The sequence below is a fragment of the Sciurus carolinensis genome, chromosome 1 (genome assembly GCF_902686445.1).
Source record: "Sciurus carolinensis chromosome 1, mSciCar1.2, whole genome shotgun sequence".
In the NCBI taxonomy this organism is placed as follows: Eukaryota; Metazoa; Chordata; class Mammalia; order Rodentia; family Sciuridae; genus Sciurus; species Sciurus carolinensis.
Genome location: NC_062213.1, coordinates 200,926,302 through 201,062,806, shown reverse-complemented (window position 1 = coordinate 201,062,806; position 136,505 = coordinate 200,926,302). Strand labels below are relative to the sequence as shown.

The 136,505-nt window shown below is 58.6% G+C and overlaps 6 protein-coding genes across 14 annotated transcripts; 4 read left to right on the top strand and 2 right to left on the bottom strand.

Moving 5' to 3' along the window:
- Positions 1-52,966: 52,966 nt before the first annotated feature.
- Positions 52,967-58,333, bottom strand: Fbxo2 (F-box protein 2). The gene is made up of 6 exons (XM_047548909.1): positions 57,932-58,333; positions 54,810-55,184; positions 54,298-54,427; positions 54,136-54,231; positions 53,607-53,745; positions 52,967-53,414 (listed from the first exon to the last, which is right to left on the bottom strand). Exons 1-6 carry the CDS (start codon positions 57,951-57,953, stop codon positions 53,280-53,282), a joined length of 897 nt encoding a protein of 298 aa, XP_047404865.1. The 5' UTR covers positions 57,954-58,333; the 3' UTR covers positions 52,967-53,279.
- Positions 58,048-63,417, top strand: Fbxo44 (F-box protein 44). Of its 3 annotated transcripts, none has more exons than XM_047548981.1 (6): positions 58,048-58,177; positions 59,631-59,918; positions 61,224-61,350; positions 61,466-61,561; positions 61,668-61,803; positions 62,623-63,417. In XM_047548981.1, the coding sequence occupies exons 2-6, from the start codon at positions 59,654-59,656 to the stop codon at positions 62,764-62,766; spliced, it is 768 nt and encodes a 255-aa protein (XP_047404937.1). In that variant the 5' UTR covers positions 58,048-58,177; positions 59,631-59,653; the 3' UTR covers positions 62,767-63,417. The 3 variants fall into 3 exon arrangements, with proteins under 3 accessions (XP_047404937.1, XP_047404929.1, XP_047404947.1); XM_047548973.1 differs by lacking the exon at positions 58,048-58,177 and adding an exon at positions 58,620-58,723; XM_047548991.1 differs by lacking the exons at positions 58,048-58,177; positions 61,466-61,561 and adding an exon at positions 58,620-58,723 and having other exon boundaries at positions 61,224-61,321.
- Positions 63,418-64,309: 892 nt separating this feature from the next.
- Positions 64,310-70,228, top strand: Fbxo6 (F-box protein 6). 6 transcript variants are annotated; one of them, XM_047548928.1, is made up of 7 exons: positions 64,310-64,453; positions 66,194-66,471; positions 66,930-66,977; positions 68,079-68,205; positions 68,710-68,805; positions 69,535-69,670; positions 69,805-70,228. In XM_047548928.1, exons 2-7 carry the CDS (start codon positions 66,207-66,209, stop codon positions 70,006-70,008), a joined length of 876 nt encoding a protein of 291 aa, XP_047404884.1. In that variant the 5' UTR covers positions 64,310-64,453; positions 66,194-66,206; the 3' UTR covers positions 70,009-70,228. The 6 variants fall into 6 exon arrangements, with proteins under 6 accessions (XP_047404884.1, XP_047404876.1, XP_047404917.1 ...); XM_047548920.1 differs by lacking the exon at positions 64,310-64,453 and adding an exon at positions 64,651-64,787; XM_047548938.1 differs by lacking the exon at positions 64,310-64,453 and adding an exon at positions 64,830-65,635.
- Positions 70,229-70,345: 117 nt separating this feature from the next.
- Mad2l2 (mitotic arrest deficient 2 like 2) lies at positions 70,346-75,768 on the bottom strand. 2 transcript variants are annotated; one of them, XM_047549004.1, is made up of 9 exons: positions 75,643-75,768; positions 75,338-75,388; positions 75,136-75,254; positions 73,789-73,860; positions 73,138-73,238; positions 72,371-72,465; positions 72,035-72,108; positions 70,817-70,909; positions 70,346-70,671 (listed from the first exon to the last, which is right to left on the bottom strand). In XM_047549004.1, exons 2-9 carry the CDS (start codon positions 75,375-75,377, stop codon positions 70,630-70,632), a joined length of 636 nt encoding a protein of 211 aa, XP_047404960.1. In that variant the 5' UTR covers positions 75,378-75,388; positions 75,643-75,768; the 3' UTR covers positions 70,346-70,629. The 2 variants fall into 2 exon arrangements, with proteins under 2 accessions (XP_047404960.1, XP_047404970.1); XM_047549014.1 differs by having other exon boundaries at positions 75,338-75,736.
- Positions 75,769-94,579: 18,811 nt separating this feature from the next.
- On the top strand, positions 94,580-108,658 carry Draxin (dorsal inhibitory axon guidance protein). Its single transcript, XM_047561371.1, has 8 exons — positions 94,580-95,024; positions 97,219-97,403; positions 97,720-97,722; positions 99,341-99,452; positions 99,680-99,706; positions 99,836-99,898; positions 101,238-101,327; positions 104,180-108,658. The coding sequence occupies exons 1-8, from the start codon at positions 94,580-94,582 to the stop codon at positions 104,290-104,292; spliced, it is 1,038 nt and encodes a 345-aa protein (XP_047417327.1). The 3' UTR covers positions 104,293-108,658.
- An 8,909-nt stretch (positions 108,659-117,567) lies between these two features.
- Positions 117,568-130,355, top strand: Agtrap (angiotensin II receptor associated protein). Its single transcript, XM_047523731.1, has 5 exons — positions 117,568-117,680; positions 123,841-123,875; positions 125,027-125,132; positions 126,217-126,409; positions 127,614-130,355. The coding sequence occupies exons 1-5, from the start codon at positions 117,654-117,656 to the stop codon at positions 127,727-127,729; spliced, it is 477 nt and encodes a 158-aa protein (XP_047379687.1). The 5' UTR covers positions 117,568-117,653; the 3' UTR covers positions 127,730-130,355.
- The last annotated feature ends 6,150 nt before the right edge of the window (positions 130,356-136,505 follow it).

Genomic DNA, 136,505 nt, shown 5'->3' with positions numbered 1-136,505 from the left:
GGCGCCCGGCACGCAGCGGGCAGCAAACACAGCTCGGGCAGATTTCCAGACGCGCTATCCCCCGGTCCTGCCCTGGGGTCCTGAGGCTTCTGCCTGGCCTCCCCAGCTCCCAGGGCCCTCTAAGTCCAGACCCACATCCAGGAACCAACCAAGATGCCCAGCAAGAGGGGACTGGCCAGGGAAATGACCCCACAGTCACTCTGTGGAATATTATCTATCCATTAAAAATGAATTTTGCAAAGACTTTTTCATACATGGGGAAATATTTATATGCTGTTAAGAGTACATGGAAAAAATTAAGATGCAAAATTATACCAACCCGGTGAAAAGAAAGTTACATTTAGAAACAAGAACTGGAAGGAGATTCTCTAAAACAGGAGGATCATGGTTATCACGGTGCTGGGGACGGGAGCAACCTGTTCCTCCGTCTCCTTCCTTCCTACATTTCCAAAATGTCCCTTATGCTGCAATAGCAGCAATGAGGCTTATTTTAAAACAGAAAGACTATATTGGTGCCCTGAGCTTGTTCTATCTCACCACCCACAGGTCACAGGCCTGGGGTGACAGTGTGGGACCCACGAGGTCCTAGATTTCCCTGCTCAAGCGAGGTCTGGACTCCTTAAGGCCCAAGGCCACATTTCCTGTGCTGAGCTGGGGACAGGACCTCAGCCACCCTGAGCCTTTCTAGGGGAAGCCAAGGCGAAGCCCCTACGTTTCCACACCCACCTCTCGAGCGGCGACGTGGGGCAGAGGGACTTCCGGAGAGCTGGCCAGGTGCTCCCAGTCCACGGCCTCTCACCCAAGAACCCCCTCCCCTCTGCTCCCCATGCAGGGGATGAGGATGATCCCCTGTTGGGGACAATAGAAGATGACAGAGAGTCCGTCCTTCAGCCCCTGAGACCCAGAGACAGAAGATCCGAAGCGCCACGCTGGACCCGAGTTTTCAGGAAGGAAGGCGGAGGTGGGCAGAATGGGCCCTGAGGGTGACCAGGAGGAGGGCTGAGCCCCGCCTGGGTTGGGGGTGGATGGCCCCCAAAGATGCGTCTGCGCAGAGCCCTGAACGGGAGGTTATCTGGAAACGGGGTCTCGGCAGAGACGTTTAGGAGCTCATGACGAGTGGTCCTGGCTCGCCCGGGTGCCCCTACCCCCAGGCACAGGTCCCCACGGGAGACAGGAGAGGCACCCAGAGGCTGGAGGGGCCTGGACGGGTCCCCCCTCGGAGCTCCCGAAGGACCACCTGCCCACCCCACCTCGGGGTCAGACTCCTGGGCTTCAGAACCACAGAACAAAGGTCCACTGTTCTGAACGAGCCAGCGTGTGGTCGTTGGTTGTGGCAACCCAGGAAACAGTATGTGGCTGAGCCCTTGACACCATCCCTTGGTCTAATGAGAAAAGCGCTTTCAAATCCTCATCTTCTGGATGGGGAAATGAGGTTCAGAGAGGGTAAGTTATTTTCCCAAGTTCACCCAGCAAGGGTCTTAGGCCCCCAGAGTCCCCCCCAGTGCCAGGACTGCACTGAGGTTTTACACTCATTCCCCAGCGCTGGACTCTGGCTCTCGCTCCACAGGAACAGCCTCTGTGGCCCACACAGTTACTTAACGCCTCTGAACCTCTTTCTTCCTTTACAAACAGAAGAAAATATCAGAAACTACCTCCAGGGTTGTCTTCGGGATTTGAGAGCCAGGGCCAGTGTGCTCTCCCAGGCTGGGGACTCTAGCCGCCGCTGGCCAGGTCCCCAGGTGGCAGACAGATCACAGCCTCCCTGGGCCCAGGGCTGCCCCAGCTCCCACCACCAGGCTGGTCCAGGAGGGCGGCTAACTGCTACTTTGGGACGCGGTGGACACTCCCCTGATGCTGTCTGTGAACACGCCGGTCCTGCTGAGCGAGCCGCTGTGGGCGGTGGAGCCAGAGCAGAGTCGCAGCCAGCCAGTCCCTCAATCGGGTCCCTCAACCGTCTTTCTCCTCCCGTGCTAAATGGCACTGCGGGAACCCTAACCCGCCAGTGCTGCCTCCCGCTTCACCGCATAAATCCTCTCACTTCCCTGGAGCAGGCTCGGTGACACTTTGACAAGTGGGTGGGGCTGCCCCTGGCCCCACCCCCAGTTCCCCAAAAGCTTGAGGCCCCGCCCCGCTGAGGGCGGCACCTGCGGGGACAGGGATGTACACCTGGTCTAGGAGGCAGGCCCGGCCTCTGCACCTGAAGAGGCTGGAGCCATTGGGCTTTGGGGGGTGGCTGGGGGCTGTCCGGTGGGGGCCAGGGAGGGACCACCGACCGCGCTCTGGCTCCAGTCACACTGCCCAGCTCGAATCTGAGCGCCGGCATGGGAGTCTCCCTCATCCACGGGTTCTGTTTCCACGACTTCAGGTACTCGGGGCAACCGCGGTCCAAAAATATTAAGTGGAAAATTCCAGAAACAAGCAATTCATAATAACTCTATCACAGTACCTTGTCGTCATCGTTGTTTTATTATTAGTTCCTGTTGTCACTCTCTCGCTGTGCAAATGTCTGAATTAAACTCTATCCCCAGAGGGGGTAAGGAGAAAACTGCTCACAGGGACTGGTCCTCTGCCCTGCCCGCACCCACAGAGCATCCTGGGACACACCTCCGGGGAAGCGGGCGCACCCCTCCCTCCTTTGCACCATTCTGTGCCCACACAATCCTGCGCCGTAGGATCTGTTCTGCAGATGAGGAAACTGAGGCACAAAGCCTGTTATGAAGTCTGCCCAGGGCCGGTGGGCCAGCCGGACACGGACTCAAATCCAAGTGTCAGCTCCTGTGTTCTCATCCACTCCAGTGACAAGGCAATCGTCCTGGGCATGTGGGCAGCAAATCTGACCCTCTGCTTGTCTTTGTAAATAAAGTTTTATTGGCACAGAGCCGTGTAGGTTTGTTTACACACCATCCATGATCGTGGGTCCAGGGTCGCGCTGAGAGGTCGTGACAGCTTAGAGGCCCCCGAAGCCTGAACTACTAACTTCTAATTCTTTACAGAAAACGCTCGCAGACCTCTGATCCCGAACCTCAGGTTTTTTTGTTTTTTGTTTTTTGGGTTTTTTTTTGTCTGTTCAAGGGCAGCAGCTGGAGAGCCACCCTTGGGTGGCCGGGCTGATGAGGTGAGTCCCCGGAGCACCTGTGCACAGCCAGGCTCACAGCTCCCTTTCTGCCCCACCTCCCTCCACACACCCTGTGCAGCCACTGTCCCCACAGGGACAAGCATCAGACCCCAGGGGTCCTGGGGCTGGAGTTTCCCCGCACATTAGACAGAAGGTAAGGGGAACTCTGAAGGCTGGAGACTCCAAGGAAACCAAGACCAGGCGGTCTGCTGTCCCCCTCCTGCTGGCCAGGTCCCCGCCTGGCCCCAGCACCACCCCCCGTGTGTTTTACTTCACGAATGGAAAGCCGTTTGTAAAAAGGAATTTTTTTATTCTATTGAAACTCAATCCCCCGATGAGTTAAGTCGCCAACCGTGCAGTCACGCACACGGAAGGAAAGTCGCTAAATAAACAGTAACTCATTTGCACAGACTCCAGCCATGACCCACTTTCGGGTCTTGCCTTTCTAAACTGCCTCTTTATGCTTGTCTGTTTATCACTGACCCAGTTTGCTTCTCGAAGGTTGGACTCTCTTCAGCCCCAAGCAGAAACTCAGTTTATTTCAATAATTCAGTTTACACATGTGAGCGTGCGGATTACATTTTTTCCCAGTTAGAGGCGGTTGGTGAATCTGGCGCATGGAGGCTGTCGCATAGAGCGGGCCAGGCTGTGCGTCCTGAGCCCGGGGACACTGCTCAGATCCAGTGTTCATAGATTCGCACCTGGGTTAGGACAACTGTCTCTCAGGTGGATCTAGAACGTCTGGAGGAAGGGATCGGATTTGCACAAGGACCACAAACAGGGTTCTGAGGAACACAGCTGTCAACACACACCCTGAGTCTCCGTCCTCACGGAGTTCAGAGTCCAGTAGGAAAATCAGGCATGGGGAGGCGGTAACAGGGGGATGGTGGAGGGACAGGGGAGGGTGCTCTGGGGACTCTGGAGAGCAGGAGGAGCAGAAATCGCGAGGGTAAGGGGAGCGGGGAGACGATTCCAGGGAGCACAGTGGGCAAGGTCCTGGAGGCCAGGCAGGCGGGTCCTGGCCTCTGGGGGCGGGTCCTGGCCTCCTCCTGCAGGGAGCGAGCTGCCCTTCCCTGCACCCGGGAGCAGGGCTGAGCCCCACACCCAAGGGCTCTTGCTAATGGCCTGCGGGGTGGAACAGACCCGCATGTAGACTCCATGCCAGAGGCGCCATTCCAGGTGCCCTGTGCCTAGGACACTCCGCATCGAGGAGAAAGAGCACCCAAAGCCAGCACGCTGAGCCCCACAGACCAAGAACCCGGCCTTGCAGGCCAATGCCCTGGCAGGAGCCAGGGTAGGGGCACCGGGCTCCACCACACCTTGTCCTGGGCCCTGAACCTGGGCTATCACTTTGGCCTCTTGCCAGCTGAGCACAGTGAGCCGAGAGTTGTCCTGAAGAGCAGGCAGCACCTGCGTTTCCGTCTCACCTCTGTCATCTCTGAGCTGTGTGACTCTGGGCAAGTTACTACACCTCTCAGAGCCTCTGTTTCCTCATCGACCAAATACCATAATAAGAAAACCCACCTGGTAGGGTCCTTCATTCATTCAGTGGTTACTAGTGGAGTGCATCCTGCGGGTAGGCAGGAGGGTCCGCCCTCGGAGAACTTTCAGGCAGCCTCGGGGGAAAGCATCAGCCCCGGAGGGAGCACATCCTCCCCGGGGCAGGGGGTCCGAGGACCACCCCCTCGGCCCTTGTCCTCAACCCTGGCGCCAGAGGTTCAACGCTTGACCCCAGCCGGCCTGTCGGTTCCTTCCACCTTCTTGGCTACAGTGGCACATGGATTTGAGTGGCAGCTCCCAGATCCAGACCTGGGAGGCATGAGACTGAGCTCTGGCAGCCACGTTGCCACCATGAGGGGAAGAGACTAAGGTCAACCCGGAAGAAGCTGCCTGCTGGAGGTGACGGAAAGCCAGACACGCCTTGCTCCGCGATGAAGCAATGTTTCCTTCTCCACTCAAGTCGGACTGAGCCTGAGGTCCCCTCCTTGGTTGATGGTAGCAGCTCCCACATTCTGGAAGGAGAACACGGGAGCTCCCATGTCACCTGTGGGCCACCCCCGGCCCAGAGACGCCAGGCAGAAGCAGTGGGCCGGGGGACGATGGGGCCGGGGGAGGACTCGGAAGCAGACAGCGGTGATGTGCAGGTGTGGAGCCACAGCTGGGCCCTCGGGCTCCAGAACAGGCATCTGCAGGTTAGAGCCCAGTGCTGCCCCTCCAGCTGTGGGCCCAGCAGTGTGTTGCTTGACCCGTGCCTCAGTTTACCCTCTGTAGAATGGGAGTGAAGGGAAGCACCTGGTAGCCAGGCCCTGGAGGGGAAGACAGGGTGGTTCTCCGCCCGGTGGTCCCGGTAGGGCTGGTTGGATACACAGCACAGCACCCACACGCTCGGCCCTGGGACAAGGTGGAGGCTGACGGAGGGGACACGGCCTTGCCTTGGGGCAGATGTGGCCCTGGTGTCTGCCACCTGCCTTGGGAACCTCTAATGGGGCTGTGGGGTTACACAGGGAGCGCCTGATCCGCTGTCCCCAGCACAGGCCTTAATTGCCCAGGAGCTAAAGCACAGCAATGAAAAGATCTTTAGAAAGAGTCCCGCAAGGGGTTAATGGCGTGGGCTCGCCTGCGGAGACAAAGGGAAATTACCAGCTTGCAAAGACAGAGGGGCCAGGGCCCGCTGGGGCGGGGCAGTGAGTCTTCCGGAAGCCCGAGCCTGGCCCAGGCAGCCTCTCCCACCCCTGTTCCTCCCATGGAGGGCTTCCTGAGTCCAGGCTTCTGCACCCACTCAGGCCGGACGTCCCTGAGGTTCACTGGGCAAATCTCACAATTAAAAACAAACCAGTGGTTCTATTAGTATAGGTAATGGGGTTTAAATGTTTTCTCTATTTCCAACATCTTTGTTTGTGTTGCTTTTGGAAATAACCGTAGCTAACACTCACGAGCGTCACCATGCACCAGGTTCTCTGCAAATATTAACCCAGGAAACCCGTACGATGAATCTCTGTGAGCTCAGTGCCCAGAGGGAGCTGAGGCTCAGAGAAGGTGAATAATTTGCCCAGGGTCACACAGCTAGGAAGTGCTGGGTTTGGCTACAGAATTCACAGTGCTGACCACTGCCCCCCACGGCCTCCCCAACGTGAGACTGCCTGTTTTGGGGTCTTGGGTGCCATCAAGCACTTCTGTTGTCTGCTCTCCAGAGAAACAGAGCCACCGAGAGGAGAGAGAGGACAGAGGGCTGGCCGGCCCACGACAGGATGCTTCTGAGAAAGTCACGGGCAGCTAATTTTGTCATCGTGTGAACCTGGCAGCGCGTGCTTGCACCAACACAGGACGAATCCAGAGCACGGGGTCAACGATACAGTGAAGACGGGGAGGCCCGGGCGCGTGAGGCCCACGAGGAGAGCAAGGGCTCTGGAGGCCGGGCGGACTTCCCGGGGGAGCAGGACTCTGCGGAGCGATTCGGTGACCTCTTCTTACAGGAGGACGGAGCCACTCTGGAGCAACAGTAGGAAGTACAGTGAGCCGCGCGGTGGGGCTCGCCTGTGAGATGAAGCGCTCTGCTGTTTCCCTGTTTGTATTTATGGCTTTAGAAACAACAGCACATAGAAGTACACATTTATATACGCACGCACTACTCAACACGCGTTTGCGCCTGCTGTGAGCCCTCTGCTGTTATTGTCGTTCTGTTAAAGGGAACAGCGGCAGGAAGCAGTGAAGGGACTCGCGAATGACATCGAGGCTCTGGGAACTCCAGGCACAAGAACAGGTGCCCACCAGAGCAGCCGTCCAGCCACCTCCCGGTGCCCACCTGCCCATCTAAGCCAAGCCACGTGGCCGCGCCGGGTCCCTTCCCCTCCACCTCAGACTCCAGAATAGGAGCCGATGGCTGGAGACTGGCCGGGCCGGTGACTCAAGGAAACACTCAGCTCTGGAGGGGAATGAGCTCGGCTCTCCCCAGGGCCACCTGGAGGGCACAGAGCCGGGTGGCAGGAAGCGGGGCAGCCGAGCGGAGGAGCCTGGGGTCTGGGTGGGCCTGCCTGGTCCCAGCTCAGCCCCTCTCCCTCTGGATGTGGCCTGAGTCCATCCGTCGGCCTCTGCAACCTCAGTTTCCCCACCTGTAAATGGGTATCATCAGCCTCTCCACTTCCAGGGCTGCCGCCGGTACCGATCCACGTGGTGTGTGCCAGCTGCTCCCGGGTGCTCCATGGGGTACGGTGGGCCCCGGAGGCCGCTGGAGCTCAGCCCTCTGCAAGGCCAGCGTCTTCTGCAGCAGCCTCTGGGTGACCTGCTGGACACTTGGCCTGTGGTGCGGGTACTGGGGCTCCCGCGAGTGGTGGAGAAGAGGGCAGCGGAGTGGTCCCCGCCTGCTCCCTGGGCAGCTTTGAGGTCTGCTCCCCCAGGCCTCCCAGTCCCAGGAGAAGGAGCCTGGTCGTCCCCACGGTCACCCGGGAGGACACTCTGCACTGACTTCTGACCTCACCTGTGCCCTCTGGCATTTCCAGGGGTCACTGGATCCCCTCCCCACCTGGCTCCTGTCCTGTCTTGGGCCCACTTTGGGGAGACCTGCCCCAGGACAGGGCTGACCACTGGGCGGCCACCTCCTGAATCTGAGAGGCCCGTGGCACGTCTGTGTCCAGGCTCAAGCTGGAGAGAGAAGGGGGACAGTCGGGTCGCCTGCAGAGAAGGCAGGGACCTTTTTTATTTCTGTTTGGTTTTTATTTTCCCAAGACTGGAAGAAGCAGAGGAGTTGGCGAAACCCTGGCTGGGCTGGAAACAGCCTCTCAGAGGGCGCCGGCGTGAGTCCAGGGAGCTCCGCGCCGGGAGAGCCTCCTGGTGGGGTGTTGGAAACTTCCTCTCCATCTTTTGGGGACCGCGGTTCCCAGGAACGACGCGCCCCTGCTCCCATCTGCCCTGTGCTCCGGGAATCTGCAGGAAGGCACTTTGAGGTGGATTTTTGGGATGCACCCCCCCCCACCCCGTTCTCCTGGTGAAATCTTCCGTGATCCTGAGCGGTCGCCCCCAGGTGGCGAGATTCCAACCCAGGCCGGTTCCTCCTCCTTCCTCTCTCCATCACGTATGTTTCCAGGGCCGAGGAACAGACGGACATGGCGGTGGAGTCCTTTGCAGGGTTGTCAGCCCCAGGGAGACTTTGAGAGGTTCGCTTCAGGTTTATGAAGGGACATTGGGGACGAAAGACGGCGGCTGCAGATAGGCAGCCGGGAGCACCGACCCCGGAGGGCACAGTGGGAGCCTGAGCAGGGGAGACAGAGCCTGTGCCAGGCCCCAGAGGGCCGCGGGGCGAGGGGAGGGCAGCGCGCCTGGGGCTGTTGGAGACGAGGCCGCACAAGCTCTCTGACACCACTCGTGGGAGTTTAATTGGAGGTGATTTTTCAGGAGGGCTGTTTAGTAATGCGAATCCACCCTTTAAAACACACGCACCTATTGGAACGAACAGTCTTTCTCACTCGTCTGTCATCTGGCTTCTGAAATGCGCTGCACAATTTTGTTTGGGTTTAGTTTCTAACAGGGAAAATTGGGAGTATACGTATTCTTTTAAAAAAATCCAACAATAGGTATTTGGTTAAATAAATTATGGTTTGATCCAGATGGCGCCATGTCAGGGTGCTGTTAAAAATGGATGGTGGTAATGTTTCTCGACACACCAGGAAAGAGTCAACAAAATGTCACAGGGGGAAGAAAGCCATGGACCATATGCTGAGTAAGATCACGATGATTTTGTCTGGGAGTCAACATGTATTTGTTAAGTCTACAGGGCTGGCACGGTGGCACAGGCCTGTGATGCAGGCGACTTGGGAGGCTGAGGCAGGAGGATGGCGAGTTCAAGGCCAGCCTCAGCAACTTAGTGAGACCCTGTCTCAAAATAAAAAATAAAAGGGGTTGGGTATGCGACTCAGTGGTAGAGCACCCCCAGGTTCAGTCCCTAGTACCTCCCCCCAAAAAAACATCAGTTGGAGGTTTTCTTGGTGATAGCTGGTGAGGGTGTCTGGGTGGGGATCAGCTTCCAGGTGGTCAAGGTGCCCACCTCATGGGCACTACCATTCCCCAGCTGGCCCCCTCTCATGCTCATGTCTATTGCAGAGGTTGGAAAGCTCACAGCAAAAGAATGAATTCCCAGACACCTTTGCAGCTCAGCATCCTCAATAAGCCTGTCATTTTTTAAAGCAGTTATGGGCTGAATTGTCTCTGTCTGAAAAATTCACGCTGGCCCGGCACTGCAGTGCATAGCTGTAATCCCAGCTCCTCAGGAGTCTGAGGCAGGAGGACTGCAAGTTCAAGGCCAGCCTCAGCAACTTAGCATGACGCTGTCTCAAAATAAAAAGACCTGGGGATGTGGCCCAGTGATAGAGCAATGCCTGCCCAGCAAGCATGAGGCCCTGGGTCAACCCCAGGACCAAGATACTTATGTGCACGTGGACACCCTAACCCCGCGTCATGGAACCAGAAGAGGAGGCCTCGAGGAGCTAGGTTTAAGTAAGGCCCTGCGAGTGGCCACTTGGGGGGATCGGTGTCTTAGGTGAAGAGATGCCAAAGACACAGTGAGAAGCAGTGGCCCTTGCAAGTCAGGAAGAGGCCCTCCCCAGAGCTGGCTTGGCCTGGACCTTGACCTTGAACTTCCTGGTCTTCAGAACTGTGGGAAACAGGAAGTGAATGCGGGTGTTCTGCCCACTCAGCCCGAGTGGACTAGGAGGAGCTCTCTTCGGTTCCGCTTCTTAAAGGTACACTTTTCCGAAGGCTCAGGTCGCCTCCCTGCACACGGGCTGGCTGCTTTCCTGTCCCCGTCTGGTGGCTCCTGGCCCCATTCACGGGAAGGTCCAGTGCCTTGCAATAGAGACAGGGTTTGGACCCCCACTGCTGGCACAATGGCAGACGCCCATCTGGACCCAGTGGCTGCCAGGGGAGTGGAGTTCAGATCCAGGGGCGTGGAGTTCAGATCCAGGGGCACCCAGTGGAGGGAGCAGGAGCCCAGCCCCACAGAACCTCCTGACCACAGACGGGGCGACCTCCCCACCAGGCCGGTTCTGCTGCACAGGTGGGGGGAAGGACCCTGGAAGCTCCAGCTGGAGACTGGCCTTCAGCCCTCAGTCCTTCCGCGGCCACTGGAGAACTAGGAAAATTACCTTCTCTGCGGCAAAACTGGAGCAGGCGCCCGAGAGGCAGGGCCCTGCCTGCCTCTCTGCAGTGTCCATTTTGATGGCCTAAAACCCCAACTCCGCTTCCTTTAGGAACCCACCCTCTTGAGTCTCCCAAGGTCCCAACGGTGGCTACTCCTGTCTGTCCCTCCCACCCCGCCGTGAGGACTCCCCATGCAAAGCGGTGCCCTGCTGACCGGGGTGGGTTGACCACAGAGTCTAAGAGGAAAAAAGCCGTGAAGACCCATTTCACAGATCTAGACTGAGCGTGGACCGGCTCCGTGGTAGAGCGCGTGCCTAGCGCAGCACCCAGAGCACCATAGCTGAGCTTTTCTGACCTTGAAAAGTGGCGGTGTATCCCTGACACAATAAGGGAAGTTCTGGAAATAAAGCTAGGACGAGGCGTGAAGGTGAACTGAGGAGCAGCAGGCCAGACGCCAGAATGGACTAGGAATCCACTTCCTGAAGAAGCGGCCGGGTTTGCCTTGGTGTCTCTGGCGAGTCCCGGAGACAGTCGCTGCCCCAGGGCCACGGGCACAGGGGCTACTGAGCTCTGGAAGCACGCGTGGTCCAGACGGAGGTGCGACACACAGAAAAACAGGACACACACCAGCTTCCAAAGGCCTGGTCCCGAGAAAGAAAAAGGAATAAAATACCCCACTAATAATTTTTATATTGATTAAATGTTTCATAAATGATAATAGTCTGGAGACATTGGGTTAAATCCGATATCCTAGGAGGACTCGTTTCACCTGCTTCTTTTGACTTTGTGAACATGGCTGCTAGAACATTTTAAATTCCCTCTGTGGTCCGCATTCAATTTCTCTCCTACGCGGCTGCCCTGGAGCATCCCCCGGCCGGGGAGGGGCAAGAGCCAGAGCTTCTAGAATCAGGAAATGAAAACCAGAAAAGGAGACGCTGGAGGGAGCAGGAGAAGGGACTGGGTTTATTTTATTTATTTTTTCAGAAAATGGACAGTAAATTAAAGAAGGAGCAGGAAGATAGCTTCATAAGGAGCGGGGGTCCGGGGGGGGGGGGGCCGAAGGATGGGCGGACAACGCGTCCAGACAGGACAGGAGCATTGGCCCCCGCAGGATGGATGGAGGAGACGGGGACAGATGTTAACATGCTTTCAGAGGAAGGACATCTCTGAGCGCAATCCCTTCGCCAGAGAAGCAGCCTCAACCAGTGCGGCAGGAGCCAGTGCGTGCTGCGGAGTAAATCACCCAGGACAGGCTGCTCTCCGGCGACAGGGCTGCTGTCCTCCTGCCGGTGGGTTTTCTGTGTCTTTCTTCCCAGGCTCCTGCATTGTGCAGGTATCGATCTGTAATTAGAAAAGTAAGTAAATTCTTTTAAGACTCAGAGAGGCCCGGGAAGCTTCTGGGTTGGAGAAGGGTGCACAGAAAGCCGTAGTTCTGGGTCCCCTGGGCTCTCGCCAGGCCCCCTGGGCTCCTGGAGTTGGAGTCTTGGGGGGCGGGGGCAGTGGCTGCAGAGGGAGGCTGGCTGGGGAGGCTGGCTCAGAGCCCTCCGGTTTTGCAGCCCAGCCCATAAAGCGGCCTGGAGACACGAGGAGGCTCCGTCATATGGACGTGGGCGTTGGTTCCAGGCCGAGGTGCCACTGACCTCTTAGATCAATGGCCCTTCCAGGCTTGCTGGCTCAGCAGCCGGTTCTCGGGCAGCGCCACAGACGCCTGAGACGGCTGCTGCAGCTGAACGTGGGACCAGGAGCCTCCCAGTCAGCCTGAGACTGCGGCCCCATTCAGTTTCCAGAGGCCTGGGACCCCTTGCCTCTCAGCAGAGATTCTCCTGGGTTGTCATGTTCTACTTTGACTTCAGAGTAAAGTGAGCTGGCAGTTAATTTCAGAAACACCGATGATGTGCCCGGTGCTGGGCAGACAGAGGACAGGCCTTCTCCCACCTGGCCTCCACAATAAGCCTGTGGACCTGACTCCTTTTACCCACCCCTTTTTACAGATGAGAAAACTGAGGCTCAGAAAAGTTGAGCCACTCGCCAGGGGTTGCGGGGGTGGGGGAGCAGGAAGCCCACAGCTGAGAACTGAGTGTCGAACTGAGAACCAGAGCTGAGTGTTCCCAGAGCACCTCCCGCCCCGCCAGCCCCCCTGCCTCCCCCGCCCGCTCTCCTACCACGTAGGGCCGGGAAGAGCAGGGGTTGGCACCCCTCCCCTCCTTTCTCAATTACCCATCAGGAAGGTGGAGCGCATGGGGCAGCCTCCTGAGGGGAGGCTCAGGGAAGGCCCTTTGAGGGAGGGACCCCTGAGAGGAGGCCTAGAAAGTTCTGTGCTCAACACAGCACCATTTCAACTTGTCGGAACCCGCCGGGGATTACAAAATAAAACCCGAATGACAGAATAATGAGCATTTCATTTGAAATGTAAAATAAATAGGTAAATCTCCAGCGAGAAGGCAGAATAAATGGTGTTTGGATGACATTTGGTGATTAAATTAAACAGTAATGAACCCGTGAAGAATGTACCTGGGGAGGGCTGGGGGGGTGGCTTTCTTCCCAAAGCTCAGGACTCAGCCTCCGCTGTTCTCAGATCTCCTGAATAGGAGTCTCACCGGGATCCTGGGATCTGGGGTTGGGGGCCACCTGCAGGAGCAGGGTCCAGGCTGGAGAGCTGGGTCAGCCCTGTGCCTAGAGAACCAAGCCTGGTCTGTCAGTGCTGGGGAACCTTCCAGAAGATCTAGCCCAGTCCTTCCACTTCCTGCTGCAGGAAGTTGAGCAGTTTTCTCCAGAGAGGACCCTCCAGGAACCACGCCTCCTGACAGACGCACACTCACGTGGCCCCCTCCCCTCCTCAGGGTGTGGGGTGCCTGTGGCTTGCTTTTGACCTAGAGAATATGGCGGAAGTCCTGCTGCAGACTTTTGAGACCAGATCACGAGAAACCTGGAAATGCCACCTGGGAAACTGGAAGCTTGGTTCTGGGGAGAGCCCACCTCCGCGTAGAGTCTGATGGTCCTCCATGCTGCCAGGAAGCCCAAGCTGGCATGGGGAGGGCCCCGCTATTCCATCTGGGCTCCAGACGGGGGATGAAGAAGCTTTCCTGGGCACCCAGCCCTGGTGAGCTCTCAGACGACTCCAGCTCCAGGCCCCTTCTGCTGTAAGGACATGAGGGACCCCAAGAGACCTCCACCTGGCTAAGTCTAGTCACCCCCCAGAAAGGTGAGGGTTAATCACAAATTGTTGTCAGGCAGGAAGCTCGGGGGTGGTTTGCTACACAGCAATTAATCATCAGAATATGACTGACTTTCAGAAGGAGACGTCAGAGAGCTCTCAGGCTCCTCCTTCCAGGTTTAAACTTGAACTCTAGGTCTTCCATGAGAACCACCATACTAGGTCCAAGAGAGCCGGTCAGAGGTCCTGGGGGAACCGACCCCTAGGCTTATTTATTCAGTTCATTTATTCAGCTAGGCCAAATTAAGTTCTCCCTCGGCATCAGGTAAGACACAATCGTGAGGAAAACAAAACACTGATTTTGTTCCCCTGGGACTTAGGGTTCATTAAGGAAAGAAAGACGCCATCAAGTAACCGTGAGGGTCAGTTATAGAGAAGTGACCCGAGTTCCTCCCCATCCCCATCTTCCCTGGTGGTGTAGAAACAAGGTGTCCCCAGAAGCTCATGTGTGAGACAACACAAGGAAGTCCAGAGGCGAAGCAACTGGGTTAGGAGAGCCTCAGCCTAAGCGCGCACCGACCCCGACAGGGATCGACCGGGTGGTGGTAGTGGGCAGGTAGGTGCGGCTGGAGGAGGGTCACGGGGTCGTGCCTTTGAGGTTTATATTTTGTCCCTGGAGGTCGGAGCTCTCCCTCTCTGCTTCCTGGTGTTATCCGGACCTGCTTTCCTCCTCCACGATGCCCTGCCTCACTCGGGCCCTGAGGAAGGGAGCCGGCCCGCTGTGGACCGAGACCTCTGAAACTGAGCGCCACGAGCCCTTTCCTCCTCCAAACTTGTTCTCGTCAGGCCTTTTGGTCGCAGTGGTGGAAAAGCTGCCTAAACCGCCTGAACACCTTGGAGGAGGAAACTCGTGACGTGTCCCCTGCAGAGGTCCCGGGTGCCTGTCCTCCAGGGGATTCAATAAGAGGAACGTTCAGGAACGCCTCGCTGGAAGCCGCCTCAGTGAAGGGCAGCTGTGGTCTCCGTGCGCGTTTGTACCTTTCTCATTAATGAAAGTGGAAATGCAGAGAAACCTTTTGTTTCCGAATCCACGGAGAATCTGCTGGGTGTCTTCTCGCCGCCTGTGCTGTGACCGCCTGCCACTGGGCGTCCCGAGCCCCGAGACCACCACCCTCTTCCCCCTTCGGTTTTCTTCCAACGCTCCTCCTCCTGCTTCCGGCTCGTCAGTGCGGCAGGACCCAGGGCTTAGGGGTCCGATGGGCGCGGGGAAGGCCGTGGGTGGGAGCTCTTGGAGGACGGGGTGGGGGAGCTGGCCCACCCCACAGCCCTCCCAGGGCCCTGGAGCAACCACGTCTCCCACGGCCAAGCCTGGATCAGCCCCTGATCCAACCAATTAATTTCTCACCTGGAATCAAGCAAGACATTGCTGCTCCAGAAGCAGAGGACAGAGGGACACATGGGGCATGGCCCTCTCTGTGCCACTGGGGGCTGAGGCAGCCCTGCGGCTTCTGTGCTGGCCTCCAGGGGTGGCCATGTTCTTGTCCTGGGTGGGTGTCCACCACCCCTTCAGATTTCTGAAGCCTTTGTCCCCTCTCCAGGAGCCCCCTGGTCCTCCTTACCCCTCTGTGACCACCTCATGTGACCCATGCTCTTGGTACCCCACCCACGTCCCTGGTCCTCAGCTCTACCTACCAGGCTGCCTGCTGAAAACACCTGCAGCTCTTCCCCAAGTCCTGGGAAGCACGGGCACCCCTGCCGTGGCGGCCACTCCAGCCACACTCCTGGCAGCTTCCATGAGCCATCCAGGGCAGGGGGCAGCTGCCCTGGCCTCCACTCAAGGTAAAACACGCTACTCGGCACCTACGCCCAGCAGTGAGCACCGCAGCCTGGCCTGTGCTCTCTGCAGCGAGGCTCAGGAGGTGAGAGCGGCAGGGCCAGCTAGTTGCCCCAGCCCTGTCCTCACCCTGGACACACAGGAACCCACATCTCCCGCCTCCCCCTGCAGGTGAGGTGGGCTCCTCCTGGGTCTCTAGGTCCCCAGCCACCACGCTGTGAGGAAGCCCAAGCAGGCCATGGGGAGATGGACGTGGGGAGACGGACGTGGAGAGAATGAAGCTCCAGGCTGAGCCAGTGTCCACTCGCCAGGCTCCCAAGCTGCCCAACTGAGGTGGACGCTTCAGTTCCCTCCCATTGGTGTTCCAGGAGCAGGGATGCAATGTCCCCACCGAGCCCGGGCCAAGCTGAGCTAAATAAACCATGCTCTTATAAGCCACTAAGGGTTAGGGTGATTTGTTGTGCAGCAAGGTAATGGGAACACTGGGGGTCTCTAGACATCTCACCCCACCTGAAAGCTCACAAAAACTTGCAGATTTTCTAAGACATAGAAGACCCCTTCATCTACCCGGGAACTCCCATGCACGTCCCAGCCTCCCATGGCGCCAAGCCCTCTACGCACCACTTTTTCCTATATATGCACGTCACAATAAAATTGAATTTGTAAACTCGGCATGCTAAGAGATTGACAGTCATGACCACTCGTACAGTAATTATAACAATATACTGTGATTACATTGCCAGCATCGCTACTCAGACTTTGGAGCCATTTTGAAGAAAAATACAGGCTCCTGAACACAAGCTCTGGGGCACCACAATGGCCAATCTGATCACTGAGGAGGCTGAAAGACTAACGGGCAGGTAGTGTATACAGGGTGGATACTCGGGACAGAGGGCTGAGTCACCTTCCAGGCAAGACGAAGTGGGAAAGCACGAGACCGCGTCATGCTCCTCAGAAGGGCATGCAATCTAAGACCCATGGCGGGTTGATTTCCGGAATATTCCACTTAGACTGTTGGGATTGTAGATTGCAGCCTTGACCACTGGAAAGTGAGACCTTGGATACAGGGGCACTCCTGCCCTAAGAGCCATCATTTGTTGGATTGCTCTGCATGTCGGGCCCTGGCCAGGCATCTTACATGGATTTTCTTATATACTGTCTTCTCCCCAAAACCCCACAAGATGGGGGTCAGGATCATCCTCGCCTTGAAGGGGATAAATCAGAGAGGTTTCATAATCTGTCCACAACTAGCATGTGGGAAGGCAGGACCTGAACCCAGGACACCGGACGGGACCGCAGGGCCAGTCCCTAGTGGCTGTGCCACACAGCTTCCCAGGACGAGGACACCACTCCCGACCCCAGGCCCCCACGATCCTCACAGCACAGGCAATTTCAGTGTTAAATGTGTTTCGCTTTTGCACTTCGGATGCTCGCCATACATCAGGATCAAATGCCGTGGCACCGGGCCCAGCAGCCGTCTGGTGGCAGCTGCCTGGGAATCCGCTGCCAGACTCGTGGGTGCGAGCACGTGCCCGAGGCCCAGCTGGAGGGAGATGAAGCAAATCCGGTGCCGGCAGAGCCCTTAGAACTGGCGCATTAGCAGTTACCTGAGAAATGTTAGTAATGTTGTTTTAGGTTTTTCCCGGGGAAAGTGGCCTCAGCCCAGCTGGGACAGGCCGCTGCTGGTGGAGCCACAGTCATGGCACCTCACGTGTCTGAACCTCAGACTCCCCCCAGGTGGGCTGTGGGAGTCACCACCTGCCCCGCTCCTGAGAACCGCAGACCACAGAGGAGTCACAGCTGCAGAAGGCTCCCCTGGCCCCTGGGTCGAAGCTAAGCAACTTCAGATTCCTAGGCGGCCAGAGGCAGGTGTAGGAAGGAGCAGGCAGAGGGCAGAGACCCCGAGGGGCTCCGAGACCCCCAGATGTGTCTGAAGCACTGGCCTGGGCAGCTGCGGCCTTGGTATGGGGCCTCCACCTGGAGTGAACTGATCCTGCCTGGGAACAGCTTCCCTGCACTTCCAGGAGTTTCCAGAAAGTCACCAGGAGGGAGACCAGGGCCCACGCAGAAGTCACAGGGAGCCGTGCCCAGCTCCACGCCCAGCCCTGGTGCCCCTGCTTCCTCCCACGCACAGCCTGCCCAGCTCCAGGCCCAGGCCAGGCTGCTTGCCATGGGACACCTGTGCCAGGCCCTGCACAGATCCTGCACTGCCCGTGGTGGCTTCAGAAGAGGCAGCAGCCAAGACCCTTGATGAGCCAGGCATGGGGGGCACACACCTGTAATCCCAGCAGCTCAGGAGGCTGAGGTGGGAGGACCGTGAGCTGAAGGTCAGCCTCAGCAACTTAGAGAGGCCCTGAGCAACTTAGTCAGACCCTGTCTGTAAATGAAATACAAAGAAGGGCTGGGGATGGGGCTCAGTAGATAAGCACCCCTGGGTTCAATCCCTGGTATCAAAGGACAAAAAAGAAAGAAAGACCCCTGAGGAGTGAGTCCCCTGACCTCTCCAAGCCTCAGTTTCCACCTCCACAAAATGGGTTCAGTGGCGGCAATGGCGCAACTCTCTGTGAATGGCACGGAGCAGGGAGTGGGCTCTCTGTCCTCACTGCTCTCGTTGTTTCCAGCCCCCTGAGTCTCGAGGAGGGGTGAGCTCCGTGCCCGGGTGTGAATGCCGTCGTCGGGTCTCTACAAACCTCGCGACTCAGGACGCGAGCAGCCTCCGCAGGATGTCCGACCCGGGGTGGGGAAGGGCGGTTGGAAGGGAGGAAGCGGCAGATCAGCACGGGGGCAGAGGCTCAGAGAACGTGAGCTCCGACGGCGTTTCCCCAGGCTGCCGAGTGACCCGAAGCAAACCAGCTTTCCTTCTGGAAGCTGCACGCCTTCACCCCTGCCCTGTCTTTCCGGCCTGACTGACGTCTGATCCACCTGGGCCCGCAGACCGCCGGCTCCTGCAGGAAGACAGCGCGGACGCAGCCTCCGTTTCCCTGACGCCCCAGAGGTCGCTGCAGAAGGAGGAGCCTGCGTGGGGAACTTGGAGCCGACCTCAGGTCCGAGGCCACACTGTGCGCCGGGTGCCCCCTGCACCCCAGTCTGCAAGGCTGGAGTAACATCCCCGGGCTCAGCCACGTGGCGCCAGGCGCTCTCTGATGGCAGGCACCAGCTCCTCCGGCATCAAGCTAAGTACTCTGTGTCCCCGAACCTGACTCATGTCCCCTCCCACAGTGACAGAATGAGATTCTAGAATGAGCCCTGGGGGAGGCCCATGTCCTGCCTGGGGACCGTGACCTCTCCCCTGCCCCAAAAGAGGCTCTTGACCTCTCTACTCAGAGGCTCCTTCTTTTTTTTTTTTTTTCTTTTTCTTTTTTTGGTACCGGGGATTGATCTCAGGGGCACTCAACCACGGAGCCACCTCCCCAGGCCTCTTTTGTATTTTATTTAGAGACAGGGTCTCACTGAGTTGCTTAGCACCTCGCTTTTGCTGAGGCTGGCTTTGAACACACGATCCTCCTGCCTCAGTCTCCTGAGCTGCTGGGATGACAGGTGCCCGGCCTCAGAGGCTCCTTCTTAAATGTAGAAATTTGGGGAAAGAAAAAAATGCAACTGCTAGCAGGTTTCTGAGCTTCCGTCCCCACCACTCGGTCAAGGGAACCTGTCTGCCTGCGTGTGAACTCAGGCTACTGCTGCAGTATCTGCCCTGAGGCACCCCGGCCTCCAGCACGGGGACAGAGCACTCCAGCCTCAGGGCCTTTGCACAGGCTGACTCGCTGCCCAGGAATAACCACACAGTCACGCCTGGGCCTCATCCACTCAGGTCTGCTCCCAGGTGTCCTCTGCTCACTGAGGTCCCCGCCACCCTCGTGGAGAGTCCTTAGCTTGCTGGATCTGCTCCCTACTCTTCTCACTGGTCTCGTTATCTCATGAATGCTTAGCTGCGCTCTGGCCTTCCTCACCCTCCCAAGTCCAAGTTCAGGACATGGTCTTGGTCAGGTCACCTGGAACAGAACCAGACACAGAGTAAGTGCTCAGCAAAAAAAAAAGGTGTTTTTTTTTTTTTCAGCTTTGATTTCTTTCTTTCTTTGTTTAAAAAAATACATCAGCACCTATCTTTGTATGAATAAGTAGACGTGACGCCCAAGCTGGCTCTCGTCCCTCAGGTCTGTGTGAAGCGCCTTTGGCCTGGACACAGTGGAGAGGTGACAACAGGAAGACCCAGCTCTGCCTTCAGGGCGTTTGCAGCCCAGGCAGAGGGACATCAGTGTTAGGGGACCGGACACAGCACAAAGCAGGACGTTCGCCCCACGTGTGGACCTGCACCCCCAGCCCAGGCGCCTCCGGCCACCCGGGGCTCACCTGTCCAGCAACGCTGGACTCAAACCGAGATGCCGCCTCCCTCTGCTCCCCGGCGCCCATCTGCTGCTCAGGCCATGCCCAGCATCTTCCCTTCCTCCCTCCGTCCTGCCTCCTGCATCCAGTTGGCAAGCTCCATGCCAGCCGGAGCTCCTAAATAGACTCCGGTTCTGTGGCTCCGTCAGCCTCCTGGCCCACCGTCCTTCCCCAAGTTGGCCACCTCGCCCACCACAGCCACAGGGGTCCCTTGCAATATAAATTGGACAATGCTACCTTCACCGCTCAGGTCTTCTACTGCATCGAGAAAAAAGTCAAGTTCTGCCTGCTGGCTTCTCCAACTCCGTCCCTCACAACACTCCAGCTCCCCAGCACCCTCACTCCACACCGACCTTCCCCTCGCTTCTGCCTCAGGGCCTTTGCACCAGCCGTGGTACCTACCCAGTGACCTCTTCCTCCAGCTCCTTACAAAGCCAGCTCTGTCCCATCATTCAGGTCTCAGGCCAAATGTCATTTTCTCAGAGAAGGTTCCCCTGACTTCTGGACACATCCCACCCCACTCGGTCACTTCTACCCCAGAACCCCTCCCGCATTAACTGAATGCACCCCCGCCTATGTGTTTATGAAGTGTGTGTCTGTCCAGCCCCGCAACGGGAACAGGACCCTGGCTGGGGGAACTCGGGGCAGAGCAGACCACGGAGAGGGGAGGTGCATGGGAGGAGGTGGGGAGCCCGGATCCCGAGCCTGGGGCCTGGGGTTGTCCAGTGGAGACACCTGAAGGACAGGAGGCCTTGTGGTCTGGGGACTCAGGAGAGTGTTCAGAGTCCAGCCTGGGGACCCGGATGACTCCCTGAGCAGAGGCTGTGGGAGCCCAGGTCCTGGGTGAAGGTCATGCCAGGCCCCTGGCTCAGCGCAGACGGCCGACAGCCCCAGACACATCCTGGCCGAGGACGTTCTAAGGCGGGTTTCCAATCCTGCTCTTGGAACCGTTGGGCTCCCAGGTGCTGGTTTAATTGGTTGCTGGCCGCGCCTTGGCCCTGGCGGCTCTGGATGCTGCTGGTGAGTGTCTTTCACGCTCAGAGGCAGGAAAACCAACGCAGCCATCGTGCCTCCCACCCTGCCTTCCGCCTTGCGGACAGTTACCATTTCTTAATTCCAATTTCGCAGTTTTCTTTTCCCATTCGGTGACCAATACATATTTTAAGGGCTCAGATATTTTTGCAGGATCCCTAAACGCTCCCACCCCGGAATCCCCGCTGGGACCTCTGTAAGGGCAGCCCGCTCTCTGGGCCTCCGCCTCCCCATCCAGCTCCCAGCTGTGGTCAGGCCCTGCAGAGCTGACCTGCCCCAGGGGGACCTTTGCAGACCACCCTGGGTCATGCCCAGGGGGCCACCAGCAATGCCCTCGGTAGAGGGACGCCAGGAGTCACGTCCCAACAGAGACAAAGACCTCCCTCTCACCCATGAAGAGCAAAGCAATAAAAAATGTTATTTTGCCAGTCGGTTGAATTTCATTTGTGTGGTCTGGACTGTATTTTCTAGTTAATGAACCTGCCACATTTATGACCTCCCTTTTTCAATCCAGTGGAGAGACGGGAAGGCCAGGGCACAGGCTGCCTGCTCCCCGCAGGGCCACCGGCTGCCAGCTGCGGGTCTGGGCAGGGCGGGGCAGGGCTGCCCGCTGTGGCCTGACAGCATCAAGGACAGGCCACCAGGAAGGCTCTGGGCGGAGCCTGAGCCTCTGCGGGGTTTCAGGAGGGCGGTTGGCAGTGGACCTGCGCCCACCCCCACATCCGGGGGCTCCCGCGGCGGAGATGACGGGCTGCTGCCTGCACGGTGCGGGAGCCTGGGCAGCCTCTGGAGAGGAGCCCGAGGCCCAGCCGGGGAGGAAGGCCCAGCTGCCCGCCGGCAGGGCCAGCCCGGGACCTCCCCACCCACGCATCCCGGGCTGCCCAGGCAGCGGGTAGAGAGCGAGCCGTGGGAGCCGGAGAACGCCGTCCCCTCTGAGCACCGCCCCTCGGTGCCCTGCGGCCCTCACGCGGCTGGGCCAAGCTGGGCGGCAGCGAAGGGCCTCTTCCTCCACCGGTTCGCCTACTCGCTCTACTGCAGGCACCGGCGGGACCAGGCGGCGGGGGCCTGGGTGGCGCTGGGAGGCCGAGCCCAGCCTTGGAGCCTCTGGGATTCAGGGCGCTGCTGGAGAATCAGGGCTCAGCGTCACGGGCTCCCCGCTCCAGCAGGGGACGCGGGGCTCCTCCGGGACCAGATGGAGGCTGCAGGGAACAGACAGCTTGGGGCTCCCGGAGGGTGCCAGAGCGCAGGATGGTGTGCACCGCTCCTCAGAGCCCCGGGCGGGCAGGGGTGCCCGGGCACCGTCAGCCAGCGAGGGGGAGCCAGCCCTGAGGCCACAGCTAGGGATGAGGGAGTCCATAGAGTCTGAATCCCCAATTTCAGGACTCAGGGGCCTCACGTCCTCCCCATTCCACAGAAGAATGAGCAACGAGGAACAGCGGTGGCCACCGTCCCCAGGTTGTTTTAAGAGGGGTCAGAGGCTGGACCAGAAAGACCAGCCCTCCCGTCCCCTCCAGCCTCCAAGCTCCGAACCTCGCACCTGTCTCAGGGGGTGACTTCCGGGGCAGCCCCACCATGAGGCACCCCCACCGCAGCCTGGACCACCCAGGTCTTACACAGCAACCCCGTCCCCTCCTGAGCCGGGCCCTGGGCATGGTGTCCCAAGGCTGCAGGGGAGGAGGTCACCAGCTCCCCCACAGGAGGGTGGGGGCAGGCGGGGAGGCGTGGGGGGTAATACACCCTGGTGGCAGGTGTATTACCCCTTTAACAGGGGTGTCTGGAGACAGGCCCCAGCCCCCCGAGGAGGAGTTGGGGGTGGAGTCAGGTAAACAGGCCCAGAGAGCCTGGCGGAGCAGCTTCTAACCAGTGGACGTTCCTGTCCCGACCTGAGTCCAAAGCAGCCTGATTCAAACACTGGTGCACCTGACCCTCCACAGCCCAGGTGCCTTCCTGCCAGGGCAACTCCTCTGCCCACCAGAAGCCAGTGGCACCACTGTAGTTGTGGTCACCAAAAACCTGTCCAGTCATTGCCAAATGGATTCAGGGACCTTAACTTAACTCTTTCCCACCCCACAGGGGAATGAGCACTGGAGAAGCTGGTGCCCACCTCCAGGGATTTGCATAAGAGGGACCAGTCAGCTCTCAGGGTCGGACACCCCTGTGACTCAGCCCAGGAGTCAAACATCTGTGCGAACACCTGTCCGATGGCTAACCAGGGAACACACATGGTGGCCTTCCGTGTGTCCCTCCTACCTGGCAGCTGACCACGCCTCTAGCTCTGTCCTTCAGGAGCACACGTTCAAGGCACCTCAGCGAGCTCCAGCCAGCAGGCGCCCGCCCGTGGTGCCCGCACCACACCCACTTCCAGCACCAAGGCAGGGTGGACTGGTCAACCCACAGATTCGACAAGACTTGAGAGGCGAGCCACAAACTGCCGCGTTGGAGTTTGCAAAACCCAGGCGAGCTCCTGGAAGACGCGACACCAGGGCTCGGCTGAGCGCACACAGCTGCTCTTTGGCTACACCCAATAAACTCAAGGTCAGTTGGCAACGTTTTAAGTCCAAAGCTGCCTTCCCGGACTCGGAACACTGAGTAGCCTGCAGCTGGGCAAACCCATCCACTCCAGCCTCTCCTAATAAAGCGCTGAGAGCCCATGGACCGTACCGAACACCTGCGCCCAGGGCCCCGCGCTGCCGCCTCTGAGCTGGTAACGGCCTGGCTGGCTCACCACACTGGCCGATGCCCAGAGAGGAGATCCAACCACCTACCACCAGCCCAGGGCAAGGGGCAAATTCAAAGCCCAAAATTCGAAAGCATTTCTACCAGATGTGGATCACTTCTGTACCATCACAAGTGGGAAAATTGTCAGTCAAGCCAGGGTGAGTGAGTGGAGAGAGGTCCGTACCACAGAGCAGTCACCACTGAAAATTCTACGGGGACAAAACCAGACTCTCCAGAAGGCCCACCGTGCTACAGACAGAAGAGGTCAGAAAACAGCAAGAGCAGAGGCGGAGGGATACAGACTGTGAAGACCTTGACCCACATACAATGCTTGTTTTCAGAGGACACAGAGGCAACGGGACAGAAGCTGTGAACAAGGATAAAATAAGACAACAAGTAACCAAATTCAGAAGCCACATGCCTCTGGAGACGGGCGGGAGCCCATGGTATCCCAAGTGAAAAGATCACCATGAAAACACGGTGTGTGGGCAGGAGGGAGAGGCCCGGGAGAGTTCGGGGGTGCAAGGCGGGTGTGGCTGGAGCTCGGTGGAGCAGGGGCAGAAGAGTCAGGGGGCTGGAGACACAGGGGGTGCTGAGCACACGCTGGGGCCTCGGGGGAGAAGAGAGTTCAGTCTCAGGGCCCAGGAGCCTGCGGGAGCCATCGGCCCCAGCAAGGTAGGATCCACCCGCCTTTAGAAGATCTTACAAACACCCAAGGCAGGCTACTCAGGAAGACGAAGCACTCTCAGCTCAGAGAGTTGGAGGCTGAAAGTTCAAATGGCATGGCAAGGGCTGCATGGCAGGTGGCAACGGGGACACACCCAGGAGGAAGGGGACCTGGGGGGGATCCAGGTTCAGGTGCCAATGGAGACACACCCAGGAGGAAGGGGACCTGGGGGGATCCAGGCTCAATTGGCAATGGGGACACACCCAGGAGGAAGGAGACCTGGGGGGGATCCAGGCTCAGGTGCCAATGGAGACACACCCAGGAGGAAGGGGGCCTGGGGGGATCCAGGCTCAGGTGCCAATGGAGACACACCCAGGAGGAAGGGGACCTGGGGGGATCCAGGCTCAGGTGCCAATGGAGACACACCCAGGAGGAAGGAGGCCTGGGGGGATCCAGGCTCAGGTGCCAATGGAGACACACCCAGGAGGAAGGGGGCCTGGGGGGATCCAGGCTCAGGTGGCAATGGGCACACACCCAGGAGGAAGGGGGCCTGGGGGGGATCCAGGCTCAGGTGGCAACGGGGACACACCCAGGAGGAAGGGGACCTGGGAAGGGATCCAGGCTCAGGAGGCAACGTGGACACACCAAGGAGGAAGGGGACCTGGGGGGATCCAGGCTCAGGTGGCAATGGGGACACACGCAGGAGGAGGGGGACCTGGGGGGATCCAGGCTCAATTGGCAACGGGGACACACCCAGGAGGAAGGGGACCTGGGGGGATCCAGGCTCAGGTGCCAATGGAGACACACCCAGGAGGAAGGGGACCTGGGGGGATCCAGGCTCAGGTGCCAATGGAGACACACCCAGGAGGAAGGGGACCTGGGGGGATCCAGGCTCAGGTGCCAATGGAGACACACCCAGGAGGAAGGGGGCCTGGGGGGATCCAGGCTCAGGTGCCAATGGAGACACACCCAGGAGGAAGGGGACCTGGGGGGATCCAGGCTCAGGTGCCAATGGAGACACACCCAGGAGGAAGGGGACCTGGGGGGATCCAGGCTCAGGTGCCAATGGAGACACACCCAGGAGGAAGGGGGCCTGGGGGGATCCAGGCTCAGGTGGCAATGGGCACACACCCAGGAGGAAGGGGGCCTGGGGGGGATCCAGGCTCAGGTGGCAACGGGGACACACCCAGGAGGAAGGGGACCTGGGAAGGGATCCAGGCTCAGGAGGCAACGTGGACACACCAAGGAGGAAGGGGACCTGGGGGGATCCAGGCTCAGGTGGCAATGGGGACACACGCAGGAGGAGGGGGACCTGGGGGGATCCAGGCTCAGGAGGCAACGTGGACACACGCAGGAGGAAGGGGACCTGGGGGGATCCAGGTTCAGGTGCCAATGGAGACACACCCAGGAGGAAGGGGACCTGGGGGGATCCAGGCTCAGGTGCCAATGGAGACACACCCAGGAGGAAGGGGGCCTGGGGGGATCCAGGCTCAGGTGCCAATGGAGACACACCCAGGAGGAAGGGGACCTGGGGGGATCCAGGCTCAGGTGCCAATGGAGACACACCCAGGAGGAAGGGGACCTGGGGGGATCCAGGTTCAGGTGCCAATGGAGACACACCCAGGAGGAAGGGGGCCTGGGGGGATCCAGGCTCAGGTGCCAATGGAGACACACCCAGGAGGAAGGGTCCTGGGGGGGATCCAGGCTCAGGTGGCAACGGGCACACACCAAGGAGGAAGGGGGCCTGGGGGGATCCAGGCTCAGGTGGCAACGGGCACACACGCAGGAGGAAGGGGGCCTGGGGGGGATCCAGGCTCAGGTGCCAAAGGAGACACACCCAGGAGGAAGGGGGCCTGGGGGGGATCCAGGCTCAGGAGGCAACGTGGACACACCCAGGAGGAAGGGGACCTGGGGGGATCTAGGCTCAGGTGGCAATGGGGACACACGCAGGAGAAAGGGGACCTGGGGGGATCCAGGCTCAATTGGCAACGGGGACACACGCAGGAGGAAGGGGACCTGGGGGGATCCAGGCTCAGGTGCCAAAGGAGACACACCCAGGAGGAAGGGGGCCTGGGGGGGATCCAGTCTCAGGAGGCAACGTGGACACACGCAGGAGGAAGGGGACCTGGGGGGATCCAAGCTCAGGTGCCAATGGAGACACACCCAGGAGGAAGGGGTCTGGGGGATCCAGGCTCAGGTGCCAATGGAGACACACCCAGGAGGAAGGGGGCCTGGGGGATCCAGGCTCAGGTGCCAATGGAGACACACCCAGGAGGAAGGGGGCCTGGGGGGATCCAGGCTCAGGTGCCAATGGAGACACACCCAGGAGGAAGGGGACCTGGGGGGATCCAGGCTCAGGTGCCAATGGAGACACACCCAGGAGGAAGGGGACCTGGGGGGATCCAGGCTCAGGCCTTCAGAGCAGCATGCCCAGGGAACAAGCAGGGTCCGCCGGGGAGGCCTGCACCCGGCCAGGGCTCCCGCTCTCTTCCCCCGCCCACAGCTCCGTCCCCATGGTGGGGCAGCATGAGGCCACGGCAGCTCCCATTCCGTCACCCCAGGGCACAACTGCAGAGGAAGGGGCGTACCAAATCCCAGAAGTCTGGGGGCCTGGCCTGGATCTCATGGCCTCTGGAAGCAGGGGGACAGAGAGTCAAACGGAGTGGACAAGGGGATGCTGTCCCCGAGGAGGGGGCTCTGAACCAGAAGCAAGGGTGGGATGCCAGGGATGCACAGGAGGTGGTGGCGCCTGGCCAGGGCGAGGCTGCAGCTGTGGCCAGAGAGGAGGAGAGGGAAGGAGAGAGGGAGGAGGCCAGGAGGAGAGGAAGAGGAAGAGGGAGTGAGCGGGAAGGTCGTGGAGGGAGAGAAGGGAAGGGAGGGTTGCCTGGCCTACCAGGGCAGGACCTCTGAGCTCAGCAGCCGTACAGGCCCCAAGCCGCACATCTGCACAGCAGCCATCCCGCCAGAAGGGGCTAATCCACTCCATCCAGCCTTCTGGATTAGGAGGTACTGTGCAGCCCTTTTGCCACCATGAGGAAAGCCAGGGGGAAATAATTGGGCCCTTGAGGACCCTGTTGAGCTGCCAAGTTGAGCAATCCTGGAAGCTGAGTTGCCACTGGACCCAGACAGACACAGGTGGATAAACCTCCTTGTGGCTGAAACCACGTTGAGCTGAAGTTTTTCTATTGCATTTCTTCAGGGACAGCAGGAGAGCTGAGGGAAACAGAGACCAGCTGCCGCTTCTCCCTGAGCAGCAATCTGATACTGACACCAGAGGGAGTCCGTAGATTTTGGGGTGGGGAAGCTCTGCATTAGTCACGCTCTCCAGAGACACAGAATCCACGATTGTGTGCGTGCGGAGGTGGGGACGGAGAATGATCGAAGGAATTGGTTCCCATAATTATGGAGTTTGACAAGTTCAAAACCCACAGGGTGGACCAGCAGACAGGAGGCCCACAGAAGAGGCAGCACTGCCGTTGGAGTCAGAAGGTCATCTGACCTGCTTCTCAGGTCAGTCTTTCTTTCTCTTCAGAACTTCAGCTGATTAGATTCGGCCCACCCACACAACAGAGGGCAACATGCTTTACTCAAAGCTGGCAGATTTAAATGTTAATCTCATCTTAAAACCACTTCACAGAAATATCCAGAATAATATTTAGCCACATACGTAAGCACCATGGACCAGCTGAGTTGTCACAAAGTTAACCATCACCGGATTTAGATTTATCTGTTCAACTTCTCTCATGTATAGACAAAGAAACAAAGGTCCAGCGAGGCCCACTGGCCTGTCCAAGGTCACACAGCAATGTGGCAACAGAGCCTGGTTGGCTCCCTCCTGATTCCAAGGCCATAGCTCTCTTGCTGTGACTCCTGGGATCCCAGGGACCAGGTGAGGATGGAAGAAAAGTACCCCACCTGAGCTACCTAGCAGCCCCGGAGAACAACACCGGCTGACCTGGAATTTGCATATCATTTAAATGTTGTTCTCGAAAGTTTAAAACACACGGAAATCCCCCAGTCCTGCTTTTCCCCCTGAAGCCTCCTAGTTTCTGCTGCATCTGTTTCGAAAGACCCCAGAGAGGACGGGTCCCCAGGCCGGTTGCCAGCCCCGCCCCGGCCACTGCTGGGCCACAAGGTCGGAAGCCCGGCTCTGATCCCGGGAGCTCCGGGCAGTGGGCGCGGCTCTGCCCGGGGGAGTCGCTCTCCGGAGGCGTTTTTTTATTTTAATAGTCGCGCATTCATTTTTATGTTGCCTTGAATTTATGACGAGGGTTCTGGTCCCACTCCTGGGCTCTGCTATAAAGTTTCCCTTTAAATTTCAGTTTTTTTAAAAGTGAGTCAATGGGAATAACAAATAGTAAGTAAATAATAGAAAGGGAGCGGGTGACCCGGCGGACCGCAGGCAACGCCGGCGGAGGCGCCACACTCGCTGCCCGGCCCTGCTGCCCCGCCCCGTCGCCCATCCTTGAGCACTTATTTCCTGAGACCCACTAGTTGTGCAGATCTGGGGGCCAGGGACGCGTGGGTCCATCGGGAGGAGATCCAGTGGGCTCAGCCCATCCGCCTGCCCAGGTCCCTCCTCCCTGCCCAGGATACCTGGCCAGGCACGTGGCCTGGTCAGCCCCTGCCTCTGGGCCTGGGGCTGCAGGAAGACCCCAGCACCGGTTCCTGGGGCCCCCATCTGTCCACAGAGCCCCTCAGTAGGGGCCTTCCTCCCGTGCCTCCCAGAGGGGCGTCTGGTTTCCCACCGAGACCACCCCACCAGGAGGAGAGCGGCCAGGTAAGGAGCATCCCGCCTTGGAACTCGCTGTGACAGGCTCCTGTTAACACCCGCGCCGAGGGCTCCGCTCAAATTAATAACTTGCAAATGACCCAAGAGCCCCGATTTCATACCTGCTTTTTTTTTAAACAGCAACAACAACAAAAAATAGAGAATTTAAATTTAAAAGCAATTTTCATTTATGAGGCTGTGTCGTTATTCATAACTGGAGGATGCAGACGGAGGCCAGCCTTTTCCACTTAATTAGAATCTTGAGCACCGCAGGGTGGGGGGCCAGGCCCAGCACCCCAGGGGCTGAGACAGGAAGCAAAAGGAAAGTCTCCTCCTGTGTCACCAGGGTCGGCACGCAGCCCTGGAGAGGGACCCGGAGTCCAGCGCCCTCTGGGGTGACAGTCACAATGCTCACAGGCATGTGGGTGGAGGCTGGCAGGGGAGGTTGCAGACATGTGTGTCACATCAGTGTCCTTAAGATGCAAGCGGTAAGGTCTGATCTTAAAGCACAAGGAAGCTGGGAGGGAGAGTACAGCGGCAGGGAGTGGAGAGGCAGAGGAGAGGTCGGAGGCTCAGGAGGAGGGGAGGTTGAGGCAGGAAGGGAGAAGAGAAGAGAACCGGGTGCCCCCTCCGGTGGCTCACCACCCGGCCACCTCTTCCTCGGTGCTGGATGCTGCTGTGATATTCTGAGCCTCACAGAAACCCATGCTTTGGTATAGGTGAGGCAATGATGCTCAGAGAGGTTGAGGAACTTTTCCCTGGGCCACCCAGCAACTGAGTTGAGACATAAACTCGTTCCCGCTGATTGCATGCCGCCCTGATCTGCCAGCCACCAGTCCCTTCCACGGGTGCAGCTGGCTCTGCTGGGCTCCTCCTCCCCCCCTCTCCGCCCTCACCTGGTGGAGTGGCCACGTCCACACACCTCCCAGGTTTGGAAACTGAGGCTCAGATGGCTAAAGTCCTGGCTGGGACCTGGACACAGGCCTCCGGATCCGAAGGCCAGCACTTGCCCCACGGCAGGACACGAGCCTCGGGGGAGTTGATGGCTGAACCAAAACACGGGTTCAGCTGAGCCCCGGGGTGGCCTCTGGCCCTGGGCCCACGGGTCCTCTGTCCCCAAGTCCCCTGCCAGGCTTCAAGGCCCTCGGTCTCTCCCTGGCAACCCTGCCCCACAGCTGCCCGGGGTCTGGTGCCCCCTGCTGGCCGGCGCCACGCCCCTCCTGTTAGAGTGGGGAGGCCGAGGTGGGGCCAGGCGGCCAGTCACCAGGACAGCGGCCGCTCCGGCCCCGCGCCCAGCACGCAAGGCCTCGGCCGACACGCTGGTGCCAGCACCGGCTGGACAGCCAGAGCCGAGTGCCACTGGCCCACACTAGGCCTGTGGGTCAGCTGTCAGTCCTCGTGCGGACCCGAGCGAGATGCCGTTACCATTCCCCATTTTACAGGTGAGGAAACGGGCACAGAGAGGTGGGGTGGCTGGCCCGAGGTCACACAGCTGGGGGCAGAGCTGGGATGTGAACCAGAAGGAGCAGCTCCGGGGTCTGTGCCTTTAGCTCCTTCACTCTCAGGCCAGTGACCACGGGACCCCAGAGCCACTGTGGCTTTTCTCAGGCAGCCAGGGCGGCCCTTGGGCCCAGTGCCCCCTCCCCTCCCCAGGTTGGTGGGGACTCGGCTGCTCGCTGGCCCCTTCCCTCTCCAACAGGAGCTGCCTGGGCCTCCACCGCTCCCTGCCCCTGCATGTCCCTGCCCAGCTGGGCCCCGTCCAGGCCTGGACTATGCGAGAAAGCCTAGCTTGAGGCCTGGCCAGCCCGGCGTCCACTCCCAGGCTCACTCTACAGACAGGGGGACCAAGGCCCCAGAGGGGACACCCGGGCCACCTGCTGCCCCCATGGGCGAGGAGGGAGGGCGCCTGCCAGTGCCCAGGAAGAGCTCCGGCTCAAGAGGCTGCCCAGCTGGCCACACAGTCCCTGGGGGCACGCCAGGGAGTCTCGCCGTCCAGTCTGGGTTCGGGGTCTGGTCTTGGGTGGACCGTCAGCACCGCATGCTCCGTGGGCTCCGGCTGACAGAGGGGCAAGCACAGGTGCCTGGCCAGGAGCCGGGCACTGCCCCTTTCGAGGGACCGGCTTCCCGTTTCCCAGCTGCCGGTGCCAACCAGCTACCTCACAATAGCCGCTGGGGGGCTGAAACGGCTCCCTGGCCCGCTCCAGGGCCCTGTGCGCCAGAACCTGCCCTTCCCCAGCCCCTGCCCACCGGCACTGGCAGCAGGCTTGGGGACCTCTGCCCAGCACCTGGCCCAGAGGGCAAGCCTGGGGCGTGTGGAGGGCTTGCTGGCCGCACAGGCAGAAGCCCTGGGGCTCACGGGCTCTCCCCAAACCCAGGGGTCAGACTGCCCGGCTGGGACGCCTGCCCTGTGGTTCAACCACCGTAGCAGGCGCGGGCGGCAAGACCATCTGCTCCAGGCAGGAGGTCGGCTCAGACCTGGAGGAGAGCCGTGGCGGGAGGAGGCGCCAAGCTGCAGGCAGGTGCTCCCCGCTTCCGCCTGGCTCCCCGAGGCCTCCGGGTCCCGAGGTGCTCTGCGCATGCGCGGTGTGCCTGTGTGCCCAGGCCGGTCGGCCGGGCATTCTGAGCCTACAAGGGAGGCGCTGGCTCCCTGCAGGCAGCGGGCTGCAGCGGAGATTCTGGGCCTCCACAGGGAGAAAACCTGCCGGAAGTGGAATTCGACCCAGGGAACCGTCCCGCAAAGTCCCGGGGGCAGCGGGGTCGCGAGGTGGCAGCTTAGGAGGCAGCGCCTGGGTGCCCCGCCCGCCTCCAGGGATTCATGCTGCTGTCACAGGGCAGGTGAGCAATCGCACGCGGGCGTCCCTCCTGAAAGATGAGTTGGGCCCCCTTCCAGTGCCCTTCCAGCTTCTACCATTGGATAAAGCAAGAAGGACCTCGCCAGATGCCGGCCCCTTGACCTTGGCCTTCCGGGCCTCTGAAACTGTAAGAAAGAAATCTCAGCAATCTTTATAAATTGAAATCTTTATAAATTGCCTGTCTTAGGTGTGCTGTTTGGTCGGCATAAAATGGACAAAGACACAGACCCACAGTGTGGAAAACAGATGGTGTCCTGATAGTAGCATGTGGGTCCCTGGATCTAACCCTGCCTGAAGCTGGCAATCCTGAGCACCCAGTTAACAGACTCAATAAACTTGCTCTTTGGCTTAAGCTAGTTTTAGGTGGGGGTTCTATACTTGTAACTAAGCTTGGGGACTGCTACAGAGGTCCCACGACAGAACCATTCGGAGGCAGAAAGTGGGAGGTAGAAACAGGAACTTGGGAGAAGCCCATGAAGACAAACGACCAGAGGGAATGTGCCGGATGGAGCCGAGGCCTGGCTCTTCCGCTCCAAGCCCGAGACCTTCGACTTGGCGACTAGCCCTCTGTATCGACCTGTCTTTTGTCTTCCCTGTCCTGATACTTGGGCGTCTGGGCCTGGCTGCTGCTGCAGGCGCTGACTTTTGCTGACCTGGAGGGTTGAGGACACTCCCCAGGGAGCCCAGTTGCCTTTAAAATGCAAATCCAGTGGCCCAGCCACCTGCCCCCGTCGCCACCAGGCCAGGTGCCAGACACCCAGGGACAGGCCCTCTGCCCCAGGCAGAAAGTCCAAACCAGCACCGAGTCTGCTGGGCTGCCTGACTGCCTCCTCCCACGAAGCCTCAGCGAGGCGCCAGGCCATGTCCACTCCTCCCCTCCTGACCTCCCTCTGCCGCCGGGTGGCCTCGGGCGTGGCCTGCCCCTTCTCTTGGGACCCCTGAGCACCACGCTGTCTCTCCGGTGGCAGATGCCTGCAGCTCTGGGGCCTCGCCCTACTCACCAATAACCAGCCTCGACTCTGAAGCACCCCGGGACCTCAGTGTCCCCTCCAGAGCGAGGGCTGCACACCTGCCTTGTGGCTTGGCAGGAACGGGACGTGATCCTGTCTGGGCATCCTTGAACCTCCCCAGGGCCCAGCCAGGGAGGCCGGGCTCCATCAGCCCCCCAAGGAGGCCGCCCTCAGACAACCAGGAGCCGTGGGGCCACAGCGACCATGGCTCCCAGGTGGGGAAACCGTCGGCCAGGTAAGTGCCGACTGAGGACGGCTGGTCCAGGGACCCCGACTGGACTCGAGGATCCAGAGGAGGCGTCATCCTGGCTGCCGGGGTCCACCAAGGAGGGGGAGCAGCAGGTGGATGGCACGCGCACCTTACATACACACATGCACACACATGCACCTTACACACATGCACCTTACACACGTGCACCTCACACACACGCACACACACGCACCTTACACACACACACATGCACCTTACATGCACACCTTACACACACATGCACCTTACACACACATGCACACACATGTGCACCTCACACACACACATACATGCACACACATGCACCTTACACACACACACATGCACACACATGCACCTTACACACACACGTGCACACGTGCACCTTACACACATACACACCTTACACACATGCACACACCTTACACACACACGTGCACACGTGCCTCTGTCCCCAGCCTGGAGCACTGAGCAGGCCCGCAGCAGACAATCTCCCGACTCTGCTCCTAGTCCTCCCTCCCTGTCCTGGACACAGTCGGGAACCTGGCTCAGGTTCTCCTTGGGCTCCTCCTCCTACTGCCATGGTTTCCGCCTCCCACGTGACTCCCCCCATCCCCAGCTCTCCAGTCTCAGCCCAGCGAAGCCTGACAAATCCTCCCTACGGACGTGCGTCTGTGGCTCGGAATGGCCTCCCAGATAAAGAAGTCCACGGCTGCTCCTCTGGCCTCACTTTCTCCCCAGATCAAACCACTTCTCATCTGCAATGGCCTCGGGCCCAGCCTAGACTGGGGTGCTCACTGCCCCAAGGACCCCCACTGCACCGCACCACGGCAATCAGACACCCACTCCCGTGGGCAGCATGTGGAGGCAGGGAAGGAAGACACAGGGTCTCTTGTGCGGATGGAGAATAACAAGAGTCACAGTATCATCAGCACAAGTAACTGCTACCTGCTGTGTGCTAGGCACTGTTCGGAGCTCTTTGCTTATCAGCTTGTTTGGTCCTCACTCCAAATCAGAGAGACTAGGACCACTGACAGGAGGGCACGCTTGCAAAGGCTGAGCCCATCCGACCACCCAGGATCAGCACCCTTACCCGGCAGCGAGCCTTGTACCAAAGAAGTGGCTGCTCCTTTGCGGGCTCTACTTTGCCACAGTCCCCACCACTCCCTATTGTCCACCCCCATCTGCCTCCTCCTCTGCACCTCTCCACTCTCATCTGTGCTTAAGGAAGCAGGATTTGGGGTCTGCAGATCTGCAAAACACTCCACCCTTCCACTTCCTTCAGATCCAGGAAGCCTTCTTGCCTAATCAATTCTAAGTACCTGAGCTGCAAAGAGCCTTGTAGACATCTGGTTCTAACCTGTCGATTACAAATGAGAAGCCCAAGGCCCAGAGCTAGGATTGCTGCTCCCTGTGGCCTCACAACTCACAGTCACGGATCCCTGGCTGGCCAATACGGCCTCCGTTCCCATTCCCAGCTGCAGGGGAAGTCAGGCTGGTGGCCTCTTGTGCCCATTTTACAGATGAAGGAACTGAGACCAGACACTGGGTCTCTCTTTCCAAGCCTGAGGCTGTTCTCACTTCCAGGGTCTCACTTAGCACAGGCCAGGTCTGACCCCCTGCCTGGGCACAGGCCTCAGCAGGACCTGCACTGTCCCTCCTCCACCTCACGTCCTTCTGGCTGAGGTCTCTCTCCAGGCCCAGTCAGGGCCAGATTCTGCCCTAACTCACCCGCAGGAAAAGGAGCGTCCCAGAGAGACTAAGCACAACCCAAGGTCCCACGGGGACTCCTGTTGCCAGGGGTGTCTCCACTGCCTCCCCTCTGCATTGCCCCCCACGGAGGCAAACTCTGCCATTCCCCTCCGTGGGCCTGCCTCGCGTGTCACCGCCTGGGAGACTCACCTCCCAGAGCCTTTGACAGCCAGGGCCCTGGTTTCCTGGTTTCCCTTCCCTCCTCCTGGCTCAGGGCCTGCGTCCCAGGACACCCACGGCTGTCGGAACAGCCGAGCAGGTTGCACACTGCTGCCCAGCGCGGCCAGATGCCGCAGCCCTGTCATTCACGGCACATGGCCCGCGTGCCACACAGTGCAGCTGCCAGCGTGGACAGGCTGAAGCAGCTCACGCCTGGGGGGCCAGGAGCTGCCCCTTCCCCTCTCCCAAATCCCTCCAGCAACTGGGAGGGCCCCCCGGGGATGAGCAGGAAAGGTCCTCTGGGTGGGGAAACCTCGAACTGACGGCTGTAATTAAACTTGCCATGGTGCAGGCTGCAGACAAAAGGGAAGCCATAATGGGATTGGGACTGTCATAAATTAAGGTCATAAATTCAGCAAGTGCTCTGGGGGCCTCCCTCTGGAACCCCCTGGCCCATAGCAGCTGCCTCACCAGGCAGCACAGAGAGGCCGTGGGAAGACAGGCCCCAGAATCAGAGGGGCCGCAGGTTCCCTGCTAGCCCAATTCAACCCGGCCCAGGTCAGGAACCCCTTATCCCAAGGACACTTCCACCAGGGCAAGTCGCAGCTGAGAGTCCTCCACAAGGACAGGCCCGGTCAGCCTGTGGTGCTCCAGGGCCAGCAGTGGCTCCCTCTCACCCTGCCACTTAACCCCGCCTCGCTCTTCACCAACTTCCTGTCTCAGAATCTGCTGACACACACCCTGCCACCCCCTAACTGGCGCCCATTCAATGGCCTTTGGCCTCAAATGCCTGGGGTGGTGTGGCAGGGGGAAGGGACATTGACCAAAAGAAAGTTCTGGGTCTGAACCAGCTCCAGCACCTGTGGGCAAGGCGACCTAGGTCAGGTGTCCCATTCAGGAGCCCTCTCCCCTTCCCCGGGCCCACCGTCCAGCCCCCTCCGTTTGCCTTCTCATTCGGTGTGTATTTATTGAGCGCCGACTGTGTGCCAGACTCTGGGTTAATCAGCCACAGGAACATCAAGTGCGAAACAGGCGAGGTCATGGAGCTGACCTTCCCCTGCTGGGCCAGGAGAGAACAGGCCATTTCCTGAGTGACTGACGACCCCTGCAGAGGGCCACGGAGAAGTCCAGGAGGCTCAGTGGGGCTGGCGTCCGCCGGCAGGTGGCGAGGGTGGACATCGGTGGACCTGGGGAAGAGCTGCGCACCGCCCTGCGTCCTGCGCTGCGAGAGGATCCCAGGTCAGTGGGACCTGGAGTTTATGTGGCTCGGTGGGCGGGGCCTGGGCGGGGCCGAGGGCGGGGCTTTTCGACAATGCAGAACCTGGCGTGAAAGTCGGTCTTCCTGAAGAATGAAAACGTTCTCCATATCACACATTTTAAAAAGTTCACGAATACCACAAAGTCACAATATACAGGGCGAAGATATTTTTATTAGCTGCCTAACACCCTTCTGTAAAGTCCCCTCTGGCCTGTTCGGGTTCTGCTGCGCCCTTTGGGACTCCTTTCTTTTTAAGTCAAGACCTCGGCTTTCTAGAAAGAGAGACAATTCCTGCAGAACCACTGAGTGAAATAAACACAAGTGCATTTGCACACGCATGCATGCATGTCCACACACACACGTTTGCCGCAGAATCACTGCACCAAAGATGGGTGCGCACTGGTCCCCGGTCACGTGGCAAGCGCGAACGCAGGCGGCCAATCCACAGACCTGAAGTTGGGGAGATTGCCCCGGCTGAGCGGGAGGAGAAAGAGAAGAAAAGGGGGAGCCGGAGAGATGCGGCGGGAAGGACTCAGTCCCACACGGAGGCCACAGCCTCTAGAGGCCGGAGGAGGCGGAAAGAGGAAAGTATTCCCCTTAAAACCTCCAGAAAGGAGTGCAGCCTGCTGTCACCCTGATGCCAGCCTGGAGAGATCCATTTTGGACTCCTGACTTCAGGGCTGCAAGTTGCTAGATGCCCATTGTTTAAACCACTGTGTTTATGTAATTTATTTCAGCAGCAACCAGGAAACTAAGGCAGTAAAATAGGAACTCAGACCAAGTCCGTTCCACACGATGACCCTTGGGAAAGGAGTCTGCACACACGCCCACACGCACAGAAGCACGCACACACACGCACGTGCACACACGTGCATTTATACACGATGCTCCCTCCAGGATGTTCCAGGCAGGAGAGAACTCCTGTTTTCAGGACCTGTGACCAGAACCAAAGCCTGCACTCAGAAATGTCCCCAGTGGGCTGCTGGCTTCCTGTTCGGCATCTCAGACCTCCGGGCCAGCACTGTAGGATGCGCCTGCTTTGCGCTGTGACCCTGGCCCCCCTCCTCGTGTCCTGACCTGGGGCGAGTCCTGGCTGCACCGCAGGAGTGCTCCTTCCTTAGGCTCAGGGACTGTGACCTGCACCCGTGTGTCCTGAGGAGCGGACACATGGATCCTCCCCCTCTGCTTTGCCTGACAGGGATTCTAAAGGTGCCGTGGCCACTCCAGCATCCCTGACCCAAGGGCAGCGAAGAGTCTGAGCAGGACGAGGATCTGGACGGGCTGCGGTCCGTATCGCCTGCATTCGCAATCTTACAGGCACACGTGACAGTGTGGACCCCCCGAGGACCTCTCTGGGTGCCTTGGGCGCCACCTGGGCAATGCAAGGCCCTGAGCCTGCAGCCATCAGCGTGGGAAAAGTCTACGCTGGCCTGACCCCAAAAGCCCAAGCAGGAGTGGCCCCTGGGCACAGAGAGCTGGAGGGGCCAGGCACCTGGGCCTGGGGGGCTGGGCTGGACCCCCAGGGGCCCCGCAGCTCCCTGCAAGGCCTTGCCTTGGTCCAGTTCCCAGTGGTGAGCAGGTCAGTGAGGGTCAGGTGGCAGGAGGTGACTGGCGAGAGGAGAAGGAGTGGGCAGGGGCAGGGAGGACATGGTGGGGGCGAGAGTGGGTGGCAAGGTGGTAGGGACCACCTTGAAGGTGGCAGCCACCAGACCTGGTGCCAGGCTGGAGGTGGGGCTCAGGAAGGGACAACTCAGGGATGACCGAGCTTCTGGCTGGGGGTCTGGAGGACTCGAGGGGGAGGAGGGCCCCCGTGTGCCAGGTCCTCCCCAGAACCCGGCCCCAGGACAGAGGACACAGGTCATTCCCCACCTCCTGCAGCTGCCCAGCCCTCACACTGGGCACTGAGACTGAGAACACCCCCCAAATGTTACGGGGGGACCAGGAGCCCAGCCCAGAAGGGCCCCCAAAACCTCTGTGAAACAGGACCCTGATCTTTCCTCTCAGCCACTCTGAGCCTGCAGGACGCCACCTTTCCAGCCCCCTGCTCACCCAGCCTCTGAAGCCCCCTCCCCTGGTCTTCTGGGGGGTCCCCATCCCTCTTACCCCAAGGCCCAGGCCAGGCCCAGAGTCGTTACTAGTGCTTATTAAGCCACTAATTAATTGAATTTTTCCCCCTCATTGCATGCTGTTAATTAGTTTCTTGTACTAACAGAGACTATTATTCTTGGAAGTAATAACTTGGTCCGCAGGCAGTTTTAATGTTAGTTATAATTACCAGAGGAGGCGGGTCCTGGGCCCAGGTGGGCAGGGCTCCTTCTAGAAATGAAAAGGGAACTGAGCACGGCTCTCGAGTCTGAAAGATGACTTTGGCGTTTGTCTCAATACTGTTCTTTCTCCATATTTCTCCAGTGAAAAACATTATTTTTATAATATGGAAAGTAATTTTTTCTTTTAAGAGAGGGAGGCTTCGAGTGTCTAAGCAAATCATCTCTGGGAGTAAGGAGCTACCAAGTGCCAGGCAGTGGGACGGGGCTGCATTTGCTCCTGCCACTACTGATCTGGGCTGTCCCTTCTGCCCCCCTTCTGTGGGCCCTAGCTAGTGAACTCCAAACCAGGGTGCAAAGTCAAAGCCCTGACTCCAGATCCAGGGACCTCAGCCCAACCCACCATGGCCTCATCCTGGCATGCTGAGGGCCGCTGAGCCAAGGAAAAGGGGCAGGGGCCAAGTCCTCCCAGGTCAGGGATGGCCTGAGATGGTTTTCCATTGCTGTGACAAAATGCCTTATGCTGGGTTCTTTATTAAGAAAAGAGGTTTATCTAGCTCACAGCTCTAGAGGCTCAAGAGCATGGTGCTGGCTGTGCTGAGGGCTCCCCGGAGGAGGGTGGCACATTTGTGGCAGCACATGCAGGAGAGATCACATGGGAACAAGGAGACAGGGATCAGGGAGGGGCCAGGTTCTTTATAACAACCCATTGTGTGGGAACAAGGCCTGCCTAGGGGAGGATGGTGCCCCAGGACCTTATTACCCTCTGCCTCTTAAATGTTGACCACCTGACGCCACCACACGGGGGACCAAGCTCCCAGTACCTTTCAGGGACAAAGCACAGCTAAACCACAGCGGGGACCAGGAGGCACAGAGAAGCGTCAGAGGTTGCAAACTGCTCCTCTTGCCTCAGTCTCCCGCCCCGCGGAGCTTGAGAGAACCGTGGGGACAGAGAAGCATACTGTAGATAGGATGGTCAGGGTCCCCCAGGCGGTGACATCTAAATGAGACCCAGGGATGAGGGAAGAAGAAGACCCCAGCCACACAAAGAGTGCGTCCTAGAAGACACAGCTGCTTCCCCAGGAGGGACTCTGCACCGCCCTGGCCAGAGCCCAGAGGGTGCTCAGAGCCCAGTGAGAAGCCGTTACTCACACCATTAAAAGCGCCCGTTAACCTTGAGCGAGACCTCAATTAGCAGCAAGGTCTTATCTCCATCATTAACCTGGACGTGGGAGGGGAGTGTGGCGGCAGCCACATCTGAGTTTCCAAACGCCCTGTGACAGTGACGGTGAGGTGCCGGAGGCTGGTGACGCCGACTCCCGGGAAAGTCGGCTTGCCCTTCCTGGCTTCTTGGCAGCTGCTCTGGGGGAAAGCCTGGCCACAGCAGCCAGGGGCTGGCCTCCAGGGCCGCCTGATGGGTGGCCTCTGCCAATTTCCGTGGTGTAAACATTCCTGCCATGGTCAGCTTCGGGCCACCACTGGTGTCACTGAGAACTGAGCTGGGGAGACACGAACCCTGATGCGACCCTGCCTGTGACCCAGTTCGGGAGCACCCGGGGCAAGTGCCCTTCTCCGTGAAGTGGGGGTTAAATGAGATGACAGGAGTCGTGGCGGGGAGGGCCTGCCGAGGCTGGTGATGGAAGGCGAGGGCTGCCGGCAGCCGGGAGAGAGGACCAGGCCCCGGGAGGAAGCTGGGGAAATGCCAGAGCGGGAGGGATTGGACCTCACTTAATCACCTGGCCGGACCTGGCTGGGGGCGGGGATGGGGGACAGGGCGGGACGGTGACCTAGGAATCTATTCCCGCCCGGCCAGTGCTCAGAACTGCCACCACCTACGGGGAGCTCCCGAGGACCAGGACCAGGTGGGGCTGGCTCAGCCCTTGTGTCAGCCACCAGCCGCAGGCACGGCCGAGAGCAGAGGTGCCGTGTTTGCACGTGGGTGAAGGAGTGAATCCGGAGGCCTCCCCAGACGCAGTGGCTGCTCCTCCCCACGCTCAGCATCCCCAGGACACAAACCTGTCCCCGCACGTCCCTGACAGGCAGCCTGAATCACGGCCGGGCCCTGGAACACACCGCCAGCCAAGCCACCTCCTGGGACACGGGGACAGTGTCTTGGGGCCTGCACGCAGGCCTGCAGAGCTGAGTGAGAGCAGGTTAGAGACAGGCCCGTGATTCATGGCGGCAAATGCCCGGGAAATAAATATCGCGCTGCCCTGGCGCGTCCCGTCCAGCCTCTAATATCCTTCCCGCAGGAAGAGCCTTATTATTCAGAGCCCATGGTGACAGGCATCGAGTAAATCAGGAGGATGGAGATTGCTCCCTGGGGAAATTGGAGGTGGCTTCTGGTGGTGGCCACTCTTCAGGGGCTGTGTGAGAGTGGCAGGGTCACATGGGGGGAGTGGGGACCAGGGTGGGCATGGGAGGAAACGTCCATCTTCCCTGCTTCCCATGCAGCTCTCCTGATTGGGGGTGCCCCACCCTGCCCCCCATGTGGTCATGGTGAATGGCAATGTCCCCAGCCCCCTGTACCAGCAGTAGCCTTCCTGGGACAGAACCAGCTCCCAGGAGAAACACACAGAGGCACCATTCAGGGGAGGCTCCGTTCAGATGGCCTTCTGGGCCCTGGTCCTTCCCAGAGCCTGCACACCACCCTCAGGTCCCAGATCCCGGGTTCAAATCCAGCCTTCCAGGCTGAGGTGGGTAGGAAACAAATTCGCCCATAACAATGATAATAAACCACCTCTGTTTTCACAGCTTCAACACCTGATTCCTTCCTATTAGCCTGGCACATAATAGCCCGTCAATAAATATTTGTCGAATGACTAGATGAATAAATAAAGGTCGTGAGGAAGAGTCTGCGGACCAGATCGGGCTCGGCACGTGCCTCTCACCTATTTCTCAGCCCCTTTTGCTCCTGATCTTCCCGAGGCCTCACATCACTTTTCACCACAGCAGGAATATAATTCACCGGCCACACTAATTTCTAGTCTCTTGCTTTGAGCACTGCTTCATTTTTCTCTCTTTTCTCCTCTTGTCAAAATGACACCCCATGAAGTCCTTTCCCTGCTTCAGAGGGTGGGCCTCAGGCACAGCACGATTCCTGTGTCCGCTGACCTCCAGGACAGCAGACTGTCCTTTATCCCACCAGGCCCCTGGGTAGCTCGTGGTCAGCATCGCAGATGCGGGACGCCAAGGAGATGCCCTGGGTGGGAAGGCTTCCTGTTGCCTGGAGACCCCCTGAGGGATAAAGTTCCCCTGACCAATGTCTGCAGGGCTTGGCGGAGAACAGGAGCCACACACTTGGTGACCGTGAAAGTCCCAGTTCCAAACTCTTCAAGGTCAGCGGGCTACAGTGCAGCCAGCCCCACTACCTGCCACTCCAGCAAATCTCGCTCCTAATTATATCTGAATTATGCAAATCAATACCAACGTCGATAGACGATTTCCTCTAACAAGTTGAGAACATGCAAGGAGCGAGTCCTGGGGAGATGGAAACCCACCTAATTAGGAGCGTGTTTCTCTGTTTTTCTCTGGGCCGAGGGAATAACGGGCAGCATGAAAACCCCAGAGAAGAGAAGGTCAGGGGACAGCGCAGGGCAATGGGGTGGACAGGAGTTCTCAAAGATGGGCCGTAGGCTGAGGTCGTGCAGGGTGCAGCACCCGGCACAGGACAAACCCGGGATCTCGGCGGTCCTTCCACCAAGCTGCTGAAGCCGGAACGGGGAACCCAGGAATGCAGAGTGGGCGTGGCCTCTGAGCCCTGGACAAGAGGGAACGAGGTCCAAGATGTCCGTGAGGAGCCCCTGGGCCGTGGAGACAAGCCCTGGTAGACCTATGGTGGGGGTGAGCAAGGGACTTCGGGAGCATGGGGAGCTGGCCTAGTGGGTGCTGAGGCACAGCCTGGACACTCCTGGAAGGCTCCCTGCAGATGGTGACCATGGGCTGGGTCATTACTGGTAAGTAGTGGCCAGTAAGACATGGCTTCCCCTGGCACAGGATTCACTGTGCCGAGGCCTGGGGACATGGCAGGCGTGGCCTTGCCTTCCAGAGGCCCTGAACATCGGCCAAGAGACTGGGATTTCACCCAGAAGGGACACCCTGCGAGACACAAGACCTGCCGTGCGCTCGGAAAGGCTGGCCCACAGCTGGCGGAGGAGCAGAGGGAGCCCAAGACAGGAGGCTGAGCTGGGAGCCTGGCCGAGCTCCCAGCTCCCAGCTCCCAGCCGGAGTCCCCCAGAGGGACCAGAGACGTTATTAGTCGCTCCCGGACACGGCAGGCCACGGTCCATTTGCTGCCTGTCCTGGTCTGTTTTTGAAACTGTGAAATGAGCCCCAGTCTTCAAGACGGCCACAATAACCATCCTGATTCTGACATTTAAATTACAGATGGCATTTTCAATTAAACAGGCGCTCTCAGCAGGTTTAATTTAGCTATCAGTTATGGTCTGTTCTTTAAGTGCTTTAAAAAAAAAAAAAAAAAAAAAAGCCAGCGGCAAATTCTAGGTCTCACTGGAGAAGTCAGGAGTAGGGTCCCCAAGACGAGCACCACTCCCACCTTCCAATCCCACGGGGACCTGCACAGCCTCCGGCCAACCAGACACTGCACGGTCTTCTCGCGGGCGTGCCCAGCGGCGCTCAGGAACCGCCGCCTGCCCAACTTCCAGCTTCAGACGCAGGCAGCAGCCAGGGGTGGGCGCTGTCACAGGGAGCAAAGGCCGTGCCTCTCCCAGCCGATTAGAAAAAGCAGTCAATGGAGATCCTGGAGCCAGGCCAGCTCACATGGCGGTCCTTTCTGTCACCCACCAGCGGTGTCACCTGGGCTAACCAGCCTGCTGAGGCTCGTCTCTCAACTGTGAGAATTGAGACAGGGCCGGGGGCCAGCCTGTGTCCATGCCCGCACTGCCCTGGCTGGTACAAATGCTGACAATCTGCGGGCCTCCCTCTCGCCTTCCCTGGGGACAGGGACTGTCACACCTGCCAATTTGGAGCCCTCCCTCCAGGGATTCCGCTCATCAGGTGACGACGCTGGCGGGGTGCTGTCCGCGGTGCTGAAGCACACCTGTCCCCTGGTCTCTGTTCCCGGTCAACTGGCTCTGACGTCCTCACCCCACAGCGGCCGCAGCAGATAACCTAGGAGCCCAAATCTCCCCCAAGGCTCTGCCTCCCCATTTCTCAAAGTGTCTAGGGCCTGGGTTGGGGCGCGGAAGCACCCAAAGGAAAAGGGTCAGGCCCCTTTTCTGCCTGCAGCCCACAACGGCCCAGGGAAACCCACACACCCTTTGGCTAAGCCAAGTGCAGCCGCTGGGCTCTGGCAGGAGTGTCTCTGGGGCTTTGGTGGGATGAGGTTGATCCCGTTCCTTCTGGGGGCTGGCCACGGGGTAGAGGAGCTCTGTCCTGGCCAGGGTACACTGGCTCCTGGGATCCAGGGACCGGCCCTGGAGAAGCATCCGTGGTCCCTTGGAGTGGGGGTGTGGGTGTGTGCTGTGCACCTCCACCCAGGGGCACTTAGGCTGAGGAAGGGCAGGGCAGGGTTGGTGCCCCACACGATGGCCCCAGCGGTGAAGGCCCAGAGCAAACCAGAAAGCCCCTGTGTGTCAGGTCAGGCCTGAGCACCCGAGTCTAGCAGGCTGGGCAGACGTGCAACCAAAGACTTCAGCAACGGGGGAATGGGCAGGACGAGAGGCTCAGCCCCACCTCTGGGAAAACACCACCTCCAAGTCTAAATGTTAGGGTGCACCCAGAGCCCCAGGGCAGGGCTTCCTAGGTGGGGAGATTCTGAACCCGGCAACTTTGGCAGAACATTTGTAATTCACAAGACACTTCCCAGCCAAAGTGAGCCCTTCCATGGGGAAGGAAGCGAGGCTCAGAGAGGTGGGCCACGTGCCCCAGGTGCCCCGGGAGAAGGCAGCAGCAGGTGGACCTGAACTCTGGGCTTAGTGCAACCCAGTCCCCAGGCCACCTTGATCCAGAAGGCAGAAGAGCCAGCCAACTACAGGTAGGACCAGTGCCCTCTCAGGGCCCAAGCACAGGGGCCAAAGCTACAGCCATGGGGACGCAGGCTGGATTCCAACAGGCTGTTGGCACGTGTACACACCCCAGCCAGCCTGTGACTCGGAAGAGCCCTGGTGGTGCCTCCCGCACAGACACCCAAAGTTCAGAGAGGTCTGAAGCCTCACCCAGAGTCACACAGCCAGGAGGGGTGGAGCACGGCCCTGGTTTCCAAGCCTGAGCTGGGGACTTGGGTGCTTGTCCACCTCTGAGAATCCCAACTCTTAGTCCCTCTGGCTCCAGGGGGTTCCCTGGTGGGCAGGGGCCCTGCAGTCTGATGAGGCACCTGAGGACCTGGAGATAGAGGCCATATGCTGGTCAGCCCTGGCTCCAGTGCCTTCTATGCCAGCCCCCCTCCCTGCCGGGGTTCTCCTCCCTGCCCCACCTCCATCCAAGGGACACAGGGTGGAGGCTCCTCTGCTCCCCAGACACGTCACCCAGGGACAAGGCAGGAAAACCCCCGAGAAGCTCTCAGGAGACCCTGGATTCTTGCCTCCAACTCTGCTAGTCTGCCCGTCTGCACCTGGGAGGGGCAGGGCAGGGGTGTGTTCATGAGAACCCCAGGAAGCAGCCCAGGGACTCCTCTCCTCCCCCTCCTCCTCCTGCTCCCCCTCCTCCCCCTCCTCCTCCTCCTCCTGCTCCCCCACCTCCCCCCCCTCCTCCTCCTCTTGCTCCTCCCTCTGCTCCCCCTCCTCCTCCTCCCACTCCCCCTCCCTCTGCCCCCCTCCTCTTCCTCCTGCTCCCCTCCTCCTCCTGCTCCCCCTCCTCTCCCTCCTCCACCTCCTCCTCCTGTTCCCCCTCCTCTCCCTCCTCCTGCTCCCCCTCCTCCCCCTCCTCCTCCTCCTCCTGCTCCCCCTCCACCCCCTCCTCCTGCTCTCCCTCCTTCAACACCTCCCCCCATTCCTCTCCTCCTCCCCCTTCCCCTTGCCCTCCCCCTCCCCCTTCCCTCCCCCCTCGGCTCCTGGGAGTGAGGGATCCGAGCTCTCTGGACGGGGTTACAACACACAAGGGCAACTGCGGTATCATAACAGGACTTCCTATTGGGGAACAGCAAGCGGACACCCAGTGTGCTGGAGACCACAGAGCCTGGCCAGGTCGTCTTGACCATCCCAAGGTTCCCTGCGTGAGGGACTCAGGGCGGGTGGGGTGGAGGAGGCAGGGGTGCCTGAGGGGAGCGCACCGAGGGGCGAGCACACAGCCCCCGCCCTCTCTCCCCAGCCAGCCCCCAGCCCTGCAGAGCCGCAGGCGAGGGACGCAGCCCTCTCCCTCCCAGAAGCCCCTGCCCCCTCGCCAGCCCTGAAGCCCTGCTGGAACCCTGGGAGGAGCTCCTGCTGCAGGGCTCCCCCTGGGGCTGGCTCCCCTCTCCTCCCACCTCACCCCGGAACTGCCGCCTGTGCAGGGGCTGGCGGGGGAGGCACGCCCCTCCCCGGGCCTGGCCGAAGAGCGCTGGCCTGGGATGAGCCCGGGGTGCCAGGGAACACCCCTCCCTCCAGCCAGGACCAGGAGGACGCTGCGGCCCCTCAGGGAAGCCGGGAGTAGTTGTCGCCACAACCAGGCCAGGACGGTGAGAGGTGGACTCCACGTCAGGGTCCCCACCAGGACCAGACCCTCTTCTGTGAGCACCACAGTGTCTTCCCCTTCTCTCAGTCACATGGCCCTCACTGGGGGACTCCCACCTGGCCCTGCCCCTCAGGGCACCACCTCCGTCACCGGAACCAGCTCCGAGGTGGAATTGTGAACCCTCGGACTCCCTCTGGGAAGGTACAGCCTGGGGGTAACTCAGTCCCACAGAGAACTGAGAGACGAGGGGAAACCTGAGTTCTCAGCACACTTGGCAGAGCCTCTGGGTCCAGCTATACCTGAAAGAACACTGAAAGAAACCTATAGTGGGATTCTTTGTTATGTGAATCCCAACCTTTGCTTCACTAAGCCACTTTGATCTGCACTTCTGTTGTTGTAGCTAACAGAGTGGCAATCAGTACAAGGATGATAATTAGCCTCATTTTTTAGAACAGGAATAAGAGGTCCAGAGAGGTTAAGTTACTTGCTCCAGGTCACACAGCTGTAGATAGGCAGCAGCTCCAGAGCAGAAAGCCCCCAACCCTAACTTGTTCAATCTGGGGTTCCCTGAGGCGGGTGGAAGGATGCAGGGGCATTTTTAGTAGGACCCAAAAGACAGGGATGTGTAGGTAACAGATTGCCATGGTTACCAGCTCACAATGTGACCACAGAGAAGCAACCTCACCTCTCTCAGTCTCCGTCTGGGACCATACCATCTCCTTTTTGCAGAGTGCAGGGGACCCTGGGGCAGCAGGATGGCTACCTCTTGCCCCCCAGACCTCTTCCCTGAGCCCCAGCTTCCCAGCCAGGCCAACAGAAAGCCCGGGAGGCCGTCAGACACCCCCACCAACCCGCACGCTCCACCTGGTTTTAAATGTCTCTCAAAGACCAAATTCAATTTGTAGACCTCCACCAGCTCCGCAGTGCAGGATCCATCGGACGGGAGCCTGCGTTTGGGGGATCATTCATTTCTCCCAGCGTCGGAGAGGAGAGTGATTGATCTGGGGGGCAGACGGCTCCTCCGCCTCCTCCCTCCCTGGGACAGTCTGATCTCAAAGGCAGACCCGACTGTTAGGTCAGAGGCACAGCAACGAGCAGGAGGGGGCTTCTGCCTTAATATATTGGATTATTCCACTCGGTGGTGACGAACAAGGTCTAATCCCCTAGAAACGCCAGCTGAGAAAATCGCTCTCCCGGCTGCTGCTTTTTCCTTCCTCCTCTTCTTCTTTTTTTCAAAGACGTCTTTGTCTCCTCGCAGCTTTGAGGCCTCTCCACAACCTCCACGCTCTGCCCAGCACGTCCAGGTCCCCGAGGATGGACACTCTGCTCAAGTCACTGTGGGGCCCAGCAGCCCAGGAGAAGGCCAGGCAGGGCCGCCCCTCCCGAGCAGCTGCCGTGAGCCCTCCTGCTCTCCCTCGGGCCGAAGCCCACTGGCTGCCTCCTCCAGGAAGCCTTTCCTGACCAAGGCCCAGGGCTCCCAAAACAGAGTGTCCCCCGCAAGCCTTGGCTGTCCCTGCAGAGGTCGGACCTCTTCCTTCTACTGGACAAACGTGTCTGCCCCATTCGGTGACCAGCCTCTGACTCTCCGTTCCTGTGAGCTTCGTCAGAGCCTGGGAGGCGGGAACCCAGACTGTCTGCACTTCGCGTGAGGGAACGAGGTGCCAATGGCTAAGGGACTTGGCTCAGCCCCAAACCAGGAACCCGGCCTCCCTGCCAGTACGTGAGCTCGCATGGGGACGGACCAGGGGCTCCCTGTCCATAACAAGGGGTCCGGCACACAGAAGGTGCTCAGTAAGTGCCTGAATAAACGCCTTCGCATAGAGCGCCAGCCCTGAGGCCAAGACAGTGTGGTTTGTGGGACACAGAAAACCCCGCCAGCTCCACCCAGCCCTCCCCCAGGCTCCCCCAGGGCTGGGAGCAGCGAGGGGCAGCCCCTTGCGTGGGGAGAGGCCCAGGGTGACACAGACCTTGGCTGATCCAGCTCTGCAAAGCCCTCGCTGTGTAACCCAGGTCAAGGGCGCGCCTCTCTGAGCCTAGATGCAGCTCAGCCTCTAAGAGGGAATGACAGGTGCTGGTGTGCGCAGAGGAGTAGATAAGGCCACACCCGAGCGGCACTCTGAACGCACCTGGCACGTCACCGAGACGTTTTATAGACTGTGACGTGGGACTGTGTGATGCTGTCGCTGTGCTCAGAAAACAAGGCGACCTCACTGATCCAGGCAAATGCAGCGAGTGCGGCGGCTGGACAGGAAGCAGCCCCCCAGACGGCGCTCAGCCCCTTCCTTCCGGGACTGGCCGGGAGGGCCACACAGCACTGGCCGAGGCTTCCCTTGGTCCCAGCGGCACCCGCGCCCTCCACGGCCACGAGCATGACGGGCAGGAGCCAGACCCAGACACCGCCCGCTGAGCCTCCGCCTCCTCCTGGATAGACTGGGAGGCAGAGTGAAGGCACCTGCGGGCTGGGCAGGTGGCCGCTCAGCCTCCCTGACTCCTGGACTCCCGGGAGAGAAGGGAAAGGGGAAAGCAGAGCAGGGAGGGGGCCAGAGACCAGGGCATAAGTTTTGTTGGTCAAAAGTGACCCCAGAAAGGCACAGAAGGGCCCCAGGTGGCCCGCGATGATGTGACCAGGTGGTCCAGGGCCTCAGGAAGCAAACACAGGACCCCGTGGAGTCTCCCCCCATGACTTACGAGCATCCTGTGTGTGGATCGCTCCATGCTCTTCACATCCCCTTCCTTGGCTCCAGCCCCCATCCCCAGTCAGGCAGTTCTTCCTTATGTCTTACTGAAATCTTTCCTGCTGCGCCACCACCAGGCTGAAGCACTAGAAGCACCCCCAGCCCTACCGTACCCTGTCTGCAGAGCCGATAGCGGCTCTGGCTCAGGGCGGTAATCCTGCTGACAATTAATTGGCTTTTGTTGGAGGAGAATGAATACCATCTCATCTTAATCTTCTTCATTATTCTCCTTGTTCAGCAGAGTCAACACAAGATTAGGTTTAAATTACGGAGAAAAAAATAGCGAAGTCATTAGTCACCAGGAGATCAGGATCGGATCTGCCTGAGTGTTCTGTGTTCCCTGTAGGCGAGGGGAGCCCGGGGAAGGCCCAGGACCTGCAGAGAGGGACGGGGGTCTAGCTCCTGGGCCCCAAGGGGCACCAGCCCCTTCCTAGTCTTGGAGGACCCAGGCCACGGAGGACACAGCCTCCTAAAAGTTTTTCTGCAGTCCTTGTGGTAAGAGCACCTCCCAAATCCAGCCACCAGGACCCAGCCTCAGCCCCCAAGCAATGGAGAGAGACATAGCTTTGGTTTCAAACCCCGACCAGCAGGAGCTGCCTCCTGGGCAGGGCGCCCGGCCCGGGGATTGCCGTGACACTGCTGACACCCAGTGGCGCTCAGAGGAACGGAATCTGCCTCTCCTCCCTGACAGGCGCGGCGGCGGTGCACGCCTGTGATCCCAGCGGCTCGGGAGGCTGAGGCAGGAGGATCACGAGTTCAAGGCCAGCCTCAGCAAAAGCAAGGCCCTAAGCAGCTCAGTGAGACCCTGTCTCTAACTAAAATACAAATAGGGCTGGGGAGGTGGCTCAGTGGTCCAGTGTCCCTGAGTTCAATCTCCCTGTTACCAAAAACTCCTCCAGCCTCACCTTGCACAGCAAATGAATCAGAAGGGAGGAGGGACTTTCCCCAACCCAGAAACGTTAACTCGAGGTGTCTGCCAAGAAACCTAAGAGGAAATCCATTCGACCTCCTCTGGTCCCTTAACCAAAATGACCCAGAGACCCCAGCACCCCTCCTGCTGCCGGGGGATAATGTCATCAGAGAAGCCCGGGAGCCACCGTCCTTGTCATCTCCGACCCGCCCCCTCCCTTCGGGCCCTGGCGTCATCCCCTGCTCTGTCCTTCCTGCCTCAGTGGTGACCTGGTCAGGACAAGCTGGAGGTCCCGCCCTGCCCACTCACTGGTCATCCGACCCAGGCAGGTCCCCACATCTGGGAAGGCCAGCTCTCTCTGTGAAATGGGGACGTCGTATCTAACAGACAGGATGAGCCATGCCAGCCGTGAGCTGGCAGCCAGGAGTCCCCAGCGAAGGCCCGGCGTCATTGCCACGGCCACTGTCAGCAGCAGCAGGGCCAGCGTCACACCCGGTGCAACCTGCCGCTCTTGGAAAGTCGCTTCACGGCCTAAGCTTCTGATATCTGAACCCGCCACACGGGGCTTCTGATGGGCAGAGCAAAGGTTCCTCCGGAAAGGAAACTGATATGGTAACTGCTTCCGACAGCGTTTACAGCTTATTGGGCAGAGCACACAGTAGGTCCTCAGGAGACCCTCTGGGTTGCCTGCCCGCCTCTCTGCTCATGTCAAGTCACTTCCCTACTCACCCACTGCTCCAGCCAGGCTGGCTGCTTTTCTGACCCATGAATAAGCTCCTTCCCACCCCAGAGCCTTTGCACTTCTGCTTCTGTAACATTCTTCCTCAGGGAAATGTGCACAGCTGATCCTCTTCACCATTTGATTCAAACGCCAGTGTTTTTAGAGAGGTCCTTCCTGATCACCTTGGTCAAAGTAGCACTCGCCACTTTGTTCACTCACTCTTTACTTCGTTTACTATACTGTAGAGGTCAAGTGCCTAAGGGGCTGAGGAGACACCAAGCTTCAGCTGTGTAGCCTCAGGTAAGTTGCTTAACCTCTCTGCTTCAATTTTTTCATCTGTAAAAAATGGAAATCATAACATTTCCACTTTGTAAGATTATGATAAATCTGCATAGATAAAGCTCTTAGAGGAGTGCCTGGTGTGCACGTCGTGGTCGCGAGTTGGTAAGTGTCTGCTTCTTTTATTCAGTTGTCGCCTTCGCTTCTCCATCTAGACCATAGATCCCAGGAGAGCAGAGGCGTTGCCTGATACTTATAAGTGCTCAAGAAAGATGGCGTGAAGGTGCAGGCCTGTGTGCTCTCTCCAGCTCCAACTGACCCCACTGTCCAGGGAGAGCCTCGTGTCCCCACTGAACAGCACACAGGTTTTTCTTACGCAGGCTGATCTCCAACTCCCAGTGACATTCACATGTGGGGCCAGCTCCGCCCTCTAGGGTGGGAACAGGACAACTGAGCCCTTGAAACCTGGTGCCCCTGGGTTGGGCTTGTGCTTCTCCTGTGACTCGAGGGGTCAGTTCTGGTGCTCAGTCTCCTCTTATGTAGAAGGAAGTGGCGGCACCCTCTCCTGTCCCCAACTGTGACAGGGTGGAGCGTGGCATGTCAGGAAGTGCTCCGTGCGCTCTGAGCTGTGTGGGCGCCTCCCCTGCAGCACCAGCCCCTGGACAGCTCCACAGCAGCCCCAGCCATCCGGTCTCCCTGAACTCAATGCCCTGTGAACCCACCTGTCCCTCCAGTGGCCGACACTCGTGGACAGTGGGCCTACAGCCCATCATCCGGGCCCCGCAGGCCTCTTCTGTGGGGGTCATGTCCAGCAGCCTCCGGACTTCTGCTCCTTCCTCTGAGACCAGGCGGTTGGCTGGAGGTGGCCCTGCTGGAGCCGCCCCCTCCTGCCCACCCCAGCCAGCCTCCCTGATGGCTCTGCCTCTCCTGCCCATCATCCGTCTCTGCCCCAGAGGCCGGTCCTGCCTGGTTTCCCTGCTGCCCCTGGTGCACTTGGCTTTGGTTGCAGGCCACATGCCCAACTCCTATAGCGGCCCCTCCGGCCAGAGTTGCGGACCCCGGGGCCTCTCTCCTGAATGCGCAGGGCCCTGGTACTCCCCCGCAGCACCTCCCACGCCCGTCCTCCCAAGTACCGCCCCTACGCCTGGCCTCGTGCCCGCTTGCAGCCTCCTTCACAGCCCAGGTGGGCTCCAGCCCTCTCCCCGCGCAGCCCCAGCGATGGCACGTGCCCACCCTGCACCTCACCCCAAGCTCCGCCTGGCCGGCTGCTGTTTATTTAAACCCAGGAGCTTCTTCCTTCACTCACCCCCGTCCCTTGTGACTGGCAACTTGGGAGGGTGTGGACTGGGCCTTCCCTTCCACCCTGGGCGTCCTCTAGAAAGGATGGGGGTTCCCTCCAAGGGCTCTGCTTTCCCCTGAGGTCGAGGTCTGTCTCCCCACCAGTGTGAGGCTGCTCCCATAGCAGGAATGGCCCAGGACACAGCACCCCATGTAGCCAGGTTGCAGGTTCTTCCTGGAACAGCCTGCCTGGTCCTCAGGGCTGGCCCCTGGGGTGCCAGGATTGTGAGGGAGAAAGCTCAATCAAGGGCCAGTGGCTGCCAGGCCTGGCCTGAGCCCTGCCGTGACCCAGACCGGCAGGTGGCGCTGGGCTCAGGGTCAAGGCAGAGCTGAAACCAATCCCCCATCCAGCTTTGGGGTCTAGAGGATGCTATTGGGCTACATTGCGGAGCCATGAGGCAGAGGTTTCAAGAATTCCCACCCTGGCCCCAGCCAGTTACCCACGGTCCTTGGAAGGCACTGGGTTCAAGAGCCACTGGTTCAAGAGGCCAGGAATCCAGAGGCTGGGCACATAGCCTGGCACGCCCTTGTCCCACTCCTCCCCAAACCGGTGACAGGGGTCAGCCCCTGGACAGGGCCTGGAAAATGACCATGAGACCAGAGACGAGTGACTCCTGTCCAATCCAACACTGGGCATGAAGGACAGCTTGAAGCAGCATGAAGAAGCAGGGACCCCAAATCCCAACCCACCCCCCCATCCCACTCTCCTCCATCCTTGGTCCCACAGGAACCCACCCAGACCAGGTGCAGCCACCACGCCACCCTGTCTTGCAAAATGGAGTTGGGGGGACAGCAAGGCCCAGCCCCGCCCAGTTCTGGCCTCTGGGCAGCTTGGGTGTCAGTCAGGCGCCAGGCCCCGCTGGCCACCCCTTTCGCCTCACAATTCCAGTCTTTGTCCGGCCACTCTGCCCGGGCCAGGCTGGCTCCATACCAGCCCAGGGGCCCCTGGAAACCGGAGCAGCTGGAGCCCCACCAAGTATTTTTCCAAGCTGGGCCAGGGGCCCTCCGGAGACAGAGAAGGATGGGAAGGGGGAGTGTCCATTCAGCCGTTGTTCATTCATTCCTTCCTTGGACAAATAATATTTATTTTGCACCCACTTTGTGGCAGGCACGGTGCTGGGTGCGGGGATTCAGCAGCGGGCCCGCGCCCCCTGGGATCTCACACTCTAGAAGCGGCCGGCGACGACGAGGCGCCGACAGAAGCAAACGCAAGCCAGCAAAGTCCCCCCGCCGTCGGGGCTGGACTTGTGCACGGGCGGCAGAGCGGCGGGTGTCAGGCATGGGCTAGGCGAGGGTGCTACGACTAAGTTAAGGCCTGTCCACCCGGCCCGGCCCCAGGGCGGCCGGGGGAGCCGGAGGGCGCACTCAGGGCTCCACCCACACGCCGCTGTTGGTCATTCGGGCCCCGAACCAGCCCTTCCAGTAGACGGAGTCCTGGCCCCCGTGCTCGAAGCGGACGAAGCGGACGCCTGGTCCGTAGTCGGTGAAGGTGTGGGAGATCTAGGGAGGGGGAGGGCGTCAGCCTCGAGGGCCCTGTCCGGCGCGGTGACCAGCCTGCAGCCGAGTTCCGGGGCTCTGCAAGAGCGCGCGCCCTCCACTAGCCCGCGACCCCCTCTCCCAGCCCCCGAGTGCCGAGGGCGGGGCTTCCAATGCTCCGCCCCCAGGGCCCAGGCGCCGCCCCTCGCGATTCACCTCGACCCAGCCGCCGCCCTCGCTGTCCTGGGGAACCGCCACCTGCCCGCTGTTGAACTCGGCCAGCACGTCCTCGTGCTCCGACAGCAGCCTCACCGTGAGCTCGTACAAGCAGCCCGCGTCGGTGCGGCTCGAGTACCTGCCAGACAGAGCGCAGCTGGGGACCCGCCTTACGCCCAGGATCCCTGCCCCGCGGGTGTGCGACCAGTGGCCCGCTTCACAGATCAGGAAACCGAGGCCAGACAGAGAAAGGAACTGGCCCCCAAGATCCAAGCGCAAGGACTAAACCCCAAGTCGGCCAAAGCCAGCTCACAGAGTCAAGTTTGGTTCCGACGGTGACGGACTACACGCCTGTGCCAACGTTTGAAACTCAGGCGGAGGTGGAGTTCCACGCTTTCCCACGAACTTGGAAGCTGTCAGCGCTTGCAGCTGGGGCCCACGTGATCACAACACTAGAGGGGATGTCCGAGCGCTGCCCCCTCGACTTTCCCCTCCCCATCCCGGTCCAGCGGGTCCGTAGGCCTCTCACCAGTCCTTCACCACGATGGCCGGCTGGGTGGTGTCCAGCAGCTCCTCCCAGTACCCCTCCGCCTGCAGGTCAATGACTTGGGCTTTGCGACACCACCTGGAAGAACTGGAGTTAGGGCGCAGAGGGGCTCCCCTCCCCCTCCCGCACACCCAGTCTCCTTACTCAAAGGAGGAGGCGAAGTACTTCGTGACGCTTGCGTCGTGGGTGAATTCCACCCCACTGTCTCCGGGCAGCTCCTCCACCCTCCAGCCGTCCCCACCGTGCTCCACGTCGCACCAGCCCTCCAAGTCCTCTGTAGGGAGGGACACGATAGCCCCACCCTGGTCCCCCAGTGCCTGCTGAAGCTGTGGCAGGGCTGGCTCTCGCCATTACAGTGGGGGACAGGGCGGACGTGGTACTTTCATAGCGTCGGGGGTGGGCAGACGATGGGGAGTGCAATGGCGGGCACTTCCTGATTCTCCCCGCTGGAGGGCTGTCCAGAGGGCCACTGAGGGGGCCCGGCCCTGGGGAAGAGGCCCCCAGGAGCAGGTGGCCGGGGAGCTCTTAGTAAAAATGTTGACGGGGGTTGCTCGGTGCCGGGCACTGGGCCAAGCACTGGGCCAAGCACTTCATCTCCGTGACCCTGAGGGGCTGGCACTGCTGCCTGTTCCCCAGGCGCGACCCGGGGACCTCACCTTCCCCGCACGGGTTGCGCAGCAGGTTGCGCCGCCGCTTGCTCAGGAAGTAGAATTGCTGCCAGTGGTCGCGCTCGTTGTCCGCGCCGCCCTCCGGCACCAGCCCCTCCTGCTGGCACTTGAGCAGCCACAGGGGGGCGCCGTCCACCAGCTCCTTCCAGCGCAGGCACACCAGGCGGCAGGCCTGCACCAGCTCGGCGGCCGGCAGCGCTGCCAGCACGCGCAGCAGCAGCGGCTCGGGCAGCTCCGCCAGGTACGCGGCCGCCGCCTCCTCGCCCGCCGCCGCCTCCTCCCCAGGCTGCTCCTCCTCGGCCTCCACGCACGCCTCCTCCGGCTGCTCCTCAGGGCTGGCCTCCTCCGGCTGGCCCACGCTCTCTGTGGGCAGCAGGGGGAAAGGCGGCTGTGACCCCCCAGATAGTCCCCCACCCACCCCGGGGCAACCACAGCTGGGGACAGAGTTTCTGTGACTCCAGACCAGCGCGTAGGGAGGAAACCCAAGGGGGCACAACCAGACGGGTCCCCTAAGTCTGAAGAATTGCCTCCTCCGTTTCCCCTGCCTGGCCTGAAGCTCCATCCCTGAACAAAGGACAGCAACCATCCTGTGGTAACTGATGACAACCTCTCCAGTCCTCCTGAACACCCTCCCGGACCCCTGCGCCCCTCACTTCCTCCCGGAAGCCTTCCCAAACTTCCCCTTAGGACATCCACTCAGCCCAAGTACAGAGGCCTCCCAAGCTGCCTAGCTTTGGGGGATGATGACTTGATAAACTCCTTTTTCTGCCTTAGACTTGTGAGGGCCAGAATCAGACCTCCTGGGAAACAGCTTCCTCCCGTGGGCCGTCATCAGGACCCCACCTGGGGCTCTCAGGAGCTTGTGTTTATCGGGCACTTAGCAAGTGTCAGGTGCTGTTTTTAAGCATTCCAAGTGCACAGAATCTTGAGACTGTGGCTGTCCCTATTTCATTGAGTGACGGACAGAGAGGTGAACCTGCCCAGAATCGCACAGCTAATAAGTAGCTGGAACCTACGCTGGAGCCCAATCTGACTCTAGAGCCAGCTTTTATCATCATGGTTCCAAAATAATGTGTTGGATTATTTTGTAGGCCCAGTTGTGGTTTCGATTTTCCAGGTGCAAATGATCAGGCTCAGAGATGTGATGTGACTTGCTAAAGGTAATATTAAGTTAGAGGACAGGGAGATCTGAAGACTAGGGGCTGGAGACCTGGCTGTCCCCAACCAGCTGTGTGACTTGGGGATGGGAAACACTATATCAAACAAGATGTACTAGGGACTTGGGAAAGGAAGTTTTCTTCACCCCTTCTTTTCCTATCCCTGGCCCTCGGTTTCCTTGTCTGTGAAATGGGGTAATCACTGGGCCTGTCCATCCAGATGGTGCTGATGTTCAAATCCCACAAGGAGCAGGGGAGGACACTGTGAACTGGAAGGCAGAAGGCAGATGTCAGCAGTGGCTGCTGGACCATCTCTTGGATCCCAGCCACCTCTGCTGGGGCACGGAAGCCTTGAGTAAGCAGATGCAGTGCCCAGTAGCTCTGGAGGAGGGAGAGCCAGTTGTGGGGAAGACAGGAGCCACTCTGGGTGATGGGAGGCCACCCTCTCAGACCTTGGATGGGGAGTTCCTGAAGGTTGGGCCCTGGAAAGCCAAGGTGGTGGTGGCAGTAGACCTGGCACTGAGGGAAGGGACAGGTGGCAGAGCCTAGACCCAAGTTTGGATGTCACCAGCATCTCCAGCTGTGCACCTCCTCATGTGCAGTGGGCGTGCACACACACAGTGAGGCCCTGGAGAAGCTGAATCGGGGTTGACCCCTTTCTCAGAGCTCAGAGCACACAGTGAGGCCTCAGCAACTCCGAGAACCTTACTAAATGCTGCACTTTCCCTTCTTTGTAATTAGCATTTTGGGGTCACATTTAATGATGTAGGGATTCACCCCTTCCCTTTGGCAAAGAGGAAACTGAGGCCCAGAGAGGCTAAGCAGCTTCTCTAGGTCACATTGCAGAGAGGAAAATGCCTGGCCATTCTGCTGACCACAGCTCTCTGGGGAGCTGGGACCCAGTGTCCTTGCCTCTCCACACACCTGCCCTGCCCCGGCCCCAGTGGACACCTGATGCTCCCTCGAAAGGTGCACCTTGCTCAGTCCTCTCTCCTGGCCCCCAGGCCTGGCACTGAGGCCCCAGATCTGATTTCAGCCCCCCACCCCCACTCTCGCTCACACAACTCCTCACATTGTTGTGGTAGGAAAGTTATCTGGGCCCTGGAAGCTGCTTCCAGGCTGATTCACTCACCTGGTTTGGGCCCTGGAGTCCCAGGGAATAACTGGACCCTGGGAAAAATCAGGAGCCAGTTCTGGGCCCGATAAAGGGTGTGGCATGGGGTACCACAGACTGGGAGGCGGGTGCAGGAGCCGGAATTTCAGGGCCAGGAGAGGGGGCTGGCAACCTGGGTGTGCAGGGTAGCCTGCCAAAGCTGGGCCCGGTGAGGAAGGGGTGAGGGCAAGCTGCAGACAGGTCTTGTCCCCATCCTGACTCAGCAGGCAACCCCTACAGGCCCAGCAGGAAGTTGGAGGAATGGGGGAGGGTCTTTGGTGCCAGGAAAGATGACTGGGCAGTCCGGAGAACCTGAGGATGGCCCAGAGTGGTCCCCAATTCTTCCTCAAGGTTGATCTAGTCCCCACTGGGCATCCTGTCACCCAGGTTGGGGGCAGCCCCTCCAGAGGAGGGAAAGACAAATGCGGGGAGAGGCTGGTAACCCCAAGAAACCCGAGGGGTTCAGGCAGCTGACGAGCCAGAGCTGGCAAATGGAAGAAGCTGATGGAAGAAAAAGGCCCGCGGGCTCCTCCAGCCCAGCCCCCAGCCCCACAAGCCCTCAGGAAGCAGGAGGGCCTGTGGGAGTCCAATGCCATTTTGGAACCCAGCAGTCCTCCCTCCCTGCCTAACGCCTCTCAAGGCCTCCCGCCTTGACACTGTCCCAAGGGATTTGCTTGCGTGAAAGTTTGTGCGCCGGCTCTCGGGGACCCCTCGCTCTCCGAGGACCCTCTCGGGGGCACTCGCCCGCCTGCCCTGTCTACCCTCCCGGGCTGCAGCGAGTGGGTCCAGGCGGCAGCTACCTGGGTCACCGTCTCCGTCCATCGCTGCGGAGCGCGGTCGCGGGAGGAGGAGCCGGAGCGCTGCGGGCTGCCGAGTCCCGCGGCGGCGCTGCTCGCGTCTGGGGCACCCGGGCGGCAGCGCCTCTTAAAGGTCCCCGCGCCCGCCCCGCCCCGCCTTTGGCCCGGCGCCCTGCCGCCCCGCAGTCCCCGCGTCGGGCCGAGGCCTGAGGCTGCCGAGTCCTGGGTGGACCCGGGAGGCCGGCAAAGGTCAGGGTCGTTTTTGTTTTTTTTTAATTGGGGGGATGGGGGTCCGAGGGGGGGTGTCGCGTAGCTCGCCCCTGCGGTGGCAGCGGGAGGCGGTGGCGAGGGGGCAGGGCGAGTCTGGGTCCTGCGGGGCGCGCGGCCCGGGCGGAGCTGGGGGCGGGAGGCTCCTTAGGCCCAGCGCAGGTAATTTTCCTACGCCGCGCGTCCCCCGCCGGAGCGGCGCGGGGAGGGGAGCGGGCGGCGGGGCGGAGTCTGGCCGCGGGGCGGGGCCTGGCGGCGGGGCAGGGCGGGGCCTGGCAGGCCGGGGCGGGGCCGGGCGGCCGGGAGGGGAGCGGGCGACGGGGCGGAGCCTGGCGGCGGGGCAGGGCGGGGCCTGGCAGGCCGGGGCGGGGCCGGGCGGCCGGGAGGGGAGCGGGCGACGGGGCGGAGCCTGGCGGCGGGGCGGGGCCTGGCGGCGGGGCGGGGCCCGGCTGCATCCTTAGCAATCGCAGGCCTAGGCTGCGCATCCCAGGCGGACCAGCGAGATCGCGCCGCGGCGGACGAGCGCAGGTGCCCCGCGGGTGGGGACGCGGCGAGCCGTGGGGAGGGGGCGCAGCCGGGGGCGCCTGGCGGCGAGCTCCGTGGCTCCCGCCGCGCCGCAGTGCGCCCGGGGAGGCCGGGCACCGACCAGGCCCAGGCCGCGGGGTTTGTCCCGGCGCCGCGGCGCGGCCCCCAACCGCGACAGGGTCGGGAACCCGAGCTGGGGTCGCCATGGATGCGCAGGGGTCCGAGCTCCGACTTTGGGAATGGGGGGCTGCAGGCGCGCTGGGTGTCTGGGGCTGAGCCTCCCCATGGGGGTGGGGGCGGGGAGATAGAAAGGGCCCTGGCCGGTCGCCCACCCTCTCCAGCTAGACAGGCCATTTTCTCTGTGATCTTGAGAAAGCCGCTGAGCCCTTCGGACCTCCGTGGACACAGTGATTATTGTCCCCAGCGCCTTCCAGTCTCTCTGCTTCTCTCCTCTGGAGGGTGGGAGAGGACGAAGGACAGGCCCAGGAGGTCTGCAGCCATGTACTGTTATTTCTTTCTAAATATGGGCCTGTTGAAAAAGGCTGGCCCCAGAATGGAAGAGGATTGGGCTCCTTCTCTCCTCTACCCCTGACTGTGTGATCTTAGGCAGTTCCTTCAACCTTTCTGGCCCTTCCTAGTCTCCCTAGAGGCTGTCCTGAGGAGCCAGTGGGGGGGGGGGGGGACAGCTCACCTTGTATTGAGCATCTGATGTGTCCCATGCTCCTTGGATGCCCCATGACCCCTGGAAGGAAGGACAATTCTTGGTCACATTTAGAGGAGGAGACTGTAGTTCAGACAGGCACAGTGACTTTTCTGACATGGTCAATGGCAGCTGGGATGGGAACCTCCACCACAACCAGTGCTGCCAATAATGGTTCGGGTCTGTAGTGCGACTTTTCAAACACCACAGCGGGGCGTCCGGAAGCTGCCGCCATGGCCGTGGGGAACATCAACGAGCTGCCCGAGAGCATCCTGCTGGAGCTCTTCACCCACGTGCCTGCCCGCCAGCTGCTGCTGCGCTGCCGCCTGGTCTGCAGCCTCTGGCGTGACCTCATCGACCTCGTGACCCTCTGGAAGCGCAAGTGCCTGCGAGAGGGCTTCATCACCGAGGACTGGGACCAGCCCGTGGCCGACTGGAAGATCTTCTACTTCCTGCGCAGCCTCCACAGGAACCTGCTGCACAACCCGTGCGCTGAAGGTGGGTGAGAGGGGGTTTGCACACCCCCAAACACATGACAGTGCTGTCATGTACTGACCACTGGTCAAGTCCTTCAATGCTCTCACCTTAACCCTTGGAGGTGGGTACAGTCCGGGCACCCATTTTTCAGGTGCACAGACTGAGGCCAAGGGTGGGGTTTCTTAATCAACTCAAATTGCTTCTCCGGTCACCTTCCCTAGGAAAGGAACTGTTGTCCAGTTGGGACTCATTGTGCCCAAGACACAAGTTGGAGGCATGTGTTGTTGGCCTCCTTTGCAGATTCTAGGCTGGGACTGTTGGAATGGTCCCGAAGGACATGGGCTTCTGCTTATGGAAGAGGGGATGTCCAGTCTCTCCAGTGTGGTGACGCCACAGGCAAAACGAGGCTTTGACCACCACCCCTCCTTCCCTCGCCATGTTGTAACTCGTCATGTGGACCCTGGGGTGGGGTGGCAACCTTGTTCTCTGTTCCATGGTCACATTCTGGTGCTGTGCACAGCTTCCAGGTGCCTGCCTCCCTCCCTCCCCACAGCATTTGGCGAAACATGGCCCAGGAGCCAGATCTGGCCAAGGAGGGAATAACCTTATGGCTTTTTGGTTTTGTTTTGCTTTGTTGCTTTTTGGGTTTTTTTTTTTTTTTTTTTTTTAGTACCATGGATTGAACCCAGGGCACTAACCACTGAGCAACATCCCCGGCCCTTTTTATTTTTATTTTTTTAGAGACAGGCCTTGCTAAGTTGCTTAGGGCCTCACTAAATTGCTAAAGCTGGGTTTGACCTTGTGATCCGCTTGCCTCAGCCTCCCAAGTGCTGGGATTATAGGAATGCACCACCATGCCCAGCTAATCTTATGTTTTTGAAGGGTTATATAAAAAAGGGGAAAAAATGTGATCAAAATAGTATGTGGCCCACAAAAGCTAAAATACTGTGGCACTTTGCAGGAAGCATTTCCCATTCTGGTCTTGACTCCAGTTTACAGAGAAGACTAAAACTCAGAGAGTGAAAGTAACTTGTCTGAGATCACACAGCCCAGTATTAGTAGAGCTTGCTTGAGACCAGAGTCTGGGTGGCCCATGACAGAGAAGAGGTCTGGTGGGTTTTGTCCAGGCTCTCAATGGAAATCACTTGCCTAGGCTCGGGACACAGGAAGCAGCTATGCATGGAGCAGTATCCATCTGCAGTGACCCACAGCAGGGGCTGGAGGGGGCTGCCGAGACCCAGGGAGAGCAGTGGGCAGGAAAGGGCACTTGAGAGAGGGTGGCCGCTGAGGGTCTTCCCTTCATGGTAAACCTTGCTTTCCCATCAGAGGGATTCGAGTTCTGGAGCCTGGATGTGAATGGAGGCGATGAATGGAAGGTGGAAGACCTTTCTAGGGACCAGAGGAAGGAGTTCCCCAATGACCAGGTCAAGAAATACTTCGTGACTTCTTATTAGTAAGATCTGGGGGTCTCAAGGCGGGGGGAAGCCCGAGTCACTTCACCCTGGGGGTCTCTCCTGCCCCGGGGAGGGACAGTCCCAGCCCTGTCCCACCCCTCCACCCGCCCCCAGCACCTGCCTCAAGTCCCAGGTGGTGGACCTCAAGGCTGAAGGGTATTGGGAGGAACTGATGGACACCACCCGGCCGGACATCGAGGTCAAGGACTGGTGAGTGCCTGGGGCGAGGGTCTGGGGTGGGGCCTGCCGCTCTGGCGCCCCACCCCCACCCTGCCCCCCTTCTCCCAGGCCCTCACGGGCCCTCCTCTGCCCACAGGTTCGCTGCCAGGCCAGACTGCGGGTCCAAGTACCAGCTGTGCGTTCAGCTCCTGTCCTCCGCGCACGCCCCTCTGGGGACCTTCCAGCCAGACCCAGTGATGATCCAGCAGAAGAGCGACGCTCGGTGGAGGGAGGTGTGTGGTCTGGGGGCAGGGGCAGGCCTGGGCTCCATCCCGGAAAAGGAAGGGGGTGGAGCCCAGGAGCTGGCAGAGCCGCCCAGGATGTCTTCAGAAGGCTGGGCCCCACCCCAGCACTGGAGAGAGAAGAGACAGGAGACCAGAGAGGCCCAGAGAGGCTGCTACAGAGTCCCTGCTGTGGCTAGAGGGTCCCCGCTCCCAGCAGTTTAACTTAAGGTCTTTTTGATTCCTTGTCTGTCACCGCCACTCAGCCTTCCACTCTGCCATCATCGTGTGAGACAGCTTTAGAAAGCCCGCAGGCACGCAGGCACGGCTGCCGGTCACACTTCATTTACACAAACAGGCGGTGGTCCTTCCAGCTGTGACTGGGACCCCGATCTAGGCCAGCGCCGTCCCACAGAACTTGCTTCAGTGCTAGAGGCGGTGTCTTCACCGTCCAGTGTGACGGTCAGTGGCCACCAGACCACTAGCCCCTTAGTAAGAGCCAGCTCCTGAATGATTGAATAGCCGGATTTTTAATTCCATCTAATTCTCATTCTTTTTGATTTAAATAGCCACATGTCTGGCCATAACTATATTGAAAATCCTTTGGAAGCTGACAGTTTCAGTTCCTTTGGGCCCAGTGGACGGGGCAGGATTTTGCTCCCTTTTGCAGATGAGGAAACTGAGGCCCAGAGAGGGGAGATGGTCTGCCCCAAATCATAGCAAGGAGGAGAGCTCTGGGTCCATCCCAGAGAAGGTGGCCCACTGCTCCTCCCCAGCCCCCCATGGTGTGCCCCAGCGTCTGCCTGACTGCTGTGCCTGCCCCGTCCCCAGGTCTCCCACACCTTCTCCAACTACCCACCCGGCGTCCGCTACATCTGGTTTCAGCACGGCGGCGTGGACACTCACTACTGGGCCGGCTGGTACGGCCCGAGGGTCACCAACAGCAGCATCACCATCGGGCCCCCGCTGCCCTGACGCCCCCTGACCCCCCGTCAGCTGAACCCTGACTGGTAAACTGCTGTCAGAGAAGGGCTGAGCTTGGGAAGGGGAGGTGGAAGCCAGGTGTCCCCCGACCTCCGAGTGCATCCCTGCCCTGGTCAACTCTTCTCTGTGGAGCCCTCTGGGTCTGGGCAGCTGTCACGTGCTGTGGGGCCAGCTCTCCACTGAGGCCCCAACCCGAACTGCAGGGGCGGCCTGACCCCACCCCTCCAAGAGATGGAGCCCGGGGCAGGGCGGGACAGGGCGACCCCGGCTTCCTGGAGAGTGGGTCTCCAGCTCCGACCAGTCCACCTCTGTGCCTCTCTCCCTGGGCCCTTTCTCCCTGTGTCCTTTGGGGGCCTTTGGAGCAGGGGCAGGTAAGACATGACAAATTTGTGACAGTCTTTAGTAATGACAGATCTGAAAGATGACAGATCTGAGAAGCAGAGGAAGGCTCGCCAGCCACCTGCCCTGTGGCCACCCCTGACCCTCACTGCCTGCCCGCTCACCAGAGGTGGCTTGGCCTGAGGCTCAGACCTGGTCTGAGATGACAGGCCAAGCCCCAGGTGGGGTGGGGTGGCTGTGGGCTGGGTGTGGGCTGCCCTTACCGTCACCAAAGCCTGCAGCCAGGTGGGTACCTGGGGACAGGGTGGCTCAGGGTAGGCGGGGGCAAGATTAGGACATGTGAACCCTGGATGAGTAGGGTAGACAGTTTTCAGGAACCAGCTGTCCACCTCCAAGCCCTGGCCAGGCTCCCTATGGCTTGGAAATGATTCGAATTTAAATTTGCCCCCCCCTCGGAAAATAAAACCCACCCACCTGGCCACACACCTGCCCCTGCGTCCTCCTGAAGGACAGCGGTGTTCTTCTGACCTTGCCTACTGCATGCTGCCAAATAAAGGGTGTTTCAGCCCAACCTGTGCTCTGTGGCTTCTGGAGGGAAAGACGGACTTCATGGGTGTCCTGCCTGGACCTGCAGAAGCTGCATAGTGGCTTCCGTACAAGGTGGAGAGGAGTCGCCATTTCTGGAATCAGACCATCACAGAACCAGATCATGGGGCGAGACCCCTCAACAGACTGCATTTCCACAGCTTCCGGGTATCACCAGTGTCCACGGGACTGGGGGCCGATGGGTGGGTTTCTCTGGGCAGCCCTCTGCATACCTGTGCTGGGAACATTGCCACTATTGACACTGGATGAGGTCAAAACATTTAAAATTGTGCCTGCACACAGGGAGGTGCTCAGGTAAGTACTCGTTCAATTTATGTCACTCCACTGTGAGTTAGATTAGGGCCATGGCAGGTGGGGACCAGAGTGGAAAAAGACACGTTTCGATGGAGAAGGCGCAGCCCTTGGCGGTTGTCCGAAACGGGCGCTTGTGGAATGAGGAATTAATGAACGTAATTCCAACAACAACAACAAAAACCCAAGCGGTTTTCACCTTCGCGTCAACTGAGGCCTAGGAAGTACCCAGCCCAAACCCAAAATGTCAGCTCTGGCCCTCCAGGGAGGGGCCCACGAATCCAGGGCGGAGATCTGGCCCCACCTCCATCCGTGTGCGGTAAACAGGTGGAAAGCAGTCTAAGGCGTGGCCAGTGCGGGACAGGACAGAGTTCCAGGCGGCTGGGCTTCCCCTGCAGAAGGAGGAAGCGGGGAAAAGGAGGGTACTGGCAGCGGAGAAGAGGTGGGTGCAGGCTGCCGAGCCGCCCGCCGCCTGCAGAGGGAGGCTAAGGCTCCGGAAGCGCCGGCTGCCGCCAGATCCGGGGAGGCGCGGCGCCGACCCGGCTCCAAGGACGCCGGGATGGTCTTCGCCGAGCGCCGCCGGGTGGCGCGGCGGGCCCCGAGGACCCCAGGCTCCTCTTCGGGCGGGCGGGCGGGCAGGGTGGGGGCGCGGGCGGCGGCCCGAGCGCGGCGCGTGACGCGGACGGACGGGGCGGGGCGAGCGCGGACGGCGCCGGCGAGGCGCAGGCCCCAGGCTGACCGGAGCTGCCGCCGCCGGGGCTCGGCCCGGCGCCCAGGTCGCAGCCCAGGGGGACGGGACGGGAAGGGGCGGCGCGCGCCGGAGTGCGCCGGGCGGTCACCGAGCCTGCGGGCGCTGGCCGGGGAGGGAGCGCGGGCGGGCCGCTCCCGGGCGGTGTCGGCGGGTCGCACGGCGGCGCGCGGACGGCAGCTGGACCCGGCCTGCCCGCCGCGGCTCCGCGGGAGAGGGGCGAGGGGCGCGGGCGCCGCGGGGCACGTGGAGCCGGGCCGGAGGCTGTGTCCTGACCGGCGCGACTGCGCGCGGACTACGCCGCGGTGGCCTCGGACGCGCCCCGCGCAGCAGCCTTGCCGGCCGGCGCCGAGGACCCGACCGGTGCCGCACGCTACGGCGCCTCCGGCCCGGCGCTCGTTTGGTGGAGAGCGTGCTTTCAGAAGTTGGGGGCCTTTTAAAGTTGACGTTGGTCGTTTGAAGACGGGTGGGAAGAGCCGGCCACGCTGCCGGGCGTGGTGGCGATTTTCCGCCAGGGCTTCTCGCTCGCACCCAGGTCGGGCGCCCAGTCTTCTGTAGTTGGTCCCCCGCCTGCGGAAACGCTGCTCCTCGGGAGCCAGGGCGCGCGACCCGCTCGGAACCGGGGTGGGAGTTTCACAAGACCGGTGGCTCCTGTGGCCTCGTCTCTGGGAAGTCAGCGCAGGCCGGCGAGTTCCTCCTGATCGTGCGGAGAGCTCTCCCCAGATGCAAGCGCACCAGGCCGACCAGAGCCACAGTGCAGAGCCCACCCCCACCCACCGGAGCAAGTCCCCAGGAGCCCGCGGGCTACAGATTTCCAAGCGGCCTGGCGGGACACACCAAGGCAGCCCAGCCACAGCTGCGGGCCGGGCCCTCCGGGTGTGTTACCTCATTCGAATTCCAGGCCAAAGTGAGCAGTCTGGGGAACGGAAGCTGTTTTCCAGCACGGCCCCTCCGCCGAGTGAATATTAGGCAGTAAACAAGATTTTGTATTGACTGAATTCACAGCAGCACAGAACCTGCATACAACAGGTGGCCCTAGCAAATTTACGGGTCACCCAGGCACCTGGCTTTAAAATTAAGCAATTAATTTTTGGTTGGGCTGAGGCTTTGAAAAGAATCTTTTATTTTTCCTTTTTTTTTTTTTTTTTTTTTTTTTTGGAGCTATGAGTCACTGTGTTGCCCAGGCAGCTCTTGAACTCCTGGGCTCAAAGTTATCCTCCTGCCTCTGCCTCCAAGCCAAGTAGCTGGGACCACAGGTGTGTGCTGCGGCACCCTGCTGTCCCTGTTGCCCTCTTGCAGGTGTGACACACAGCCAGGCCTATGCCATGGGGAGCCCTGGGGAATGCCCCCAACCCCTTGTCACAAAGAGGAAACAGGAGAAGAGCCAGTCCTGTCGCTCTCAGGGCTCCCTGCTCATTACTGCTGTCCCCACAGGCCACCCACCACCATGGCCCTGGTCAGCATCAACGAGCTGCCCGAGAGCATCCTGCTGGAGCTCTTCACCCACGTGCCTGCCCGCCAGCTGCTGCTGCACTGCCGGCCGGTCTGCAGCCTCTGGAGAGACCTCATCGACCTTGTGACCCTCTGGAAGCGCAAGTGCCTGCGCGATGGCTTTGTCACAAAGGATTGGGACCAGCCCGTGGCTGACTGGAAGATCTTCTACTTTCTGTGCAGCCTCCGCAGGAACCTCCTGCGCAACCCATGTGCGGAAGGTGGGCTGAGGCTGCCACTGCGCTGGTTCCATCCCTTTTCTGAACCTCAGGGCCATTGCACTTGCTATTCTGGTCCCGGAACACCTTGTCTCCTCTCTCTTCAGAGACCTGGTCTGACCTCCCATCTAAACTCAGTGCCTCCCACCTGTCCTTACTGCCCCGTAGCAGCACTGTTCACACTACAGCTACTTTATCCCCCTCTACCACAAACCTTGAGTTGCAGAGGCCTAGTGGGCATTGTGTGCCACTCTACAGTGCCCACGAGGATGCCTTCACGTGGCAGGTGCTCAGCAGATACTCACTGGATGAACACACTGCAGATCCACCTGTTCTCCTGAGCTTGGTCCAAGCCCTCTGATGCTTTGCCAGGGCCTCCTCTGTGCCAGGCACAGAGAAGTAGTACTCTCTTGTGTTTTGCAGGGGTGATTCTTGATTTTCTTAATCCTTCCTTCATTCAGCACCTACCATGTCCAGAGCACCAGGCTCCTTGCAGGCCAGGGTGGCAAGTAAGAGGCCTAGTTTCAGCACTTAGAGTCATTTTCATGGTTGATTTTCCGTGTGTCCTGGTTAGGATCTTGGGAGTTGCCCATTAGGGCAGCTCCGTTTGCTCCATGTGGGCCCTGGGATCTGGAACTGACAGCTCCGAGGGCTGGTCCTAACTGGGGAAGGCTCGGGCCCTCAGGCCCAGTGACAATGCCCACTCAATCTTCCTGCCTGCCCCAGATTCCATCCAGAAGCTGCCCAACCGAGCTGCCAGCTCAGCCGGCAGGGCCTCCCAGAGCCTGGGCTGGGCTGCATCTGGCAGTGGTCCCTCCAGGCTTGCTTGGACCTCCCTGGGCCTACACTCAGTGCCGGCACAGACCCTCGATTCTGCATCAATCGTGGTTCTCTGCTGGGAGCCCCCAGAGCACGTGGGGGATGGGTGTGGGCTCCAGTAGGGTGAGCAGTATGGAAAAGCGGCCTTGGTCATGGCTCTGGACAGCCCGGAGCACTGTGGTCTTCTCAGCTCCTCCAGGCTCAGTCTGTAGGGGAGGCGCTCTGCACCTGCCCAGCCCATTTGATGGAGGTCCTTCCGATGGTCACTAGCCCAGGACATCTGACTCACTGGGCACTCTTGCCACGGGTAGAGTCGTATTGGAATCATAGCTTCCCACAAACCCTCCAGTCAGCCCTCTCGGATTGTGGTCATGTAGCTAATTGAGGTCCTCTCCCTCCTGGACGTCAGGGGAGGCCAGTGGTCAAGTAAGTGGCCCGCATTAATGGAACTCACATCAGCCCTCAAGATCGGGACTGTTGCAGGCTCTGTGAAATTTATTTTTTAAGAACTGAAACCGCACCTTAGGAGTCACGCCAGATCAGAACCGAGTGGAGGGAACCAGTCCCAGGCACAGGCATCTCGATGCTCTTCAGGCGGTGGGTACTGACCCTGGCTGCAGTGTTCTTGAGAGGGAGTAGGCTAGGTGGCCCTTTGGCCCAAAAGCCCCAGAAATCGGCACAAGCAGGCCCTGCCTCAGAGAAGCTGGCTAACCTCCGTCTCCCCGGAGTAGCTGGGGAAGGTGGGCCTCATCTTTCCACAGGAATCTCACCTCAGCTCCCATTTCTTCTAGAGGATATGGGGTCTTGGCGAATCGACTCCAACGGGGGGGACCACTGGAAGGTGGAGAGCCTCCCTGGAGAGCATGGCACAGATTTTCCTGACCCCCAAGTCAAGAAGTACTTTGTCACTTCCTACGGGTAAGACAGGCCAAAGCCAGCAGGCTTGTGTTACGGGCAGAGGACCAGCACACCTTTGCAAACCTCAGGCCTACCCAAGGGCCTCCGGAAGCTCAGGGGAGGCGGTTCCCAGATACACTCAGAGCCCACAGCTTCCTGGAACCAGTGAACTTGATGGCCAGGTTGCCAGGCAGGGGGGAGGTGAGTTTCAGGCAGCCAGGAGTCCACCAGGCAGTAAGATAGGTCAGGGCATCCCTGATCTAGGAATGGAGTCACAGAGGGCCTTCCATGGCCCCTGGGAGACCGACCTTTCAACTGGGATTAAATGCTGCCCAGGCCCATGTGGCTCAGCCCACCAATAGGTTCCCCATGGGTTTGCACCGGAGTAGAAGCTGGAGTCCTGCAACAGTAGAGAGCAGCCCTGGGCTCCTGTGCCACCTCGTGGGCCCACAGGGGCTGCCACAGCCCAGCAAGGGAGGGTTCTGCTGAGCACACCTGGGTGACAGCCTTGCCCTTTGCCCCCAGCATGTGCCTCAAGTCCCAGCTGGTGGACCTCAAGGCTGAGGGCTACTGGGAGGAGCTAATGGACACGTTCCGGCCTGAGATTGTGGTGAAGGACTGGTGAGTGGGGCCCATGGCCAGTGTCCCCACTGTGCCTTCTCTCCGCCACAGCCACTGGTTCAGAGCCCACCCTGTCCCAGCAGCATCCTGGGGCTAGGGCTGCTTACAAAGGGACCCAGCACTTGTCCAGTAGCACCCAGTCCTGCTTCCTCCCCACAATGTGGTCAGTAGGATCCCTCAGTCCATTTGCAGATGGGAGACTGGAGCCTACCAATGAGTTGTCACTCACAGACCTGGAAGCAGCAGAGGACCCTGGCCCTCTGGATTCCGTGGACTCGCTGCCCTTGCGCCCCGGGCACTGCTCCTCACCTGCTCTGCCTCGGCTACACCCGCCCACCCTGCAGCGCTCACTGATTGTCACTGTGCTCTGCACAGACCTGGGGGCTGGCTCGGGTTGTGCAGGAGCCGGGCCAGCACTGAGTGGAGGGGTGACGTTTGAAGGGTGGCTAGTTGAGGAGGTCCCCAGCTTGAATGCTGGACCACTGTGGCACACAGGTGACATGGCGTGGACAGACGGGGCCTTTGTCTCTGTAGAGGACCTTTTATTTCTCGAGGTCAGATCTCTAGTGGAATGCTCAAAAGTTGCCCCTTTCCTCAGATGGGCCAGCCGGGCCTCTTGGGCAGAGCAGCGGCAGAGGGTGCAAGCCTGGGATACGAACTTGGCCTGCCCCTGCCCCAGGGCCAGGCTTCGTGGCTTCCAGCCACAGCTCAGAGCTCCCCGCTCCCCAGGTACGCGGCCAGGGCAGACTGTGGCTGTTCCTACCACATCCGAGTGCAGCTGGCCTCCGCCGACTACATCGTCTTGGCCTCCTTCGAGCCCCCACCCGTGACTATCCATCAGTGGAACGATGCCATGTGGACAGAGGTGAGGCCTCACCTGCTGCCCACCCTTCTCCCAGTGCCAGGATGGCAGCAAACAAGGGGCGGGACCTGGCTGGAGCAGGGGTTGCCCCACGTCCTCCCCATCCCCACTTGCCCGTGGTTGCTTCCTCTCCCCAGGTCTCCCACACCTTCTCAGACTACCCTCCAGGCGTTCGCCACATCCTCTTCCAGCACGGGGGCAAGGACACCCAGTTCTGGGCAGGCTGGTATGGTCCCCGTGTCACCAACAGCAGCATCATCATCAGCCCCAAGACCAGCAGGAGCCCGGCTCCCTCCAGGGCTCCGCCTGAGACACTGCAGGGGCAGGGGGAAACTTCCTAGTGGCCCTTCCCGCTTCATCTCCACGGGCCTGAGGACAGTCCTCTGTCATCTGCAGCTATCCGTCCATCCTGCCTGGGACAGCCAGAGGTTCCCTCCAGGCAAGAGCTGAGCCTGTGGCGGGCAGTGAGGTCTCTGCCCGGAATTCCAGCCCCTGTTAGTGTTAATTGACTGTCACACAGTGCCGACGTTTTGTCAAAATAAATGTTTTCAGTAAAACCAGCCTGGGGTGGAGTGTACAGGTGGGGCGGGGTGCCTGGCACTCTGATAGAGAAGCAGCCCTCCCCAGGTTGGCTTGCTGCATCTGTCCCTCCTGCTGTGCTTAGTGACAGCCCAGTCAGCCCTTGGGGCCCCTTTATTGAAATAACTCACAGCACAGTATTTGAGACAGACAGTGTTGGCCAGCTCAAGCCAGAAGACCGAGACATCACAGTTGCAGTGTTCTGGCTGTCCTCCTGGGGAGGCTTCTTCCATGAAGGCCACCAGACCTGAGCAGCCCCAGGCTGGAGGGTGGCGTCCGTACACAGTGGCAGTAAGAGCACTTGGCGTCAGGGTGGCCCTGCAGCGCTGCCCTAGGCTGGGGACCCCAGTCTGACGTGGCATCACTGGGGTGGCAGGTGCACCTCAGCTGCTTTTATGAGCTCGTTCTTCCACGTAGAGCTGCATCTAATGAGAAGAGGCAGGCAGCCCCAGTGAGGACCACCCGGGGAGGATGGGAGGAGCCTCCCTCGTCCCCGCCCCAAGCCTTGGGCTGCCAGGCCTCCAGGACCTCCTGAGGTGAAGCTTCCTCTGGCTTCCCTGCCCAGCTCACCTTTAAGATGTCTGACGTCATGGTCTTCAAGGGGATCAGCCGGGGGTCGTGCATGTGGACATCCTGCTCATCCGCCAGGATCCAGGGGAAGTCCTAGGAGGGTGACCCAGAGAGGTGGGAGGGTGGGACCCCGGCCTGCCCTCACTTTTCAAACCCTCCCCCCCTCCAGAGCTGGGGTCCTCAGAATCCCTGGGCAGCTGCTGGCAATGTGGATTCGCAGCCTTCGCCACCAAGGGAGGCTGGAACCCCACATGACTTCCAAGCCCCAAGCACTGATTCTGAAACGGTGGGTAAGGACCCCTCCCTTAGGAACCCCACTTCAGAAGAGGCAGGATGAGCTGGCAGCCCCAGCACATGGCTCCATCTGGGCTCCTCTCAGCTCTGGGTGCCCAGATGGAGCAGGGCCAGGCATGTGGCCATACAGTGAACACATGGGAACCTGCCGAGTGCCAGGCACTGCCGTCACCACCCTGAGTACATCAGCCACAACACCCTGTGCCTGCAACTGTGGCATCATGCTTTCAGAATCCCCAGCTTGGTGGGGCTGCAAATTAGTGCAGCCACTCTGAAAAGCAATGTGGAGATTCCTTAGAAAACTTGGAATGGACCCACCATTTGACCCAGCTATCCCACTCCTCAGCCTATACCCAAAGGACTTAAAATCAGCATACTACAGAGATACAGCCACATCAATGTTCAAAGCTGCTCAATTCACAATAGCCAGACTGTGGAACCAACCTAGATGTCCTTCAATTGATGAATGGATAAAGAAACTGTGGTATATATATACAATGGAATATTACTCAGCTATAAAGAATAATAAAATTATGGCAATTGCAGGCAAGTGGATGAAATTGGAGAATATCATCCTAAGTGAAATAAGCCAATCTCAAAAATCCAAAAGGCGAATGATCTCACTGATAAGCGGATGATGAGACATAATGGGGGGTGGGAGGGGGGCAAGAATGGAGGAAGGAGGGACTGTGTAGAGGGAAAAGGGGTGGGAGGGGTGGGGGGAAGGAAAAAATAACAGAATGAATCAAACATCATTACCCTATGTAAATGTATGACTAGGCAAATGGTATGCTGTTACTCCATGTACAAACAGAAACAACATGTATCCCATTTGTTTACAATAAAAATAAATTAAAAGAAAAAAAAAAAAAAAGAATCCCCCAGCCACCATCCTGCCCACCCCACAGACTGGTCTCATCTCACCTTAATGACTTGGATCTTCTCCATGTTGCGGGTGGCAGCTTCTCTCGTGTGCACCAGGACTGTGAAGGTGCAGCCTGCAGAGGCAAGAGTTTGGTCTAGACTGGGCCGCCCCGTGCCTGTCCTGGGCCCAGTCTCGTCCCACCCCCCACAATGGCTTGGCAGCAACCCTGTGGTGCAGAGTGTAAATTAAGTGCTAAGAGGTTCAGTCACTGGAAGACAAGCCAGGGGAGTCTCTCAGGGAAGCCTCCCAGAGGAGATGGGCAGGAAGGTCAAGCCAGGGTCAGCACAGCCCTACAGGGAACACAGAGCCTAAGTACACCAAGGGGCAGTAGCAACCTGGGGGGTTGTGGTCCAGGACAGCATCACACACGCTGATCTTCAGGATGAAGGCTCGGAGCAGCTGTTCCACGTGGGACAGCAGGGAGTCTGAGCTGAGAGTGAGAGGTCTCTGGTCACACAGGTGCCCCTCCCACCAGCAGGCAAGCTACCTGGAAGCAGGACTGGGCCCAGAGCCCCTGCACTGCCTTGGAGGGTGCCAGCCCCGCCCCAACCCAGACACATGGAGAGAGAGCAGAGGAGGCCTCCCTCGTGGTTCCAGTGTGGAGTCAGGCAGGAGAACCAGGTCCCTCCATACCAAGAGAAGGACACCAGGACAGGAGGGGACAGGGCTTCCCTGAGGCCGGGTGGCCAGTGGGAACAGGTTGGTGCCAGGTCCAGCACCCTGACGTCCCCAGGAAGCATGCATGTGCCCAAGGTCAACTTGTGGTTCACTATGGACTGGACCCTAGACTAAGAAGTTGGGAAACTGGGCAACCCTGAGCAGCTGTGTCACCTCTCTGGACCTTGGTTTCTCCATCTATAAAGTGAGGTTAGGGCTAGCTGTCAGCAATGCTAGGATTTTTTCAGGTATGATACAGGAGGGTGTCCGTGACAACTGTGTACTGTCCACAAAGATGTGGCCACCCCTGTCTCAAGAAATGGCATGCTTAACAATTTCTCCTCTCAGGCATTTACCAAGGTAGTCAGGGGCGGCCTTAAGGGGGGGCAGAGGGGTCGCTGCTGGAGACCACAGCCAGCCGCAGATGGCAGGGACGGCAGCCCACCTGATGGACAGCAGCGGAGGCTGAGTGATCTCGAAGACGAACTTCTCCACTGGGCGGTGCTCTTTATCCAAAATCACCACCACCACTTTCTCCACGTCATTCTGCAAGGACAGGAACCCCTGCTCCAGAGCTGGCATCCTGCCCACCACCTCGCCCCCTCCCTGCCCAAGGAAGGGTGGGAAAGTCACTCCCTGGCGGCCTCTGCCATTAGCCTGAGGCTCCCCGAGAGCCCAGAAATTGGGTTTGTGAAGTTCAAGTTGGCAGCCCAGGACATGAGAGGTACAGGCTGGGAAGAGAGGATGCCACCATGGCAGCCCAAGTCCAAGGGAATTCCAAGACCAGGATGAGAAAGGAGAGGAGACCTGAGGGACCCAGTCCAGATAGAAGTTGCTGGTGGGGGGCCAGACATGACAAGAACTCAGACCCGCTGGGGCAGCCCCCACTCAGCCAGCCCATCTAGACCAGGTCCCCAGGCTCCCAAAATGTGGCCCACATGCCCTGGGGCCTGTCACTGGGTAGGAGGTGGTCTCCGGAGTGCAGGGAACAGGCTTCTGGGTATTAGAGCTATGGGGGCCCACATGGTCCCAGCATCAGCCCATTCCAGAGAACAGACGAGGGTGAAGGGGTTGGAAGGGCCTGGTACCCCCTCACCTTCTCCAGGAGTGGCTTGACGCAGTGCAGCGTATCCTGGATATACTGATTCAGCTCCGGGTGGCAGGACATCTGCATACAACCCCACATGGCTGCTGAGGCCAGAAGCATGGGTGGGAAAACTGACGTGACCCCCCACACACACAACACACCACTTGCCTTTGAACAGACACAGCAGCTCCCCAGGGCTCCCTGCCCAAGAGACCTGGCTTCCCCATCATGAGACCAATAACTGTGAGTTTATCCATGGTGAAGGAAAGTTCAAAGCATTTAATATAACATTAGGAATTCCTGCATGGAATTCTCTGGAGTCTGAAAAGTCCCTAAAATTGTGCACCAAGTTATATTTGTGCACATTTTCTCAAAGAAAGAATCCCAACAAATTTAATCGGAGAGCTGGGGTTGTGGCTTAGTGGTAGAGCACTTGCCTCACATGTGTGAGGCACTGGGTTCGATTCTCAGCCCCACATATAAATAAATGAATACAAGGTCCAAAGAAATTAAGCAGGGTTTGAAAATTAAGCACTAAGGAGCTGTCTGGCTTTGGGAAAATAACTTTTCTGAGCTTTAATTATTTCATCTGTGAAGATCTCATAAGTATGTACCTAGGACACACTGGTTGCTATTTGGCTTTTCCTTTCCCTGTGTAGCCTTTAAGTTTGTATCACTTTCAATATTCAGTGGTCATGTATTCTAATGTGCCTTCTATGGAACAGGCACTTCTAAGGACTGGATATAGTACAGCATGTTTATTGCTTTGTCTGTCTTTTAACCCAACAATTCATTAGAGAGCCAATGAATGGAGGAACAAGGTGCTGGAAACTTCTGGGAATCCTCTCCCCACACCTAGGTTCCCCTCTGGCTGGCTGGCTGGCTGGCTGGCTGGCTCAGGAGCTAGCCCCCTCACCCCTACTGGGGATTGAACCCATGGCCCTGCACATACTAGGCAAGCACTCTATCACTGAGTCACATCCCCAGCCCTTTTTTATTTTTTGAAGTAGGGTCTCACTAAGTTGTCCAGGCTGACTTTGAACTTGCATCCTCCTGCAGCAGCCACCCCAGGAGCTGTACGCCATCATGCTGGCTGCAGGAGCTCATTTAAATACCACTATGTCCCCAGGGCAACTCTAATGGGGGTGGGGTGGTCTCTAACTTCTGGCAAGGGGAATTCCCTTACCGAGGGAAGGTGAGGGAAAGCCCTACAGTCACTGCAGGGCGACCAAGAGATGCTAGGAAAAGCGCGGACCTGATGGTGGAAAAATTGAAGGAAAAAAAAAAAAAAAATCTACCTTTACCCGCTCTGAGATTCTGGGGCGACGAGTGACCCAACCCTGGGTGGGTGCTCACCTGGACCGGTACGTTGTACTTCTTGCGCTTCTGGAAGATGCCCACCGGGTAGACCTCGCGCACGTAGAGGATCAGGTGCACGGCCACCTCCAGGAACTCGCAGAGCACGTCGGCCACCACTGCACAAGGGGACAGTGGCGGTGCTCTCGGGGAAGCCCGCGGCCCAGACCCTCCCTCTGGGCCCGCAGGTCCGGCTCCCTACCTTGGCCGAAGTTGAGGTCCTGTCGCGTGAGCGTGGTCATCCTTCCGCTGCCTGGGGGCGCAGGGGGTAGTCCAAGGAACCGGCTCGCCCCCGGCCCCGGCCCCGATCCGCCCTCGCCCGCTGCCTCGGGGACAGGAGAAGCCCAGGAGAAGCCCAGGCGGCGCCCGCCAGAGGGCAGGGCCGCGGACGCAGAGGGAGCCTGCCCGCCGCGCAGGGCCGGGGCGGAAAGTGCGGCCCGCAGAAAAGGCGCCGGGTCCGGGCCAGTCTGCCCCGCCGGGGATCCCGCCCTCGCCCCTCCCTGGTACCGGCTGCGGCCTCGGCTCCCGCCGCGGCTCGGGTCCGAGTCCCAGCGCGGGAGCCACCGGCCCCGCCGCTCGCGCCTCCCGCTCCGGCGCGCGGCCTAAGCGCCGCTCGGTGACGTCCGCGGCGATCGGGAGGGTCCTAGCGCCGCCGTCGGCCACGCCCGCCCCCGGCGCTGGCCAACCCGAGCCTCGCTGGGCGGGTCCGATCGCAGGGGCGGGGCCTGAGATGGGCGGGGCTCGAGAGGGAAGGGGCGGGCCCAACCCGGGCGGCAGCTGTGGTACTGGCCCCGAGGGAGCTGAGACCTCCCTTCGACTTCAGTGGGTGCGACGAAAGAGAACTAGTTTCCACTTCCACTCGCTAGGTATTTTCCCCTCCAGGGTATGTCTTGCTTTGGGAGGGGCAGAAAGGAGGAGGAAGGAGTTGCTGGTGAGAGCCAAGTACAGGACACAGGTGGAAACAGGACAGCAGCATCTGTTGCCAGCCCCAGAGTCACCATCCCCAAGACCCTCAGCCACCCAACTGAGAGAGAATCCTCTGGCTTGGGGGCAGGGACAGGGGACCACTGAGGTAGACCCTGAATGCCCCGCCCCACTACTACCCGGCACATAAGTGCAGCCTGGCTTGACCGCCCAAGAGAAAAACTTCCCCACTTTGTAAAAGTAACTGGCCTCTGTTAAGTTCCAACCTAGTGCTAGGCACTGGGTTCCTGGGCTGTCTCACTGAATCCTCAGAGTAACTCCACGTGGCTTGCTAGGATCGTCCCCTTTCTGAAGATGAGCCCAGTGAGGTTCAGCAGGGGTGAAAAAAGCTGTCCATCACACAGCTGAGGGGAGGTACCTTCTGCCATTACACTTTACTGCTCTGGAGTCCCCCAGAGGCATGGTTGCAGTCTGGAAGAGCTGAAAAGGCCTTCAGAGATCATGGTAATATTAAAATAAACACCACCGTGGATTGAGCACTCCGTATGTGTCAACCCCTGATTTCTTTAATTCCCTCATTAGCCCTAGGAGCTAAGTCTCCATTTTACAATCCCACTTTGTGAATGGCAAACAGGCCCAGAGATGTTCCTTCAATTCACCAAAGTGCCACAGGTGGAATATCAGCACAGCTCTGATGCCTATTTGGACACTAGAGCTTCAACTAATTTCCATCTCCCCTCTTAGGGTTTGGATGTGAGCTGTTCCCCAAAAGCTCCTCTGTGAATACAGGAATATTCCAGGGTGGAATGAGTGATGTCACCTCATCAGTCCATCCTAGTTTGAGTGGACTGAATGACTGGGTAGTGACTGTAGATAGACGGGTGAAGGATGGAAGGGTTCAGCTTCCCTGCAGTCCCTGTCCCTTGCTCTGCTTCCTGGCTGCCAAGACCTGAGCAAATTTCCTCCCCTTGTCCTTCCACCAGAATGTTCTGCCTCACCGTGAAAGAGCAATGGACTCAGCCTACCGTGGACTGAACCTCTGTAACCATGAGCCAGAATAAGCTTTTCCTCCTCTAAGTTGTTCTTGCGGGGTATTTTAGTCACAGGGACACAAAAACTGACTAATATACTCCTTTGTTTTACAGATAGGCGGTCTAAGGTCAAAGAAGCTGCTGTGGAGTTACAGGCAACAGGTCAGGACCCGAAGCCAGGAGGACTTGGTCTTGACCTCAGGGATGTAAGAGCTTGTTAGGAGTCCCATCCATGTGTTGGCACACAGATCTAGCCAGGAAGGTTGACCCTGTGCAGCTCATGACTGGATGGCTCCACCCAGGGGCCTTCAACGTGCAGCTAGTTGCTTCTACTGCGAAGGGGTGAGTAACCTGGCTGATTAAGCCAGGCATGGCAGCAGAGCATTCTCAATATGCAGGCTTAGGAAATCTGCATCCAAATCTCCAGGGAACCTATTAAACAGAAGGCCATCCAGATACCCTGACCTACCTGATCAGGGTGCACAGCAGGGCACTGGCCCTTTAACAAGCTCCCCAGGGGCCTGGATACCCAAGAAAGTATGGAAATTGCTACTGTAGTTCGTTTGCATTTTTTTAAATATCAATTTTTTTTTTTTTTTTTAGCTTAGGGGCACTCGACCACTGAGCCACATCCCCAGCCCTATTTTGTATTTTATTTAGAGAAAGGGTCTCCCTGAGTTGCTTAACCCCTCGCTGTTGCTCAGCCTGGCTTTGAACCCTCAATCCTCCTGCCTTAGCCTCCTGAGCCGCTGGGATTATAGGCATGTTCCCCAGCACCTGGCTAAAATATCAATGTTTAACCCAAAAGAGAGGTGATTTTGCTTCAGGAACTGATACACCTGGCAGCGCATTTTGGGCACAGCAGTGTTGGGACTCTACCCATATGACATCATGTAGGAAAGGACCAGTTCCACACAGAACCAGCAGCTCTGGTGCTCGTAAGCCTAAGCTCCTTCAGATTTCATCCTTACCGGGGTTTGACTGCACTGGAAAGTGAGGGTCCCTCTTTACCCCTCTCTGCTTGGAGGCTGCTCCAAGCAGTGACAGTCTTAGGGGAGCAATTCCTCGGGGAAGGGGCAGGGGTCCAAGTCAGCAGGGGACCATCAGGGGACCTCTGCATGGGTCTCTGTGCCATCTGGTCTTTCATATCTTAATCGTATCAGCATGATGGATGGTCACAGGACCCAGATTACATTATGGGGTTAACTTATTACATTTCCAAATACCCATTTGCCGGGAGACTGTTTTTCAAAGTTACTTGCATGTTTTTCACTGTAATGACAATATGTAGGAGGGTGGCTGGGAGGGAAGGGTGGATGCAAAGGAGGAGAAAGAGCTTATTTGCCCACTGGAGCAGGCCCCTGAGGATGAAGGAGAAACTCTCCCGGGAGACATCGAAATGGAAGCAGAGAGAAGATGAGGGGCAAGGCAGGGTAGGCACCAGGCCAGCAGGGACTAGGGCTCTCCCAGGCAGCGGCAGAGCGCTGGGGTGGCTGAACAACCACACTGTAAGCAAACTGGGTGAAACAAGACGCAATGAAGTGTCCAAACCCCAAGATGCTTCCTGAGCTCACTCCCATAGCCCCCAGGCTGATCCCAGGCTGGAGTCTCCTCCCACCCTGCCTGAGGTTCCCGGGACACCAAGCACACGGGGGTGGGAGAAGGAGTCCGACACACAGAGTGAGCCACAGAGCCTGGGACAATCCCACTGACGCACAGGCGTCTCACCAGTTGGGATAGCTCCTGAACAGAGACCCGGCCTCCTTGTTCTTTTGCACTGAGCACCTCCACCCAATGCCTGACCCAACTCAGGTGCTCAGTGAGCGTGCGTTAAATGAGCGGACAAAAGAATGATGGAGGAGGAAGTCATGGCGGAGGGGGCTCATTACCACCTGCCTGACTTGGATCCCAGCTAGGTCTGGATGAGGAGCAAAGACCTCTGATTTCGGAGCCGGGGCTGTAGGCGGTGGTGTGGAGAGAAGCGCTGTTTTCAAAAACAAAGCGGGTTTTGCCATGTTCCCTACAGCGCACCCTATGCCCACCAGGCCTGCTTCTCTCCCCAGTACTGATCCTTAACCAACTGCAAGGCCCTTCTCTCTCTGAACCTCAGTTTGCTCCTCTGAAAAATGGGATAAAAGGCCAATTCCATAGGGATGAGTTAAGGAGATAATCTTTGCTAAAATATAAAATGCATAGTGCCTGGTGTATAAACACTCAATTGCTGGCCTTTATGTCAACAATATTAAGACACACTCTCACTATTTAAGCCCCCAGAACAACCACTTTGGACAAGCCAACATCCTAACCATCCATTGCTGCACCCCCTCCCGTTTCCATTTCCCACCCTGGTGCCCCAGGGAAGGACACGTATCCCTGTGGCATGAGAAGCCTAAAGATGAAGGGCAGGGACCAACAGACAGCTCCTCTCCTCCCTCATCTGGCCCTCTGGAGCGAGGCTGGTCTGCACAACTGCCCCTGCTCCTGGAGTCCACTGCTGACCAGAGCCCTGATCTTCAGCCAGCTACCCTGGACAGCTTCCAACACATGTGCCAGGCCCTCGGCAGGGTTCTGTTGGTCAGGGGAATTACGATCATCTATTCTTAAACTTTGCCCTCTTCTCAAATGCACCAGGAAACTAAATATCTTGCCGATTTTAGTTTTCAGACCCTGTGTTGCCACTCTGGGCCACAAGAACCACTGATCCAGCTCAACTACCTCTTTCAAAAAAATAACTTAAGATATATTTCACGTCATAAAGTTCAGACTTCACTGTGGGCAATTCCGTGGTTTTAATGCAGGCACAGAGTTGTGCATCCGCCACCACCATCTAATTCACCACTGAAAAAGAAAATCACCCTTCCCCCAGCCCTGACTACCACCAACCTATCTGCTGCCTCTGTGGACTCACCTGTTCTGAACAGTTCTTATAAATATAATCATACAACATGTGGCCTTTTAGGGCTTAGCACAGGTTCCCAGGTTCATCCAGGTGTGTCGTATATTGGTGCTCTGTTCTTCTTTATGGCCAAATACTATTCCCTTGTCTGGATCCACTGCCTTTTCCTTGCCCTCTCCTCAGTTGATGGTATTCGAATCCACTTTGGCCATTGGACTGCCCCAATTAATAGATGGGAAAATGGAGGCCCAAAGTCACCATAGCCTGGCTGGGGAAGGAATCTGGGTCTCTCCTATCATCACCTTTCCCATGGCATCACTTTGGAAGAACCAGAGAACCAAGTTCACACTTGTTGAAAGATCACCAAACAGCCACAGCAGCACTGGAGCTGGAGTTCCCAAGGTTCACCATCTGGCACATAAATGCCCTGCCCCAGCTTTCTCCTTAAGAGAAGAATCCTGCCCGCTCCCAGGCCCAAGCCACCGTCACCTCTTCTCTGCCACACTTCCTAACTGGCCTCCCTGCTTTACCTTCTCCCCACTGAAATCTAGTCTCGAGCTTAGGAATCAGAGCATGTCTGTTCTGCTTACAGTCCCCCAGTGGTTCCCAATTCAGATTGAAACACATAGTCCTGTGCCAGCTTCCTTTCTGATTTTAATGCACAAGATTCCTTCCTCAAACAGAGGAAGCATTCTCCTGCCTCAGGGCCTTTGCACTGGCTCTTCCTTTGAACCGCATTCTTCTTCCCACAGTCACATGGCCCATAACCTCATTTTCTTTACCAAAAACCCAAAACCAAAAAAAACCCGCCTGCCAAATTGCCTTTCCTGACAATTTTATGTAAAACCACACCTCTTGGAACCCTTTTATGCTTTCTTTCCTAAATGTGCTTTAATTTGTCCTCCTAGCACTAATCACCACCTTATTATTTATTAACTTGCTTATATTCTGTCTCCTTCACTAGAACTTAAGCCCCACAGAGCAAGCATTGATTCTTTTCCACCTCCTTTACTACCACACCTCTGTGCTGGCCAGCACCCAGTAGGTGTTCAATAGGTCCTTGCAGAATGAATGACTCACACCTTGCAGTGAATAACAGTATTCTTTTCCCCAAACCCTTCTGGTGCGCATCGTGTTAATAATCTTAACAATAACAATGGCAGCTAATTTTTCTGGAGGCTTCCTGTGGGCCAAGGCCTTAGGAATATTATCATCTTACACAGGCCACTACGACCAGTTCTGAACCCCAAGAGGGGCAATTTGATGGGCTCAGAGAAGTTAGGCAACTTGCCCAGGATGGCCCCAGAAGAGGAACCCGGTATCTAGGCTGACCGCAGAGCGGTGTTCTTAAACCTCTAAGCTGGAATTTGTCACGCTCGGGAGAAATGGAAGCCGCTTGGCAAGCTCTGTGCGCGCAGCGACGCCGCCGCTTTCCACGTGCCGGGTCCCGCCCCACTGCTCTTTGATCTCTGCAGTGCCGGAGACCCCCACTGACCCCGTTGTGAGTTATGGGGGCCGTGGGACCCATAATCCAGCATTCCCGGACTCCCAGGGTCTGCAGGACTTGGCGCCCCGCGCGGTGATAGATGAGCCGGCTCCAAGCACTGGCTTTGTCCCGATTGATTGGGTCGAACTGAGGAGCTTCAGAGGCTTTGGACGAGATGGCGAGAGGCAGACCGTGTGTGTGTGTGTGTGTGTGTGTGTGTGTGGAGTGTCCTTCTCCCTTCCCTACTAGGGCGGGGGTGGGTGCCGCAGGTGCGCTGTGGGTTCCCCAGGTGAGGTGGCAGCGCTTGGAAGACCCTGTGCGTCCACATGGAGGAGACTTCTCCGAGAACCCCCACTCCGCGCACTTTCCGAGGCTACAAAGGCCCGCCGCTCCCGTCCCGCCTCCCCCGCCCGGGGCATTCCTTCCGTCCCATTTGACAGCCTAGGCGGAATAATCCTTTTGGGGACCCGCCGGCCCCTGCCCGGCCAGACGCGGCCGCAGCTGAGCGCGCCACCTCGATCCATTGTTGGGGTCCGCCGGGGACCCCCTGCCGCGGCCCTTTGTCGCCCGCTCCCCGCGGGGCCGCTACAGATGCGCCGCCGCTGCCCGCGCCCCTCCCGTCCCACGCACCCCGGGCCCGCGCCGAGGCGGCTCTTACGCACCGGGAGGAGTGGGCCCGCCTCGCCCGGTGCCCGCACGACCGCCGGGCTGCGCCCGCCTTTGTCTTACTCCTTTGTCTGCCCCGCGCCCTCGCGGCGGCGGCGCCTAGGCCTCTGGGGAGCGGGTCCCGAACGCCGAGCGCAGCTGGCGAGGGCGCGCCGGCCGGGAGCGCGCGGGGACCGGCCCGGCCAGGGCTGCCCCTCAGCGGGGGGCAGTGGAGCCCGCGGCCGGCGCCCCTCCCCTGTCCCCTCCCCGTCCCCTCCCCGTCCCCTCCCGCGCGCTCGCCCCCGCCCCTTCCTCGCAGCCCCGCTCCGCCTGGGCACAGCCTCCTGCCGCCCGCGCACCTCTCCGCGCCGTCCTGGCTCCGCCGCTCGGCCCTCGGCGGCGCTCGGCTCCCGCAGGCGCTCGGCCCCGCGCCCCTCGGCCCCCTCCCCGCTGGCCGGACAGGTAAGGCACGGCCTGGCCCGCCCCTCGCCCCGCCCTCCCGCCTCACCTGGCTGCGCGCCCGGACAAAGGTGGGCTACCTGGCGCGCCCAGGGGCCGGGCGCAGGGCTGGAGGCTGGAGGTGAGGGTGCCGCGTCTCCCCTGCGCTCGGACCGTCGGTCCGTCCCACGGCCACTCTGGCTGCCGCCGTAGCGCCTCGCCGCGTGTCCCCTCGGTTCTTGGCTCTGCTCCGGGCCCCTCCTCCGCCCACCTGCAACCGGACGCTCACTTTTCCGCGCTCTGACCCTGTCTCGCCGCCCTCTCGGGGCCCGATGTCGCCCACCCGCCTCCGCGGCGCTAGCCTTCTCCCGCCGCGACCCAGTATCTCTTTGTCTCTCTGTCTCTGCATCTCTGGGTGGTCTCTCGGGCTGGGGACCGCACCGCTACCATTGGAAGAAGACTCGAAGGCTCCCTGAGTCGCTGCAGAGGTGGCTGCTGTCCCTTTTGAGGCCGCCGGGGCACTGGGGTGTGCTGAGGGGGCGCCAAGTGAGCCCGCGCGGTCCCATCCACCCGGGCCCGTGCTGCACCTCAGCACCTCGACGGCGCAGGGCTCCCTCCTCTGGGGGCTCTCTCCCTCCCTCCCCTCTGCCGCCGGCTCTCCGTCAGTGCCCTGGGGTCTCAGCTGCCTTCGGAAGCCGAGGTTGGAGACGTGTGCGCGCCGGGATTTCCCGCCAAGTCTTCCGTGCCCACCTCTGCTTGTGCTTCCTTGGCCTTCCCCTCCCTTGGTGGTCGCCCATGCCCACCTTGCTTCGCCAGGCTACCCACCTCCCAGTCTGGCGACAGGTGTCCCCAGACGGTTCAGAACCATCCCTCTGGTGTCGGGTAGTCAGGGACTCTGGGAGTGATCTAGGACAAAGGAATGCATCTCTCTGAGCCTCAGTGTCCCCGTCACAAAACGGGGATAATAGGACCTACCTCTGGGGACGTGTGCAGAAATAGCAAGGAAAGCCCTCACATGCCCACACGGTGCTGGAGAAGGGAGAGGGGGCTACAGCCCTTGGGTGGGGTGGGGATATGGACTCCATAGAAACCGTCACAAATTCCAGGCTGAGAGAGGCTTCAGAGAAACCCTGACCTCAGCACCCGCCCGTCACACCACCGCCTGCCCATACCTGCAGCCACACTGTGCCATGTTTGCCTCCTCCTGTCTGCTTTCCTAAACCCAGAGTTTAAAATCAGAGTGAAAGGGGTCTCTGCTTTCCAAATGAGGTCAGTGTGGCTGCGTCGCTGCTGCCGGCAGCTGGCCGTCCATCAGGAGGCATCCATGTGGTTCAGCCCCATTCCCAACCCCTGTCTAGCACCGATTTCTTTTTTAATGATGCTAGCCCACAGGCCATTTCTCTTCCCCTGGGGGAATTGTCTTGCTGGATCCTGAACCAGCTTTTTAATTGCTCAAACCCCCTGACCATCATCTGTGTCATCAGAACAAGTGACACCACCCTGAGTCCCACACTGATGTGGGACAAGTAGTCCAAAGAGAGTGGCTTCAGAAGAGGGAGACTCCCAGCTGGCAGGTTCTGGGCTGCCCTGGCTGAGTTTTTGTTTCAGCCTCAGCCAGGCTGACGACTGGAGCTTTCCTTCTAGAGAGGCAAGAAGGGGCTGGGGACATCCCACACACACCCACTCACATGCACAGGCACACACCCATCCAGACTCCTGCTCATGATCCAGCTGTAGCAACGTTGGCCCCTCAGGTCATCCCTGCCCCGGCCTGCTGAGGCCACAGCCTTGCTCAGGAAAGCCAGGTCAGCGGCTCCTGCAACCCCGAGGAAGCTCGTGGGGACCCTCCAGGACTCTGACTCATAGGGAACCGATGGCACCTCCTCTGCCTTCGGGATTCAACCCATCCCTCTCCACAACCGGAACCTTCAGTGGCTTTCTGTGGCTCTATTGGGCCTGCCTCTCCCATTCCCCCATCTGCATCCAGGTGTCAGCAGTGCCGGAGGGCAGGTGGCCCCCAGGCCCTGGCTTCCTCTGCGATTCTGCTCGGGCTCTTCCCTCTATCGGAACTTCTCCTCTTCCCTGTGTTCAGCCTGAGCCTGCCCATTCTTGCTCACCAGGGCAGATGGCCCCTCCTGTGGAGAACATCTTGCTCTCCTTGCCTCCCTGTCTGGGGCTCCGCATGACATGATCCCCTGATCTGTCTCTGGAAACTGCTCTTCCCTCGGTGGAGGCAAGGTCTCCTCCCTGTGGCCCCTGTCTGCACACATTTGTTATCTTAAATGGCACCCTTGGCCAAGAGGGCAGGAATGAATAGACTATTGCAAGCTGCAGCTTCTTCCTGGGCCCTTCTGTGTCCTGCAGGCCAGGTCAGGGGTAGAGTTGGTCCCAGGGCAAAGGACTCTGACTGAGCAGGCCGGATGGGGAGCAAGCTGCCTGAAAACCTTTGCGCTTCTGGGGCTGTGCATCATTTTGGAAGATGCGGATGACCTCTCTGCCGGATGATGGGGAGGGAAGTGACTCCCTGGGTTTGCATCCCAGCGGGTCACTAAGCAGTGATATGACCTCCAAACTGATCTCTGCCAGGAATGTGAAGCAGGGATGTGCACCCAGTCCCCCCGACTCTGAGGCTTGGGAAGAGCAGGGCTCCCTCCGGAGAGGAGTCCTAGGCACGTTGCATGTCATGGGACTGTCTGCTCTGGCCATTGGGTTGAGACCTGTCCCCACTTTCTGCTCCCGGCCCTCTCTGCTTTTCCCACTCAGCCATTCCTCAGGGCTCTGTGGCCAGTAGGGCAACAGGCTCTCCCTGGGGAGGTCACGGGATGGTGGCTGAATGCTTGCCACTAGAGGTCCCCCACCCGGGTTGCAGCTTTGGCGATCCCACTCTGGCATTGACCTGCTTGATGGGGTGGGGAACAGGGCAGTGGATATGAGGCTCCTGCTGGAATTCCGACAGGTGGGATGGCCGAACTGTCGGACCTAAGGTTTTTAGGTATCCTGTCTGTGCCAGGCTCTGGGTTAAGCCCCCAGCACATGTCACAAGTGCCTGGGAATCACAACAGCTGCCCTGGGATTAGTTAGTGGCGTGAGGAGCGGTCAGAGCAGAAGGAGACCGATGTGTGCATTTTTTAAAAATATTTTGTTTTAGTTGTAGGTGGACACAATACCTTTATTTTATTTTTATGTGGTGCTGAGGATCAAACCCAGGGCCTCGCAGCTCTACCATGTGATATCAGGCTAGTCCCTCAAATCTTTGTCCTGATATCACCATGGAGCCATTGGGACTGATATCTGAAAAATACTATCAACTTCAAAAGACTAAATTAGAAAATAAATAAAGCTTTAGGCCTAGAATAGCATGCCCAATAAATGCTACCCAAAGATATTCGTTGTTCAGACGTGGAACTGAAGCCCAGAGAGGTTAATTGGCTTGTCTGAGGTCACTCAGCTATTAAGTGTTGGAGTCAGGATTTACATCTGGAGCCAGGTTTGTCTAGCTCCAGGTATTTTCCCACTCCATAATGGCCTCTGCCAGAACCCAGACAGCAGGCATTTTGTCACTTGAAGATTAAGTGATTAGTCTGACCAAATGGCAAATGATGTTAAATTGTCCAGGCAGCCCAGTAGTGACATTTGGGGAAGGCAAGGGCTGGGCATCCCCCACCAACACACACAGGCTACCTGCTTAGGGGGGTGTTGAGTACCCGGTCCAGCAGGAGCTGAGACCCATCCTCAGGAGGTGGGGAGGACGAAGGATGAGGAGTACAGAGCTGGAAGGCCCTGGGGTGTCGAGGCCTCTGACACCTCCAAGTCCCATCCAGGTTTCCTGAGGTTTTGAGGCCCTGCCCGGTGGAGTCCCAGGGCTGCCATTGGGAACAGTGTAAACAGATGGAGCCGCCCTGCAGGGAGGCTGAGCCTCACTTGCCAAGACAAGGGACCTGTGGTGCCCTGCCATCCGTCACCCTACTGAGGACAGAGGAGGTGGCCACCTGCGCCTGCCCCCTGCACACTCGGGCACAGTGCTCTCAGGACCCGCCCCTGGCCTCCTTCCGCCCCTCCTTCCCGTTCCCATGGGAACAGCAGCCACTCTTTCCAGCCTTGCTCTGGGTCCCTCTTGCTGAGACACCTGGACCTTCCCTGACCTTCAAGGACTGGGGTTAGATTAGGAGACTCGCTCGGTGGCATGGCTCCCTCCGTGGGCGGGGCTCGCCCATGACATGCCTTGACGGGTCTGAGCGACCTCTGTGTGTTTTGATCCATCGTAGCTGCCCGGGCCTCTACTTTTCGCTGGCCCTTCCGCTGGAACTGTGGGTGAAACACTGGAGGCAGGGACTGTCTTTGCTGGTGGATTAGAAACTGTGTTCTGGGAACTCCCCAAGGCCAGAACCTCCTGTCAGACTGGGAAACCCCTGACGACAGCCCCGGGCCTCCCCTTAGCCTGGAGGCTGCTGCGGGCAGGGGCTGCCTCCTCCTGCTTACACTGGGAGCACCTGAGGGCGGGAGCCGTGCCTCTGTCAGTCGCAGGGCCCTCCAGGGATCTTTCCTGTCACAGTGGGCCAGGGCTCTGTGATCCCACCACCTTGGCCATTTCCAGGAGCAGGAACCAGGTTTGCCCCTTCAGACTGGAGCAGATTCCCTTGCGTGGAACTGGGGCCAGTCCCCAGGGGGCGCCACCTGGCTTCCTGAGGAAGGCCTGAGGAGCCCTAGGTGGGGTTCTGGCTACTCTGGCCCCAGGGGGAGCTGGGCAGCCCTTCCTCTTAGGAAGGTGGCTCTCTTGGGGGTTCGGGGTCACAGGAAGGGAGGAGATGGGTGGGGATCATTACCCTGCCCCCCTCCACCCCAGGCAGAATATAAGTACTTTTATCTAATAAGTAGAATCACACATGTCCCAGTCCAGGGGGACTCAGCTCCCTCTAAAGAAGACATGAAGCCTACGCCTGAACCCTAAGACTCCCCAGCTGGTGCCCCAGGTTTACAGAGCTGACCGCAGGGTGGCCACGCCGCCCTCAGCGCAGGCAGGGTCTTGGGATGGCCATCTCCACCCTCTAACCAGCCTTTCCAGGAAGTGCCGCCTCCAACCCCTGAGGAGGGTGAGCAGCAGAGGGTGGGGAGGGAGGGAGGGGTAGGAGGACAGGTGGGGGGCCGGAGACCGGGAGGGGAGTCAGGCAGCTCAGCCCCACGTTAAGACATTCTGAGGATCTCCTGGAAGTACGGAAATGAAATGGGACCATTCCTGCATCCAACAAGACTTGTCCTTAAGCACCCCTGAGTCCTGGCTGGGCACTGTCCCCAGGGATCCAGACTGGGTGTCATGGAGCAGCGACTATTCTAACAAAAATCAAGCGCAGGGCAGAGAGCAGTGCAGATGAGTTCACTCTCCCGAAACAGCGCAGGGACAGTGGAGAGGTTCTGTGACCAGAGGGCACCGCACAGAGACCCCTCTTGTCTGCTGTTTGGAGGACAAAACCCAGCCCTTAGTCCCAGGTCCCTGTAGGAGAAGTTGCGGAGTGTCGCGCTGGGGTCCACAGGCCCAGAGACCCCAGACAGTTTCCCATCAGCCCGGTGAGCGCGTCACCCGGCCCCGGCTCCCACGGAGCCCCAAAGGGAGGCAGTGTGTTGGGGTGGGTTCTGCACGTCCTCCCCTGGCTGGGCGCTCTCAGAGCCAGTTCCCTTGGAGACATTTCTTGGCCCTCGAGGGGTCAGAGTCCTTTCCTGCTCAGGTGTGGCCGAGGACGGCTGCCTTCAATTTCCCGCAAGTCAGGAGGGTTTGGACTTCCTGTGGGGAGAAGCACAGGAGCTGCAGCCAGGAGAGCAGCCGGATGTGACACCCGCCCATTCCAGTCCTCTGCCCCTCAATTTGTACTCCTTTCCGAGGAGCCCCAGAAGGATAGCAGCAACCCCTAAGGAGAGGCCCTGTGCTGGTCTCAGGGTGCCCAGTCCAGCAGCCAAGTCGGTCAGGGTCTCTCCTGTGCCCAGGGGTCAGGAACAGTCAAAGAGGGGCACCCCCAGGGCCAGCCTGGGAACGGCCTCCTGATTCCCGCCTTGTATTTTCACAAACATGTCCTCTGAACCCAAGCTGGCTCAGTACACGTCCCAAGTCCCTGGAGGCACATTCAGGTCCTGGGGCATATTGTCTGTCTCCCCTCCCCACGGGGACTGGCAGTTGGACAGACAGATGGAGGAGACTTGTCAGTGCAGATGATGAATTCCCAGGCTCCCTTACAGACGGGGCCATCGGGACCGTGTACCCCACCCTCCCCTGCTTCCCACCAAAAACAAATCTTTTCCCAAATGAAATCTAATCCACAGTCCCAACACCGTACAGCAAACCAATCAAAGCCACGCTCTCTGAGCAGTGCAGCACCCACGCCAGGAATCCCTTTCCCAGGGTTAAAACCTTCTCTGATTCAGGAGGACACCACGTCTAGTCCGTCTAGTCCAGCATTTCATCCAGTGGACTCTCTCCGGCCTCTTCCATGGAGATTCTGCGGCTGCTGTGCTGCTCCACTTTATAGTATCTGCTCATTTAAAATAAATCACTTAGGGGGCAAAGGGAGTTTTTCTCAGGGACATAAAATAATTCAATCCATGTCAGTTACACTCAATGTGAGGCTGAGCTGCTAACTGACTTTGGTGGTTCACATGCAGAAAACCCTGGAGTAGCCCTGGAGTAGCTGAACATGGGAGCAGCTTTCCTCCCCTTTTTTTTTGTACCAGGGACTGAACTCAGGGGCACTCGACCTCTGAGCCACATCCCCAGCCCTTTTTTGTATTTTATTTAGAGACAGGGTCTCGCTCAGTTGCTTAGGGCCTCGCTAGATTGCTGAGGCTGGCTTTGAACTTGTGATCCTCCTGCCTCAGCCTCCCGAGCTGCTGGGGTTACAGGTGTGTGCCACCACAACGGGCAGCAGTTTTTTTCTTAAACAGTTCACCTTTCACCCCTGGCATTCTCTTTAGTGAATAGAAGCAGCCCAGGTTATGATGGGGCTATGCCCGTGTAAACATGGGGTAAAGACGCTGTGCGTGGTGGTGCGCTCCTGTAATCCCAGCTACTTGGAGGCTGAGGCAGGGGAATTGCAAGTTGAAGGCCAAAAAAAAAAAAAAAAAAAAAGGGTAGAGTATACATTTGAGACTGTTACCAGAGTGTCTGTTATTTTTGCTAAGCTTCAAAATAATTTTTAAAATACATGTAGTTTTAATTTTCTTTTTTATGTGGTTCTGGGATTGAATCCAGGACCTGATGCCTGCCAGGCAAGCACAGAGTATACCTCCCCAGCCCCTCAAATACATATTTTTAAAAATGAATTAGGCTCATACTTCAGAACCCCCGAAACATCTGTGCCAAATAAGGCAGCTCGAATTTACCACTTTCCACATGAGGAGGCGATCGGGTTGGGGAGGAGGTGAATGGGTCCAAGTCCTCCGAGTCGGGGCTCCTCCTGCCCGAGCCTGGACAGGCAGCATCCCTCAGCTCCCGCTGAGCCTCTCCTGACCCCACATTCCCATAGGAACCCCTCAGCCCATGTCCCCACCCCAGCCCCCATGCAACCAGTGGGCAGATGCGCAGGGCAGGAATGCTGGTCTCCAGCTCTCCCGGGAAGCCAGGTGGCCAGCTCCACAGTTGTCTTCCAGGCAGGTGGGGCAGGAGTCCCCCATCTTGTGGCCCCCAAAGGAAAGACTGTTGGTGGGGAGGGGCTCAGGAGTCAAAGCCCGCTCAGCACTTGATTAATGGCCTCCATTTGCATACGCCACTCTTCCCTGGAGCCTCTGGGATGGAGACAGCTCCCCCCCACAGCAGGGAGGGGGCAGTCTGGGGGCAGGAGATAAGCCCCTGGCTTCCCTTCCCGGCTGCCAGTCTTGACAGCCTTGGGCCACAAGGATGCTCTCCCGGCAATGACAGGCACCGACTGGGAGAGGACGTGACCCCGGTGAAGCTCTGCACTGCCACAGGTACAAGGACCAGGTCCCCTCTGCACTCACCAGGTCTCTGTTGTCATCTTGGATTTGTGATGTGCCCTCCCAGAACCTCAGTTTCCCCATTTTTAAAATGGGGAAAACTAGCCAGCCGCAGTGGCGCACGCCTGTAATCCCAGCAGCTCGGGAGGCTGAGGCAGGAGGATCGTGAGTTCAAAGCCAGCCTCAGCAAGAGGGAGGTCCTAAGCAACTGAGTGAGACCCTGTCTCTAAATAAAATACAAAATAGGGCTGGCGGTGTGGCTCAGGGGTGGAGTGTCCCTGAGTTCAGTCCCTGGTACCAAAAAAAAAAAAAAGTGTGGAACAAGCTGAGGCGCATCCGTGGGGAAGGTGGTTAGGCCGGGAGAGCCAGCGGCCTCATCCTGTCACCTGGATGGCTTGTTTCATTTGGGTTTTGGTGAGTCAGAGCCGTCTCTTGTTCAGGGCATCTCCTGGCTGTTGACCGTCCCCAGGCTGGAGAGGATCAGACCCAGGCCCAGCAGACAGGCTTTGTGAGCCAGGGGCAGCAGAACCAGGCAGGGGTGGGGGTGGGGCGGGGATGGGGGAGCACCTGCCTCCCCCCTCGCCCGGATGCTTGGGGCTCGTGGCACAGCCTCCAACTGGCTTCCAGAGTGACAGAAGTGGATCGGAGCCCATCGCCACTGGGGATCCTTGGCGCGGCTTCTGCAGCAGCCCATGTTTCCCAAGTGGCTCTCTGCCAGGCTGGCATGGTGGCCGCCGGGCTGTGCCAAGATCTTCGTACAAATCCCGTGAGCTGAGGAGAGGGGCCCATCGGTCTTCCCGCCCCCTCGCCCCAGTTCACGGGCACACATCCTGGGGAATCCTCTTCCATCCTGGTCCCAGCTCATCTGTGCCTCAACCTGGAGGATCCTATATTGCTGCAGGAGCTGGCCCTTAGTCAGGGGCAGGAGAAAGCCCATAATCCCAGCACAGAATGGCACATGAGGTCTTCAAGAGCTGGGCAAAGCCACGTGGTGCACCTGGGCAGGACCCTGAGGGAAGGAACTGAGCAGGCTTCCTGGAGGAAGGGGCCTTGGGATGGGTCCTGTAGGATGGGTGGGATTTGGCAGAGAGAGCTGGGAGTGGGGCCGGTTGTCCTGGGCAGACCAGAGAGACAGTAAGGATCGGGTGAGTTTGGGGCCCAGGAAACAGTCTCTGTTGTCACGGAGGGAGGAAATTGAAACCAGGATGCGAACTAGTTCAGGACCACATCGTACCAGGTCTTGAGGGACAGTTGTTGAATGGGACGGCAATAGGGAGCCACGGTGGGTTTCCAGCAGGTGAAAGTCATGCTCGGGGAACCAGCAGCAGCACGGGCTGGCCGGGCAGGACCGAGCTGAGGAGGCCTGGGAGAGGGAAGGCCCCCGCACTGAGTCCCTCTTCTGCCCAGACTGCGCATGATTCGGGGGTACAAAGGGCGGTCGGGAACAGAGATGGCGCTGAGGTGGGGATTCCTGGTATCGTGAATGAACCAGCCAGATAGGGGCAGGGCACAGGAGTGGGGGGAACGGGAAGGATGGCAAGTTTGGGGTGCTGAAGCCGGGGCAGGGATGGCTTTATCTCCTGTCCCCCAAGACCAGCCCCCAGGCTCAGAGAACCATTGGCTGGCCTCGGGTGTGCCCAGGGACAGCAAGCTGCCGTCAGTGCCCGCAGGCCTGCCTCCTCTCCACCAGGCCTCCTCTTGCCTCCTGCCTGGGGTTTCTGGGTCTCTTGCCACCCTCCAGGACGAGAGCGGGCGGCGATTCCATTCATTGGAGGAGTCCGGCGGGCTGCTCCTGGGCTCTTAATGTCCCTGCAGGACTGAAGGGCAGGGCTGGCTCTTAAACCTGGATGGCATCCAACATAGGCCGAGTCTCTCCCGTGGCAGGGAGAGCAGAGGGCCAGGCTGGCCTGGTCAGGTTTAATGGCTGCCTGGACTGTAGCCCTGGCTCTGCCGTGGCCCTGAGGCGGGTCGAGGTGTCCCTCTGAGCCCAGCAGTGCTTGACTGACAGGCCTTTGGAGTGCCGGGCGCTGCCTGGGGCTTCAGGAGCGCTGGCCTCTGGGTTCTCATTAGGGAAGGACGGGAGGGAGGCCTGGCCAGGAGCCTCTGCCGCCTGCAAGGTGCCAGGTCAGCGGGTGAGGACTGGCCTCAGGCCTAGACGTCGGCATGAGCCTGGCCCAGGTGCAGCCCCTCTCCCAGCCTCCCTCGGGGTCTTCAGGCAGCGGGATAGGGGACAAGACAGAAAATGATGGGACCACTTTGTGCTCAGCACATGGCTCTGGAACAGCAGACCCACGGGTGGTGAGGCCAGGTTCCCGGGACCACGGAGAGCACGCGTGAGGCTGGGAGGAGGTGCCGGCTCCCGGCCTGGGGTGAGCAGCCTGGTCAGGGCTCCCCGGGCCGTGGCAGCCCCTGGGTTCTGCCCGCCTCGGTGGGCTGGAGGTGAGCTGGCTGGGGTGGGGGACCACAGGCACTGACCTGCTGGAGGGAGGGATGCTGCAAACCCAGGAATCGTTACAGGCCACCAGCCTTTCCTCAGCCCTGGGCAATTATATGGCTACAAATCACAAAGAAACCGTGGCGTAAGCACCTTTGGGAGCCTAATGGAACACTGGCGAGGCCATAAAAATTCAATCAGCTGCTGACCAGCAGAGCCTGGCTGGATGCAGGCAGGCTGGAGTGGGGTGAGGTGGGGTGTCTCCGGAGTCCACAGACACCCCACGGTACCCCGAGCTGCAGGCCTCTTGAGCCGTAGCCTGCATATCCCCAGGACCCACCAGGGGTCAGCTCCTCCTCAGCATGGAGGGAGGGTACTGGGTCCCCAGGTGGCTCTGCTTCCAGGGGGATTGGCTCGGCCACTCCACACTGCAGGGGTCAGTGCCAAGCCTACGAAGCCATCCCCAAATTCCCTTAGTGTCAGAACCTCTGGGGACCTCAGTGCTCATGGTGGCAAGAAAACAGGGGCCAGGGCAGAGCCGAGCTGTCCTGGGACAGCCACAGAGGCTCCAGAGCACAGGAGAAAGGCCACTTAGAAAATGTCACTTACCCTCTCTGCTCCTTAATTGCTGCTTCAGAAAAGTGGGTAAAGTAACAGGAGCCATTTCCAGAGCTGCTGGGAGACCGAGCGCCCAAATCCACTCCCAGCCCAAATCCACTCCCAGCCGCTGGTGCACCCCGATGGCTCGGAGGCCGTTAGTCCATTTGTTTGGATTTAGGCTCTGAGTCGGGTCTCAGGGACCAGAAGTGTGATCCTGAGCTCTGAGGGGCTCAGCTCTCCCCAGGGGACCTGGCAAAGGGCCGAGCAAGGCATTCTGGTCCCATCCAGAACCTGGACGCTGCTTCAATGATTAAGCCACGGATCCAGGACCTCAGCACCACTGTTTCTCTGGGACCCTCTAACACCGTCCCGCACACTGGCCCCCCGCACCGGAAGCATGACAGCCCCCAGTTTAACACCTAAAATGCCTCCAGGCATCGCCAACTGTCCCCTCAGGAGCAGAGCCCCCCACCCCGTGAGGAAAACGGGCCTATAATGACCTGCTGCAGGAGGCGGGGATCTAGGAGGGGTCCTGAGGAGGGGTGCCCCGGGATCTGGGAGGGGTCCCGAGGAGGGGGGCCCCGGGATCTGGGAGAGGGTCCCAAGGAGGGGTGCCCTGGGATCTGGGAGGGGTCCCGAGGAGGTGTCCCGGGATCTGGGAGAGGGTCCCAGAGGAGGTGCCCTGGGATCTGGGAGGGGTCCTGAGGAGGGGTGCCCCAGGATCTGGGAGGGGTCCCTGAGGAGGTGCCCCGGGATCTGGGAGGGGTCCCGAAGAGGGGTGCCCCGGCATCTGGGAGGGGTCCCTGAGGAGGTGCCCTGGGATCTGGGAGGGGGTCCCTGAGGAGGTGCCCCGGGGATCTGGGAGAGGGGTCCCGAGGATGGGTGCCCCGGAATCTGGGAGAGGGGTCCCGAGGAAGGGTGCCCCGGGGATCTGGGAGAGGGGTCCCGAGGAGGGGTGCCCCGGGATCTGGGAGGGGTCCCGAGGAGGGGTGCCCGGCTGCCCAGAGCGCTGCTTTTCTTGCAGGGAGGAGCCAATGGCAGGGCCTGCCCTCCACAGAGCCCCCGTGCTGTTCCTGGCGCTCCTGGCGCTCCTGGAGCGGAGCACGGCAGACTCCCTTGCACCTGGAACACCTGCCCGGAACCTGCCTGAGAACCACAGCGACCTCCCTGTCCCCTGGACACCCCAGGCCAGCCACCACCGCCACCGGGGCCTGGGCAAGAGGGAGCAGGGCCCAGGCCTGCCTGGCCGGGCCCAGGATGGGGCTGGGGTCACCGCCTCCAGGCAGGCCTCTAGGCTGCCAGGGGCTGGGGTGCTGCCGCCGGGCCAGGGTCCTGCAGGCCTGCTGCTGGACACGGACCTGCTCCTGGGGCTGGCCGTGCCCTACGCTGAGAAGGAGAACCGGTCTCCAGGGTGGGACAGGGTGAAGAAACGCAGCAGGGAGCACAAGAGGCGCAGGGACAGGCGGAAGCCTCACCGAGGTAGCCGAGATCTGGGAGGGTGGGGTCCTGGGCAGGCGGGAGGGCGGGGCCGGGCCCGGGTCCAAGGCCAAGGCCAGGAGCAGGTCAGAGGGGCGTGACACTGGCGTGAGGTCCCTGGGAGATGAGCCAGAAGTCCCAAAGGGGGCACAGTGGCACTCAGAGGAGGAGAGAGGGTCCCACTAAAGCCAGAGATCAGTGAGAAGAGGGGCCAGGGAGAGGACCGGGGAGGGACGTGGGAGGAGGAGAGGGTAGGTAGCCATAGAAGCCCAGTCTTCTCAATAGATCATCCTCAAGTCAGGAAGTTCTACCTTATATCTGACCTAAGTTTAGTTCCACGCCCTCCAAGCACACCGTTAATCAACTCTGGAACTGAGCGAGGGCAGGAGTGCAGGCTCTGAACCCAGCTCTGTCTGAGATCAGGTCCTGGCTCCAGCACTCATCCGCCTGCGCCCTGGGCCTCGCTGGCCCCTCTGCACAGCCAGGCGGCGGCCCCGCCCACCCTCAGTGTAGGTCCGGAGCTCTGATTCACAGAGTGCTTAGGACTAGGTGTTGGGAGCCGCACGCAGTCCCTGCTGGTTGACCTTCAGGTCCCTAAATCAGTGTCCTCCGACGTGGACACAAGTGAACCATGTGTCCTGTAGCTTTCTGTGCCTGAGAAAAGGTCAAGGAGGAAGGTTTCGCCAGGAGGGAGGTGCGACCCTGTGATCCCAGCTGCTCGGGACGCTGAGGCAGGGAGGCCGGTTTCGGGGGCTGCTCCCTCCCCGCTCACCTCCCCTGGCTTTCCCCACGTTGCCTGCATCCTCGGCGAGCTCCAAGCCCGGCCCAGCCTCCTGCTGGTCACTCCGTCTCTGAACAAACCTGACTGGGCAGCTGCACCCAACCTGGGCCCCCACAGGGACCTGGGCTTCCAGATCTCTCTGTGTGACCAGCTGCCTCTAGGGGACATATGAGCGCCGCAGACAGGGGAAGGGGGTGCTAGGGAGGAAGGCCTGGAGCCTCGGGCACTTCTGCAAGCAGCTGGGCTCTCTGCCCCGCCAGGCCCCCTGAGGCCCCAGGGCAGGGAACCCACACGAGGACCCAGCTTGGCCTCTGGCCTCCCTCCCCAGAGGCCACCTGTGTCGGGCTGCGGGGGCTCCTGGTGCCCTGGAGGACAACAGGAGGCGCACGTGGGCCCTCCTCCCAGCTCCACTGGGGCACTCCTAGGAGGGTTGGCACAGTGGGCAGAGGGCAGGGGACAAAGGTCTGCAGCCGGGCCCAGCTCTGCTGACCGCCAGTCCCAAAGCCTCAGGCTGACAGGGCCTTGGTTTCCTTGTCTGCAAAAATGAGTGGTTCCCAAGACCCCGTCGACTCTCTGAGATTCACTTCTGCAGGGCAGGGTGACCCCAGCGGGCCCAGCTGAGCTTCCAGCCAGGTCTTGCCTCAGCAAAAGAGGCAAGGACAAACCGTGGCCCCTGGTCTCTCTCCAATCCCATCGTCGATGATCCCCTCGTGGCCCTGCGCACTCTTCCCTTCACACTCATACCCCCCTACATCCGTGTGTCTTGGCAGGTGACACCAGTGGTTAAATGCACTGGCTTGCCCTCAGATGAACCTGGGTCCAAGGCTACTAATGAGCTGTGTGTCCTTAGGCAAGTTACCTAGCATCTCTGTGCTTCAGTTTCCTCCCCTATAAATGAGGCTGTAGGAGCGCCCACTTCCCAGAGCTGCTTCAGTGGTCAGATGGACTAATGCTTGTGAAGCGGCTCCTCTGGGACCCAGGAGAGCAGGTGCTCAATAAGTCGGGCGGTGACTAGTTATTGCCACAGAGGAAGCACCGCCACGGTGTGTGGCAAGCTGTGGTGCTCGCTCCCAGCCTCCTCAGAGGCCTCTCGCCCTGCCCCGTCCCTCGGTCCCACCAGGACGCTCCCCTCTCCAACTTCATCTGCTCCAGGAAGCCCTCCACGGTCAGTCCACCAGTTCCCACTTGTCACGCGGAGTCCCTGCCCGCCCCCAGCCAGCCCTGACATGGACTGCGGCCTCGCAGGGAAGAGCCTGGGGCATCACCCAGCAGCACTGGGCGCCCTCCCTGGGGCAGGTCGCGGGGACGGCGGCTGAGCCAAGGGCTGTCCCGGGTCCCTGCCGAGGAAGAGGTAGGTAGTGCTGCAGGTGACCGGTGGCCGAGGGTCAAGCCCCTGCCTCCTGCCCTGGCCCCCAGGCCGCGCCTTGGTCCCCAGCTCCCTGAGGAAGAAGGTGGAGCAGCCTGAAGCCCGGACACTGGCGGCCGCCACGGAGGAGCCCTCCACCAGCCTGGCGCCCGCCATGCTCTCCCTGACCACCCTGGAGGCCGCGCCTGCCACCCAAGAGTCCCTGATCCTGCCTGTCACCTCTCTGCGGCCTCAGGTAAGGCACCCCAAACCACCCAGGCTGGAACTTCAGACCATGTCACACAAACACTAAGGGGGACCGAGGCCTGGCAGGAGGGTGCTGGCGGGGGCCACAGGCCCGGGCGGACACCAGGTCCCCTGAGACCAGTGCAGTCGGGCCCAGCCGCCCTCCTCCTGGGGGCCGGCACCACTGCCCAGGAGAAGGTGGCTTGGGGCTCCCTCAGAGGCGAGGCCCTTAGGAAAGAGCTTTAGAGTCCAGAAGAGGACGGAGGTCAGTCACAGAGGCGCGAACACCTCGTCCTGGTGACCCGGAATTCTCTAGCAGCAGTGAGCAGGTGACCCGCTCCTCCTGATTCTCGAGACAGACCCGCGAGAGACCAAGCCAGGGAATGCAGGAAAGCGCCACCCACGGCAGTTCCAGGAGGCGTGTAGGAGTGACCCAGCCACTCTGGCCCTCCGCCGTGGCTCTGAGATCTTTTTAAAAATAAAAAGGATCCATAAGACACATGATTCATCTGATATATTGTATAAGAAATAGTAAATAAAAATAGATTTTGTCAGTATAGTAGTCCCCCTTATCCATAGTCTACTTTCTACAATTTCAATCCATCAGAGTCCCAAAACATTAATTGAAAATTCCAGAAATAAAAAATTCATAGGAGTTTTTTTGGGGGATGCACTGGGGATTGAACCCAAGGGTGCTTTTTTTTTTTTTTTTTCATTTCTTTTCTTTTTCTTTCTTTCCTTTTTTTTTTTTTTTGAGACAGTCTCAGTAATTTGCTGAGGATCTTGCTAAGTTGCTGAGGCTGGCCTCAAACTTGCCATCCTCCTGCCTCAGCCTCCTGAGTCTGGGATTACAGGTGCACGCCACTGTGCCCAACTCACTTCACAGGTTTTGCTGTTTGGAGTAGCGATGGAAGGAACCCCACTCCTTCTCACCCAAGATGTGATCGGACACACCGTATCCATGCTGTGCATGCTACCTGCCCCTTAGTCTCTTAGCAGCTGTCTACTAGTTAAATCAAATCGGTTGTGTGGCACAGCTGTGCTGTGTTCCAGAAACCCTTATTTTACTTAATAACGGCCCCAAAGCACAAGAACAGGGCTGCTGGCGTCTCGGAGATGATGAATACGGGCTGTAAGGTGCTTCTTTTATGTATCGTCTCACCTCAGAGATTGCCATGCAGAGAGAGAGAAAAACCATATTCACAAATTTTATTCTAGCGTGTTGCTGATTGTTTTATTATTAGTCACTGTTGTTTACGTCCAGCTGTGCCTAGTGTGGACACTGCGCTTCCTCACAGGCCTGTGTGTGCAGGGAGAACGCAGCGAATCAGGCTCAGCATCGTCCAAGTTTCAAGCACCCACGGCGGTCCTGGAACGTGTCCACCATGAGTGAAGGGGGACTTAAGTCCTGCTTGTCCTCTTTTTGGGTCCTGTACCCTTTTGAGATTCTGAATGAAAGCTGGGGAGTCCATGGTTAGCTGGGTCACTGGAGGTCCCCTGAAGGCCACCAGTTGAGAACCCAGCTCTGGAAGTACAGTTATAGCTGTGTCCTACTGTGCACAGTGACCACGTGCAGTTCCAGCCATGACTCTGGTCTTCAGCAGTTTTGAGGCCATTTTTGGGAGCTTTGAGTGGACAGAGCCCTCGTCCCCGGCCTCCACGGTGCCTCGGAGAGCTGAGGAGAGGAGAGGACAGAGAAGTCAGGGGCTGGACTTCTTCCAGTCCCTCCTCCTGGGCTTAGAAACCCTGAGCAAGCAAGAGCTCCCTCAGCCCCGGGGTGGTCTCCGCTCTGCTCAGAGGGTCCTGTGGGCAGCTCCCCCGATGTCCTCGACTGGGATTCAGACTACCCGGTGGAGAACAAGGTGGCCTCTGCCAGCCTCTCGTTTGCCCCACGTTTCTCCCCCACTCGCGGGAAGCTTCAAGGTCCCCTCCGTCCCTCTTCTGTAGTCGCAGCCCAGGTCTGACGGGGAGGTGATGCCCACGCTGGACATGGCCTTGTTCGACTGGACAGATTATGAAGATTTAAAGCCCGAAGTCTGGCCCTCTACAAAGAAGAAAGGTACCGTGGCCTTCCCCACCCTCCGCCAGGCCCGGCTCCCCACCGCCCGCCGGGGGCAGTGAGCCCAGCCGGATCTGCCCGTGCGAGGTGGGCTGGGTGCGTGAGTCTGAAGCAGAGCTGACCGAACACGGAGCATCCCGGTGGGCGTTAGTCAGGCCCGGCGCTGCCGTGCCTCAGCCGAGGGCAGGAACGCTGTGGGGCTGCGCTGCTGTTGACCCATTTTAGAGAAAAAAAGCCGAGGCACAGAGGACAGCGCCTTGTCCAAGTCACGCGGTGGCAGCGGTGGCGCAGCCAGGGCGACACCCTGCTCTCTCTGCTCTGCGGGGCCTCAGCCCTGACACGGTGTCTTCTCGTTCCAGAGAAGCCCTGGGCTCAGTTCAGAGTCAGCAACGAGACATCGCCAGCCGAAGGGGAACCGTGCGACCACCACCAGGACTGCCTGCCAGGTTCGCCGGCGTCCACGCTCTGGGCACAGGCTGGGAGGAACCCGGGTCAGGGTGGGGAAGGGGTCCCCGGCACACGAGCAAGACCTGAGGCTCCATGTCCCTTACAGACAATGACTAATGTGGGCGGCAGCCACCCAGAGAGAGGGTCACTGTCATCCTCAGGCAAGGCAGCTGGGCCTCAGAGAGGCTGGCTCTGGCCTAAGGTCACAGGGCCAGGCGGTGACTCAAACCTGGGTCAAGCCCACACTGCCCCGGGCCGGGAGATCCTCTCCTACCTCTTCCTCCAAACATCCAGCAGGGTTTAATTCTGTCCTTGTCCCATCAAGACACTGCCAGCCTTTCCCAGGATGACATCCTTGCCCATTAGCATCTGTCCCCACCAAGATGGACTAAAACAAGGGCCTAATGTTTTGAGTAATGCCCTGAACTACTGATCTCGTGGAGTCGGACAGGCCTTCCCGACGAAGACGCTGGGGTGGGAAGAGCAGGAGGCTTATGGGGGGAGGGGTCCGTGACACGAGAGGAGGCCAAGGTGGACAGAAAAGCCCTCGGACGGATGCAAAGTCCCGGGCTGGGCAGGGGCCCCAGCGAACACCGGGCGGAGCCCGCAGGCCCTGTCCCCAGCCCTGGCCTGCTCTTCACGGCCTGGGGCTGCTGAGGAGCCACCTGTCATGGGCCAGGTGGCCCCTGAAGCTGCCGACAGCTGGAGGCTGTCGGCTAATTGCCACTGAACCTAAGTGCCTGGGGAGAGCGCTGAGCCGTGCACCTCTGGACAGTTGCACTGGTGACCAGAACGTTCTGCAGACTGGAACCAAACCAGCCGCTGGGCACTGCGTCAGGCCACCCGCCCTCCCACGGGCCGTTTCCTCCCCAGGCCCTGGGTGCACCCTGGGCACAAAGGGAAGGTCCAGCTTGTGCCTGTCAACTGGACGGTCCTTGAGAGCGGGCCGTGTGGAGAGCCATGCCTGGGCCTGCCTGGGGTTCCCCATCTGTGGGAAGAGGCCTTGCTGTCACTGACCCCTGAGGCCCCTCCCTGCTCCAAGCTGACTCCACACCTGGCAGCCCCCAGCTGTTCACCCACCTCCCGGGGAGGTGACCCCACACCACCTTCCCTCTGCCCCTAATCAATCAGTCGCCCGGGGGGCAGGTGGGGGCCTCTGCCACCCGCCCCCAGGGGCCTCAGCCTTGACATCCATGGGTGGTTCCGGCCAGGGAGCCCTGCACACCAGATGGCCCGCGCTGCCGCGGGATGATGGATGTCCTCTCGGGGGGGACGGGAGCTGGGCGGCGGGGAGGGCTACCCCGCCTGGCTGACCGCCTGCTCTCGCCGTGTGGCCAGGGACCTGCTGCGACCTGCGGGAGCATCTCTGCACCCCCCACAACCGCGGCCTCAACAACAAATGCTTCGACGACTGCATGTGTGTGGAAGGTGAGTCCCGCCCGCGGGCACGGCCTGCTTCTCAGGCTGGTCACGCGGCGAGTGGACGACAAGACGTCCTGGCCCAGGCGGGGAGGGCCCGTGGGCAGGAGCGGGTGGGAGAGTCCCAGGGGCGCTGCAGATCTGGGTCGCGGCGGCTTGCTCCTTCTCCCACTCGCTTTTCCCATCTCTTGAAACACAAGCCGCTGCTGTCCCACATCAGGAGGTGGCAGTAGGGCAAGGAGCAGCCTCTTTAAATGAACTCCAACATTCTCCCCCAGGGGAGGCCTCCCAGTGCACTAGCAGGTTAGGGGGGTTTCCCCGCACCCGTGGTAGGGAGGCGGGAGGATGCTGGGTTAGCCCCTCCAGCTCCCCCCTTAGCTGTGTGACGACTTGGGAGGCTGAGGCAGGAGGATTGCAAGTTTGAGGCCAGCCTCAGCAACTTATAGAGACACACACCCAGAAGTCCCAGGCTCTGCGCTTCATTTCCTGAGGTCCTCACAGCCAGCCCTGGAAGGGAGCAGCTAGTAGGGTCCCCACTCACAAAACTGGCACTTGTCCAAACTTACACCTTTCCAGGGGGAGCAGAGGCCAGGTGCAGCTCAGTGGTAGAGCGCTTGCCCAGCATGTGCGAGGCCCTGGGTTCCATCCCCAGCACAGCTGAAAGAAAGAAGGAAAGAAAAGAATATTTCCAATTGGATGCTCTGGAAATTTTCAAATATATACTAAAGTAGCCAGAATATTATAATGAACCTCCATTTCCCATCACAGGGCTTCAAAAATTACCAGTTTATAGCTATCTCGCTGTCTCCCCCACACCCACTTCCCTCGTTCCAATATGATTTTGAAGCAACTCCCGAGAGTATACAGATATTTCAGAAATATTTTAGCACACATCTCTAAGGGATAAGTACCTTCTTGCTCAGTGTGGTGGTTCACACCTGTAATACCTGCGACTTGGGAGGCTGAGGAAGGAGGATTGCAAGTTTGAGGCCAGCCTCAGCAACTTAGGGAGACCTAAGCAATTTAGGGAAACCCCATCTCAAAAATAAATAAATAAATTATGGGCTGGGGACGTAACTCAGTGGGAGAGCACCCCTGGGTTCAATCCCCTGTACCAGAGGGCAGGGGCAGGAGATAAGTACCCTCTTATAACCAAGATACCACAACTGAACAATAATTACCCAGTACCATCTGATATCCAATCTGCATTGCCCTCTCCTGAGTGGGAGAATTCGGACTCAGTCCCTCTATGAACCTGAGTTACCTGAGTCCAATGTTGCTCACATTATCTTCAAAAATCATCTTCTGTGGAGGCAGTAAAGGTACTTGTTTGCGACCATTCCTCTAGTCAGGTAAGAAATACATTTGAGTGCCTACTGGGTGTGGGGTACTGATAAGTACTGGACACGGGATAAGTACTGCAGCTTCTGCACCCGTGGATTACCTGCCAGTGAGACCAGAGAAAGCACATCGCTTCAGCTGGTGCAGCCAGCTACCCGAAGGTGGAGGGGCGAGGGACAGAGTGTAGGGCCTGGTGTGGTGACCCATGGTGAAGGTGGGACAGGGGAGGTGAGAGAAGCTTCCAGAAGGATGGCACAGGTCTCGGCCTTGTTTGGATCTTGTTTTAATTGTAATTTGGAAGTTGGGGGCAGGTTTTAGGCAGGGGAGTATGCTGGTCTGACCTCCGAGTTTGAGACCAACTCTGAGCACCTGCAGCCCCCTCACCAGGGCTGGGCTGGACAAGAGACCAAGGGTTATGATGCCCTGGGATCCAGCCAGAGCTCCAGCCTTGAGGCACAGAGTGTGGCTGCAGTTAGGAGGGTGGGAGGAGGGTTTGTTTTTTGTTGTTGTTGTTGTTTTCATTTTTGGTACCAGGGATTGAACCCAGGGACACTCAACCGCTGAGCCATGTCCTCAGCCCTTTTTATTTTTCATTTAGAAACAGGGTCTCACTGAGTTGCTTAGGGCCTCGCTAAGTTGCCGAGGCTGGCTGTGAACTTGCAATCCTCCTGCCTCAGCCTCCGAGCCACTGGGATCACAGATGTAGATTATAGTACCTCCTGGCACCTAGTCAGGAGGGTGGGAGGTAACCCCATCGGACAGGTGGACAGGTCCAGGTCCTGGAGGGCCTTGTAAGCCAACATATGAAGTCTAGATTTCATTTTAAGTATGACGGAAGCCATGGGAGAATTTATAGGGAAGGGCAGAATTTGAGTCATTTTTTAAAAAAGTTTTAGAAGATGGTGTAGTTTGGAGGTACAGTGCCTCTTAGTATGTGAGGGATCCTGGGTTCATACATTAGGGAGAAATTGGGAGAAAAATTATGTATATATAAATTATATCTATATAATTTTTCTCCCAATTTTTAAATTGTCAGCTTTATTTTCAGAGGAAACGCGCAGGGTGGGGTTCTATTCCCTTCCTCCCTCAAGTTTTCCCTAACAGCAGTCTGCACCGACGGGGGGCATTTGTTCCTCGGACGACCCACCTTAGTATTAGCGTCCGTAGTTGACTCGAGGCCCCGTGTGCAGTCCATTCTGTGGGCTTTGCCCTGAGCGTGACACGCACCCACCATCACGGTATGACACCGAGTATTTTCGCCGCCCTAAAAGTCTCCTGTGCTCCACCTGCTAGCGCCCCGCCCACACTCCCGCCCCCGCTGAAGCGGGGGCTCCCTCCTGCCCTGCCCGCCGGGGATGGCGCCCGGGCGGCCTCTGCGGCTGAGCTACACCTCAGCCCCGAGCTCACGCAGGCGCTGTGCGGGCTGCAGGGCAGAATGGGAAGGAAGGCAGCAGGGGAGCAGGGCCGGGCAGGGGAGGGGACAGGGGTCGCAGGCCTGACCCTTGCCTCCCTCGGCCCAGGGCTGCGCTGCTACGCCAAGTTCCACCGGAACCGCAGGGTCACGCGGAGGAAGGGGCGCTGCGTGGAGCCCGAGACGGCCAACGGCGACCAGGGATCCTTCATCAACGTCTAGCGGCCCGAGGGAGGCGCCTCCCGTGGGCCCGGGACCGAGGCCGGGGGTTTGGAGAAACCGGGCGACTTGTAACCAGCAGTGGGACATCAGTCGGGACCAAATGGCTTAGGCTGCCATTGCAGACTTGGGACACTCAGCCCCAGAGCGGGCCCGCTGGGCAGCCGAGCCGCCCCCTCCCAGGAGACACACCGCAGCCCACCTGCACCTGCCCGGCGGACCCGCGCAGCCCGCAGCCCGCGTGTCCGGCTCTCCGCGATGACCACGGCGAGAGCGCCCTCTACTGTCCGTCCGCAGCACTGCAGCCGCTTCACGTTCATAACGCGCCGTTTTGGAGCGTGAAACAAAGCTGGTGGCCCCCAGGACGAATCTGGAACTCTCTTGTGTACCAGGCGCCGCGCTCAGAGCGCGGAATGCGTTGTCTCTTGGGATTATCACAATGACCTCTTCTAGCCGGCACCGGCACCGTTCTGCAGGTGAGGACACTGAGGCTCGCTTGGTTGCGTGGCTTGTCCAGGGTCTCGGATCAGATCCTCAATCTTAACATAGGTAAGAGTCCCCCCGGGTCTAGTTGACATGCAGATTCCAGCTCAGCAGATGGCAATGGGAGGGGAGGATCTGAGCCTGGGCCAGGGCTCTCAAGCACCAAGGACCAAGTTCTTGCCCTTCACAGCCAGAACTTACTCCAGGTTCTCCATGGCTTTCTGCAAGAGAGATGCAGTTCCTTTTGGCTGGAATAACTTGTCTGTTCTCCACCTTCCCTGAACATAGGTGGATTATCTTTAAAAACAAGATAGCATGGACATTAAGCATCTGTGTGTGTGCAAGGACTGATCTGGACAAATTAGTCCCTGTCCTCTGGTGTCCATGTTCTGAGACATGAAGTGTTGTGGGGGTGGGGGGCAATTACCCTGCTCCGGATGTTCCTGCGGTCTTACTCACCAGCCTGGAAACATGCTCTTCCGAGGTGTCCTGAGAGTGCCTACCCCAGCAGTTCTGACACAAGCATAGAGACACACGGACACTGGTCACCTGCGTATACCCACTCGGCACACTGTTTAGTGATCCCCAGGTTCCCCTGGAGACCATCCCTGGACCCCACCTATACTTCTGCAGCAGACCCCATTGGAAAGTGGAGGTACCTCTGAGATTGGGTGCTTCAGAGAGCAAGACCCATGATACCCACCAGCAGATCTGGCTCCAGGGTTGGGACAACCATTTAAATCCTCTCACGTGGCATGTCACTCCTGGTCACTGTCTGGTTCAGGGCAAACCAGGCTGCAAATGACAAAAGTTTTCCTTATCCGAACCCCTCACTGGCCTGGACCACAGCCCTGGGATGCCAGGACTGTTTACAGCTTTGGGCAAATCAGTTGAGGTCAAGGGTCAGGCACCAAGGAAAGCAGGCAGATCTAGAAGAAATCCAATATGCCTGTTCTTCCCTCCCTCTTCAAGTTTGATCGGCACGGGAATCTTGGGGGCAGAAGAGAGGGCAGGAGAACTGAAACGGATCAAAGCCGGCTGGTTGGAAAGTGAATCTGCCAGCCATTTTGTGTCCAAGACCAGACAAGCTGCATGCTGGGAGCCTCCCATGGCGTGGAGGATTCTGGATTGTGCTGGCTCTGTGGGGGAGAATCTTCAGGGGTGCCTCCTGGCAGAGACTCCAGCCTTGCTGTGGCGGGGACCCGCAGTTAGGAAGGCCCAGCACATCAGCAGTGGAGAGCAAAGCTGGAAAGGCTGCAGAATTATCACTGCCTACCACAGTGGAAATCCCAGGACACGTCTCTGCCCTAAATACCTCCATTTTGCATTGGTGGGGGAGTGGGTGGGAAGGTGGAATCCATTTAACTTCAGAGTTGGGGATTCCAAAGCCCCTCAACTGTTCTATCCACCTCCCTGCCAGGAGGTTCTTCCTTGAGTCTATCTTAAATTTCTTTTGCTGGCACAGAAGCTGATTTCCTCTAATCCAGAGTTCAACAAACTTTTACCATGAAGGGCCAAATAAATATTTTACACTTTGCAGACCATATACTCTCTGCCAAACTGCAGGACAGCCATAACTCAAAGCAGCCATGGACAAGGTGGAAATGAAGCCTCTTGGCTGTGTACCCCGGGGAACACTCGTGGACAGGTTTGAGATTCGTATGATTTTCCCAGGTCACAAAATATTCTTCTTCTTTTGATTTTCTAAAAACCACTTAAAATGTAAAACTATGCTTACCTTGCAGGCTACCCCCAAACAGGCAGTGGGTCAGATTTGTCCATATTCCGTCAGCCCTTGCCCCAATCTGTTCGTTCTTAGCAAACATTGAATAATCCAGGAACTTCCAAAGGCCTGCGGTCGAGGTGCCAAGACGGTTTTGATATAGACTTTGACTCGTTTTGTTTTTTGCAATGCTAGGGTTCGAACTCAGGGCCTTGCACGGGCTGGGTAGCTGCTGTACCACGGAGCTACATCCTACTTGGTCTGAGTTGTGGTCCAGGCTTCATATTTCCCAGGTGGCTCTAGAGAACCTCTCCTCTGGCCTCCCATCTCTTGCAGTCCAGCCTGTGATGAAAATAGCCGGTTCCACCTCTCACCACCTTGCTGACCTTTGGAAAGTTACTTAAGGTCTCTGTGCTTTGGTTTTTCACCTGTAAAATGGGGCCTGGGGCTACAGGTATGTCTCATGGTAGAACGTTTGCCCAGCATGTGTGAGGCCCTGGGTTCAATCCCCGGCACTACAGAAAATAGAAATGAAATAAAACAGGGATAATGCCTCTTCCTTCATAGAGGTGTTGTGAAGAAGAAATGCCTAATCCTTAAGAGGCGTTTGGAACAGCACAGACACGTGACAAACCCGCAGTGCCACCTAATCAATCATTCTGGGAGAGTCTTAGTAGGCCTTCTGGTCTCAGTGACTCATCACGTACTTAGAGACGTTATCTGTCACCACGCAGACTTCACAGTATGTTCGTCGAATGCTGGGCCGTGAGATGCTCCATCAGGAAAAAGGGGTGGGGTTCTGTGGAGTGTGGAAGATTGTTCTGGACACCCCTCTGAGCAGCAGGTGTAGATTCCAGGCACTGCCGCAGAGCTGGAGGAGCAAGTGACTTTCCCCAAGTGTAAGAATATGCCACAGGGAGAGCCGAGCTGGGTGCAAGAGGAAACCAGTAGCTGCTGGGACGGTCAACGAGCCCACCTGTGGATCCTCCAGCTGAAACCTCGCTGCCATTCCCAGCGATCCCCACCGTAACCAGGGGACTGCCTTTCGGTTCTTGGTCTGGTGACTCCAAGGGTGGTTTCTGTGCCTGCTGGTAATGAGCTGAAGGTCTGATGACATGAGAGACAAATCTCCTGGGAAAAATGACAGCTTAATTTGATCCTTGAAAAGTGACTGAGGGCAAGTCAAATCCCAAAGCCACAACCCACACGTACCACTGAGTCACTGCAAGGTGGATCTTTAGAATAAGCCATGGAGACAGCGGGGCCATGACCTTACCATGAGGTTCAACTTTGCAGCTGGATACAGTGGACATTTACATAACCTGCAAAGAACACGTTTAGAAGCAACAGGACAACCAGGAAACCTGGGAGAGGCTGCAGCAGCCCGGGAAGGGAGCCGCTGAGAGCTTCACAGGGCTGGGTTGGGCTCCGTCCCTCCAAGATCACGTGATGCTCGCAGGCACTAGCAGTGTGTGTGTGTGTGTGTGTGTGTGTGTGTGTGTGCCCGGGGTCTGTGGGCAGGGGTGGGCAGTTGCAGAACCAGGGGTTTATATTTCAGGGAGAATGTTTTCTGGATTCTAAGACAGAACAGGTGATCTGATGCAGGATCCTTGGGGAACACTTCTGGCTGCGAGAGGCTGTCTGGTCCTCGCCCCTCAATGTGGCCCAGGCCTGCAGCATCGCCCGGGAGCCTGGTGGCAGCACAGAACCTTAGCCTCCACCCCATACCTACTGAACCCAAATCTTGGTGTGGGGTGGGGTGGGGGGGCGACCCAGCCACCTGGCTTTTGGCAAGTTCTCCAGGTCATCCTTTTGCACCATGAAGTTTGAGAATCCCAGGTCTGGGATGCAGAGTGGAAAACAGGGATGTGGAATGGTTGGGGACACTGGGGTAGTTCAGGGCATTTGCATTCAAATGTGTGTTGGCAAATCCGAGATCCGCTTTGCTGTGCCACTCAGACTTGCAGGCTCTGGCGCTGCCTCCTGGGCCGGCACTGGCCCTCTGTTAGAGGAAAGGAGATGGGGCGCTGGGCCTCGGACCCTCAGTCATGGGGTTTTCTGATTTAGGAAGTTCCTTGGGGGCGTGGCTCCTGTTTAAAGCCTGGGAGCAGCAGGTGGGCTGCACCCTTACAGCCCCATGACGTCCTGTTGCATGTGTGCCGCGAGCTGTAAATAAAGAGATGGTGGTCGCTGCGCTGCCTCGCTTCCTTCTGTTCCCCCAGCTGATGGTCTGTCTCTGCTGGCAGAGCATCGCCAGGGCCCTTGGAGGGGACCCGACGCCCAGTGTTTCCCCTGCCACTTCCTACACATCGGACTGAGCATGGGCTCTGAGCCAGGCAGCAAGGCCGGCGGGTCCCTGCCTTCCCCTGGACCTCCTGTGGTCCCTGAGCCCGACCTCTTGGGCCAGATTCTCATGTTTTTATCTCCCTGCCCATTTTAGGGTTGGGGCAGCTGAGGTCTCAGTTTACAAGGCTGGTCACAGCAACTGGGCCTCCAGAGGCTTCGTTCTGGGCCTGGGTGGCCAGTGGAGAGAAGAGCAGGCGCCATCTTCAGCAGGAGGAGGAAGATCCCACAATCACAAGGCCAGGCCTGGGTGGGCTCAGGTGCCATCTGGGGGAAGCATGTGAACTGGCCAGGGGAAGGCCAGGCTTGGTGCCAGGGAGGACATTCTGCAGACCAGGCTGTCCCTAGCTCACCAGAGCAAGCTGTGTGACCACTCCCAGTGGTACTGTGTCCCTGCATCCCCAAGCCCCGCCTGCCTGGACCCAGACACACTGAGGGCTGGGTTAACTCCGGGCGGGGACCCTCGGCCTAGGGGCCTGTTGTGCCTACAGAGATCTCCCTGCCCTGCCTAGATGAGGGAAGCAGGTCTCCCCAAACCAGGGTTTCCTAAAAGATGGGGCCCCAGACAGCCAGCATGAGAATAATCTGGGGAGCAAACCCAGGTTTCTAAGCCCCACTTGGACCTCCAACTCAGCAGCTCCAAGTGTGGACTCAGGACTCTGCCTGTTGGGTAACCCCAGGCTGAGAACTGCCACCACAGTCCTTCCTGAGAACTCACTATCCCCAGGTGGCTGCTCAGGCCCCAGGTGACCTGATGAACCACTGCCAAGGATGCTTTTGAGAATCCAGGCCAGAATTTCTCCTTCCTGTAGGTCTTCCAAATCATACCCTTCCCGTCCAGCGACTCGGCTCAGTAAGGAGGTAACACAGAAATGCAGGACTACGAAGGAATGAGCACAGTCACGGGCTAATAAAACTTTATTTACACAAAAGGGCAGCAGGCTGGATTTGGCCCTTTGGTTGTAGTGCTGACCCCTAACCTATTCTGCTGACCTCGGGTCAATGGCTGCAGAAAGGCACTGGGCTCTGAAAGCCTCTTCTGTCCCGGGATGTCAACTTGAACCCATTTCTACTAATACAGGTCAGAACAGTGCTGAAATCAAGAGTCAAGTCCTCAAACGCAAGGCCGCAGGGAAGTTGGCTCTCTGTGCTGGCAGCCTGAGTGCAGCCTTCCGGGGGTCAGATGGCTGCACTGGGGCGATCAGTCAGAGGAACACAGCCAATAGGATATTTATATTTATATGTCTTAAAATAACTATGTACATATGCACATACATATAAATATGTTAATGTATGACATACATACATATGTGGTAGATTTATTTTAAAGGACTGGTTCCATGATTGTAGGGGCTAGCAAGTCTGTATGCAATCTGTAGAGCAGACTGGCAGGCCAGAAACTCAGGCAGAGCTGCTGTTGTAGTCTTGAGGCCAGATTTCACCTCTGTTTTTGTTCTTTTTTGGTACTGGGGATTTGGTACTATTCTTTTTTGGCTCAGGGGCGTTTAACCACTGAGCCACATCCCCAGCCTTTTTTTGTATTTTCTTTAGAGACAGGATCTCGCTAAGTTGCTTAAGGCCTTGCTAAGTTGCTGAGGCTGCCTTTGACCTCCTGATCCTCCTGCCTCAGCCTCCCAAGCTGCTGGGATGACGGGTGCCATTTTTGTTCTTAAGGCTTTCAACACAGAAAATGGACCATCATGGAGGTTTCAGGAGCTCAGCTTCCAAGTCCTGGATCACAGTGCCAGGGCAGGAAGTAGAATTGTCTTTATGGGCTGTGAAATTCTGGAGGGAAGTTCCATTGGTTGGTCATCTTGAACTTCAGGTACCAACTTCCTGTGCCCTGGGGTGCCCAGGCAAATGTCCAGCCGGTGTCAAGACATGAGACCGGGGTTGGGGTGGGATGGAGATGAGGAGGGTAAGTGGGTAAGCAGATGACTAAACAGAGGTTCCCCTCACACTTCTTCACACCCCACCCCCAGGATATGCCAGGAGACTCCACGCACTTTGGCATGTCCTGAAATACCCAGGTGTGTGCCCAGGAGACCAGAAGCTAGAAACCTGGCTCCTTCCATCCTGGTGACTGGTCAGTGCAGCTTTGTGTACCGTGGTCCTGAACCGTCTCTGCGTCCTCGACCTTGACCTTGGATCAGTGGCTGCCTCAGAGCAGCACATGTTTAGAGAGAGAAAATGTCCCCGCACATCCAGCCCTGGCCTCTGAGGACTGCGTGAGGCTCCCATCCACTTACAAAATGGAAATTGTTAGGCCCACTTTTGCAGAGAAGGAAAAGGAAGGCACAGAGAAAGTAAGGCCACTTGTCCAGTGGTGCAAGGCTAGTTGGTGGCAGAGTTAGAGGCCCTGCCAAAGTCTGTCCAGCTCCCAAACCTGAATATATGTCCATGACCCCATGGCACACATTTACTGAGCACCTACTAGGTCCCTGATGCCCCTGCCCCACTTCCCAGTTCCCAGGAGCTATGCAGCTCACCCAGGACACCAAGGCTGCTGTCAGGGCCAGAGGTGCTACCAGAACCTTCACCTCAGGCTGCCTCTCAGGGAGGAGTGGTGGGGATTCCTCCCAGGGGCTCTTCTAACTGGCAGAGCCTGAGGAGGCCCCTGCCACCATATCCATGTCCTCATTCTTCTCTTATCTCCTGGCTGGCTACACAGGCACAGTCTCAGGCTCCATGGCCACCCTCCTGCAAGGAAGGCGAGGCCTCCCAGGGCCTGCCCGAGTCGGACATGAAAGCCGTCAGCAGTGAAAGCAATCCCCCAGTTAAGCCCACACAGATAGGCATGGGCACAGGGCCGCAGCCACGGCTGCACGTGTGTGTGCATCTGAGCCCTCAGATGCCTGCCCTGAAACGCCAGCACCGTCCACGTGGAAAGACGGGAGGCCTGACGGGGAAGGCAGCAGAACCTGGACAGGCCATGGAGGCGGCAGGAGCAGCGTGCGCTTGGGGAAGGCCAGCTCCAGGCTGGGCCAGGTCCGGGGACTGCAGAGAAGCTCCTAATGACACACTCAGAGTCGGCGGGAGCCTGTGCACACACGCATGAATTCACATGCAGAGACATTCACGTGCTCATACATGCACACGTATGTCGTCACATGCAGAGATGTTCACACGTGCTCATACATGCACACACAATGAAATAACGAGGGTCATCATACGTGGATAAGTGTTTGAAAAATGCCGTAGAGCAGAGAACTAGAGGCTAGCGGCCTGGCTTCCTCTGGGGCAACACACTGTTGTGCCCTCTCTGCAGCTGGGTTCCTGGAATACAGCAGGGCACAGGAGATTTCCTTTCTGCCTTTTCTGTGAGCACCGGGCTCCCTGGGGCATCTTGATGGGCTCTCTGATGCCTGACATGAGCACACGGGTCTCTGGAGGGACAGGGCGACATGTCTAAGTGGGGAGGCTTTGCCAGGACGACCCTCACCTAGCAGTCATTTCATAGGACCCGGGTGAGGCAGTGAAGCAACAGGGACATTAGGAGTAATTTCCTGGACTTTACAGCTCTGGCGGAACATTCATAGAGCCCGGCTGGGTCTATAAAGTCAGCCGTGGAAGCGGCTGCAAGTTCGAATTCTGGGCCTTTGGGACAAATATTTCAGAATCAAACCCTTCCCCTTGCTTTTGATAAGTCACAAAAACAAAAGTTCCTCCCCGGAGGGGGCTCTCAGCCCCCGGCACACGATGTCAAGATCCTCCAGAAAGCACTGGAAGAGGAAAGCAGAGGCGCCACCACATAGGAAGCCATCTTCCTGGCTGTGAGCCGCAGTGTCCACTGCCAAGTCTAATGGTAGGGGCGGAGGACTGGGCAGAAGGACAGGGAGTGAGGCCTGGGAGCCCAGCCACGCCCACAATCCTCTGTGGTTCCCTTGGGTTCTTTCACCTTCTCCTGCCCCATCTCCCACTGCCTTGCTGCTCAGGGTAGCTGGGCTTTGCTTCAAGGTGGCCCTGACCCTCCCCAAGCCTGCCAGACCTCGGGCCAAGAAACACGGAGCCAGCGTGCTCGTGAACATCCCAGGAAAGGGCTCCAAGGGAACTCCGGGAAAAGCCCCAGTCACAAAGGGACCAGGACTCCCTGTCAGGCCCTTCTCCCTGCGCATCTCATGACAGGTCCTGCTTTCTCACAGGCCAGTGTGACTGTCAGAAAGGCTTTGGGTTTATTTTCTCTGTTCTGTTTCTTCCAGTTTTATTTGCCCACTTTGAAAAGGAAGTGGCTGGAATCTGCATCAGAATTGGTGTCCACTACCTCGAGGGTCAAGGAACAGTTGGAAAATCGGTTCAAAGTCTTGGCTTAGTCAATGCCTCATTGCCTGCCCCATTTTCTGGATGCAGAAAAAAATTCAGACTCAGTGACATATTCAAGGCCACAGGTACCCGGCAGCAGAGTGCTGGGAAGAGGTTGGGAAGTTTAGCAGGAATCCTGGCCTTAAATTCCTAGCTTCTCCACAGTACACTGAGGTCTGTCTCCCGGACTTTGCTAGTAGGAAAATGTCTGTGCCTCACCTCTCCCGGACTTTGCTAGTAGGAAAATGTCTGTGCCTCACCTCTCCATCCAACAGGGCTTTCCCTGCCACTTCAGTTCACAGCGTGCCTGCAGGTCAGGAGATGCCAAGAGATGCTGAGGCACAGTGTTTTCAATGCAGCAGCAAAACGGGCCCTGCTTATCAAGTGCCACCCAGGTGCTAGGAGCAGTGCCGGGCGCCCTATGCAAATGACCCCACATCATCCCTGGAGGGGGGTCTGAGGAGGTCCCAGAGAGGACTCATCTCAGGACAATGGCAACCTTGACAAATGTCATTAAAAAAGAATGTCAAGAAATGTCAGATAGAGGCACCAGCAGAGATACCAAGACATCCAGGAGCACACATTCAAGGGTGAGCCATCTCAAGGGTGAGAGATGCTTTCAGGGTCTTGGGTTCTTCTTTTTTGGGGGTACCAGGGATTGAACTCAGGGGCACTCACCCACTGAGCCACATCCCAAGCCCTATTTTGTATTTTATTTCGAGACAGGGTCTCACTGAGTTGCTTAGCACCTCACTTTTGCTGAGGCTGGCTTTGACCTCAAGATCCTCCTGCCTCAGCCTCCGTAGCTGCCCGGATTACAGATGTGTGTTACTGTGCCAGACCTTGGACTCTTCTTTTAGAAGAAAATTTATGAGGGGAGGGCCTGGGAAGGTGTGCAGGCATGACAACAGACTCACCATCCCCAGATGGTGTGTGGTGGTCTGGTGACTGTATTCTCAGGTTGACGTCTCCTCCGTTATCTGATCGATAGATCATATGGAAAAGTCCCCTGTGTTATAGGTTTTGAATTGCTCTTTGCTCAGGCTATTCTAAAATACATGCAGCCATAGCCGTGGGCTAATTAATAGTGCACAGGGCGACTTCCAGAAGCAGGTGAACTCCCAGGGTCTGTGAGACCGTGCATGAAGATCTGTAGATTTCCCAGGGAGCCGAGGGTGCAGCCTGGGAGGAATGACTGGCCCAGGAGCAAACATATGAGGAACTATAGCACAAGGCTCTCGGTTAAAGCCACAGTCTCTTTTCCTCCCTTTTGTCTCCTTTCTGCCTGTCTTTTGCTTCTCCTATCCTACCTCCATGTGATCCCCACCACATCCTGAGGCTCAAAGAGGCTACATAACTTGCCCAAGATCACTCTCACAAGAGGCCAGGCAGGAGTCCAAAAAACACTTTATCTGAAAGAGATGAGAAACCATGAGAAAGAAACGGCTGTAGTCATTTTTATCAGCTACTGGCTTAACTGGCGGCACTGATGGGGAGTCTTCCTGGGCAGAGCCAAGACTGAGAAGCAACTTGAGGACAAGCAGCAAGTTGGGTGGCAGGTGCTCCTGATCGGAGGAAGCAGCACACATGTATCTGGTCGGTTGGTGTAGATCAGTTAATTCCCTGAGCACCTACTATGTGCCAGGCACAGGACGAGGCACTCAGGACACGAGACCCTCCCGGGGTTTACAGTCTAGGTGGTGGTGGGTACAAATAGATCAGGCAATCCTTTCTGATATAAGATAGGATGGTACAACTGTCTAGGAGAACCGTCTTACGGTTTCTTAAAAAGGTAAACACACGCCTGCCGTAGGATCAGCCCTTTCACTTCCAGGCATTTACACAAGAAGGTGTGCATGCCGCACACCTACCATCCCAGAGACCCAGGAGGCTGAGGCGGGAGGATGGAAAGCTTAAGGCCAGCCGTAGCACCTTGGCAAGACCCTTTCTCAAAATAAGAAATTAAAAAAGGACTGGGGATGGAGCGCTGCGGTCAAGGGTCAATCCTGTCAATTTCTTGTTGAAGATACAGAAATCAGAGACACACAGGATCGGCGAGGGGCATTACAAATTCACCCCTGAATTCCAGAAGTGTACTCACTGAAGGTGTGACACGGAATGCGGAGGTCATTTGTCCTACAGCCCACGTGGGTCATGGCAAGGACTCTGGCTCCTCAGAGAAAACTGTTTTGTGCTCCTTTGTTCCTCTGTGCCTTCGATGCCTCCCCCAGGCCTACCCGCCATCTGGATCTTCCTGTGCACTCTCCCCCGCCTCCCACGCCAGCTGGCGGGGATGAACACAGCGTCAGTGTGTGAGTGGCAGGGACACTCCACAGACCTGCCTTGTGCTTCTGCAGGCCCTCCTCGCCTGGCTCCGTCCTCTTCATCCCAGCCCAGTCTGTATCACCTGCTCCATAGGCTGTGGAGCTCAGTGGTTAGATGCCAGGGTCCTGCAGCCAGACCTCCGGGGTGCGGTGGGTCTTTGAACCAGCAGCTTAACTTCTCCTAACTTATGAACAGGGGTAAGAACTGCACCTGCCCTTGGGTTGTTAATGTCTGCCACAAAAGAAGCACGTATTGTCCCTTCTAATCCCGCACCTTCTCCTTACAAAGTGACCATGGTTATTCCTTTCCCTCCCTTCCCTAAGGGGGCAGTCAATACTCCTATAACAAAAGAGAGTTTAGCATGAGAAAATCATAGCAGATTTATTTCACCGAGGTTCTACATGACAAGGGAGCCTTCAGCAAGGAAGACCCAAATCCTAAGGAAAACTGGCTGTTTTTATGCTTAGGTGCGATAAAAAAAAAAAAAAAAAAAAAAAAAAACAGGCAGAAATGGGATTGGACAGACGGTATGATCTGAGGGTGACAGACAGAGGTAGGACCAGCATGTCCTGTCTGTTCAGATTCTTCTTAGCCTGTGTATCTTTCCTCCTCCTCTATGGGGCAGGACTCTTCCGGTACTTTATATCCTCCCTGTACTGGGGATGAAATCCACAGCCTTGCACATAGTAGGCAAATGGTCTACCACTGAGCTACATCCTCAACCCTTAAAATTAGGGTAGATTTTTTAGGACGCCCTCTGGAGGAAAAAGGGAAAGAACTTTCTAGGTTTTATTGCTTGCTTTGTAGGGAGGGATCCTAGTTTCTAGGACCCATCTGGAGGAAATGAATGTGGGTTTCTGTGAGGGTTTCTAGGACTCACTTCTGGGGAGAGGGAGGGGAAGGAGACAGGAGGGCAGGGGAAGGTCAGAGAGACTCTGCTTCTGAGGCTGCAAAACTCTTTTCACACATCAGAGAATCCTTTCTTTGTATGTGGGGAGACTGTGGGTCTGGATATTGTCTCAGGACCTACCCAGGCAGTTCTGTGGATTCCCACTTGTTTTCTAACCTGGAAACAAGAGCAAGCACTCTGATATACCCCAAGAGCGTCCACACCTAAGATCACAGGGAGACAACTGCTTTCTCCTCATTTCCTCCCAGTACAATTGAGGGTTTATGCAGGGAAGAATTTCTGCTGGTTTTCGAGCTAGAGCTTTCTAAAACTTTTGGTATGTTGACTTAAATGGGTTCCAACCAGTTGGTTCCTTGTGTGTTGATGGGAACAATAGCTTATGTGTGTTGCCCATTTAATAGATGCCAGGCACTCTCTTCTTGACTAAGCTTTAGCTGGGCTCTACTGAGCCCTGGGTTTTGTTTTTGATTTTTTTTTTTTTTCTTTGCCTGTATGCAAATGGACTCTACCACTGAGCTCCATGCCCAGTCTGTTTTTGTTTGTTTGTTTGTTGAGACAAGGCTGCCTAGGCTGGTTTTGAACTCCAGGGTGCAGGGAATCCTCCTGCCTCAGACTCCAGAAATAGTACTGGCTCCAGAGCTAGGAATGACCTCGGCCTCTGTCTTCCTGTACTGGCCCTGCCTGCAAGACCCGATTATACAAGAATCATTCTGCTCTTGGTGTCCCCTCATCAATTTTCCATCCACTGGCCCCTCAATGGTTTGTGGCGAAAGTCCCCACTCACCCTTGTTTGGAGCAGAACCCCATCTCCCTCCCTATTGCAGTTCTATTTTTGAACGGCCTCCTGTTGTAACAAGTGCTGAAATAAATTTTTCTTCAACGTCATAAATTAACCACTCGATCCTCCCAAGGCTCCAAGGAGGTAGGTACTGTAAATAACCTATTTTCATGGGGAAGGAGAGGGGGCGCCCTCGGGGAGACGCCCACTGCTGCCACATCGGCAGCTCGCACCCTGGCTCCAGGTGGTCCCCCCCCCGCCCAGCTTCCAGGTTCTCAGCCCCGCTGCCTCTGCAGCCTCGCGGGAGGCGCGAGCGGCAGGACGCCGTCTCCCGGCAACCGCGCAGCGGCCCTACGCCCCGCCCCCGCCTGCCTCACGTGACCAGGAAGCGAGCCGGGGTTGGCTCGGGCGCAACGGGCGGGGCGGGGCCGGAGAAGTTTGTTGGAGTTCGGGGCCCAGGAGCCCCCGCGGTCGTCGCGCAGGTGCCCACCGCCTGGGCCGGGATGGAGCTGCCGGTCGTGAACCTGAAGGTGGCCGCGGCGGGGCGGGCGGGACTCCTGTGCGGGAGGGTGCTGGCAGCCGGGTTTCGAAGCAGGGTGGGGGGACCGAGCCGGGAAAGAGGAGTAGCAGGGACGCGGGCATCGCTCAGCCCCGAGGTGAGGAGGTGCGCGGGCCGCGGCGGAGCCAGCGGGGAAGGCCCGGGCCGCGGGGCGGGAGAGGGCCGCCCCTCCGCGGAGCCAGACCCTCCGGTGGCGGCGCCGAGTCCCCAGGACGGCGCTGGCCTTCGCGCCCAGCATGCCCCTGGAGCACGGGGAGAGCCCGAGAGGGGCCCGACCCTTCCCCGAGCCCCCGTGCGGCCCTGGTGCAGATTAAGAAAGTCAGAGGTTCCCCAAACCCGGCGACCTTATTGCATAAGTAAGAAGCACAAGCTGCAGAAGTTACTTCCAAGCAGAAAACCCCGACTCCGGGCCCTCGGGCCAACGTGCGGGGCCTCCCGGGGTGTCTTCATTTCCTGAGCCGGCGCTCTTCCTTTTCTCTCCGCCCACCCGCAGCCGTCTGGCGCCTGAGCTCCGTTTGCAAGAGGTCCGCGACTTAGCTTTGGGCAGCGAGGTGTGGACCTTGGACTAAACCGGCCATTTTGGGTCTTGGTGCGGTTTCCTTGGAGACTCTATCCCCCTTACTCCCAAGTGACAAATATTTAGCACCCCGTTGGTGTCTGGGACTAAAGGAATCTAAGAGGGCTACAAAGCCACAATGTGATCCGTCTTTGGATCATTACACACGGTCTGGGCTGTGACTTGGCCGGGGCAAGTTTCCCTTCTTCATCCCACAGCGCTTGCTACTGCCAGCCTTCCTGAAGCTTCCAGTCAACAGCCTGGGGAGAGGGCTGAAATAAGGGAATTTTACATGAGGAGGAATTTACATGAGGGTAAACTGAGGTTGGTATCAATACTCCAGGCCCCTGGGGTTAAGGACAAATGCCTTTTCTGCTACTCGAGATTTGCCTAAGATGGTAGCTAAGAGAGGACCAGGTGAGCGACAGAGTTGCAGAAATTGGAAAGGAAGGGAACTCTAGTGTGGGGAACTTTTTTGCAGGCCAGGTTGTCAACTTGATCACAGCCTCCTTCTGAGAAACAGGCCATCTTTTTACAAAGGATTGGACTTCAGCTCAAATCAAGGCAGCAAATTGTCAGGGAGTGAATGACAGACTCAGGATTTGAACCCAGAGAACAGACTCTAGAGCTGTGGCTTTTCCTGGGTACCACTTTAGTTAAGGCTGACTTTGGCCTCGACTGCTTATGCCAGTTTTATGGGCCTGACAGGCCAAGAGCATCCACAGGTGTAAGCTATGCTCTGTTTGGTGCTCAGAATGAAAAGGCTGGTCCTTTCCTTGCCTGGGCAGCTAGAACGGGTGTCTCCCAGGGTCTTAGCTGCTACAGAGACCAGTGAGTGCCAGAGGACTGAGGGGCCAGGTTGCCAGGTAACGTACAAGACATCCAGTTGAATTTGGGTTTCAGAACAACAGGTTTTATTATGAGTATGTCTCAGGCAGTATTGGTGACAAATTATTCATGATGTGAAATTCAGAATTAAGTGGGTATTCTGTGGTTTTGTTTGCCACATCTAGCTACCCTATGGAGGGTGGCGTTGACTCCTTGCTCTTAGGCACTTAGGTGGGATATCCCTTGGAGCTGGGGACTGTACCTTGGGCCTGCACCCCCACCCCAAACCCTCCCTCCCTTGGACACAAGTTAAGTGCCTGCCTGTGTGCAACTCGCTAGAGTGGTCTGGGGCCAGGTGACACTGGCTGCCCCAGGCCCTTTACATAAGTCCCTGAGTTCCATGCATGCCTTCCTGAAGCAAGCCCTGAGTTGGAGGAATGGCATTGTGACCTGCTTAGAAAGAACTGAACCTGAGGTCTTGGGAGAAGGACTAGTGGCCCAGAAGGTGACATAGCCCAGGGAAGCCTACTTCTTCTCAGAAGGAGTACCTCCATGTGCTGCCCGCCCCCGCCCTCCAGATCCCACAACAGCACTGTGAAATGGGAGTGACTGTCCCTGCTCTACAGAAGAGCAGGCAGCATTTCTGGGCGGCTAGGCGACTTTCCAAGGCCACATCACCTCTTAGGACATGCAGCCAGGATCACATCCACATCTCAAACTCCAGGAACCCAGCAGTTAGCCTCTGCATGACCTCCCCTCCCCTCCCCTCCAGGGCAGCCCTGACGTGTCCCTTAGCCTCAGCCACCCTGGGAGAGAGAGCTCACTGTCGCAGGAGACAGGCCAACAGGTGTTTGCACAGGACAGGTAGGAATGTGTTTGGGGTTCTGAGCTGCACACTCATCTGAGGTCTGCCTGGGAAGTCCCACCTGCCTCTTCCCTTAGGTCCTCTGGTAGCAGAGGTTTAGGTCTTGGTCCACATGGCCCCTTGGCTTCTTGGCCTTCCCTTCTGTGGGTCAGACTTCCTCCTTTCTACCCAGCCTGCCTTCTCTGACATTGTGGCACAGTGGCTGGGGCACGGGCCTGTGGACAGATAGACTTCAAGGCCAGGTCTTGCCACTTGTTAGCTGTATGTCTTCAAGTGGGTTTCTTGACCTCTCTGAATATCCATTTCCTCTAAAAGGATAAAAATAGATCCTGCCTTCCAGGGTGAGACAAGGAGGATCCTACGGTCCAGGAGTGGCACAGCATTAGGTCGAACTCTGGCCGGGGGGCCGGTTTTGAGATGCGCCTTTGGCTCTGCCATTCGTGATCTCTACCACTGGGACAGTTCCTTAACCTCACTTCTGCCCCATGCAGGTAGCGTCCACACTGACCTGGGCAGTGTGGACGCAGAGCACCTCAGCAGGCAGGTGCTGGTCAGTAGCGGGAGTCCCCCGCTTGCTGCTGTTCCAGAACACTGGGCCATGCAGGGACCTATGGGTGCTAAATGGGTAGGGCTGTTTCCCTGGTAGTTGAGGCAGCCCTTGGGACAGATGGGTCCTACCACGACACAGGCTGCCCCCACCACACCTCAGGTGCGGCTCCTGAACCCACACCCTATCTCCTGTCCCTCCAGCATCCTGCGACCCTTATTGCCCTGGTCCGTTGGCCTCCGTCCAGGGAGAGCCCCCTGGCTGAGCACTGTAGTGAGGGTCCAGGGCTCAGGCCCTGCCTTCTCCCTTCTTCCAGGAAAGGTCCTGCTGACCTCGCGTCCCAGCCCTGGTCCCACACAGCTCAGATCCCTCCCACGCTTCCTGCTTCTTTCTCAGAAGCCGCCCCCAGAGCCAGCCAGTGGACAGTTCTTCCGTGTCCACAGTGAGTCACTGGCTCCTCCTGCTGCAGGGTGCCAGGAAGGGCAGGGCTGGCTTTGCTGGTTTCCCCGGAGCATTCCTGGATGCTGGGTCTCTGTGCAGCGGGTTGGGGTGCCCTCCCGTTACAGAGATGGAGAAGCCGGGCAGCAGAGGCTTAGTCTTCGTGGGCTTCTGTTCCTAGGGGCTGTGAGGAGACACTGAGGAGGAGGCCCAGATAGCGCTGAGTTCCTTCAATACTGGGGAACCACAGCCATGCCCGAGGGGGGCCTATGCCATTTGAGGGTCTGGGTCTTCGGGTTGTTCTCATCCTCTGCAGGGGCTTGGCTTTAGCCGGCGCTCCTGCCCACAGCCCTCAGCTGGAGGCAGAGACTCCCAGGATTGTTCAGTGACTTGCCTGCGGCCCCTGCAGCCCAACAGCTGTCCAGCCTCAGCCTCTGGTCCCATCGCCACTCTCCATACTAAGCCAGGACTTGCCGGCCACAGGTAGAGCCTGGTGGCCGATCGTGTGTTTGGCACGTGTGAGGCCATAGGCTCCCTCCCCAGCAAGACCTGCAGGGCCAAGAAGCACTGCTTCGCAGGACCTCCCGGTGCAGTCTGGCCCGGGAGCAGAGCCTTGGGAACAAGTCAGTTCTTAGAACCAGAGTGAGAGGGTCAGGTGGGGTAGGGGAGGACAGTGGTGCTGTGACCTGCCATCACTGGGCCTCCTCCTCAGTGTCTCCTCACAGTCCAAAGCCCAACCATAAGGCCGCCATGTGGCCTTGGGCAGGGCCTTCCCTCTTTGGGTGGGGATTCCTGTGGGACCCAAGGGACCATGGTTAGCTCTTAAGATAAGGATTGGAATCCTCCCTGCCTCCAGCCCCTGACCCGCCCTCTTCCACTCTCCTCTGGACTTCTACTCCGGCAAGGTTTTCCAGCAATAGTTTCCAGAAGGTTCCATGCTCCCTTCTGCCTTGGCCTCTGCAGGAGCTGCCCTGTCCACGTGTTCTTTGCTCTCTGCCCTGGCTAGCCACCCATCACTGCCTTCATTTGGCTTAAACGTTACTTCCTTGGAGAAGCCTCCTGTGACCACCCCCGCTCCCTATCACCCCCAGCTGTGGTCCAGTGAGGTTCCTTGTTTCGCAGAGCAGGGGTCCCAGTGGACCCCACACACTGAGGGCCCATTACTACTTACACATGGGCTTTGCTGGACGTCGGTCCTCGGCCAGCAGCTCACGTCCTTGTGCCTTCCACCGAAGGTGGACACAGCAGGTACCAGTGGTGCCAAGGCAAACGGCAGGTGCTGAGGAAGCGCAGCACCATGTGGTCGCTTTTCTAAAGCCCCTGGGAAGAGACGCCACCAGAGCTCAGCCTGCCCTGCTGTTTCCCAGCTCCGTGATGGGAGAGGCCATGTGGGCGGGCAGGCGGCACAGCCTGGAGTGGCACTGGTTCTGCGCTGGCCAGCATGGCGGAGCCTTGGTTTTCTCCACTGTGAAATGGGGACGTTGGTGCCTCCAGGGAGGCTCAGGCTCCAGGGTGCTCCTGTGCCGACAGCGCTTAGAGGCTGCCCCCCACAGAGACGTGGGGGATTCCTCCTAGAGCCCCGCCGTGATACCCAGTCCCGCAGTTCAGACCTGCCACCTCCATGACGTGGGCCGCTGATCCTTCCAGAGTCGTCTTCCTGGTCTGTAACTGGGAGGAGTTTCTGTTGGGATGGAGCCAGGACCCCTTGGGTTCACCCTGCACTGGGCCTTGGAGGTGAAGGCGAAGTGTCCCAGCCTCTGCTCCGGATGTCACCTGCACCCTGGGTGGAGGACATCCACATGGCTCAAAAGCCCAGACAGCCCTCTTGACCGAAGGCAGCGCTGGTTGTTCCAGGAGCCAGATTTGAACTGAATTCTGGTTTTGCGCCTCAGTATCTGTGGGATCTCGATCAGCTTAATTTACCTCTGGGCCTAGCTCTAGTCTGTAAAGGAATCATGATAGTACGTGTTCCAGAGGCTGTCGGGAGGAGGCCCAGACAAGGCATGTGAGTTGCCCAGCACAGGGCCTGGCACGTAGTAGGTGTGCAGTAAGGAGGAACTCTCCTGCTGTGCCTCCAGCAGGCTGGTCCCAGGCGGGCATCTCTCCCTCACAGCCTGACCTGTGCCCCCACTGAGCGCCCCTGAAGCTCCCAGCTCAGGGCTTCCGTCCTTCTGAAGTCCTGTGCCACGTTGTCCCCAATGCAGCCACACCGTCCCCACAGTTGGGACCCCTCCAGCACTCAGCCGCCCCCGCCCTCCCATGACACCGCCCCTCCTTTCCGCACTCTGTCCAGGAAGGGCCTGTGGATGAAGGAGTAGAGGCCAGTGCCGGTGGGACACAGAGGGCGGTGAGAAGGTGGGATCTGCTGGGTGCAGGGGCGCAGGCCTGTAATCCCAGTGACTCAGGAGGCAGGAGCAGGAGGATAGCAAGTTCAAGGCCAACCTGGGCAACTTAGCAAGACCCTGTCTCAAAAAGAAACTCCAGAGGGCCGGGTGGTAGTTCAGTGGTAGAGCGCCCCTGGGTTTAGCCCCCGGTGCTGGGCAGAAATCCGGGAAAAACACAGGGATTTTGTTTACTTTGTCAGCTGTCACACCTTGATGTCTCCCTGCCCTGGGCGTGAACTCCAGTCTCCTCCCCTCTTGTTCTTCCTCCTGGTCACCGTAGTGGCCTTCCCCTCTGTCCTCCACAGTACCCCAACCCTGTGTCCCGAGAGGTTGCCCTCCCGAGTCCCCTGTGTCACTGCGGCCTCCCCACCCGGCTCCTGCTGTTCCTTGAGACAGTCAGGAGCCCTCGCGGGTGCCAGGCAGGGACTCCTGTTCTGGCTCCAGAAGCTTCCTTGCCCCTGTGGTGGTGACATCACATTCTCAGACCTGCTCCCTGCCCCTCTTGTGCCACAGGTGATTCTCCTGGTTCACTGGCTGCTGACGACCTGGTGAGTGACTGCGGTGTGTGCCGACGTGTGTCCTAGAGGCTGTGTCCTTGTCCCCAAGTCCGCGTCAGCCTGGTCGGGTTCTGTTCTGCTGTCTCTTAGCCAGGCCACCAGGGGCAAGTCAGGGTTGCTCACGGAGCCTGCTTTCCACCTTCACAGAGGGGTAAGGACAGTGCCCCACAGGAGCAGAACGCAGCTCCTTGGGCACCTTAGGGCCTGCAGGGATGCCAGGCTGCCGTGGGGCAGCCTTGGCATTGGCTGGCACCTCTGTTGTATCTGTGGAGCTTCTGGGGAGATCTCTGCCAATCCAAGATGGAAACCGGAGCTCACGTGCACACCTTGCCAACTTTGAAGCACATTGCACATGCCAGCACCTGTGAGTCACAGACACAAGAGGCTGGTGCAGGTCCCCGTCCATCTCCGGGGATTCGAGCGACGAGCCTGGGCAGAGGCCTGGTACCCACTCCCCTGATGCCCTGGGATGCGGTGGTTTAGGCCACGGCGGCCCCAGGCTCTGCACGGGTCTTCTGTGTGTTATACTCAATGTCATCTAAGTTTATGATGCACCTCACAGCTTGCTGGGCTGTCGAGGCCCAGTGCAGGGACTGAGGGAGCCTGGAACCGCTCAGGGTACCAACGTTAGCAGGTTTCCCCTGGATCAACAAGCTAACCAGTACATACCCAGTGTCAGCAGCAGTTCCCTAAAGAATAAAGCGATGTCCCGTCAGGGAAGGGTACTCACCACTGGGCAGTGAGGGAGGGGCCTCAGTGAAAAGATGACCAGGGCAGTGTCCAGGGAGCAGCGCAGCCTGGCCTCAGGAAGGGTGGCGGTGCTGGCTGAATCCCCGGGGGCACTTGCCCCACCCTGCAGGCCCTGGTAAAGGGTCTGTTTTATTTCAAATGGCATAGAAAGCTGTTGGAGTGTTTTAGCAGAGTGACCATCTGGTTCACATGCTTTCTGTGTTTCCGAGCACAGCCTGCAGGGGGCAGGAGTGGGGCCCGGGAAGCGGGGAGGTATCTTGCCCACATTTCCGAGGGCAGCCAGCTGGCCTTGCCGACTGGGGCCTGTTCTCGGAGGAGGCCTGGGACTCTGGAGCAGGAGGGCGGGCACTGCAGGGGGTGGCCGTCTGAGAGATGAGGTGTCTCTCCCACAGGGGCTGCATCGCATTCTCGGGCCCCTATGCCTGGGCCAACTTCACCATCCTGGCCTTGGGCGTGTGGGCCGTGGCTCAGCGGGACTCTGTGGATGCCATCAGCATGGTGAGCACGAAGGGCCGCGGGTGGGCATCGGGCTCTGCCGTCCTCTCACCTGCCTAGCCGTCTCTCTCTCCCCTGTACCCCCATTTTCAGTCCTCCGAGGTCTCCTAACCAGTCACCCTGCTCCTTGCTGTTGTTTTTCCCGAGACGGTCCTGGGTGGGACCAGCTGGCCACTCCCCCAGTGCCGTCTGGCCCTCTGTTTAAGTCAGCTTTTCACCGCTGTGATAAGAGACATGACAAGAACAGTTGAGGAGGGAAAGCTGGTCTGGGGGCTCATGGTTTGTGCCCTCTCAGTCTGCAGACAGCCGGCTCCATCCCTGGGGCTGGAGGTGAGGCAAGACATGATGGCAGGAGGGTGTGGTGGAGGGAAGCCGCTCAGGGCACCACACCAGGAAGCAGAGACAGACTTCACTCACCAGGGACAAAACGTACGCCCCAAAGGCACGCCCCCAGCACCCTGCTGCTCCAGCCAGTGACCCCTGAGTTAGTCCCATCAGGGGTTCACGCACCAACTGGCTTGAGGCTCTCGTAACCCAGCCGTTTCACCTAAGCCTTCTTGCACTGTCTCACGCGGGCTTTGGGGACACCTCACATGTACTCCATAACGCTCTCCCTGGGGGATCTCTTATTCGGGGAGTTGGGAAACCTGGCTGGGAGGGCGCTCCACTCCTTTACTGAAGTCACGATTGATGCTGCCCAGGGGCTTCCCAGCCCCAGCTCTTCCCGCCTGGCTGCAGCCTCAGTGATTGAGGAGCGGTTTCCTTGGTGGCGGAGATGCACGTGTCCGATGGACTCCATGGGATCCTCCACCTTGGAGATTCTAGAACCAAGTCTTGGACCCTGTCATGGCCTTGGGAGGTGAGGGTGGCGCAGGTGGACCCTGCAGGCTGGGCCCAGACCCCAGGGTCCCTTTCCCCTTTCGTAGCTCCACTGGGAGGCTCAGCCCATCCTCCAGGTCCTGCCTGCTGGCTCAACCACTCTGCTAGCAAACCCCAAGGACCCAGCAGGGCAGGAGCCACGCTTCTGGGCTGGTGTCCGCAGAGGAGGAGCCAGAGTGCCCACAAACCTGTGGCGTGTGTCTTGCAGTTTCTGGGGGGCTTGTTGGCCACCGTCCTCCTGGACATCATCTACATCAGCGTCTTCTACCCGCTGGCTGCCACCTCGGACACAAGCCGCTTCGGCGCCGGTATGGCCATCCTCAGCCTGCTGCTCAAGCCCCTCTCCTGCTTCCTGGTCTACCACATGTACCGGGAGCGCGGGGGTGACCTCCTGTCCCACGGTGAGCCTGCCCTCTGGCCAGCCCAACCCTCCTCTGCCCGGTGTACCTGGGGCCCCAGACATAGGCAGGAGCGTGGCATGGCCTCCCCACCAGGCTGAGTGAGCACACTCCTGGTCACTGCTGCCGGAGCCGTGGCCCCGCTGTCCTAGTCTGGGGTGGTCTCTCCCCGCTATCAGGCTGAACACAGGCTCAGGGGCAGCAGCCTGACTGGCCTTCCCTTGGTCCAGAGCCCAGGCGGGCAGGGTGTGATCCAGTTCCCAGAGGCGGCTTCTCCGCTCTGCTCCTGCCACGCGGGGCTCTCTGGGCAGACACAGCGCTAGTCTCCGGGAAGAGCTCCAGGTGCTTGGCCTGGGGGCCTCGGGGAAGCAGCCCCAGATGGCAGACTTCCCGTGGGCAGCCCTTTCACCTCCCACCCAGCCCCGCACCCCCAGAAATCCTGTGCCCCTTGTCTCCATGGGGGCTGAGCCATTTCCTGTCCCCCCTGACACTCTTCTCTGTCCTCTGAGCTGTGTGGAGGCAGGGCGAGGCTTGTGTCTTTTGCTTAGAGAAGAAGGTGCAGGGGGCCCGGGGGCACTAGGCAAGCTGGAGTGGCCCGTGGCGACCGCCCTGGCTGACCTCTGCACTACCCAGACCTGCCCTAGGGAGAGGGGAGCCAGGAGCCATCCTGTTGGACAGACAAGGAGACTGGGCCCACAGCCTTTAGGACAAGGTGCAGAGTGGGCGGAGTGAGGTGTGCGGGCTCTGGAGGCTGCTGCCCTGCCTGGGGCCCCCAGCCCTGGATGCAGCAACTGACCAGCTCCAGAGCCTTCGGGGCACAGTGCTGTGGTGTCCCTGTGCCCGGGCCAGGAACTGGGAAGAATCCACAGGCCCAGGGCTGGGAGTCCCTCGGATTCCTGAGCACCGGCCCGGGCCGTGCTGCCGAGACCCGAGGCCAGCGTCTGGGCTTCAGGCTGTACCCCCTCGGGCCATCAGGTTGCCTCTTTGACTCTCAGCTCCTCGGCAAAGTGAGGAGCTTGCCTGCTCCATGGGCATGCAGGAGGAACGACTGGACCATAGCGTACTGGAGGCTCTCGGTGCTGCCACTGCCCACTGCCCTTGGCCTCAGGACGCCCAGCACTGGCCTTGGATGGGCTGGACCTTGGTCTGGGCTCAACAGAACATCCCAATTGTTCACCCTCATTGTTTTTTCCTGCCCCCCCACCAGATTTCCTGGGACCTTCTCAGGAACATAGCGCCTACCAGACGATCGACTCCTCAGAGCCACCTGCAGACCCCTTTGCGGTCCCAGAGGGCAGAGGTCAAGCTGCCCGAGGGTACTGAAGCCAGCCGCCTGCACCAGCCCCGCCACGTTGCTCTCCTGGTGCCCGGGCATCCTCCTAGGGCGCTTCCCACCTCCCTCCCTCGGACTAACACGGAGTGTGTCTCCCCCATTCTGTCTCGGGCTGCTGGAATCAAGTGCCCTGAGAGGCCAGGAGCCCTGTGGCTTCCCGCCCGTGAACACGCCTGTCCTAACCTCCAAGGCTCCCCTGGTCCCAGGCTGGAATGGTGGCTGTTTTTACCTCCCACCCTCAACTGTACCATGCGGACTATGGGTGTGGCTGGTCAGGCCCCTCAGGACCAGGGATGGCGGCCTCCCCAGGCCTCCCCAAGTCTGTGTCGCTCTTCTGCAGCCTGCTGAGCACTTCAGGTCATGCTCAGACCTCATCCGGCACGGGACTAAGTCCCTCTGCTCAGTCATTGGTGCCTGGCCCCCCGGCCCGGAGGCAGGTGCCTGCAGCACCCAGCACCCGCCCAGCCCCACTGCCTGCTCCCAGCCAGCGTGGAAACTGAGGAATTCCCTAGTACCAGGCTGTGGTCTGCGCAGTCTCCTGGCCCAGCTGGGCAGTTTCTCCCTTGAACCCAGATGGAGCCCAGCTCTGGCCTAGCAAGGCCACAGCAGAGGAGGCACTGGGCAGTGCTCAGGGGCATCGGTTCTCTGGATCAGAGGACCTGGTGTGGGCCTGAATCCTGTGCCACTTCGTAACTTAGCACCTTCAGCTTCTTCCAGGAAAGGGTGGGTAATGCCCGCCCAGAGCCAGCCGTGAAGTTCAGTGTGACGTGAGGGCCCAGGCAGGGCGCCTGTGACAGGGCGCTGTTCCCAGTGGAGTCGCTCCTTGAGCTGGTGATGTTGGGTCAGGAGGCAAGGGTGGCCTGTCCTGCAGACCCTGTGTCCTGACCCCAGAGCTGACGCATGTCCAAGAGGTCCTTAGACCAGGGCCAGGGCCCAGGCCTTTCTCACTAACTGACCGGTCGTCGCAGCTTGCTCTCCTGACTCCTGGGCCCAGGTGCCTGGGCTTCCCCAGGGCACAGCCCTGCCAACCTGTAGCCCTCTGCCAATCAAAAGAGGCTCAGTAGCTGCCAGGGTCCTGGCAAGGGCTTGGGGCCACCCTGGGGCCCTGGGCACCTGCTCTCCAGGGAAGGAGATGCACACAGTCTTCATCAGGAGGATGCCGACTGAGGCAGGAGCCCTGGAAGAGGGGCCCCTGGCAGAGGGTGTCGACCGTGCATGGCTGCGGACAGGGAAGAGCCTGTCAGGAGGGAACAGGGAAGCCGCGTCCATTCACTGCGCGGGATTGTGCCCAGCAGGCACAGCCAACGAGCCGGCCCCCGGGTGTGACAGGCTGCAGAAGGCGTGTGCGAAGGAGAGCGCTCGTGTGCCCCTGCTCTTGGGCACGTGCACAGGAAATGTGTAAAACACGAGCGAGAAGACAGGTCGGGTTCATGGCTGCAATGGCCTCGAAGAGGACACCTGTGACCTGAGGGGACTAGGACTAGAAGGCCTGTCCGTGCCTCTTGTCTTCTGGGTCCCTGGCACAAGGAGGGCCTGCAGTGACCATGCTGTCAGACCTTGGCTCCTTGTCCCAGTCCCCCATGCTTGGAGGAAGGGGCCTGAGGACTCCTGTCCCAGGAGGGCTCCCCAGAAGCAGACTGTGCGAGAGCCAGGAGCTGGACCTTCTCGGTCATGCCAAGGCTCGCCCTGGGTGGGGAGGGTAACTGGCGTTCTTTTGTGGTTTGTTTAGGTGCTGGGGGTTGAACCCAGAGCTTTCCGCATGCTAGGCAAGCGCTCTCCCCCTCAGCCACAGCCCCAGCCCCGTGTCCACCATAGCAAACCCCTCCTGCCTCTGACCACCCCACCTCAGCCCTGGTCTTAGGGTTCAGACATCAGGGTCTCCTGGAAGCACTTGTGTGCGGGCGTGCTGGGAGGCGAGGTGGGTAGCGTGTGATGGATTAACAGGATGGACACTTGGTGGCAACTGCAGGCAGGGAGGCATGGCAGCAGGGAGCAGTCACAGGGGTGTCCCTTGGGGATTATGTCTTGTCCCTGGTGCCTCCTCTCTCTCCCTCTGCTTCCCAGCCTCGGAGCTGAGCCATTTGCTCTGCCACGCTCTCCCCGGTGAGGTTCTGCATCACCTTGGGCCCAGAGCAGTGGAGTCAGCCGACCAAGGCCTGCACCTCTAACTCCGTGGGCACAAGACAAACTTCCTCCTCTAGGCTGTACCTTTCGGGCGTTTTGGTCACAGCAATGCAGACATGACACGCTCCTGGAGAGCAGAAGCCCTCTGTCCAGTTTGCAGATCTTGCTTTCACAAAGCTGAGCCTTCCACTGGACGAAGCCAAAGAAGTTGCCTCAGAGGAGGTCACTGCCTGTTCCTGCTGGACAGAACTGGACCAGGCCTCACCACAGGCCTGTCCTGAGCGTCTGGAGAAAGGCTCAGAAATCCCAGCTCACAGCCTGGGACGCAATCCCAAATGTCCCCTGGGGCCAGCTATGTAAGAGATGACAGTCTGAACCTCACTGTGCCTTAGTTTCCTGGTTGAAAACAAAATGGGGATAATGTGCCTAACTCAGGGATTTGGGAGGCTTGGAAACGGTGTAGTACAAATGTTTAATAAATGTCAGAGCTTATTGCCTGTGTCACCATGTAATGATTCAACGTGAGGAAGGGGCGCCCAGTCTTTGTTTGCTTATCCAAACATCATTTATGAATTTTACAAACATCTGCTGAATGCTTTCCACAAACTTCCAGAAGGCTGCAGAGGTGAGGACAGGTCTCCAGGCACTCGGGTGCTATGTGCACAGCTGGAAGCCCAGAGGCTGTCTGCAGGATCTCAGCTCCAAACTCAGAATCACAGGTTTGAGTTTGAAGAGAGCTTAGCGCTCCCGAGATCAGTGATTTTTTTTTTTTTTTTTTTTTTTTTTATTTCACACTTTGTTCAAAAGGATACCTATTATCCAGAAAGTAAAAGACAGCCCGCCTGACAGCACCCTCCTCGCTACCAGGGGACCTAGGCTCCCAGCACACACTGTGAAAACCCATCTCCCAGGTCCTTGCTGGGGACGGGCCCAGGAAGAGCAGCTTTGCTCTCAGAGCTGGAATGTGGTGATATGGAGCTTGGAAAGCCAAGTGGAATTTAAAAAGAAGGGACCAGAACTTCTAAAAATGAAAAACTGGTTGAAATCAGACACAGGTTCATTCATAGATACACCTGAGGAGAGACTTGGTGGCCCAGAAGATGGGAAGGAACCACTCAGATGCAGCACAGACTCAGAACCTACGAGAGGGAGGCCCAGAGCCAGGCTGGAGGGAGGGACGGCTGGAGAGGAGCAGCATTACGAGACAACGACAGAAGATTTCCAAAGTGGAGACAGCAAACCTCGGGATCAGGGAGCCGAACAGTTTCCAAAGAGAATGAAAAGTCCACATTTACAGCCACCACAATGGGACACTGCTCATAGTGGACCTTGTTCCTCCCCTGCTATAATGTCAACAGAGGGGTAAAGGGCTCAAGAAATACCTCGTAAAAGCTGTGGGGTGAAGGACTGTGGGACGTGCAGTTGGTGCCAAACCAGGCTCACTTGACCCGCCATGCAGGATGCCAATCACTAAAGCCAGGAGCCTTGCAAAAGAGCAAGCTCAGGAGGCAGCCCAGCAGGCAGACGGGAGCCGGGCTCTCTGTCTGGCTGCCCAAGACTGGGGTCTGGGATCTTGGGCGGAAGCACTGAGAGCAGGTAAAGCAGGCCAGAGGGGTCACTCAGCTCAGGGTTCAACTGTTACCATCCTGACCCACATAGCTAGAGTCGACTCGAACCAAGTAACTAGGAGCAGGTTTACTCAGGTTTTCTCTCACTTGCAGTTTCCAAGCCCAGTTGGGGTGGGGATGGGGAAACAAGAAAGAAAACCTTGAACAATTCTTTAAAATGCAAAAAAAAAAAAAAAAAAGAAAGAAAAAGAAAGAAAGAAATAAAAGGAAAAAGAAATTTGATATTAGCAACCACAAAACAAGACAGTAAAACTATATGTGTCCGGGTGCAGTGGTGCACCCTAGTGACCTAGGTGTAATCCTAGAGACCCAGGAATCTAAGGCAGGAGGATTTGCAGGTTCAAGGCCAGCCTCAGCAACTTAGCGAGGCCCTGGCTCAAAATAATAAAAAGGTCTGGAGACATGACTTAGTGGTAAAGCACCCCTTAAGTTCAACCCCCAGTACCAAATAAATTAATAAGTTCTAATCATACATTTGTGAGTTAAACCTGCTTAAAATATAGTATTGTCAACATATTTTTAAAAAAATTCCAGATATATTGCATTTGCAACGGACACATCTATAACATATGAACGCAGGAAGGCCAAAAAGTATGAAAAGTTATACCAGGCAAATGACGACCCAAACAGAGCTGGTGTAGCTAAAATAACATCAAACTTTAAGGCAAAAAGTATTAGTAGAGGTACAAGGACAAAACCTAAATAACAAAAGGTCCCACCCACCAGGTTTAGGAAGAGAGGTTAGACACAACGACTTAACAAGGAAGCTGTGGCCAGGCACACTGGTTTGTCCACACCTGTAATCCAGGTGACTCAGGAGGCTGAGGCAGGAGGATCACAAGTTGGGAGGCTGGCCTGGGCAATTTAGTGAGACCCTGTCTCCAAGGGTCTCACTAAAAAGGGATGAGGATGTAGACCAGTCCCTGCCCAGCTTGTGCAAGTCCCTGGGTTCAATCCCCAGTGCCAAAAGAAGTTTAAAAGAAGAAAACTAATTAATTATACTTCCTTCCAAACTTGCCTTGGAGTGTAAAGGTTCTTTGGCATTTATTTGCTGAGCATCTGACTCCCAGATGATACAGAGGAGGCTGGTGAGGTAGGTATTACCACCGCCTTTTTACAGAGGAGGACCCTTGGGTTCAGAGAGGTTTAGGGACTTGCCTAAAGTCACTCAGCAGCCCAAGACTCCGCAGCACAAGTCTTTAGACTGCGGTCCCAGTGTTCTTTCCTCTCCCCGCGGTGTTTTAAGGGAGAAAGCATACAATCTGCACGGAAGGAGGGCGCAGTGGGCAACAGCGTTGGCAGAGGCTTGGCAGGTGGAAAAGGGGAGGAAGGTCTGGAGACCTGAGAGGAGTGGGACTGCGCCACGATCACTACACGAGGAGGTGGGGACTGGGGGGATCCCAGCCCGTTTTGGAGGGACCTCAGGCAGAGAGCAAGAATTGTTCCGAGTCACGTGCCTCGCAACGGGACGCGCAGAGCCTGGTGCCGGAACTGCGCGGTGAGCAGATGCCTTGCTCTCCCGAATCCGGACCCATGCGCCCCCTGACGCCAGCGGCCAAGCCTGCGCCTCAGCTCCGTGGAACCGAGGATCCTTGTGGGCAGGGCCAGCGCGGGGCGAGGGCGGGGCGAGGGCGGAGCTCGGCGGGGGCGGGGCGAGCAGGGGCGGAGCTCGGTGGGGGCGGGGCAGAGCGAGGGCGGGGGCGGGATGAGGGCGGAGAGAGTGCGGGGGCGGGGGGGCGGGGCGAGGGTGGAGAGAGGGCGGGTATGGGCGGGGCGAGGGCGGGTGTGGGGCGGAGTGGGGGCGGAGCGAGTCAGCGGGGAGGAGCGAGGCGGGGAGAGACCGGTGTGGGGCGGAGCGAGGGCGGAGCGAGGCGGGGGTGGGGCGGAGCGAGGGCGGAGCGAGACGGGGGCGGGGCCGGGCGACCCGTGGTCGAGTTCTCTTGCACGCAACACCTGTCCAGTCGGTCGTTAGCGGTCCGCTGCGAGGCCCGCTTCGGGTTTAAACCCTACTGGGCCAAGGAGGACACGAGGAGGATCGCTGCACGTGAGGGCAGGTCCAGAAGAGCAGGAAACTGGCTGCTGTCCTTTGGTGGGAAGAGGAAGCTCCGAGTGCCCTTAAGTGGAGAGGGATGGGGGCAGCGTGGTGAGAGGAGCAGAGATGGCAGGTGGACCCAGGCCAGCGGGCGGGAAGAAGGGATCCTGCGGTTTGAGTGTCTCCAGTCAGCTTTGGCAAGCGGCAGGGATGGAGCGGACCTGGTTAGAGGTCAGCCCTGGTCTGGCCCCTCTGCAGGGCTGACCAGCTAGCTGGAGGACCTTGTGCAGGGCAGGCAGGCCTTCGGAGTTCAGTGTGGTCATTTCTAAAGCCCGGAACCTAAGTCTTTGGGCTTTGGTGGCCGCTGAAGGTGTGCGTGCTCAGCATGGTTCATTCGCTTAACACACGAGCCAGCCCATTGTTGGTGCTGCAGATCCAGCAGGCAGAAAGAGACACATGGCTGTTCTCTCGTGGCTCCGGGCACTGGAAGGAGAAAAGCAATCATTTGTTCAGTCCTGTGGGCAGTGGTACCTGCCTTGGAGGAAGATAAGGCCAGGTAAAGAGGGTAGGAGGGGCTCTGGTGCTGCCGCTGGGGAGAGAGCCATGGGGGAAGGGCTTGAAAAGGTGAGGGAAGGAGAGTTCCAGAGAGAGGGAGCAGCACGTGCAGAGTCCCTGTGTGGGAGCACATGTGGCATCTTGGAGAAGCAGCCAGGAGCCCTGTGTTGGAGCAGAGTGAGCAGGAGAGAGGAGCAGGGCTGAGGGTGGGAAGGTAAGAGTCAGCCCAGCAGGGGCCAGCAGGCTTCTTAAATGTCAGACAGTAAGTTGTTTTGTTTTGTTTTATTTTGTTTTGGGGGCTTTTGGTACCATTGATTGAACCCAGAGGCGCTTAACCACTGAGCAACATCCCAGCCCTTTTTATTTTTATTTTGAAACAGGGTCTTGCCAAGTTGCTTAGGGCCTCACTAAGTTGCTGAGGCTGGCTTTAAACTTGCGATCCTCCTACCTCAGCCTCCCGAGCTACTGGGATCACAGGCATGCACTACTGCACCCAGCTAAGAGAGTAAATGTTTTAAGTCTTTGTGGGCCTTAAGGTTTCTGTGGCGACTATTCAACTCTGCCATTCCAGCCCAAAAGCTGACCGTCCATAAGCAAATGGACATGGCTTTGTTGCAGTGTAACTTTATTTGTAATACAAGTCACGCCCTGGTTTACCAGCTCATGCCACAGGATCTCAAGGCCTTGGCAGTGCGTGGAGTGGGCTGGGAGCCGTTGGGTTGTTGAATTGAGGCAGGGTAGATCTGATCTGCGTGTTCCAGGATCCCTCTGGCTGCTGCGTGGGGAGTAAACTTTCAGGGGAGAAAGCAGGGACTGAGGCAGGGAGACCAGTTGGGAGGCAAGAAGTGTTGGTGGCTTAACCCAGGGAGGTGCAGGTGGAGGCCATGCCCAGGCTCAGGTTCTGGATGGTTCCAGAAAGTGGAATGCATTGGATTATCTCAGGGCAGGAGGGAGAGGGGAGCCAGGTGGCTCCAGGCAAGAGCTTGTTTGGGGGCATCCAGGAATTGGGTTGTGATGCCCACTCAATATCAGGTGGAGCTATGGAGGAGGTGCTGGGTCTGCACTGGCTTGGGCTGCTGGCCAGTGGAGAAGCCTAGGACCAGGAGAGGCCACCTGAGCACTGAAGCTGAGACCACAGAGCCATCCAGCAAAAAAAGCTGAGCCAGGGTGGTGCCCAAGGACTGGGCCCTGGCCTCCACCACCACCAGGAACTCAAGAAGAGGAAGCACCAGCAGAGGAGCCTGGGAAGAGCCTGCAGGGAGGAGGGAAGGGAACCAGAGAGGAGGCGTCCTGGGGTCAGCACAGGGATGGCTCCAGAAAGGACCATGTGACTACCCTGCCCCATGCCCCTGAGACCTCAAGAAGCAAGGGCTGAGAGCTGAGGTCTTGGTGGTCACCTGGCGGAACCCAGCTTGGTCAGGGAGGTGAGGGGAGGCCAGATGGAGAGGAGGTCAGTGGGCGAGGGGTGATGGAAGGGGGTTTGGGTGTGATGGGAAGGCGAGAGATGGCCCAGGACCTGGAGGGGCTACAGGGGTGTTTGTTTATGTGCTTCATTTACTTATTTGCATTTGTTTCTTTATTGGTGCGGGGGCTTGAACCCAGGGCCTTGCACTATTTTAGTGTTTTTTTTTTTTTTGTAAGATAGAGGTAACCGTCCCGTGTAACCATCTGTGTATGCTGATAGAAATGACTCAGTAAGGAAGGGGCAAGTGCGGGAGGGTGGGCAGCCTGGCTCCAGCCCTACCCCCCTGCCCCTGAGCTCTGTGCCCTGGTGCTGGGCTGAGTCTGCCGGGGCCCATGGGTGCCCTGGGGTGCTTTTCCTGACTCAGTGGGGCCCCTGGAGGCGGGATGCTGCCCTGGGTGGATGAGACAGGAAGACCTGGAGCTGGCTGGTCCTTGCTTGCAGGACAGAGGCTGGGACTGTGTGCTGAAGGGAGGGCCGGGGACAAGAAGTGAGGATCAGGGTCCTGGATGAACAGTCTGATCCTCCAGCAAGTGTTGGGTCCCAAACAAGGCTGGAGGCTGGAGGTCGGGACTCTGAGCAAGGCCCATCAGATCTTTGTTCACTTTCACCTGCTCAGGTGCAGCCAGGGCCGGGGGGGATCGGAGGGCGGCTTTACTCAGCCTCAAAATTTTGCCAAAAGACTGGGGCAGTAGGAGGGAGGGGCTGGAGGGGAATTATATGCTGGATCACTCGCTGGGAGGGAAAGAAAGACAGCAAAGGGACAAGGGAATGTCCCAGGGAGGGCGGTGGGGTCAGAGAGTTGGGTCTCATGGCCGGAAGGACTGTTGGGATTGAGATGCTGGAGAGAGTGAGCTGGAAAGACGGGAAAGGCCGGGGCATCTGGGTCAGGTGACAGATCAGGTGAAGGACAGGATGGTGGGAGAGAAAAAGGTCAGGGACTCTGGGTGGATGGTGACATTGCC

Excerpts from the sequence above, each read along its gene's own strand:
- Fbxo44 (XM_047548981.1), top strand. The coding sequence starts at position 59,654 with ATGGCCGTGGGGAACATCAACGAGCTGCCCGAGAGCATCCTGCTGGAG. Across the intron at positions 61,351-61,465 it reads TACTTCGTGACTTCTTATTA|CACCTGCCTCAAGTCCCAGG; the intron begins GTAAGATCTGGG and ends ACCCGCCCCCAG. Across the intron at positions 61,562-61,667 it reads GACATCGAGGTCAAGGACTG|GTTCGCTGCCAGGCCAGACT; the intron begins GTGAGTGCCTGG and ends CTCTGCCCACAG.
- Fbxo2 (XM_047548909.1), bottom strand. The coding sequence starts at position 57,953 with ATGGACGGAGACGGTGACCCAG. Across the intron at positions 55,185-57,931 it reads GGACGGAGACGGTGACCCAG|AGAGCGTGGGCCAGCCGGAG; the intron begins GTAGCTGCCGCC and ends TGCTGCCCACAG. Across the intron at positions 54,232-54,297 it reads TACTTCGCCTCCTCCTTTGA|GTGGTGTCGCAAAGCCCAAG; the intron begins GTAAGGAGACTG and ends CAGTTCTTCCAG.
- Fbxo6 (XM_047548928.1), top strand. The coding sequence starts at position 66,207 with ATGGCCCTGGTCAGCATCAACGAGCTGCCCGAGAGCATCCTGCTGGAG. Across the intron at positions 66,978-68,078 it reads CTTGCAGGCCAGGGTGGCAA|AGGATATGGGGTCTTGGCGA; the intron begins GTAAGAGGCCTA and ends CATTTCTTCTAG. Across the intron at positions 69,671-69,804 it reads ACGATGCCATGTGGACAGAG|GTCTCCCACACCTTCTCAGA; the intron begins GTGAGGCCTCAC and ends TCCTCTCCCCAG.
- Agtrap (XM_047523731.1), top strand. The coding sequence starts at position 117,654 with ATGGAGCTGCCGGTCGTGAACCTGAAG. Across the intron at positions 123,876-125,026 it reads CACTGGCTGCTGACGACCTG|GGGCTGCATCGCATTCTCGG; the intron begins GTGAGTGACTGC and ends TCTCTCCCACAG. Across the intron at positions 125,133-126,216 it reads CTGTGGATGCCATCAGCATG|TTTCTGGGGGGCTTGTTGGC; the intron begins GTGAGCACGAAG and ends TGTGTCTTGCAG.
- Draxin (XM_047561371.1), top strand. The coding sequence starts at position 94,580 with ATGGCAGGGCCTGCCCTCCACAGAGCCCCCGTGCTGTTCCTGGCGCTC. Across the intron at positions 95,025-97,218 it reads CAGGCGGAAGCCTCACCGAG|GCCGCGCCTTGGTCCCCAGC; the intron begins GTAGCCGAGATC and ends CCTGGCCCCCAG. Across the intron at positions 99,453-99,679 it reads GCCCTCTACAAAGAAGAAAG|AAAAAAAGCCGAGGCACAGA; the intron begins GTACCGTGGCCT and ends CCCATTTTAGAG.
- Mad2l2 (XM_047549004.1), bottom strand. The coding sequence starts at position 75,377 with ATGACCACGCTCACGCGACAGGACCTCAACTTCGGCCAAG. Across the intron at positions 73,239-73,788 it reads TCAAGCCACTCCTGGAGAAG|AATGACGTGGAGAAAGTGGT; the intron begins GTGAGGGGGTAC and ends CTGTCCTTGCAG. Across the intron at positions 70,910-72,034 it reads AGAAGATCCAAGTCATTAAG|GACTTCCCCTGGATCCTGGC; the intron begins GTGAGATGAGAC and ends TCACCCTCCTAG.